Source organism: Triplophysa dalaica, chromosome 15 (assembly GCF_015846415.1).
Source record: "Triplophysa dalaica isolate WHDGS20190420 chromosome 15, ASM1584641v1, whole genome shotgun sequence".
In the NCBI taxonomy this organism is placed as follows: Eukaryota; Metazoa; Chordata; class Actinopteri; order Cypriniformes; family Nemacheilidae; genus Triplophysa; species Triplophysa dalaica.
In genome coordinates this window covers 6533026-6655238 of record NC_079556.1, presented here as the reverse complement: position 1 = coordinate 6655238, position 122213 = coordinate 6533026, and the positions used below count along the sequence as shown (strand labels likewise).

Here is a 122213-nt window from a genome sequence, read left to right as displayed (position 1 = left end):
TTAACTCCTGGTAATCCCATTTACAGTCTTTTGCTGGGAGAGACACGCCGACACCACATTCAAAATGGCCTCTAACAGCGACTGCGCTGGACGCGGATCAATATGTGCATAAGCAATACCGACTTGTGGATTTATTCTCCATCCTCAACGCTAGTGGCTTCGGGGAGGGGGCGATGTCATGTACGCACCGCACTTTTACGAGGGGAGTATATAAGATGAGATCTTGTCTTGCAGACAGCCCAGCCGAACCGGGGCGCAGCAGGAGCAGGGTTTCATCTACGGTTCTGTACCACCGACACCTCCATTGAGATGGAAGGAGTGGAGGATGCTGATGGGTTGGGTCTCGCACCGTCCACCGATGTCAACGACAACCGGGAGAGGTGCAAAATTCGCGTCTGTGATTCTGACCGTGACAATGCGCGGTCCGGATGGGCCGCCGAGGAGGGTTCTGTTTACACTTCGGTTTTAAAGGATCGAGACGCTGGACACTCGTCAGTGCGCAATGCACCGAAAGAGAGCCGCGTTTTGCTTGATTTCAATCCGGATTCTGTGTTTCCGGTGGTGGGATGCAGGGATGAAATAATCAATGGATTTCCCGAACAGCAGGATGTTGATTTGGTTTATCCAGATGTAGAAGAAGGAGGGGGAAGCCGGTCCGGCCCGAAAGCAGCTGTGCGCGCAACCGGAATGTCAGACTCGGATAGGATTACTGGGACGTCTGAGCTTGGATGCGAGAGTGCGCATAAACCCGACGGAGGTTATTTAAATTCACAGCTGAGGCCAAAGTCTCAAGTGCCATTCGTGGGTAGGGATTCACCAGATATGACGATGCCTAATGGAGATGCGATCTATGGAGATGTGGATAATACTCATATAAACCGCATGGATTATGGACATGCTATGCAATCTTTACAAGACACAGGTGTGAAAGTGGGAAATGGGGGGTTTTTAATTGTAAACAGTTATAACACCCTGTCTCAAGTCCCCTTTCGATCTCTAGGTGGCCTTCCTGCTCCAGTGAGCCATGTCTTTGTTCATCAAAGTGACTGTGTCCTCCCCTCCAGGAGGTCATGTGAAGGAATGGGTCGTGCCAGCGCGGAGAGCTGGGAAGACACCCGGCGCTCGGATGCAGCGAGCTGTGACCCGGACCTTGCTGACACCCTGTCGGATATCAGTGCCAAGCTGTCCTTGTCTCCCCTTGTGGAGAACACAAGTGATTACACCGAAGCTGAGCCCAGCCCAGATGAAGAATTTAGTGAAGGTGGCCCTCCACTTCGACCCCAGAGTCTCCGAACTAACCCGGGTCACACGGTTTCCCTCAGCTGTGATGCCACTCCTCTGAGTCCCGGGGATGATGGATATTTTGGTGCAGAGGGTGTGGCGGATGAATGCTCCGTAAATACATTTGAAGGTGGTCGTCGACAGAGCGCTCCAGACAAGCTCCCAGACAGCACAAACCAGGAGGCCTCATCTGACCTGACGGTTGACACAAAGAGACACGGCATCGCCGAGTTCCTCACCAGGTAGATGGAGGTTACATACCAACAAGTATCTTCGCTGTTGCCAGTGAACCTGATAATTGTATGGAGAGCTGTTACAGTCTACTTACCCAAATGACCACAAACATTACCAGCATTCCGCTTCCTTAAAAGTGTTTTTCATTTTCGTATTGTGCTTACCCTGCTGAAAACTCTTACTCTAGAATTCTAATTACGAACCATTAGGATAGTTGTTTACTATTAAAACCAATTCAATTTCTTTTATGTAGTGTGTTTTGAACCTTATCAACAATGACCCTAAACGCTACCCACAGAGACCATTGTAGTCTCCATTAAAACAGATACAATTCCCGACGGTTAAATCCATTAGAGGTAATCGTTTCTGAAGTTCTATCAGCGGTGCTGTTTTTTCTATGTAGAAGAGGTTTAGCAACGTGTGTGGAAAGCTTTTTATTATGTCAGAGAAATCCCACTCTTACTACGATGAGGAAATGAGTTACCGGGAATGACAGGTGCTTTGACAGTCACTCTTCTGTGACTGCTTTATGTAGTGTGCAAAAAAGGGACGCATGACAGATCTGAGATGCAACAGAAGTAGATCTAATGTAACTGTAACAAGTTAGCGGTAGACTTCGCAATTGTTTATTGGATCTATTTAATAGCCCTGTAATCATTTTGTGTTGTTTATTATTTATTTATCAAATTAAACTTTGTGTGAACTACACTAGTTTATTGAAAACTAAAATAAAACTAAAGAAAGTATGGGAATTATGATGTAACTAAAAAGCTTATGCGAGTTCCCTATTATTTGCTCTTATTGGCTGTTCTTTTTTCCTTATTCAGTCATCCAGTTTAGTATTTGTCTTCTAAATTAATTTCAGGCATTTAAGCATACACCTCAAGATCAAATACTTTTTTAAATTACGAGAAACATTTCACGGAGATGTCCAAAAACCTTTGACCGGTAATGTGTACGTGTTAGTGGAGTGAAAATCACAATTGTTTGCAAAAATGTATGATTTTAATACTTAAAGGTAATGTACAGTCTAAGTTTCTGCTTGATGAATTGCACATCAATGCAATGCTTTTTATCAAGTACTGCATTACTATTCGTCAGAACTAAATATTTGCAAAGTAAACGTTTTTGTTTACATTATATGTCTGTATTTTCTGTGTATAATAATTATGTTTTTTAAATATAAATACACACACACATGCCTTTGTATATTTAAGAAATATTGTTGTATGTAAATTTGTTTGATGAACATAATATAATATAATATAAATATTTCATATGTAAATATATTTTTTCCTAAATATACACATGCATGTGTGCTCGGGTTTATTTATACATAATTATTATACACAGTACATACACATATATATTGTGTAAACAAAAATGTTTGTTTTGTGAATGACTAGTCATGACGAATCGTCAAGCTTCCCTAATTTTATCACTAAAAAATGTAAAAGATTTATGCTGCTTGTATAATTCCTAGTTTTAATATATATTTTAGTATAATTTTTAGTAGTTTTACAAACTTTATCGCATTATCATATCTGATATTTTATCTTCAATATCGTGCAGTCCTAATACCACAGTTCAGCTGGAGTCTTTGTCAAGAGCTTTAGTGTCCACAAAAGAACTTCATAGATTTTGCTGTTAGCATGGAAAAATACACACACGCGCACAGACAAACTGAGGAATTTTAAAGTCAGCTTTTATTAGGCTTCATGGTGTTCTGCTGCTCTGAGGGCGTGTTTGTCTCAGTTTCTGAATGTGTTTGCCTTCACCATGTCTTCAGTTCCTTGTTTTACAAGAACACACTTCTCCTTTCCTCAGCTGTACCATGTTCCTTATCTTCTCTCACGCTTTCTTTGTCTCTTGTCTCCTATAATTCTGTCATTTTTCTTAGGACAGGATTGATTCGGCTCGCTGCCATTATTATGTAATTAAGAGCGCATTAGATTGAAGTTCCCATCAGAAAGCATGAGCAGAGATTCAGGGAACTCGGCTACACAGCGGAGGTTTTATCATTATCTGTGTTTGATTTAAAGGTCACATGTGACTCCAGAGTTTATCTGGTGCTGTGTTTTGAACATAAGCACACTGAAATCCCCTGATTTAAGCTCATTAAATCTTTAAGGCCTGCACGGCCAAGCCATCCAATATCTTAATTCCCTATAGTTCTAGTCTGAACTTAATGAGTTTAAAGTTTATCATTTTTTAGCAGCTTTATATCACAGACCATTGACACTGATAGTTCACCCAAAAATAAAGATTCAGTCAGCATTTACTCAACCCTCTTGTCATTTCAAACTTGTATGACTTGTTTTCTTCGCAAATACCAAATAATATATTTTGAAGAATGTTGATAACTGGCTCCCATTCACTTGCATCGGTTATGTGTCCAAACAATAGAAGTGAATGGGGGCCGGTGTTGTTCGGTTACCAACTTTCTTTAAAACGTCTTCTAAGTCATAAAGGTTTGAAATGTCAAGAGGGTGAGTAAATGATGCCCGAATTTTCTTTTTTGGGTGAACTATTACTTTAACTTGAGAGCTCTTGTCCGATGTGTTTATTTTTATTCTGCTTCTTTTCAGGAGTTTGTTTTCCTGGAAGCCCAAAGAGTCAGGGGCCACAACGTCCCAGAGTGTTCCAGGATGGAAATTGTTTGGAAAGATCCCGCTGCGGGACAACCCTCCCAAAGACTCAAAAATGATCCAGCAGGTAAGAAAGGATACTTTAGAGGGATACTATACCCCCAAATCCTGTTTTATAATGTCATTTTACAGTGTGCTTTTTGTGTGCCAGTGGAACGCAACAGGTGAAATGTACAAGAATGTTTTAAACGTTTTGTCAAAATGTAGATTTCATACATGTCGTTAAACCTTGTGGTTGAAACTGACATGATGATGCATAAATAATGACATGCTTTACAGTCACAGACAGTGGCGGACTGGCCGTCTGGAGCACCGGGAGTTTTCTCCTGGTGGGCTGCTGCTCAATGTGGGCCGGCCCACTGAAAGGATATAAAGAAATAATATCATTTTTTTTTGTGCTTGTCCTAGTTGTGATTTCAAGTCTGTGAAAATGTGATAATAATGGAGGTGCAGTTCTTGATCTATACGTTATGCTGCTGTTTGCTTGTTAAAACAAATCTATGAAATCTTGTTTAGTATTTTTTACGTGTCACAGACACTCGTCAAATGTAGCAGTGTTTCAAGCAGTGTTTCAAGGTCTTCGAAATGAGACGCAGGCACGCAGTATTTTTACTTCACTCCAATTTAATATTTAAATCTTTTCAGTTAACGGTAAATGTTCGGATAACTGGTATCGGTTCTCAGTTTGGAAAATTAACTGAAATGAGCATCCCTATTGGTCACATTGTAAGATGTTTAACGTGCATTCGACTTAACATGCCTAAAAACATAACCGACAGAATACCGTTTAAAGCAGCGGTTCTTAATGCTGGTTCTCGCGACCCACCCGCTCTGCATATTTGGTATGTTTCAGAGGATTGTTCAATGCGACAGTATACGAATCATAGGATAATCTGCCATGATTCCAGTTCGAAATGAGCGTGTGTACGATTCAAAAGGCATTAAAGTGCACAAGACATATATAAATGTCATGATTACGGCTAAATAACACTTGATGTTTCTGTAGAATGTTTTGTCTGTGCGTGGAGATGCTGCAGGCAGTCGTGTGGCGCATATCCGTGTTGTCAAGCTTCAGCTGATTTCCTGTGTGCATTTAGTAGAGAGCAGTGAACACTGTCTAGGGACCATGTAAATCGTTACACAGTTCGTTCATGAAGCGCTGTTATAATGAGCTGGTGATTTAAATCAGCTGTTTTAAACAGCGAGAGACTCAAAATATGCAGAGCCGGGTCCCGGGGGTCACAGAGACCAGGATTGAGAATGGCTTGTTTATACCATTAAAGCCATAAAATAAGACTGTGTAAATTTAATGGAGGGCTTAATTCAATAGATTGCAATAGATTGCAGAACTATTGTCACAGGGAATGAAATTACTATTTTTGGTCAAATTTCTATTTAATGTACAGTTTTATAATGCTTATTGAAGCTACTAAGTTATCAAGCCCAAAGCGAAAATGTTTCTCTCCTATCTGCTCGGTTTATTATTCTAAATACTCACTTTTGTTTAGAGTTGTATGTTGATTTTGGACTTTATATTTGATATAATTAAACAAAAACAAAAAAATTAGCATAGTCTAGTCACACCTTTTTGGCAGTATTCATTTAGTTCTCTTGTCTCTTGGAAATTATTAATAAGTAGAAAGTCATCACCCTTAGACTTTAAACAGGGTAAAACTTGAATCTTTTGATGAAAAAAAGTGTAATTTACAAACAGTTCCAATACATTACACTGACAAGTTCCAATACATTACACTGACATGCAGACTGGCTTTTATGTAATTCTGATGGACACTCCAAAAAAAGATGTTGAACGAACTTCATTAAATTAAAGAATTTAAACAATTTCCACGAAATTGAATTATCAAAAATTTGACAAACTCTTCAAAACCTTAAAAAAATAAATGGACATTAAACACTAACAACTGTTTATTTTTACTGAAAAATGCATAAAATAACACTTATTTAAGTAAATAACTCTCAAAATGCAGTTATACACAAAGCATGCTGGGAAATATAAGTCCTCTCCCCAATTGGAACTGTTCTATATTTTCCCATAATTTTTTGAGGTTTTTTGAGTTTATGTTTGTTTGTCTTTAAAGTTCCTTAAAAACATTTGTTTATAAATTGTTGCGTTATAGAATGATTTGTGCATCAATAAGCTGGTGTATTATGTTGACAGCCTGGTGTTGTGGGCTGCTCCTGGTAAAGAAATCCAGGTCCGCTTTTTTGTCTTAGTCCGCCCCTGATCATAGATGAACATTTTCTATTTTCAAGGCTAGAAACACCAACAAAGTTCATAACTTCATTTCTGCAGAAGAAAGGGTCAACAAATACTTCCTCTTTTGCTCCTTTTCTTCTGCAGAGATGAACAAATATTAAAGTGAAGAGAAAGTATAGTGCGATTGAGATGTTGGAAACTGTGCGTCATTTTGTGTGTCAGCCAGGGGAGAAGTGTGTGTGCTTAAGCGTGGGCTGTGTGTGAGTGTGTGTCTGCAGCTGTCTTCAGTCTTTCCCTTTGATAAAGAGACGATGACTGAGCTTGTTTTGATTTCAGCCCTTCTGTTCTGGTTTGAGATTCACCCCATAGATGCTGCAGGTGTCTCTCTGTATTCCTCTGAGGAGACCTCCAGTTCACATTCACACTGACGCTTCTATCTTATCATAAAAATGTAAACAATGAACCTGATATTTGTTGTTTGTTAAAAATATAAGTAGGTCTTAAAACCAAACGAAGCTACATTGACATTAAAATAGCCAGGCAATAGACAGGGTTTTAAGTGTATAGCCAAGTTAAACGTGTTAACATGAGACTAGAATTACATACCAGCCTTATGTAGTTATAGTTTTCACAAAGTTGTATCAGTATTTCTCAAGATGCACAAATGAGAACGAAAAGGGACTAGGCTACATAATTTGCATTATGCTTTCGCTGAGCTTAGTTTGCATTGAACCTAAAGCATTTCTTCAAAGGGACAGTTCACCCCAAAATAAAAATTCGGTCATAGACCATAGTAGGAAAAATTACAATGGTTGTCAAAAGTGCCCCAGAACTATTTGCTTTCCTACATTTTTAAAATAACTAATTTTGTGTTCAATATAACAAAGAAATTTATAAAGCATATTTTCTTACTATGGTAGTCGATTGACCCTTTGCAAAGCTCTCCCCCTTTTGCTTTGTCTCACATCATCCAAAACGCTCCCACTGCACTAAAGAGTATTTATTGTGAAATAATAATTTCCGGAAAAAAATGACCTGTTCTTTCTGCCAAAAGCAATAAGAGTATGCAATATGCATTTGAACTGTATATTCAGGATGTGAAAGTGACTCGGAATTAAGTAAACAAAATAAAGATTGAACCTCTCGCCTGCTTTCTGTAACAAAATAACGTCTGGATAGCACCATTGGTTTCTCACACGTTTAAGCAAAGGGTGTGACATGGGATCATATTTCGTACAGTGTGACGGCGAACGACTTTTTAAAACCGCATCAAATCTAAGAAATGTTTCATACAGATTTGAAACAACTTTAGGATGATTAAATACTTTAGTAGTGTAAATGACCCACAAACATGGCCAACCTAAGTCTGTTCCACTGTTGAATTTTCACACTAATATCTAATTCTCAGTCATTCTGATGAAATCAGACTTCACTCTCTGTTTCTTGTCTGGAGTTTCTGATCATGTGAGCCTGCATGTGACTCATCTGTACTGGAAGCTTCAGCTGTGGTTTAGAGGGAGGATGGTAAATTCATTTGTCGATTTAAAATGTCTTGAAGGTTAAATCACACGTATGTGGTAACATCAGTGTGTTTTCGGTCTCTGCCTTTACCTAGATTACATTTATCTGGTTGACTTCATAATGGAGACGTGTTAGTCAACAATTGTCTATTTGTGATTGCGTCAGAGAGTGATGTCAACACACACACACAGCATTATTTATGCACATGCTTTAGGCCTTTAAATTTAGAAGGGTTTCTTGGCATAACATTTAGTTCACTCACTCAAAGAAATGTGGGAATCTCATGACAGATTTATTCCTTTCCTATCTCCTAATTATACATGTGATGCTTTAAGGATGTTGATATGCTGGAGCTGCTGTAATCCCATAATTGCTACTCTCCTTTTGTGTTTTTTAGGAATATGAGTCCAGGGTGGGACCCACTGTAGGACTGCCCCCTCCGCCAATGAGACGAAAGAATCTGGAGTTTGAGCCTTTGTCCACCACTGCACTCATCCTGGAGGACAGACCTGCGTAAGTCACTTGTGAACTTCATTTCCCATAATGCACTGTTGTCACGTACTGTTGGGGAGTTATAAAAGGTGCTGTGAATCCATGCTTCCCTTTGATCAAATATTTGACTTAGTTCACTGTGTCTGCAAACAAAATGTGGCCGTATAGACCTGAGGAGCAGGTTTTGCTCTTGTTTATACAAATGTTGTTTTAATGTTAATTATTATAAAGGGTTTTGTTTTATTTTTAATCAGAGGTTGATGACATATTTACAGAGTCATAGTGTAAAGGACAGTTATTATGTTACTTCAAGGATCAGCCGTCTTGAGTTTGACAGCATGTTCATGCCTTAATGAGATTTTTTTATCTAAAGAAAATGAGATATTTTAGAGGTCTAGGTCTTTATTAAGTTTGTTTTCCCCATACACCTGTTTCTATAGTGGGATAGCAAGGATGACCATAAAGTCTCAATTTAAGGCCCAAAAACAACTAGTGTTGTACTAGTGAGGCTTATCTGCCTTTGGGATTAGGTCAACTTTTTACTTGTGTGAATATTTGCCTTTCACGCAGTCAAAGATTGTGCAAATCTTTTAGTGAGCGTATTTGAGTTTCAAAGATATCATTTAACTTCGCAAATAAAACATACTCTGCAGGGGTGCCCTTTCTTTAAACCCTCCGGAAAAATATATTTCCTGTGTCGTTTAGGAACCTGCCTGCAAAATCAGAAGAGGAATCTCAGAGACACAGACAGGAATACAGTGAGATGGTTGCAGGGGCTAAGAGAAGAGGTAGGACACACTCACATGTTATATCAAAAGTGTTTATTCACTGAAACCCACTAATTCTGCTAATTCTGATTCACTTAGAGTTGAAAGACGCACAGAAGAAAAAACGTCAGATGAAGGAGAGATACCGCCAGGAAGAGAATATCGCCAACTCTATGGTGATCTGGAACACTGAGGTCCTGCCCAACTGGGAAAGCATGTTAGTGTCCTTTAGTACTATATTTCTTTCAAATATTTACTTAAAGGTGCACTCCGTAACTTTTGCCTTTATATCGCCATCTATGTTAGAAATATAAATTGCAGTTTATGTTATATACTTATCTGACATTTCTTGTGAATTCGTAGTATTGTTTACATAATACCGTTTTCAACTTAAAACTGAAAACATTTTATGCGTTTTGGCTGTTCATTTACACGTCAATGGAGTTTTGGGGAAACTGAAAATGCAAACTTTTGAAAATAGGTCTCAGTTTTCGTCTCAGGGTAAATTCTTGATTTTGGCAGATTCTTGATTGATGGCAGCCTCCATGCTTTAAACACACAAACATGAACTTAAATGGCGCAGGCACATAGTGTTTCTTTACAGCGCAACATTGCCATCGGCTGGCCTGGCATGCATAGTATAGCATTTTTATTTGTTTTCCAGGTACATGTAAATGCAGATCGTTTTGATAACGCTGTATTCCGTGTGTACGTGAAACTTTTAAAAAATACTAAGAAAAACGTTTCTGTTATTTATCGCGGAAACGTACTTGAAGATAGGGAGCCAGTCTTGAATACTTATTTTTTATGTACTTACTCAATGATTGATTTTTTTAACAAAAAAGTTATGGATTGCAGGTTAAAAAACACACAGCTCACCGGAGAAATCAAATTATATATGCTTATTAAAACTGCATCAATAACATAATTCTCCTAAATGCAGATAAAATCATTTAAAAGCAAAACAGCAGTTGTTTAGGTCTGAATATGATCTGCAAATGAATATTGATCCATTTTGTTGTCATGAACGCAGGCATAACACCCGGCGTGTGCGTGAACTCTGGTGGCAGGGCGTCCCGCCCAGCGTCCGTGGAAAGGTCTGGAGCCTCGCCATCGGCAACGAGCTCAACATAACCCCAGGTAACCATGGCAACCGCACCTTACAGTTGTTCAGTCTGATGACCTTTTAGCTGATGGTCTGCATAACATGTCTGGCAGTCAATACCGACAATAATCCCAGACTGTGTCCAGATTTATAATGTTGACGAGGAAGGAGCTGTTGTTTTGGTCACAGCAGTTGAGCTCGTTGTTGTGTTTTGTCGCAGAACTATACGAGATCTTCCTGTCTAGAGCCAAAGAGAGATGGCGGAGCTTTAGCGAGACAAGTTCTGTCAATGAAAATGAAGGTTTGTTGCATTTACACTATAGTTGTGGCTCTTTTCTGTCTATAAGTTAAAATAAATAATTATTTAAAGGTGCAGTCCGTAACTTTTGTGTGTATATCATCATCTCCTTTTGAAACCAAATTTCGGGTTAGTTTATGTATCTACCTGTGTGTTAAAGTCTTCCGTTAAAACGTACCTGATGGATCAATTTAATAAAATAGATCATCCAAATTGGTCCCCATGGCCATAGTAAAAAAATGTCCTTCTATGGAAAGTCAATGGGGACCATTATTTGGGTGAACTGTTCCTTTAAATATCATTATTATAAGTAGGGATGAGTCCCGATTTTAGAATAGTCGATTAGTTGATTTAATTATAGAACATTGAATAGTTTGTCCGTTTGAAGTAAAATAAAACAACAATTCCCAGTGTTTTTCGATTTTGAGGGTGGCGTTGCTAATAACGCAGCTTTAAGCTATCAACAGACAACTGAAGAAGTCACACACTTGCTAACATTACATAGTTTTCACACACTGTAGACTTCCGTGGCATATACGGTAACTTGGGACGATGTTAAATATGAGTTCTGTGTGGCGTCCTTTATAAAATAAATGAAAATGAAGTGCAGTGCAAACTCTGCCATGCGAAGATTGCTAATCATAGGCATAGCTGCGGGAAGCCATCTCTGTGTTGAGCCAAAGAAAACTGAAACAGTGCCAAAAATAAATAAATAAAAGCAGAAAGTATTTGCACTAGGTCCGCCCACCAATATGTGATTGGAATAGAGAAAGTGTAAGAACGATGCCATTTCAAAGAAAATGGAGACCGGGGTTCTAATCCAACTCTCGCTGAAGACACCCATTTTCTATCACATTACAGATCATGAAGGCATTTGTTTTCAAGAAAATGGACTTAAGACTTAAAATTATTTTTTATTCATGAAGTTTAGGTTTAGGGTAAGGTTGGGGCGTAGGGCTAATATCTCAAAAAGTTGTTTTTAAATAAATGTAATAATTTTTATAGATATAGCGATTTACACTAATTATGCCATAATGTTTAATGCACAACAAGACAGAGGTGCAAATAGTAACGTTATCTGTAGACTATTATTTCTAGTAACTATTTCTACTTAATCCAAAGAAAAATCTGTCATTTTCAGTTAGTTTAAAATGCGTTGCTGCCATGGGCGGGCTATTTATGCTCAGTGTATATAGACACTCCGTAAATGAAAATGTTTTATCAAAAATAAATATAATAATGTGTCTATTCACTAATATCCATTGAAACATTAATAACGTTACTGTTTTTGTTTTAATAACATTACTTTTACATTGACAACATAAAATGTCTAATGACATATAACATATATATATATATATAACATGCCTTTTTGTTTTTATGCTGTGTCCTATAATCACACTGGCATCCTTCTTTATAAAAGAAGCATCGTATGCATGCGTGCATGCAGCCTATATGGATGCATGCGGTGGAATTTCTGCATTTCAAAGAATTTTCAAAGAATTCCCAGCGAATATCGAATATTATTTTTGCTTTAAATGCCCCTCCCTAATTATATGCTAAAAGTTGTAGATCAGTTAGTAGGAAACAGTTCAGATGTATTTCCTCAAAAGTCAAAAGTTTACTTTTGTTTATTTTTAACCAAAAAGTTACAGATTGCAGCTTTAATGCTCACAACCCATTTTTCTTCCGTAATGTGATATTGACTTTTTCCTGAAATAGAATAGCAGGTTAGATCTCGGGTGGGTTTTGATTTTATCCTTTGGGAATTGATTAGATAGTGACAAGTGAAGCTGAATCCTTTATTGGTTAACAGTGTTTATGAAAAGTGTGCATGTTTTAGAGGAAGTTACATTTTAATTAAATATTCAGAAGGTTTAAAAACTGGTATAACGTGAATCACTAACCACAGGCCAGGAACATGTGTTAGTAAGTAAATACCGTCCATTTTAACATAATGCAAACGTTTTACTAGAATGTTCCCACTGTCAGTGTGTTGAACCCAGTACGTGATTTCCATGACCGCCTTCCTGAATTGTGTCACAAAAGCTGAACTTTGATGATTTGTCCTATTTGCTGTGACTAATGACTTCATCTAATGGATTAGATTGTGGCGTGTCGCTGGCTGACAGAGAGTCTAGTCTGGATTTAATCAAACTTGATATATCCAGAACTTTCCCCTATCTCTACATATTCCAGAAGGTAGGAACAGGTGTTTCTCCATACTTTATTTCAAGGCATTAAGCCTCATTTTTGTCTCACATCATGACATATTTCTTCCTCTCTCCTCCATCAGGGTGGACCATACCATGATATATTGCACAATGTGTTGGGGGCATACACCTGTTATAGACCTGATGTAGGCTATGTAAGTAGCATACAGTTTATGACGACAGTATAAAAACACATTCACAAGCTACTGTTCAGTGCTCCTAGAGCGTGATGTTCACATGAACCAGGTCACATGTTCTGCTTAGTGCTCAGGGCAAAGAGCTGCTGCATAAACATATGCAAACTTGTCCAATGTCCCTGGGGAAGGTGCGGTTGAATTTGTATCCGGGCCAATGCTACAATTCACAGGGCCTGGGAAAAACTTTAGGCCCTAGCCCAATGGATAGATTATATGTCAAACTCACATTTCTGGTACCTTGGCCCAAGAGGCCTGGTTTGTATATTGCACGTGTTTATGTGTCATTTGATTGATGTGTTTTAGGTTCAGGGCATGTCCTTTATTGCTGCTGTTCTCATTCTGAATTTGGAGGAGGCTGATGCCTTCATTGCCTTCGCCAACCTCCTTAATAAACCATGCCAGATGGCCTTCTTCAGAGTGGACCATGACCTGGTACGCATACACATGCTCTTCATCAAACCTTTTTGTGGTAGACTATATACAACACCCAAAATAGAGGGAAAGTTACACTGTGTTTCTGCGTTTGCACTCAGAATTGATTCCAACCATCTGTTGACCTACTTTTAGAGATTTCATTGGCAGAATTCTGAGAGTAAAAACTCTGCCAAGAGCTCCTAAAAGTCGTAGTGATGGCAAATTTGCTGATAACATTCCTCTTATGTTACACAAACTGACTACATAATGTTCTATGTACTCGTTTCAAGATTAAGCTTTGCTCAGTATTCATGTCATATTTTGATTTTCCCAAGATGCTGAAGTATTTTGCAGTGTTTGAAGTGTTTTTCGAAGAGAACCTCCCCCGACTATTCCAGCACTTTCAAGACAACAGCTTGACCCCTGATTTTTACCTCATAGACTGGTAATTGTGCTGTGAAAATCTCTCTTCCTGCTGTATTCTGCTTTGTTTGTTTGTTTCTCTTCTCTATGTACATTTATTTTCCTTGTTTTGAAACCGCAGACCAGATATAAATGAGTAATTGTTTTACTGCACTAGCTCTTTATCCCCCCCTAGGGTCTGTCAGGCCACACATCTAATCCTGCAGTTAGCAAATGATCTGAAATGGTGGAATTTTTAAGCAATTGTGGCCTACCCAACTCTTAAAGCCTCATTTGACGTTTTTCTATACATCATTCTGCTACACTGCATTTTGTGATGAACACTTCGCTAATAAACCTGAATTAATATATTTTAATTAGAAAAAAAATGGTTTACTTTAAATTAGGGCTATCAAAAGATTAATCGCGATTAATCGCATCCAGAATAAAAGTTTGTGTTTACATAATATATATCTGTGTACTGGGCATAATAATGTTGTATTTATTATCACACAAATCCATGCACATATTTAAGCAGAACCTCAAAATTAATAAACATTTATAGATAATTTCAATTATTGGTAAATATAAATAAATGCATGTAAATATTTCCTAAATATGTATACATGTGTATGTGTTTGTATTTATAAATACAAAATTAAAATGCACAGTACATAGACATATAATGTTAACACAAACTTTTATTTGGATGCGATTAATTGCGATTAATCTTTTGACAGCCCTACTTTTAATTCAACCAATCGATTAGCGGACTACTTGTAGACCAGAGATTGAGAGCTACAAATTTAATTATTGTGCATATTTTTTCATTTAGCCTTTTCTGAAAGCCAGTAGGATGGTTTAGTACGAAGTGGTTACCAGCTTCTGCTCATGGGTAGTTGACAGACTAATATGCAAATTTTTCCAATGGGGTGACGGCAAAAATGTAGAGAAAAAACTAACAATGTAGATATATCTCTCTTATGCTATTTATTGATACATTTAAGTATTAATAATATAAAGTAATGTCATTTTAACAGGTTGTTTGCAAAATTCTCAAGACTTTTAATTCTTTTCTGCTTTCAGGATCTTCACTCTGTACAGTAAGTCGTTACCGTTGGATGTGGCCTGTCGTGTTTGGGATGTGTTTTGCCGAGATGGTGAGGAGGCGTTATTCCGGACGGGACTGGGAATTCTACGACTGTATCAGGATGTTCTGCTACAGATGGATTTTATTCATAGTGCACAATTCCTTTCCCGGCTGCCTGAAAACACACCCGCACATGCACTCTTCTCCTGCATAGCAAACACACAGATGGTCAGTAATAACCGGCGGTGGAACCAGGTGAGATGTTCACAATTACACACAGACAGATCTTTGCTAATATTAAGCTAAGTTTTTTAGAATTTGTTTGTATACATGTCTTTCTCAATACCAAGCAAATCTGATTCAGTTCAGTTTACACTTTTGAAAAGCAGCTTTACTAAATTTCAGCAAAAAACAAAAATAATGTAGAAAAAGTACAATATTAGCATTGCAAATTGTGTCATTAGAATTGTGATTGAACTGTTCGGTATTCAGAGGTCAAGGGCCTGTTTGATACTGAAACTGGTCAATATATAAGTCAACCAATAGGAATGGTTTCATTTTTTTTATATTTAAAATATCAATACTGGAATATTGAAATAATCTGAAGGAATCAGAAAATGGATTGTTTAATCAAGCTTTACCTCCTGCAGGAGTTTCTCATCATCTTTTTTCTGTCACCTGCAGGTGTTTTCCGCTCTGATGAAAGATGGACTGAAAGAAACCGACAGAAGCAGCAGCAGTCCTGCCTTACGAAGCTAACATCTGACTCTCCCAGAAGAGATGGTGATCTTTCTAACGCTCGCAGAAGATGATGGTTCACGCAGCACTTTGACCTCTGCCGTGTGCCTGAGGATAACTGTAAGCTCCAAAGGACATCTCGGGCTCAGACTCGATGGACTCATTGAACTGTCTGAAGACTCTCATAATGGATCTGTCCTCTGTGGAAGGGACGTTTCTTCATTTGCGCCTGCAAGCGTTTGTACGTGTGTTTGTGAATGAATGAGCCTGAGAGCATGAGAATAACACAAATGTGAGTCAGGTTACCGTATAATGTGCCAACTTTGTCAATGTTACTTTTGTAATGTTGTGACTGTAAGAAAACAACTGATCAGAACCATTTTCACAAACACAGAGGCCAGAGCTACAGATATAAACACTCCCTGCTTGCAGAAATTTTGCAACCTGAACCAGCAGCGGGCCATCTGGTACACACACAGACATACATAATCTAAACCTGCAGTAGCCTTTCATTTAGCACACGGTTAGCGTGTTTGTTATGAAAAATATTTCTCTCGCTTTTGTATTACTTGGTCTGTTTGCTTAAATCCTCACGTCTGTTTGGCTGCAGTCAGGCAGCCATTGACCCTGTGGCAATATTTCTGTACCCCTGTGACCACTTTAAAAAGCCACAGTATGCCCAAAAATCTGAACACAGACCTGGAGCAAATATTGGTTGAAGCAAAAGTGCTGATCTGAGATCTTATCTTATAGATAGACGGATGCTGATCAAATATTAGAAATCGAGAGATTAGAGATTTTATGTTTTTTTTCTAAATCGGCCATTTGGTTTTAAATGAAAAGCTTGCAAAATGTTCTATATCGCACTCAGACAACACTACATACTTACCTTAACCAGCAAACGAGATCAGATTCTGCACCTTCTCAAACACTCCAAATGACCTAACCTTTTCCAGATTTTTTTCTGCTATTTAAAGTCTTTGTTTTTAATTTAAGATTTGTTTATTTTTTATCTCCCTCACTGTTGTACATGTTTCACATACGTGACGGTTGAAACTGTACATCGCTTGTGTGAGGGATCAAGGCTAGACATTGAAAAATCTCAGTATTGGAGACCAGATTTGTCTTCCTGTTTTTATTTCTTTGTTTTTTTACACTTACACAGCATCTGCTAAAATAACTTTAAAGCATTTAAGCATAAAATCTGATTGTGCAACAACATGGGACCAGCATGTTTTTGAAAAGCGCCATTGGCAAATACATTTTTATATGACTTTGTTTTTGGACAAGTGGTTTATGCTACTTGATTCATGGTTCTTTACCATCATATTTAACCAAATGATTGATTCCTCTGTTCGCTCGGTGAAATAAAAAAATGTTGCAACCTCCTTTTCACACTTCAAATTTATTGCCATACATGCATTATGTGACACCTGAATTGATTTTTATTTAAAAGTGGTGCCTTACAGAAGGATTCCTTATAATGATTTGACATTCACATTTTCTTTACCGTGTCCTTTTAAGAGTACATTAATGTGTAAACTTAGCAAGTTTTTTTTTTTGTGGATTTTGAAGAAGATATTGTCATATCCAAATGAATTAAAGATCATCATCGGAAGGAGTTTAAGTAATAGTTTTAGTGCTTGTTTGATAATGCAATTCATGAAAATGTGCCTATTAAATGGTTCATAAATAAAAAAGTCCACCCAAATATAAAAAAATCATAATTCATTCACCCTCATTCAATCACAGTTGAATGACTTCCTTTTATGTGTTGAACTCGCACTATTGTATTTTATATTGAAACACTGAAGTTATCGTCTAACATGGGGCTTAAACATGGCATGAGGGCCAGTAAATTATAAAAATGCTGATATTAAGGAGAACTATTCCTTTAAGTTTATGGATGTGGCAACTAAGGTAACCATCCCAATAACTTAAGAGGGATACTGCACCCAAAAAGGAAAATTCTGTCATAAATTAACCCCAAGTTGTTCCACAACTGTATTCTTTGTCTTATTTAACAAAAAAGATATTTGGAAAAATGTTAGCAACTGATATCTCTGGAACATCATTCATAGTAGCACAAATTAAAAATGGTAGTCAAAGGTTCCCTAGAACTGTTTGTTTTCCTAAACTTAAACTCCTATTTTTTTTCAGACAATGATGTGCCAGAAATATCAGTTGCTAACATTTTTCCAAATATCATTATTTTTCATATAAAACAAATTAATTTGTACCAGTTTGGAACAACTTGAATGCGAGTAAATGATGACAACGTTTTCATTTTTGGGTGCAATATCCCTAATGTTTTAGGAGACCTCTTTACTGACTTAAGCCTGCTGAAGAGAGGCACAAAGAATGCAGATGTGTCTAGACTCTAGAGCAATGAGCAATGTCTGTATTGAAAGACATCTAAGACAGAACTACAGGTAGACAGAACTTGAATGAATGAATGGTTCTGTATACTGTGTTGGGTTATATGAGACCAGCCCACTTTTTTTTTGATTGCACTTATGCTTTTGTTGTACTTATGCTGTCCCAATTGCTTCTATTGCCTACCCCACCTGTAAGTCACTTTGGATAAAAGCGTCTGCTAAATGTAAATGTAAACTTGGCACCTGTGTAAAGGTACAATTTATGAACATCAATGTTACAAATATAAAGGAAAATTTACTGATCTCTAACCAAAACATTTCTAAATACAGCATTCCCTTTTAAACACTGCTGTTACACCGTACATGTTCATAAGAAAATGGAACAAATGAGACAAACTCAAGGTTGACCAAGACATTCTTTACTTAAACAAAAGCACAATATACTGTGTGAGTGAACTGTATACAGAAATGACTGGGCTTAGCTTTGACATGTTTTCTTGTTGTTCTACATTTAATGTAACAGGTTGCAACAGTTGATTCTTCATAAAGGAAACAAACACTTAACTGTACCTGATGTGACTCAAGATGTAAAACAAGAACTTTTCAGAACCATCATAAACAAGGCTAACCAGAGGAAAATCATCAAGATCATAGATGGAATAACACTCAACTCTATGGCGAATCAGATTCTCCTTTCTTCTTCTCTTTCTTCAGCTTCTTCTTTTCTTTCTTTTTCAATTTCTTCTCCTTCTTCTTTCTCTTTTTCTGGCTCTTTGTTGATTCTGCATCATCATCATCCTGTTTGTCATTGGGTTTGTTTTTACTCTCATCTTTACTGTGTTTGCCCTTAGATTCGGGTTGAGTTTGAGGCTGTTTGTCGTCTCTGATGCGCTTCTTGTCGGGACTGCGTTCTCTGTGTTCCTGGAGAACCCGCGACCTTTCACCCCTATTGGAGGGGCTCTCTTTTCTATGCGATGATGTTTGATGTTGGTCACCGTGTCTATTAGCATCCTTGGGTTGTCCCTGTGACCCCAGCTGCAAAAAGAAGAGACTTTTCAGAATAAAGTATTTAAGTTTATAGTTGATATGTGTACTGCTGGCCCAGTAACTTGCATGCTTGTGATCTAATATGAATGGCATGTCACCTGTTTTTTCTCGTCGAGTTTATGATCTGCGACATGTTTCTCTGCATTATTCAGATCCCCAAAGAACTCCTCACAGCGCTGGCAGAAGAAACCCATCACTGGGATCAATTCCCCACTGCCTACAAGCAAATGCAAGGACATCATTTGTACAGTTGAGTGTTCACAACAGCAACAAAAAACCACATTCAAGTCACCAGAGAACTGATAATGTGGTCCTTTGAACTCAAAATGGTGCACCATTATGCAACCCTCCTTTAATATAAATGTCAGGGTCCCAAACATATTTCAAAAATAAATCTTTAAACACTTCATTAAAACTAATGAGGGACAATAAAACAGCCTCAACAAGTTTTAAGGTGGATGCTGCACACTGGTGGTGGTTGAGGAGACCCCCTTCAAATAATTGCAAAGAGCTTCGGATGTGCAGCAATACACAATAAAGCACTATATAAATGAATCATTCATTCAAGAAGTTTTGAAAAACTTGTTGCCAATACGCAAGATTTGTTGCAGATACCTTCCTGTTTGAGTAGACCCTCTAGTTCCTTCACCAAATACTCTTTCCTTTTATTGTGAATCTGTTTCTCTCTTCTCTCTCGCTCCTTCTCATCAATCTTCTGAAACAGTCAAAGGTTTTACATTAGACTCTTGGGAGCATATTATATGTGATGGAGAGAAATTAGGGATGAACATTATTGATGTAGACAAGATATTAAACAAAGACTCCTTGTACCTTCACCTCTCGCTTTGGGTCCCGGTTGGAATGGCTGCTTCCAGAACGATTACTCCGACTGTCATCACTTTTGGATGCTGAAAACAGGAATTCAGGAAAAACATACAACTGATTTTTGTTATTTCTTGGTATGACATTAATTTAAAGTTATTCCAGCTGTAATGCAAAAAAACCACTTCAAACAAAAAGCAGCTTTCTGACGAATGCTATTGCTAGTGCTGAAATGGTATTTAAAATTTCCCTTTCATTCCTTTTCGTTCACCTCTGCATTTCATTTGAATGCAGCTTCATTTTTTTTATATGATATTAACAAATTAAAATTCTGTCATTATTCACCCGCATGTCATTCCAAAACTGGATCTGACGTGTCCATATACAGAAGTCAAGGGGGGCCAATGTTGTTTGGTTACATATCTTTTCTGCATAAGTAATAGACGCGTGAACTGACAAGGATGAGTAAATAATGAAAGCATTATCATTTTGAGGTGAACTAACCCTTTAAATATCCTATGATTTTTGTTTGGAAATTGAAACCTTTATAAATACGAACAAACTTCGACAAAAAATGCACAACTATAATTTTGCCAAAAAGTGTATTCTTTCTTGCAAGCACTGTTACTTGCTTTATGTCATTCAAGCTGAATTTTATTATTAAGTATTACGGGAGTTATGAAATTACCCATCGTAATATCATTAAACATGGTCATTCGTGCTGACCCTAACCTTTGGAGAGTGCTTGCAGTGCCTCAAGAGCTGGTTTGAGCAGTGGGAGCGAGGAAGAAACACCTTGTTCCTCCTTCTTCTCTTTCAGTTTAACAGCCATTTTATAGATATCAGCCGGGCTTGGATTCAGCCCGATGGCCCTAAGCAAACTTTTTACATTCTCGCATTCTTCTGGCGTGACTTTCGTAGATCCTGAAGTGGCAGGCTGCACGCTAAGCATGGTATGCGGTTTGGGTTCCTGTAGACTGTGAGTCTGGGGTTCTTTACTGACATGATAAACTGGAGACCTAACAGATCCAGTCTGGGCCAACGGAACGGTCACAGCCTGAGGTTTGGCTCTCTCCTCTTCCTCTCCATAAAGGAATTTCTCCTCATCTTCAACACTGTGGATCACAGGCTTGCTTTCAGGCTGCGGGTTGGGGGTGTTCCAGGATAGGATGTTGGGAAAACTGCTGCTATTTCCTCCTGCTCTCTCGTGAGGTAGCAGAGTGCCGTATTTGAGTCCAGCAAAAGTTTCAGGTTCTGGCTGAAGGTTCTGGAAACCTGTTACAGCAGGCTGGCTTCCAAGAACCATTCCCTTTGTATCGTCAGCACTCTGTGAGAAAAGAAAGGGTACAATTGTATATCTAGTGGAATTTATGCGAGTGGAAATTGATGGAAAGTGATCAAATGTGTAAATCATTTTGAGTCCATTGACTTCAATTGTATAAACACAAAATCAAAGAGACATTTCTCAAAATATCTTATTTTGTGTTCCACAGAAAAATGTAATATACAGGTGTGAGTGAACAAATAATTTATATTTTTGGTGAACTGACTCAGAGAACTGCATACCTGGTTTCTAAGAAGGGCATTCTTGACCATAGGCAGGTGTTTCTCTATATCTTTACTTTGTAGGATCTGTCGCAGGCCATAAACCAAATCAGGCATGGAACTGCTGCCGAGATTCAGGCCGCTGCTGGTGCCAGTTGAGCTGGGATTGTTATCTATGGTCACCATGTAAGACGGTTTATTCTGGCTGGGACTCACACGTGGTTGACTCTTGGAGCGCGTTGTGCTCCTCCCATGACTGTGACTACGGCTCCTACTCCTTGGGCGACTCTTGGCCCTGGTGCGATTGCGGCTAACACTGCGCGATCTGCTGCGAGGCCGACTTTTCCCACGACACCGGCTGCGTGCTCGACTACGGGCCCGGCTCCTTTCTCTGCTTCTGCTGCGACTGCGAGGACGGCTCTTTCCTCTACTACGACTCCGCGCTCGGCTGTGGCCATGTTTGTCTGAGGAACGATCCCCTGTGATGTTTTTATCTACTGCGGCCTCAGTTCGGTCACTCGCCTCCAGGATTCTGAGAAATTCTTCAGCTTTTTTCCTTCAAAACACATTTATTCAATAGGTTATACATTATACTCAAATCAATATTTACAGCAGTTTACAGCAAGGGAAAAGTTCAACAGAAAATCCTGTCATCATTTACTCACCCTCAAGATTGTTCCAAACCTGTATAAATTTCTTTTTTCTGCTAAACACAAAGATATTTGTAAGAACCTTAGTAACTAAACAGAATTCATCCCCCATTGACTGGCATAGTGTGTATTTTCCTTTCTTTGGCAGTAAATAGGGGATAAGATCTGTTTGGTTACTGGCATTCTACCAAATATCTTCCTTTGTGTTCCAGAGAACAAAAACATTTATACAGGTGTGGAACAACCTGTGGGTGAGTAAATGATGACAGAATTTTCATTTTAGGGTGAATAAATCCCTTTAAATCCTTGTTATGGAATGGACAATAAGAAGACAATGATTTGCAGCTGTAACAGTTCAATGTGCAGTTCATCACTTGTTAAAGACTTCATACCTGACTTCTTGGTTTTGTTCATCCTGCTTCTGGGTAGACCAGTTTTGTGAAGAGTTACCAAGCTGAGGCTGGTTTGATGATGTGTTTTGTGTGGATCCACTCTGGTTAGCATTGTGGCTTGTGAAGGATCGGTTCTGCATAAAAAAAATGAATTAAGAAATGAGCAATACAAACATAGAAATTGACAAATTACAGGTTTTAGCTTGAAAATTAAACAGAGTGGGACCAAAATTCTTATATGAGCATGTAAACGCACAAAAATAAATTAAATAAAGCATCCCATACTGCAGGACGGGGTCTAAATTTGGATTAAAAGTCAAATTCTATTGATATCTCACAACCTAAATATTAAACACCAATCATTCGTTTGCAATAGAATCTACAGCATTTACCTGAAAAGGCTGTTTTGTGAGATCAGACAGTACTAAACAGGCAGTGCAATAAATCGGTAAAATCAGATACCTCGTAAAATGTTTCTCTGTATCTGTCGTTCACTGCGATATACGGACTGGACTGCAGATGTCCCGGTGGAGGACCGGGCGGCGGAGCACCGTATCCAGGGCCCGGAGGTCCCCCATAAGGGGGACAAAACGGAGGAGGTCCAAAACCTGATACGGAATGACCGAATCCCGAAGGGGGAATCGGTACCCGGTGATAGTCAGGGTTCGACGAGCCTCGATACATTTTTGTGGATCAATTCGTGGCCAATATGTGTTCTAAACGTGAGTTTATTTGTCTATTTGTCCATTTGTCCATTCGCTTTCTCACTCTAAGATTCGATCGATGTATCAAACAGCTTGCGCAAGGACAACTGCGCCGCCTGCAGCACTGGAGGCACAACGCAGTCGTGGTGCTAGCTGTGACGCCGAAGCATCGATGCTTGTGTTATTGATGTTTTGTTATTATTCGTTCTTTGAATTAAAAAGGCTTGTTTTTTTATTTTTTTATTGCTTTATTAAACATTTTGTTATAACCAAACAATGTTACAACATAAATATTATTAAAAAAAAATAATATAAAAAAAAAATATAACATAACATTAAGAAACACTTAATGAATTAATGAAAAGAGAAAATAAAACATAACCATGGCTCGAAAAAAACAAGACAAAAAACAAACAATCAAAAGAAAACAAAAAAACAGGAGAGAGCATTAAACAAAAAACAATATTCTTTTTAAAAAAAAATATTTGGTAAAGTTCTTTGTGCTTTCATATCAGAAGATAACATAATTGTTTTTTGAAACCATTTTATCTTTATAAAAAAATTGCATATTGGTCACCTTCGAAAACTAAAAAAATAATAAGCGACATGTTTCCAAAGTTGCTGAATAAAGTTGCACGACCAAAACAAGTGAATAAGTGATTCAGTGTCATTCTGACCAAATATTTGGTGTCAAAGTCAGCTCAAAAAAATGTCTTTAGAAAAGTTGTGGTAGGGTAAATGTTATGGAGTAGTTTAAAGGATATTTCTTTGATATTGTTTGAGAGAAGATATTTCTGTTGCATGGACCATATCATTTTCCAGTTTAGATTATCAAAAAGGCTGTTGAAACAGTATGAAACAAACAGAAGGGGCACAGGCAATGCTCTCAATAAGTAAATTTCTTATTTTTATTATAAATTATTATTTATTTTTTACTAATAAAACATAACTTACCCGGTGTGTCGCTAGGCTCTGGTAAAGAAACTACTTCAAAAGATAAAGAATAATTTCTAAAAAGCATGCATATGCCAGATGGAATAGCAACCATTACAATGGCAAACTCTTTAGGAGTTACTGGTATATTATATATAGAGAGACATTCTGAATACCTAAAAAGCATACCTTCCTTATTGAGCCGGCCAACATGCAATATTCAATTACTGAACCATTGTTTAAAGAACAAAGATCTATTTAAAATATATTGTTTTTATTGTTTCAAATGTAACATCTATGTGGGGAAAAATTATGTTTGTACATAAGGGTCCAAGCCAAAAGAGCCTATTTGTGAAAATGAGATATCTTGACGGGGAGTTTTTGAATATCATAACTGCACAGTTAGACAAATCTTTATTCCACCATTATTGAGAAATCGACTGAGACTTTTTATTTTAATTAAATTATTTATTGTATTGAAATCAATAAAGTTCAATCCACCCTTATTGTCAAATTTTCGAAAACAAACTTTTTATAGTTTTTTCGCTTGTCGAATCTTGCGGCGCTGCATCAAGTCGAACAAAGGTTTAAAAACTTGCGACAAAGGCCACGCCCTCATCGGTTGTTACAGAAACATCACTATAATCGTATTAAAGTGCGTGTCTATTTTTGTGTGCATGCACATGCGTTAATTTACTTCCTCTATGCATGAGTTTGACTTGTTTTACAAACAGGAAAAATGTCCACATCCACAAAACAAAATGGTATGTTTATTGTTTTGAGTTACTAGGAGTATGTGAAACAGATTGTTGTCATGTAGCCTACTTAATATACCGATTTATTAATTTTCTATTCCACCCTTGCATTCATTAATTTATTAATTCATTAATTTATTATTGATTCTAAAATTAATGCGTTGGTCCACTGTGAAATATTTGAGACGGGGTATCTGCAGGTCGGAGAAAAGGGCGTACCGAAAGGTGGGGGCGTACTGAAAGGTCTTTTCAATTGGACACGAAAGCTGCCTCTTCAGCATCACCTTAAACGTGTGTTAATCTAATGTGTGAGTTCTCCGTGATCACCGGGCTGTTAACGACGCCAAGAACAGTTTGATCTCAGCAAATAAAACACCTCAAATTGGCCGCTGCCTATTATATCACTTAAGTAGGATTACATTTATTAGCCTAGTTTTGATTACATTTCATAATGGGAAATCGTCTGATGAATCTATCATTTTCGAGACTAATCATTCCAAGCAATTTCAAGGTCAGTCAGAGTTTCATAACTATACACAGCCTGCATGTATGTATTTATGAGTTAAACGTATTCTTGGCCTGTGTACTTTTGACTGAATCATATTTCCCTATTGTGCACAATACATATTATACTTAACAAAAAAACGTGTTTTGTTTTTTATTAAAAAGGAAAATAATCACATTATCTTAACCATATTTAATATGAAAACGAAAAGAAGCAGGTGTTAATGTCATATTGCGTTTTATTGTAAATGTAAAATGCAGGTTCAGGGGATGCACATATTGGATTTGAAATATTAAGAAATAATTTATATTTAAGGAACAGCTGATGAGTGTCACAATCAAATGTGAATTACAATTATTATTTAAAGGGTGGTACAATGTCTCTAAAATGATAACACTAACAACTTTTTAGTGATGACAACTGCACTAGCGTTTTATAAGTGCAAAATAATTTACTTTCCTTAGTGTCATGATAGAATAACAACATGTCATACTGTAAAAGGAATTTCTACCGTTTAAGTTCAACTATGATTTAGTATATGTAAACAAAAACATGCAGAAAAGACTGAACTACTCGACAGCTGCATCTAGATGAGCAGACTTGATGACCTACTGTAATATGCAATTTAGCAAAACAGACTTGTCTAATAAATTCTAGACAATTAAAATTGTCTTATGATCACAAATTCCCAATTTGAAACCTTTGCGATCTTCTTCCTGTTTAAAAGAAATTATGTATGTGTTTTAACGCTGAAAAAAAGAGCACCTTTGACCAATGAAAAACATTTCGGAACGCCCCCTACCTTTCGACACGCCCATTTCTCCGACCCGCAGAGATCCCTAATTGAAATATTTCGCGACACAGCGCTCTCCCATGGTTTCACCAGCAGAGGCCGTAGTCGAGCTCTGATTTAATAGCTTCACTTTGCCATCACTACATCGCAGACCTCAAATTTGCCTGTTTTAAACTGTTTTCAATTAGTAGACTTTTCTCCACCCTTGATAATTTAAACTTTGAATAATTTGTAACAATAAAATCAAGAAGTACATACGGTATATATTTTGATTTACAAAGCATTACAATTAGCGCATTAAGTTTTCCAGTGTAGGCATTCTGTTTAACCAGTGATATCTTGCGTAGTTGTTTTGATTTCATATATAACTCATATCAATCAGGAAACTGATGTAAAAGTACGCTTTTGTTTAAACAATAAAATGACCGCATAACAACCGATTTTATTCGTGGCATAAACATCTAAGAAACAGTGACTAGGATCAATAAAACAATTGTTATTAATATATAATTAAAAGGGGAAAATCGGACAAGTTTATACGTAGTTTGTAAAAGAGGCATGTGGAAATTCAACCCGGAATATTGCTGGCCGGCTAAAAAGATGTAAGGACCCCTCTATTCCAACCCAGCGTTTCGGTCGCGGCTGTTGGAATGAGTGAGGGATTTGATCGATTATCATGGAGTTTACGGATATTCTTGATTCTCTGGAGGACCTGGGGTAAGTTTATAACTTGTCACATAATAAGTGACCTATTACTATAATTGTTTGCTTTATCATATGCTTAGATTTTGAGTTTAATTGCATAAATCTAAACTCGTCGACGGGGTTCTGGATGACGTGAGACAGCACCGGCTGGGACTTCTATTTTGAATCAACCTCGATTGTATCTTTTCTTAAATATTTTGGTTGCTTTGTATTCCTCGGCAGAAACGATTAGTTGCCGGTATATTATCGGAGGTGAATGCTAGGGTGGGGTAATTGGCAACTATTTGACAGCATGATTTATGCAGTGAATGTGAACGTCAGATTGGGCCGCGCAACGTCAGCAGTGCAAATATCTTAAATATATCCGGGCCATAAATATCCATCCTGTGCTATCATGGCCTTAATGAGCAGAACTCTGTCATGACATTCCCAGCTATTGATGTGTCCATATCTCGATTTAACAAGTTCATGGATCGTTCTAGATCTAGGTCCGAAAGCATGGATGTATTTTTGTACCCGAGTCAATTACTTTTAACCCTTATGCGGATTGAGAGAGAGAGAGAGAGAGAGATAAAAGGATGAGACAAAACAATTTAGTACAGACACACAGTTCTCTAATAAGCAACTGATGCGTATATTAAATTTGTAGAATTATATGACAAAAACAGATGATTGAAATGAATTATAAACTCTGCAAATATTCTCTTTGTAACATCTTGTTCAGGTTTGATTCTAGCCATAATGTAATATTATTGAAAAACCTTCTTTCAGTTGGTCTGATAGCACATAGTGAAGCTCTGCAGCAATTTACTGGTAAAATAATTTTCCATAAGATGGGCAAAAATATAATACTAAACCATGTCAAATTATCAATATTATCCCCTTGAAATAAAGTTAGAAATGTGGGTCTTTACAAAGTTAATTTTCCATGAAATACTGTTTTTGTATAAAAATATTTATTTATTTACATGTTCAAAATATCACAATCATCCAAAAACTGCACAAATGTGGAGTGAAAACATTAATTACTAGAGTAAAATTACATTTGTTTAAAACGAAACAATTATTTTGTTGCTATTGAAATATATTGACTGAGTGTCTATGAATTTTCATTTTGTTTTAGTTCTATTGACTTCTACATACAATACCAAGCCCTAAATTCTTTCATATGCTGCACAGTCATCATTTGTTCAGGTCATACTCGCCCAAATCGTAAAAGTGTATAATGACTATGTCACCAAATGCAAGCATATTCAAATACACAGCAGTTTATGAATGAATGCGTGTTTGCAGGTACCAGGGTCCAATCCTAGAGGATGGAGCTCTTGAGACATGCGTGACTGGTGGTGCTGCATCGCCCGAGTTCACTAAACTATGTGCCTGGCTCGTTTCTGAGCTGAAGCTGTATTGCAAACTAGAAGAAAATGTTCACTCAACCAACTGTGAGTCTCTCAAGATCGTTCCTGTCTTATCTCAGTAAGGAGGTGTCAGCTGCTATAATTTGCATTCACTGTTGTGTTCTGTGTAGGTCCTAGTGAGGCCGAGGGGTTTCAGCTGGAAATGAGTGGTCTTCTAGCCGAGCTGTCCTGTCCATATCCCACTCTAATAACTGGAGACGTCACCAAGCGTCTGCTAAATGCAAACAACTGCCTGTTACTGCTAGGTATGTAAACAACATCAACTTAAACATGTTTTAAAAAAAAAAAGGTATCACATGATTGAGTTGGTTTTAATGTGCTTTGTATTCTGTTTAACATAATTTTTTCAGGTTTCTTCCTCTCAGAGCTCCAAGCATCCAGGATGATCCTCATAAACCAGCCTCAGAAGAAGGTGCAGGAGACCGGTGGCAGTAAAGCCTTCATGGAACTGAAGGGCATATGCATGGGTCTGGGAATGTCCAAACCTCCGGCCAACATCACAATGTTCCAGTTTTTCAGTGGCATTGAGAAAAAAGTAAAGTGTGGTCATTTAACTGACATATTATTTATTTGTTCCACATTGTGTGTTTGTACAATGACCCAGTGTGTTTAAACAAATGAATTTTCTCTTAGCTGAAAGAAGCTTTGTCCAAGGTCCCTCCATCTCATGTAGGGGCGCCTTTACTGAAGAAACCACTAGGCCCAGTTCACTGTGTAAGTTCGAAAAACAAAATATGCTTAAAGGCTTAGTTCACCCAGAAATACTATTTTTGATATCATTTATTCACCCTCATGTCATTTAGAACTCTTGGAACAAAAAAAATATATTTTAAGAAATGTCTCGAGTGTCTTTGTGTCCATGCAAAATAAATAAATGGGGCCAATGTTGTTGTGGGCCAACATTCTTCAAAATATCTTCTTTTGTGTTCTGTAGAAGAAAAAAATCCACTGTCTCAAGATCTTTATGGATATTTTTTTCATATTCAGGAGAAAATCGAAGCAATAAATCAAGCACTTGTGAATGAGTATGAAGTAAGAAGGAAAATGTTGTTGAAGCGTATAGATGTGACGGTTCAGTCGTTTGGCTGGTCAGAAAAAGCCAAGGTAAGAGAATCAAAAAAATTATATTCATTAATCCTAAACAATGTAATATTATACAAGTCATTATTTTCATAATACGGAATTTATAAAAAATATGTTGGAAATGTAATACAGACATAAGTTTGTATTTGTTTACAGACAAATGCAGAGAAGCTTGCTAAAGTTTACCAGCCTCTTCGTACAGCCTTGGCCACCAAGACAAGAGTCTCAGTGGCTCATCTGTTTGCTGCTAGAGAAGATTTATCAAAGATTCTAAGAACCAGTAGCGGACAGAACAGGGAGAAGACAGCCTGTGCCATTAACAAGGTGGGTAACATACAGCCAAGTGATTTTTACTACACATAAAACACACGTGTCTCAAACACTCCTCACTGTTTTATTACTGTAGGTCCGGATGGGTCGCGTGCCTGATCGAGGAGGGAGACCCAACGAGATCGAACCTCCACCTCCAGAGATGCCCACATGGCAGAAACGCCAAGACGGTCCACAAGGGGGCGGCGGAGGGCAGTTCTACTCTGGTGGCAGTGGGGGAAGAGGTGGAGGACGGGGAGGCTACGACCAGCAGCATGGTGCCCGAGGAGGCCACGAAAGAGGAGGCCACGAAAGAGGAGGCCACGAAAGAGGAAGTGGACGAGGTGGCAGAGGAGACCACCGTGGGGGAAAAGTACAAGGATACCAGGATGGTGGCTTTCAAGGAGGTTATGGAGGAGGAGGCTACCATGGTGGGCAGCAGGGATCGGGATACCAAGGAGGTCAGCAAGGTCCAGGAGGTGGAGGATTAGGAGGAGGAGGGGGGAGTTACCAACACGAAAGCTATAACCAGGATGGAGGGCGAAACCAGGAGAGGGGTGGCAGGGGTGGTCGTGGGGGTAGAGGGAGGGGAGTAGGACGAGGTGGTCAGGGAGGGGGATGGGGTGGAAGAGGAGGGCAGAATTTTAACCAGGGGGGGCAGTTTGAGCAGTTCTTTCAGCAAGGTGGACAACATTATAACCAGGCGGGCTTCGGGCAGGGAAGACAATTTACTAGCTGAAATAGGGAGTGGGTTACAGCTACAGCTTCAGAGAGGACAATACTGTTCCTTGAGGGCAGGAGACCCAGCGATACAGGCCTAGAGATGAGAATGGACGGCATTACATCCCATAATCTCCATGGTGCATCTGAGGTCTGCTTTACTGAGATCTGCTTCAAATGGACACAATATGCTTTTTTGCATGTGTCGATGGTCGAAACGGTTATGCTTCCAACTGACCATGTAAAATACTTCACTTATTTTGAAGTGTGTTTGCTGGGTTGCCAAAAAAGTCCCAGTATGAACTGTTTTTTTTTTTCATTTGCTTCCATCCAGTCTACTGCCTGAAGTACACTGCCCCGAATCTGACAAAGCCTTATATTTAAGGTAATGGAAAATGTTTTTGTTTTATGACACCATTTGTATTGCATTGCATAAGTTCACAAGGTCCATCCTATTGAATGTTCAGCACTTGAATTTATCCCTCAGTGGAATTTTTGCTTAATATGGTTGGTTAAATCAGCCCATTGTTTGAGGTTTGTCTTTGTTTTCAGCCAGAAATGCGCACATGAATGTTCATTTGATGATATGTGTGATTGATCATAATTTAAAAGGTTTTCTGCTTTTTTGGGAAAGACTGTACAGATCAGCTTAAAGTTGAAAGTCGATTTGAATGATTAAATACGTCACAAAGAAGAGTTGTCAGTGTCTAATGTATTAAATTTATTTTGTCGTAGGATCTCACATTGTAAAAATTGTACGGTTTAAAATCTCACATTTCTGGAAAAAAAATGGAAATTCATCATCTACTCGTCCTCTTGTCATTTCAAACCTGTGTTGTCTTCTGTAGACAAGAGAAAATAAGGAAGTCATACAGGTTTAAAATGACAAGAGGGTGAGTAAAGGATTTGGTGAGTTTTCTTGTTCTGTCTTTGTTTGACATGCTTTGAAATTGTGTCCAGAGGAGGGTGCTATACAACTTGTTTTAATACTCCAAGTCTGCAGGATGGGGCAGAGCCATTTCAAAGAGAATACAGAATAATTCTTGAAAACGTTATACACAAACATTTATTTTATATAGACCATTTATAGTTACAATGAATGCTTTAAACAGCTGTGCTAAAGATAAGGTTAGTAGTGTGTTTTATAGCAACGGAACATTTTGCCACATTTTTACATGTGAAATATACCTCAAGCATATCATTTAAATGTCCAAATTGAGCTTTTCTAAATCAAAAAATACACTGTCATTTAAATACTTTTAAAATAATCCTTTCATACATTTCTGTCAGACTGATAGATATAGTTGGTGTCCTGCACTAAATAACATAAAACTGTCCAATAAATAATCCAGTCCAAATTTTTCAGCTATGTTGGTCAAACTTCTGTTCACTGGCACACCTGAGACATTGTGATGACCTGCAAACTGCGCAGATAACCTTTAATTCATTGTGATCACTTACATTTTAAGTCTATTGTATAGTGACCCTCATAGTTGACTTCAGAAAACTATTGTTATTTATTGAAAGTGTTACTGGTTTTCTAGTTACATTATAAATGCACACCTTTAATAAGTAGACCTGATATCAGCTGTAATCATGACTACAGTTGATACAAAAATGACAAGGTTGATCATTATACAGCCGTTATTGGGCAGTTATCTCCAAAAGTCAATTTATCTGAATGAGCCAGAAATGTTTGCACAATGTATTGTGTTAATGTGCCTGTTGCTTATTCAAATAGAGTGCATTCAATGATCTGGTCAATGAGATGTTAAACGCTTTATCAGCACTGCTTTTCAACAGATAAAAAAATATTTATTTAATATTTTATGCAGGGGATTCTAGTATTTTATGACTTGGTGTGATGCTTAAAGTTAGTTTAGCGCTTCACTGTGTTGTCAGAAAACAGAACCATTAGCACAAAATCAGAAAAAAAACGCTCTGTGGAGCAAGACAATAGCAACATTGATTTGTAAATTGGCATCTCGTGAAGGGTTCAAACGATATGAAGAAGACATTCTCAAGGGCTTTCAAACACGTCAACATGTCACACGTCACTGGCGTCCGTCTAAAACTCAATACACGCCGATTATGATTCCATGAGTGTAACTGTGACTTCTCCACCCACATCACACAACGCTTAAATCCATAATTGTAGCGCTAGAGGAGCATTTCATCCTATGGGATGAAATGCTCACTTTAATCACAATTCCCCTCATATGAGCTGTTCATCTTCTGTGTAGCTACTGAGTCAGCGTTTTAGAAATGCCCGTATCGTGCTTATCTTCTCTGAACCTTACCAGGGCATTCTGGGTGCAAAACCCATTTTAAAACATGTCAGTGAAGGACGCAAGTTGCCTTGGCAACGGACTTGTCGCCCAACTTTATCACCGTGCACTTAGCAACAGAGGCCATACAAACACCTGGTCGACGGCCCACCTGGGTTTTTAGAATCGCTGTCTCTGAATTTATGGATATATGAAGTCTATGTCATCTTTACATTGCCAATGTCGCCAAGCAACACGTATGTAATAATCTTCATAGTCAGTGGCTATACGTTGGCACCTTTTATAGCAAAATAAACAGTTAAACTATTGAAGTAAATGATGTATAGACCAAATGAAAAGAAAAAACTTGTTTTTTTCATTCGATCTGGGGTAAAGACCTGAAATCTTATCTTCTGTGGCAACTCTTATCTTTGTCTACGTACCTTCCAATTAAGATAATGTGTTGCCTGGCAAACACAAAGTTAGTGTTTAAGTTCATCATGGATATGACGATCTTCCTCTGTCCACTTCAATGCATGCCAGTTCCATCTTAAATAACATATAATTTATGTAGGCATTAAATTCAACATGTCCTCTATTCTTGTAGTGTTTCTGGAGCACGAAAATCAAACCATGCCTTCAATGCACACGTGTCTACGTAAGACCTTAAATAATAACATTTTACATTGGTGTTTCTGTACAAAACCTTCTTTTCTACATTCTTTCTACTCTCGTAGATATATCTACATCGGTTATCTATCCTTTTAAGCGCTGATGTATCCATCACATCAGCCTATACTGATACTAGGTTTTCACTGAAGTCTAGTATCGTCCACTCCACGCAGGAGAGCACAACATAACAGGTCACCCCCCATGTAGTCCGAGACCTTTCTTTTGATGCCATCTTTCCCCCAGCGCAGTCAGCAGGTGGCCTGCCGTCCCTCTGTAGCTGGGGCTGTCGAAATAGAGGCCCTATTCCCGATCCACTCGAGGCATGAGGCACCCCAGCATGCCCCCTAGAGAGGAGAGCCTTTTCATCCGCGCTCCTGACCGGCTCCAGGGCGTCCTTCTCGGGCCCATTGTTCGGACAAGTCAGCTGATCTGAAAAACAATACGGAGAAACATGTAAGAGACATGGCTATCTAAGGTTTGCTGGATAAGGCTTGAATCACGAGGTTTAGCAAATCCTTCATCTTAAAGGGACAGTGTAGCTGAAAATGAACATTTAACATTTATTCACCTTCACGTCACTCCAAACCTGTATATTTTTTTTTCTGCAGAACACAACATTGGACCCCATTGACTTCTATTGTATGGAGACAAACTCACATTTCTCAAATGATCTTCTAAAACTGAAAACTAATTTTATTTTTGGTGAACTATACTTTTCTTTTAAGTATTAAGTTTTTGGCATAAAAAATTTAACCGAAAAGTTGGGCTAATTTAGTCCCAAATAGAATAGTACACTATTACTAGTATTTTTAACATAAAGTATATTTAAAATAATATACTTCAACTTTGCTCAACTATACTTAATAAAATGAACTTGAATACTTTTTGATACAATGTTTTTATAAGGCAAGGTAACTTGTAAAAAGTTACAAATCTGGTCATTCTGTCAACAGTTAAAACTCTTTGTTATAATATTGCAGGTTTCGTGTGTCAGCTGAAAAGTTAAACATAAAACATGTGTATTTTTAAACTGTTCACCTAAAACATGAATTTGGCATCGTAACGCGGGCAGGTGTGCGAACGGTTTAATCCCTGTGTGTCAAGTGACCATGCCTTTTTAAAGCCAGTTCTAAAAATAACGCAGCAAAGAGTTTTATTTATCAAGGGCTGAAACTCAATGCCGGTCAGACATTTGCTTTGCATATCAACCCAAAACAAAGTGTCTGCCAGGTCCTAAAATAACACCCAACAGCAGATGAGACCTACTCGGGTTAGTGTTACTCAATATTTAGGGCCATCAGTAAGAGCGCAATGGTCTCCTTGGCTCTGTGATGAAGATTATCTCAAGGGCAATGACAGAAGGATAGGCCGGTGGAACCTTGGCGTGTCCGTGGCAATATGTTTTCAGAAAAAGATGTTCTGGGGCCTTGAGAGACTGTAGTTTATGGGATTCACAAGGTCCTCTTGGGATGTTACAATTCAGCTTTAAATATTAACCCCTTGCACTTTTGGACCTGACATACCTCAGTGGGTTCAGTTTTGTCCCGATGTTGGTACATCAGTCCGTTCTGCTGTGACACTTCACTGTGCTCCTGTGACTCCCGGCGAGTGCGATTTGTTCCTGTTGAAATCTGTGCGTCGTTCTCCCAGCGAGCGAACCCTTTGCTCTTGGATGCTTTACGGTGTGGCCTGTACCTCATCTTTGGGAAGGTGTGTGACCCGCTGTCAGCTATGGCTGCCCAGGCATTCTCAGGCCACATGGGTTCCGTCTGTGTGGCCTGACTGGTGGTGGCTCTCTGCAGCCGTACGGAGATCCGCTGGGCCGAACCCGTCATCAGCGTGATGGATTTTCCCTCTAGATCAGAGCTCGATGATGGTGACAGAGCAGGGAACGTAAACACCTCGTCGTCATCTGTGTAAGATCACAAAGTGATGAGAAACAACGTTGTATTTTCGCATTGTAATAGCTGGTGTGTAGGTGAGCGTTCACCTTTACAGGTGGGCAGGGAGGGGCTGCTGGGTAGAGAGCTGTGGGTAAGTGTCCCAGGTGACACGCTGCCTAATGATGTGGACCGAGGGAGGTGGCGACACGCTAAAACAAGAAGCTCTCGACACTGTTTGTGGCAGTTCACCCCACAGTCTGAAAACAATGATAACACCTTTAACAATAGCAAAATGACATAAGCACATATTTAAACACCACAAGCATTTACAGTTATTTAGGGACATGAAGTTGATATGCTCAAATAGTTTAGTATTAAAGTGATGGTTGACCCATAAATGAAAATTCTCTCATCATTCACTTGCCCTCGTGTCGTTTCAAACCTGTATGAATTTCTTTCTTCTCCAGAGCACAAAAGAAGATATTTGGAAGAATGTTGGTAAACGAACCATGGCGGTACCCACTGACTTGCATTGGTTTTGTGTCCATACATCAGAAATAAATGGGGACTGCCGTTACATTCTTCAAAATATCATCTTTAATGATCCGTGTAGGAAAGAAAATCATTCAGGTTTGAAACAACATGAGGGTGAGTAAATGATGACAGAATGTTCATTTTCTTTTAATCCTGTTTTCTGTTATTTTCCTCTGCTTGTGGTTACATGTAGTGCCACAGTAAGTATATTTGTCATCAGATTTCAGATCAGATTTAGATTCAGATGTTTTATTCTTGAGAAACAGGATGTTTAATAAAACACGCAGCTTGTGCAGGCGTAAAGTTCTGTTGCTGTTCTTTTGTTACCTTTGCACTTATATCCTTGTTTAATAATCCCCCAGAGCTGGACCACAGGGAGAAGAGGAAGGCCATGAAAAGTATAAAAAGAGAGTGAAATATGAGTAAATATGAATTTGGAGCAGGTTGCACGCTGTAATTTGACTATTTGCTGTACACAGACCATCCGTAATAAACAGGATACTTCCACACGTTGCACCCTTCCTGTACAATACAGTGTGAGAACTGAGAACGTGGATCTGTGTGCGCTTGTGTGTGTGTGTAGATATATGAAAGTCTGTTTAAAAGAATGTGTGTTAACTCAGCGGATTCCTGTCTAACCATCTGTGTAAATACAGAACAATTCCAGGAGCACTAACTAAAACACTGTTGTTGTGTATATACACTGTCACTATACGTGTTCTTCTGCCAAGAGCATTTAAGTCCTTGACTGTATTCATACTGTCTCCAACCGTACATCCTTTACCAACAGGAAATGAAATGCATTTACTTTCACATGAAAGGCATATTGTGTAGATATTCTACTTTACATCTACACATCTATAGTATGTGTTTGTCTATGTTTATTGTGTGGTGCTTATTACCATTAGGAGAATATTTTTCTTTTGTATGTTTTACTGAACTTTGCCTGTTTAGTAACTCGGGAGACTCGGTTCTCAGGAGAAACACTGCGGTCATATTTAACCTTTAAACACTGTCTACGGTCTAGTGCAGTTGTGGTAAACTCCTGCTTTGTACACTTGTTTTTGCACACACACACATCTAAAAACTTTGGCTGCACTTCGAGCCTCTAAATTGATGTCTACCTGTTGCATAGCTACCCCAGAATTCATAGTGCTTCCTTACAAGACAAATACAACCAAAACTCACAAATCCGGCACAATGTTCACAGAAAGTTGGTTTCAGGTATGTCATCTCTTGGAAGTTGTGTATAAATCCAGGTCCCATCTTACACTGCAGCAACGGGTTGGCCCGCAGAAAATAAGCCATCATCTCATCTTTACTTATCAATCCATCCCTGAACAAAGAAAGAGATGAAATTAAAAATCTGAAAAATCCAGATTTATAAAACGCAGGATTTATATCTATCAGTTGGCTGTCAGTTCATGACATAATGAATGCATCATTGTAAGTTGAATCGGTCATTGCACATTAAGAGCACACATCGAGAGTGCTTCCTGTGTCACGGCAGCCTTGATGTCTGAATAAAATCGTGAGCCAGTAAGAAAACAGGAGCCCAGGAGAGATGCATTCTCTCACGCGGCACTGATGCGGTTTGAGCGCAGCGTTGCACAGATGAACCTCAGAGGACACCAGGGGAATTTCTGAGTGTATGATGTTGCGTTCATGACTGTGAGCCTGTGCATGCTTGATGATGTGTGTCCTTCACAGGGAATCATTAACCTTTTAACATTGCTGCAGGTCACCCACACTGAGCATCTGCTCATGTTAGAATTTTAACCTTTGCCATAGCAAAAACTACACCTACAGTGAACCCCAAAAAGTATTCATATGCTTTACTAAACATGTCTGAATCTTTCTGAAATTTCAAATTGAAGATTAAACAATTAGCAAAATATAATTCCAGATCCCACATATTTATTTTAATCCTAGTGCAATAGTGCAAAAATATGTCTTAAAGGGATAGTTCACCAAACTATTTTTTTTCCACTCTTGTCATTTCAAACCTGTATGACTTTCTTTCTTCCACACAACACAAAAGAAAATATCATAAAGAAAGTAAGTAACTGAACAGCGCACGCACCCATTCACTGCTATAGTATAGACACTAATGCAAGTGAATGGGTGCCGTTTACCCTTCAAAATATCTACTTTTGTGTTCTGTACACTGTAAAAAAATATTTCGCCATTTAGTTGTTTCGACGTACATTTTTAAGTTGACACAACTTGCATCTAAGTTTGTTCACTCAACTTAGAATTTTAAGTTTTGATTGTCTCAAAGAGTTTATAAGTTCACCCAATAGAGTGTTAGTTGTCTCAACTTAAAAACATTTGTTGAGACAACGTAGTATCCAAATCACGCATTCGCATCATTTGTCTCGAGACTTTGTGCAGAGCACAGTAGACTGAAGACCATTTCAATACCATGTTTAAACTTTACTCTTCTCAAATGTGGTTAGTAACTATGTGTTCATATTGGTTGTAAAACAAATGAAAATTATTGTTATAACTTTAGGGGATGTACTATTTAATAGTGAAAATAATGTTTGCAGCCATTAATTGTCGAGTGGGAAGGATATAGCTGGTTTGCAAACATTTTGGATTTGAAAATAATTTTTCCTACTTTAGATTTATACACATTATAGAAGATAGAACGTCATACTGGTTTGAAATGACAAGAGAGAAATGAAGAAAGAATTTTTATTCTGTGTGAACTATCGCTAACTGTGTCTAAATACATTTTTGTGCCACTCGAAATTAACGTTTACCACAGGAAAATAGATGTGATATGAGTTCATTCAGTTTGATAGAAAAGTGTCAGGGTTACAAGGCTTTACCTCACAAAACATTCTTTCATGTTTTGCTCTGTTTGCAGTGCTAAAACTTTTTACGAATTTTGCTTGGTTTACACTACAGGAACCCTTTGAAGAAATTTCTAGACACACACATTACATTTACCCTGAATTAACCAATAGCATCAGTCCAAACACAATCTCTGCCCAGGTTTATAAAAATACTCACAGACTGAGAGCCAAGAAACACTGTTAGCAGTCTGTCACTGCAGGGGTCTGTTACAGAGAATCACACATTTTCTGTATGTGTATTTCCTACTTACTGATCTTTATCAAGCACACAGAAGGAATCCAAGAACGGGAAATTTGCAGCGATACTCTCAAAATCTTCCTGAGATATGTAACCGTCATGGTCATGGTCGTAGTTACGAAACACAGACTATCCGCACAATAAAAAACAAGAAAAACACAAATTTAGTGAGAGTATATTAGGAAAAGAAAAAAATGTTATTTCATGCACTTTCTGAATAAACCAGACTAGCGGATGACAGTCATGTTGTTTAGCATTTGTATTTGATATCTAAAATCATAGGCATCATGTTGAGGAAGAGAAGTGAAATATCTTACATCCACGACCTTCCTAATATGTTTGTTGACCACAGAAGGATCTGGTTTTGTGGTGACCCCAGATGCCCAATCCAGAGGAGCGAGAGGTTTGTTGGGGGTTGTGGGTGATGTAGGCTGCAAAATGATAAAATATGGTTATTGATGTTATGAAATCCCTCTGGTCTGAGTTTTATAGGTTATTATGAAAATATATCTGTGACCAAGTAGCTTCTCAGGGTGAAGAAAAAAGGATTTCAAATAAAATCAATACAAAATTTTTGAGCCCACTATCACCTCACCTGAGATTTAGGGTTCCGGGGTTCTCTGAGCAGCGACAGCTCATAAATTTCATCCTCTGTGTAGTAAAGGTCCAAGGACAGCTTTACACAAACAGACATAAAATTTAAATTCAAGCACACAAGTTCATTCTTACATTCACCAACCCAATAACCGACCACAAATCTCCAGCATACAAGACAGATTCACGATCACAGTTGTGTTAGTTGAACTCACAGTGAGCAGGTAGATCAGGTCCATGTTGGGCTCCACCTGAGACACGGCGCTCTGAAGCGACACCAGTTCATTAAATGTGAGATACAGCTGTTGCATCTTCACGATGTTAACTTTCCCATCCTCTACCCAGTCCGGGAAGACCACGTGCACTGCGATCAGGTCCTTGAGATGAACGCCCAGTATAGGGATCTTAAACCCTTCGCATTCACTGAAGGCTTTGCGGTAAGCGCAGTAATTGCCGTTGGATGAAACCAGCTCTGTCATTTCATTCCAGATCTGTTAATAGCAGGAAAATCGACAGTTTCTGAAATCAGTCAACTGTTACTGAAAGTAAGCTCTAGAGATTACATTCCAGACACCTCACTTCTGAATTATTAGTGTGTTTCTCATAATGTCTGATAATCTAAAATACTGTCAAAAAGATCTGTAACAGGAATGCCAATATTCTCAAGGGTAGGAATAGAAGTGATTGTTTCGATTAATGTTGTGAATGAACTAAACAGCTGTTTTGCAGTGAGCGCTGCACCTTGGTGACTTCTGGGCTGAGGTGAGAATGAGTTTCCTTCAGACGGGAAATAGAACTGTGACTCAGACCTCCAACCACAGCCATTAAAGTGTTAAAGTTCTGCAGGTGGAGCAGTTTCTGAAATTTTAGAAGAAAGAAAGAAATACAGAAAGATAGACAAATAGTTAGATAGATTTCCATTAGTCCTCATACGATCTGGGGCTTTTCATTTGCATCATAATGACACAAGTGGCATTCTTCCAAAAGCACATCTCTCTTTTATTACTCGAACTCCAGCAACTCAACGGCTCAACACTTAACATGTATTAGCTGACACGAATCGTGCCCAACAGGCCTTAAAACATATACTAAAAGCACAGGCTTTGTACTGAGGGGATGCCTGGGTGCTCTTTACAATAGAGGCGTTTCATACACCCCCAGCGGCGTGAGAGCAGGCAGGCGGCTCCCTCGCACTCTTTCCACAGCAAACATTAACATATCAAAGGGCCTGGAAATGTCATCTTGCTGCTTTCAGAACGCTCTGATGAAAACCGGTTTGCTAAGTGAAGGGTCTCGCATTTGCGTAATCAACGGCACGGTTAGACAATTAGACCGCGTTTCGCTTCAGCTCATAATGCGTTACCCAGAATGCACTTTGACCCTTTATTTATTTGTCAGAACGCAGACCTTTCACCAGATTTCCTGTTTTTGCATTTCCTGTGCTTTCATTTGCTTTCACGTGCTTCATTTCCTTTCTTTGAGCGAGTTGGAAATGTTATAATCCGTTGTGCTTTTTCTGTTAGGAAATGTGCAGACACAGGTGTTAGGGTGGGTCTACCTGAGCGACGTGAATGTACTTGTTGATGACCTCGGCTCTGTGCTGAGGAGTGAGTTTGCTGAGCACCATCAGCTGAACCCACTGAGAGATCCCATTGAACAGTGCGATGGAGCGCTCCAACGTTGGGTTGTCCACCACACAGCCGTGAATCACATAGCTCCGGTAATCTGTGAACTGAAAAAACACACATCGTTTGGAGGGTTTTAATTGAAAGTCCTGTTGCTGAGAAAACATATCTTTGTTACGTTATCTGAAAAACAATACGGGCAGCTGCAGAAGGAAGTTATGCTAACTTCAAAAAACCCTAAACGTCAGCTAAGAATAACAATGCAGAGCAATGGAAAAAGGCGGCAGAACTGATAAGAGAATCAAAAGCGTTCTCATACTCTTTCTCTATCACAAACAAACACGATCTTTGGTGACGCAAGCCTTGTACAGCTGTTGGCTTTCCCAGGTGAAGGAAACACTCTGTTTTTCCATTTCTACTGTGCACACTAACCGATATCCTCCTGATGGACTTGTACTCCAGGAAGGTGAGATGTTCGGCAAGCTCAATGGGTTCCAGGTGATCAAACAGAAGTGATGCTTTGCCCTTCTTCACCTGCTTCTTTCGCTGAGTCAGTTTACGCATCCAGTCATACGAAGGACTGAAAAGACAAACACGTAGGGGATGAAATGCATGTGGAGTGTGCAAAATGCATTTCAAATCGTTTCCTGTTGGTTATTTGAGATTTAGGGAGACATTAAAAAAGACATTAAAGAAATAGCTATTCACCCACGTGTCATCCTAAACATCATTCTTTCATATGTGAAACACAAAAGAAGATATTTTGAGAAATGTTTCATTATCCATACAATGGAAGTCAATATGGCCCCAATGTTTTTGGGGCACCAAGGTTCTTTAAAATTCTTTTGTGTTTTGCAAAAGAAGGAAAGACACATAGGTTTGCAAAGATATGACAAGTCATCCACAGTACTCATGTGATAATAACATGTAAAATATAAAGTGTCATTCAGTGTTAATGAGTCATCAAGTGCAGGTGTCTGCAGGCTTTATGTAATCACTCTCAGACAATCGACATCAAGGATTAGAGCTCATTAGCGCTAGCTTATTCCTTTAGAAAAGGGCGAGATCTGAATTTTTAACAAGGTATTTTCATTTCAATCAAAATGGCACCTGTGCTTAAAGTCAACCAGGTTGATGGTAATGAGACAATAAATGATCGTCATGCTGTGTGCAGATACACAGACATCTGCGTGTTTGTGAGTAAAACTCCACTTACATTGTAGAAATGTCAAGTAATTTAATGTGCTGGTCCCCACCCAGCAGAGCGGCGGCGCCTCTGAACTCTTCTGTAAGGCGGATCAAACCCTGATCCAAATCAAACTCAGCAGGAAATTCAGCAATCCAGTACCTACATACAAACATGAAAAATGTTCCTCATTGAGTGATACCAAATTTTTGGAGCTATGTTAGGCTTTTCCAAATTGGGACAATTCTGAATGTCAAATTGTATCCCAGTTTACAGGAAAAGTAATTTATGTCAAGTAATCCATCAATGTAAATACATGTAGGTGTTCCTTACTTTGATAAATAAAAATATGTCTACATGTTGGCCGATATCGATAATTGCTAATTCTTTAATGTTAGAAACCTTCAAACCGATGACCGATATATTGGCCGATTTACAATGCACCTGAAGTGGGTTCAACCAGAGGAAATGATTAATAATTGATCTCCTTTAATATATAGGCCTGATTTTATTATCAGACGGATAACATTGAAAATAACCGTTTATCCGATACCTATATGGCTAATTTGTGCATCCCTAATTTATAAATGTATTTTAAAATAATTGTATAAAATATAAGTTTATTTTTATATATAATGGAATGGATAAATAAGGCATACAATGTAAAAAAACAAATTATTCACAAGTTTACCGTTTTATTTTGCAGAATTTTCACGTATTTTTTAAATGCAGAATAAAAAAGTCAAATTACAGGAAAAGACTGCAAATTCACAAGTTGGGTGTAAAATGACACCAAAAACATGTATTTTTATTTTACAAAAAAGTTATTTTATGTTTCTTTCTGGCACCCCAAATACCGCAATTGTACAGTTTCTATTACGTGTATTTTAACACAGCAAATTAACAGTAAATGTCCGATGCGGAAAGTCAACTTACTGTATGAATGTGAGTCTTGAATAAATGTTCAGACATATCAAACCATAATTACTTGTGGGAAACTGAGACCTTGAAACACAGTCTGTCTAGACCACAAACGCAAAACACGGCACACTTCTTGTTTATGCAGAAGTTGTCTACGAAGAAATAATTTCAACAACACAAACTGCACTTCAACTTTAAAATATACAACTGAATCACTATGATACTCTGATGGTCCAAAAACAAGACATACCATGCCATAGTACCATTTAAAAAGTATAGTGTACAGTGTATTTCTATGATAATTTGTTTGGTGTCTATGCTCAGTGCAAACAGCTACTCTTATCAACTACAAATGTAAAATCTTCATGTCCTCAACTGTCTTCAGTTAAGTCTGGGAAAGGAGCTGTTTTCCTGTGGACCCCTACAACACAACAACAGCTGCAATCTAATTGGACATATCAAATAAATATCAAGGCTACATATTGAAGCAAACAAGGTTACTTCTTCCCCCAACAGGAAGCCGTTCCACAAAACAGTGACCTCCTCCATGATGTTTTTGTTTGGTGAGTGTCACAGAGATGCCGGAGAATGGAGCGGATGAAGCATGTTTATGTCAGACGTTTGTCTTTCTATTATTAATTATGTAGATGTTTTGGACTGCCAGCCTCACTCAGGGCACTGCGAAACAAACACATTCTGTTTTTTGCTTTTTTGTCTTTTGAGGCACAAACATCAGATGTGTGCCCAGCATGAGTCAAAGTGACATCATTCAGATATATGGTAATAACACAAGAGTGTGTGCGTGCCACTGCGTGAATGTGCGACAGCAATGACAGTAGGGGTCAAATGTCATCAGGCATATGAGTTTTGTATTTAACCGCAAATTATAACACTGATAAGTTCCTCTGACCACTTTTTCCCTATTTTGTCTTGTCAGAGACATAAACTGTATGTTCCCAAAAGCAAGCACTTCTGCTAAGGTTTTTTCCTTTCCTTTTTTTAATAATTATATAAAACAAATTAAGTTATTTTGAAAAGTATTAGTTGTATCCGTATTTAATACATTTTGCATTTAACAAAACGAGGCTGAGTTCTCACAAAACATCTTCATTTTGCAGTATAACATTTCTTTGTTATACTTATACGAAGTTTAAATTAAATTGTATAATGTTGCTTCAGACTTTTGTTCTTAAAAATATCCTGATCCTGGAAGACAAACTTGTGGTTATGGCAAAGCGACAGATCGGAGTGCAGGCAGACAGATGTGGACAGAGATGAAAGAAAAGGTGGCCTGAGGAGATGCGCCCTGTGAATAATGGATAAAAGAATTGCGGAATCATTCTTTGTCCATCCACTTAAACAGAAAATGTCCACTGTGGACAAACGTCCATCTGAAGGAGCAATGCTGTCCTTGTGACATCATCACTCTAAGCACAGGCGACAGTCATGCTGCCCTCAGAGAAAGAGAGGGAGAAAAGGAGGAGAATAAGAAAAAAAGAAAACAAAAATAAAAGCCTCCTCACAACAGTTTCTGCCACTGGTTGTTGCCTAGCAATGCAAGTAAGCACCATACATGGTTCAGAGCAGGAAACTCAAGAGGAAATAAACTGTACGTTTACATCAGTTAACAAGAGATTGTTTCATTTACCTCATTAAGTAACAGATCTTCAGTCGTGTGCTCTTGCAGTCGTCTCCCTGACAGTCACGATACGTGATGGAGAGTCAAGGAGTTTTGCTGGGGTGTTAAATGGAGTAACATGCTGCAGTATGAATGGAGTATGGCTCCATTCACATGCCCAAAAAGTTAGCTCAAGCACATTTTAAGCACAACATTGCACATTTGTTGGATTGCTAGGACATTTGTTATAGTAAAGGGACCTGATTTACTTCCATTAAAAATGACATGATTAGCCAGACATTGTGAAAATGGATTGTAAGATCTGTGAAAGTGTACAACATCATTTTATTGCATACACCTCTTGGTTCAATTTTGTATGTACAGTAATACAATATCAATTTTTAAATGTGATTCAAGTGTCCAAACTTTTTGGACGACTATACACACATGCTCTGGATCTGTCACTCAAACACAGTCACACTGAGCTGACACAGGATATATAATCAGAAGTTTTCCAGCGAGCTCGGCAGAGGACACATACCAGCGATGCATCAGCAGAAGGGTTCGAGGAAGCTGATTGTCATGAAGCTCCCCTTCATCGTCTACAGAAAGGGAGAGAAAGAGATTACAAGATAGAAAGAAGAGAGAACACAGAAGACAAAGAAGAGAGAAGAGAAAAAGACTGTCGCATCACACAGCTCACCCAAAAGAACAATTCTGTCATTATTTATTGAGAAGTTCAGATGTTGTTCCAAACCTATTTTTATAAACCTTTCTTTTTGTGCTGAGCTCAAGATATTTGGAAGAATATTTGTAACCAAACATTTCTCTGGCACGATTGACTACCATAGTAGAAAAAACTACTATGGTAGTCAATGGTGCCCCAGAACTAATTGGTTTCCAATATGCTTCAAAATATCTTCTTTTGTGTTGAACAGAACAAATTCATTTATATGGCTTGGGAACACCTTTAGGGTGAGTAAACGATGACAGAAGTTTGGGGTGAACTACCATAAGAATAAAAAAAATACTATTTGTAACGTCAATTTCTCTTTATTTTATAGAAATGTATACTTTACAATATAAACAACGAAAACTATTATTATTAGAAATCTAATGTAAGTTAGAAAACGTAATCTTATCCAGGCGCGGTTCTAGGGTGACTGGAGATCCGGAGCTTAGACCATAGACGTCCCTAAATATGTCAGAACACAAATTTCGCATCTAAAATTTTTTTTTCGAAGCACTGTATGTGGTCTGCCGTTTCTTAGCAACCATGAGGCAAAGGATAAATGGATAGAACTAAAGAGTGTGCCGCACCACATGCGCACATTAAAATAACAAAATTCCACATGCAAAAGACGCGAAATGTTAACGGTTTAAAAGTTATTTATACAGGGCATGGTCATAAAAACATTTGGGGCTTTACTTAAAACATTCGGGGCTTCAGCCCCCTTAGCCCACCCTTAGCGCCGCCCCTGATGTCTAATGACATTTTCAATTGTTTTAAAAGATTCTATTAATGACTGAAAATTAAATAAAGTTTTGCCAAAATGTTAAACATCACTACAGATTTTTATTTAACAATAATATTTTATAGATTTTTTATAGGAATGTATATTTGACAGAAATAAATATATCCAACTTTGAAAAATATTGACATTTTCGTTCCTTTTTAAGATTTTTTTAATGACCAAAAAAGTACATTCAGTTCCTCAAAATGTAATGCTTCAAAAGACTGCAGAGAGTCTGATGAGATCACAATCAGCAGCCAATTGCAATGAATGCTTATTATCAATAACAATGTGAACAAATGCACAGATCTCACAAAAAAGTTTGTGAGACATTTGTGAGAATCAGCAGTACCTTTCACTCCTCATACTACACAAAATATTACAACCACAAATTAGTATCTTACCAAAGAAAATCTTTAAAATAAAACGGCAATATTCCTTCTCTAGTAATCACTTACCAAATGCTTGAATACAGGCCTCCCGCAGCAGCTCCAGGGAAGCAGCTTTCCCCAGCGTAAAGGACCCCATGACCTCCTGTCCAACCTGACCTCACTGAGTCATCCAGCTCACTGCCATCAGGCACTCCGCACCTCTTCTCGACGTCTCTCGTCCAAATGTTCTCAGTGTACTACACAGGAGAACTGGTTTCTATGTGTCTCACTGTAAAAACAAGCCGCAGTAAATAATCAACTGTGCCATAAAGCCATTCAAATGATCTGTATTGATATAGCATGCATACATATTATGAATGAACTATTGTTTGTTTAGTTCCTCTGAGAATTCCCTATGACAGTTATCAAAATTTCATCTCTCGCAGGAACTCCGTTTGCATGATTTTACATGGCAGATCACGATCCACGCAGATGGCATGGCATCATTCTGGCTGTACGTACAGTACACTACCTGATTAGAGCTTAGATAACAAGAAGCTGTCTCAACACATTCCTTATCATCAACAGTGCTTGTTCACATTTGAAGTGTAACTAGAATTTGCTTCCATTGTCGAGTTGTTTTATTTTGGTCTTGATGTTGTGCTGTATACATAACTCTTCCGGCTGATGTGTGTTTTTTCCTGTATGATTTATCCATGCAATCAAAATGGGGGGCGGAATCGGTGTAATTTTAGATTTAGGTTTATTCTTAACCGGTATTTAACAAGTAACGGTTTACAATAGTTTCATTTGTATTTTTAATAATGCAAGCATAAACTAACAATGAAAACTTCTACAGCATTTATTCATATTAGTTCATGTGAATATGCATTTTTTTTAAACAAATTGCAACTGCTTACATTGGTTAACAGTGAAGAAACGTGAACAACTATTTTGGCCCTGCTGAAAAAACAATAGAACCCTTCCCATAACACAAAAAATGGTATTGTATAGGCTTGAATGGAAACTATAATGGTGTATTCTGGTATGTGCTGTATTCTACTGATAGGATGCTATCTCGCAGAAGGGAACTGATAGGACACCATGAATTCCTATGAGAATAATGCTCAATTTTGTAATGGTTGAAATGGAAAAAGCTCATGGGTTCATAATGGTATTTGAATGAAAACCATTAGAATTTTTCTGATGTTTACCAATTAACCCTGCAAATACAAGCACTGCAAATCAACTCCCGTCATAACACCATGAACAAGCCAAAGTTATGTGTGGACTTCACAGAGGTTAACCGGTTGTTGTGATGGGTGAAGGGGTCAGGTTAATCTCAAGAGACATCCAGGCTGCATTATGCGTGATGTTAAACAGACCACATGAGCGAGATACACGTGCAAGTGGAGCACCTGCTGTACTGTCAATAACTTTCTTCGAATTTCATTGCCGTTGCCTTGGAGACAGCCTTTTGTGATGTCATCGATAACCCCTTGAATGGAGGGGGTGAGGGAAGTTCAAATGACTTCAGATGATGGAATCTACGCCAGGGATGTGTCTCTGACGCAATCTCGCCGTGGAAAATGCAAAATAACGTCAAAAAACCATCCATCGCAAGCCACTGACGAAAAAATCTAATGAATTTTGATACAGCGACAATGCTTTGATATATATTGCCCCGATCCACATGAAATGCATTTTAAAGTACACCTGAACAAAAGAGCTCCCTGACCGGAGAGATGAAGGGTCCAGCGCTGTGGTTATAAATATCACCGTCTAATTTTTACCCATCTCATCTGTGAGAACTGACGGCAGGAACCTGTCCAGACTCGCCTCTGCCGACCCATATGCACAAAACAACACTTACACAACTATCAAATTGGCTCATCAAATTATTTTAACTTGTGATATATATTCGTATTTACAGGTTTACCGTTAGATGTCAGATCTTTTGTTTAAGCTCTTAAAATTTCAGTTAACAAATTTTGATGATTGCACATCACGCTCACACAATTCTCACAAAACCTGTCTCTGTTCCTGTAAACACATTCATAACATTTTCTCATCATTTCCTTTTGACACTAGCTCATTTGACACATTTAAAGGGACTTTCTCACTCATGAGAGAAAAACTCTTCTATAAAAGCTGGTTTACAGGTTGCAAACTGCATTCACCATGTTGATATTATTCATACATTTACTTTATAAAGAAATATGAATACAATCTTAATGCACCTTTAAGCTAAGTGAATATAAAACTTCCTCTTTCTGAGCTCTCTGTGTGAATTCTTTAAAAATAGACAAAGACATTTATAAGCTTGTGGTTATGGCAAAGAACTGCTAGCTGCAAAATATCGGCTGACAGTTGCCTTAAATTTTCGCACAATATGAGGCTATTAAAGTTCCAACAGTGCAAGATGGTTTAAACTTCTTTAATGACAAAAAACATCACAAACAAATGCTATTTAACTTCATAAATGCATAAAAGTGTTGAAGAGCAATTCATAGCAAAACAGAAAGCGTGAGAATTACTCATTGAGAAATCGCAGGACTCACAACTTGAATGTGATGAATATGATGACCTCAACAGTGTACAAAGAAAATTCAATCAAAGACACTTTCCAGAGATATCAATTTAAGGAGCCTAACACAAATTTCCAGGTTCACTTACCCCAAATTTTTCAAATTAACAGGAGCGAGTCTGAATAGTAAAGTGTAACTCCCTCTATCTATTGTGGTTCAGGAGGAATGGAGAACTCCTCCAGCAGCACAGAATGTGATCAGCTGACTGACACCATCCCACTGTCCTCCACGCCAGTTTGTAAACACCAACGCACATCAGACGGCCATATGACGGGAGCATGACGGCCAATCAGAGTGACAGAAGGGCTCAGAACACGAATGTCACAGAGACAGATAAATACGAATGAGAGAGAAAGAGTGAGGAAGAGAAAAGAAGAAAGAGAGAGGAAGAGGGTTGGTTGTGTTTGTTTGGAGACATACAACTGTATTTTTCTTTCAGGCACACGTGCCCTGTGTACTACACTGAGAATTTAGCTTGATTACGCATTTAAGCATCATCACATGATCGAGAGAGTAGCTGTGCTGATATTGAGTACACCAACACAATTCTGACAAACAAACAACAGGCAATAAAAGCATCTGATGTGAAGCGAGGAGGACAGAATGTAAATGCAGCAGATGTGTCTGCCTCTGGCAGCAAAAATCAAACATCTGCTCTTTATATGTATGTGTGTGTTTCTGTAACCAGATAAAGGTGTTTTTGGTGAAATAGTCTTTAACTTTTGCAAACTCCCACCAAGCCTCAAGAGAGGTCACACATATTAATACCTCGATATGACTGTTGACAACCTATCTATTGGTGCACTTGGAATAACAAACAACAAAAAATAAATTTTTATTTTATATTTGGCACTTACGAATTTCTATTTAAAAGCAAGAAAAGACAAACCGGAACACATGCTTCTCTTATGACAACTCAACAGCTCTCCTAAATTGAATGAATTATTAACTTCCTTATCCATGTAAAGAAATGGACCGAAATTATAATTTTTATGACGTTATTAACCATCTCAAAAAATTAATTCATCTTTACTTATTTTAACTGAAGAAAGTTGTATAATAATGTATAATAGAAAACACTTAATTTCTACATTTACTCAGTCCAATGCAAAGCATGAGAGCTGGAAATCTTCAGTAATGGTACATTAAGTCGATTGCTATAACTGAATTGTTATAACTTTGATGTATGTGCTGTCGAATCGATTACAAAATAAATATTTGTGTTTACATATTTTTTTTGCAGGGTGTGTATTTTTATATATATAGTGTATGTGTATGCATGTGTATACATAGATGGTTTCATCGGGTGCATGCGCTGGCCCGAAGTTAACTTGTTTGTGTTAGGTAATAATATATCAATTTATTTTAGATTGAAATTATACTGATATTACTTCATATTAATATTTTATTCAATATTAATTGAATTAAATTCAATTGAAACTACTCAACAGTGTTTGATTCTTTGCAGATGTTTGTAGGAAATTAAGTTTGGGCCACATAACATTTGTTTATGTTGATGGTGCTGAAACCATCTGTAACAAATATTTACAGTAATACATATATATACTTTTATATATCAAGAACATAATTTACATTATGTATAAATGTAAATATATATTACTCATGTTTCATAAATATATACATACATGTATGCATGTTTGTATATTTCTACATATACTGTCACACATACATAAAGACAAACATTTATTAGGATTATTGACAGATTATTTAATCCACATTTGACAGCACTATTTGCTTCACAAAAATTAATTCACAAAACATTATTAATTAAAGTATCGTTCTTTACACTTACAAATGCAAATAGTTCATTTTTGAGAGCATGACTGGCAAGATTAGAACTACCCAACGTCTATTAACCAGTCCAACAGAAATTAATCTTCATCACCTCATTTCACTGCTTTATGATGCTCTCCAAATCCCTATTGCTAATACAGACAAGAAAGAACGTGACACACTCACATGCGCACCCACAAAAACGTTAAAGCTCTCATGCGGATAAACACACACACACACCCATCTCGCACAAATGAGCCATTCACTCAACGCCAGAGACCTGCAATCAGCAAATGAGTTACCTCTCCACAACCTCATTATCAGACAGTCATCTAAAGCTTCAGCCCACATAGACAACAGACGATTATCTCTGACAATCTCTCTGTAAAGCCTGATTTACTACAGATGAACCCAGCAAACACAAAACACAACACGACCAGAACTTCCAAATCAAATTAGTGCACTCCAGCTCGAGAGTCTGGTTAACTTGTGCACTTTTGAGATATATTTCTCTTTAAACCATAAAGTCTTTATTTCTACAGACGACGTATTGAATATACAGTATAACTTAAAATAAACCTTTGGATTCCTTTCGTTACAGTCTATCGAGGGTATTTACCCTTGTATCTCGCAGAACCTGACTTTGTTTTCTACTTTGGAGAACAAAAGAAATTATTTACAGCAGAATATCCAATCCGTTCGTTCCTCATACAAAGATTTTCAAGTCGAGATGAATCATATGAATCGGTAAATGATGACAAAGCTGTTGTCTGACTTTAAGACTTTGAATATATGCTGTATAGATAATCTTTATGATGCTTTATGATAGACAACTGTAATAAAGCTTACCTCATAACTTTCATTGAGTGGAAGAAAGCAAGTTAGATATTCTGATATTTTGGTGTTTCTAGAAGGAAATCATACAGGTTTGGACAGACGCGAGGGTAAATAAATGACGAAAGATTTTTTTGAGCTACTGTCTCTTTAAGAGTATCTGTCTCAAATGGGGCTGTGAACATCCTGCCACACACTGCAAAGTGACCAAGCAGGAGCTAGAGTTTGTTTGAAATTGCCATAGGCCCATAGAAAAAGCTCAAAACAAAGTAATCACCCAGAGGAACAAGATGTGGATAATTCATGAAACAGTACCTGTCACTTGTTCCTCACTCTGACATGTAACTTCCTCAGCCATCTCAAACTGAGAACAACGTTGATGCTAACTTTCTTTTACAGTAACATTTACAGTCGCTCGACTGGTCGGTAGTTTGTTTCAACATTAAAGACTGGGATCTGAAGCCAAAATGAGTCCTGTTGAGAACCTGGGCAAGGTCATCTAATTCATGACACCTTTGAAAAGCGTTAAAACACAGTTGGATGCAACTAATATAGAAACTGCTTTTCCTCACAATCGGAAATGTAGCTGAGATGTATAAAAGGAACGGTTCTGCAGCCGATTTTATAGCCTTTGGCTAATGCAAGACACAACAGAAGGGCTTTTGAACACAGTTCAAACACAGTTCTTTGAATTTCATTTAAGTTCTTTGAATATCATTTAAACGAGCAGTTCACCCAAAAATGAATTTCTTCGTATGAAAAAAAAGTGTAAAAAATTAAACCTCGCAACCTCATATTGTATTCCAGAAAATCAAGCCGTAGACCTTTGGAATGGCTAAGTTTTTGAGTGCACTATTTTGTCCGACAAAAGAATGGGTTACAGTGAAAACGTAGTAATTTAAATCTTAGTAACACCGCACATGCAGAGAAAGAAAAGAGATTTAAATTCATTTGCGTATTAATGAGACTGAGAGAGAATATCACAGAGCTTAGTCCTATGTGAACATTCTGTGAGAGGACCTGTGAACACCATGTGGCTCTAGTGAATGTGAGAAATCTCTCTTCTCTCTCTCTCTCTCCCACATTTCACTGATGCAGATGGAGGGATTGTTTGTCTAAATGGTGAGTGGACTTCCTTCTATTCTGGCCTTTTCCTGTCTGTGTAGCAGGCGTCCCTGTGCCAGTCTAAAAATACTCCCAAACACACCGTAAACTGGAGCCCAGTACGCAGGAACCACGTCACAATACACTCAGGGGTGTGTGTGTGTGGGGGGGGGGACTGGGGGGACCACCAATCTGTCCTTTTGTGTGTGTGAAAGACGGTTTGAGAGAAAGAAAAAAGATCATTAGTGACAGACAATGGTCAAGAAGAATGTTATCCTTGTATCATTGCTATCTAGTGTTGCCAAATCCTGCAAAGACAAACAGGTAAACAAGACACAAAAAAGGAGATGTGGTTCGTGTTAAAAGGAAATTGCTTAATTTCTTTCATTTCATTTATTAAACTTGCATGATGATTAAAGCACTTAATCTGATTAACAAGCAAGCGTAAATCACCTTTCTCGTGTATGTGAGAAAAAGACGAGAGAGTGCATTCAAGCATATTTGGGGCATCAAAATGGGTGGAAGAGAGAAACGGACTATAGTGGTTAATAATGACGTTATGTAGAGTGCCGTTTGAACAGCAGGTGGGAGGACTTGACAGCTTCCATTAGTGGTTTGTCACACTCCATTGTACAACAAATGTAAAGTACTATCCTGCCCGAAAGCCTATTGTATTCTGCAAATAAACCCACAACTTCCATATTTTTCTGCAACATCATAAGAAATAAACCCAATGTTGTTTATTTTCAGTGGACCTGGCAACCCAGTTACTGCCCTGTTCCTATGTTTACCGCACTCTTTATCTCAGCGGTGCGAGTCAAATAAAGACAGGCTTTTTTCCAGTCGCTGGCATTTCAACAGGATGTCATAGACACAGTGGATCTGCGTCACGTCATTTCCGCCTCCCCGAAAATAATCAAACCCCAGTAACTGTGGCTTCAATAAACAGCCTGACCTTGATCTCATCTCATTGAAAGCCGCAAACAATTGCAAATACATCAAACTCTCAGCCTGAACAACAGCGGGGGACATTAACTCCGTGCACAAACAATGGACGAGCCCAGTTCTCAACTCTCTTTTGTTTTAAAGGGCCTCATTTTAGCCAAGTGGATGATATTTTTACCGTCGCGACCACATCATGCAAAAATTCAAAGCTTTTTTCCTGGATCAAGCTTCTATTCTTTGAGGGGATGAGCCCTTCTAGTTACCATGGTGAGGCGAATTTATTCTGAGACAATAGGACTTACCACCCAGCGGGCATTCATTTAATTCCCGATATTTACGGGCAGGAATTACTCACAGTTAACCGATCCCCCATTTTCTCAACCACTGGCTCGATTCAATGTCTATTTTAGTTTGTCTAAGCGAGGTATGAGCTCTATAGTTTTGTGGTTTATGTACGCAAGACTACGGTGTAAAGATACGGTTTCAGAACGGAAGAGCTTTGCACAAGTTATGGCTTGGTTACACTCAACTTGCAACAACTGAATTTAACTCCAAGTTTCAGGTGAGTCGACAGTCACCTGGTTTGAAGAACTACTGAATGATCCGAGCTCTTCCCCTCAAAACTAAAAGACTGTGAGACACATTAAATGCAGCCAGTATTAAACCCGGGACTAGGTTAGGTTTATTAGAAAGGGGAATGAGACAGTGGTAAAGGAACTGGGAGTGAGATTTTCTGCCCAGTCAGATAGTAAACAGGATGACAAATTCATGTAATATTTACATGGTACTCATCACTACTTTACAGTACTAACATTCATATTGTTTATGAACAGTAGCATGATACATGGCAACACTGAAAGACCCTTATCTGTAAGTTATTAAGTGTGTATATGCTTTGTGTGTGTCACTAGCAGCTGCTTTTATATCCTCCTTCCTGCTCTTTCAAAAGGGACCATCATGTTTCGTCTTCTCGAATCTAAAAAAGAACCTGCTAAACAAAAACAATGAGCACATATCCTGCTTCGCCAACCAGTTTGTTTCCCACTTTCAGACTGCTTGCTCTTCCACTGTATAAATAAGACTATGTGGCCGTCTAGCTGAGGGCTGTGCCATGTTAAAATCTTTGCTATTTTTTGGAACGATGATCCTGAATTCTCTTTAAAAACATTTACAGAAACATTCTTCAAAATTCCTTGAAAAGTGATAAAACACCTGTTCAAGGTCAGAAGGTTTCACTCTACAGTCATATTTTATCAGAAAACATACTATACAAATAATTCTTATCAAACGTGAAACTAGGGTAAGACCGAGCAGTTTTACATTCTGTGTAGCTTTGTAATATACAAATTTTCAAAGATTGCATGATGCCGTGTGACATTTTGTGACACTCACAAAAGGTACGGGGCATTACCGACTGCGTACGTGCGACTGAGAGAGTTTGTGCATGCTGAATATAAGGAAATGTTACAGGTGCACTTTACATAAATAAACCACCATTTTACACGCTTATAACACAGTAGCATTTGACACAGCTGAGGAGAGTGCTGATACTGCTCATTACTGAGCAGGTGAGAGGTGCCACCGATCCGGATTCAGGTATGAAGTGGTTTCTACCGTATGAGATCAGCGGGAGAGGAGAAGGTTTTGATCGGAGCTGAGTGCTTTTTGGTGTATCTCATTCACATCATGGCATTCAGTTGTAACTATGTGTGTGCGCCTGCCTTCAGGAGGCAAAGGATCTCAAAACCAAGAGATCTTTAAAGAGGAAGAAAAAAAGGAAGAGCAATCTTTCTTTCATGAATAAAGAATTATTCTTGTTATTTTTTAAATAGAAACTGCACCATCTATAATGACTGCTATCATTGAGGACCAGATCAAAGGACCACAGGACCCTGGGGCACAAATGTCACAAGAACGCCCCAAACCGCCCGGTGACGTAATGCAACACAATACGACGTTCACTGTAAACGCACAACCCCGTCTTTACATAGACAGAATCATGTAAAATGTAAGAGGCAACTTTTTGTTAGACATTAAGGGGCGGTTTCCCGGACAAGGCTTTAGTCTAGTATCAAACTAACTTAAATGTGAGAGATGCCTTGATGAAAAACAACTTGCACTAAGATATCTTAAACTATATCACTGTGGTTGTTTTGTCTCAAGATGCACACAGTAATGTTTTTTTGTAAAGTATATGTTTTTTAAAACAACTTTATTAGTAATTTAACTAAGGCCTAGTACTGGTTTAAAGGTCTCCTCCGACGACCACTTTCAACAAGTTGGTATGATTTATTAGGGTCTTCAGAAATGTCTGGAACATATTTTGCTTAAAAACACGAAACCCTTCTTGCCTCGTCAAAAATAGCTCTGGTCACAGCAACCTGTTTTGGTGCATGTCTCTTTAAATGATGAATTTGAAAGACTTAGAAAGACTTAGAAAGACTTAGCTCCCTTCGGTATCATATGCTCACGCTACCCTCCTATATATACGGTACATTTACGTCAATTTTGATTGTTGATATTGATAAATACTACTCACATCAGAAGTTTTATAACGTTCAATCCGTCTCAATACCTCTTGAGGAACAACTTTGAAGCTAATCCTGTTTGTACTGTCCCAGGTTGAAAAAAGCACTAGGGTTTGAAATGATTCGCGCAAACAAGCAGGTTTTTACTTATGGTTTCTGAGGGATTTAAACTAAAAATAAAATAAATCCACTCCTCTCTCTTCCTTGTTTGGACTCTGTGCAGCGACTACATTGCATGTTGTCCACTAACTTTAGGCAGGGTGGACCTGTGTAGAATTTGGACATCACAACCGGAGCGAAATCTGAACGGCTCGATTTCTCACACGCTTGCAGGGAAAGGCACACCAAAACCAACTTACTAGGTTCTTATTTTTCACGTTTTCTGGGTTGCTAGATGCACCGGGGACCCGATTATAGTACTCCTTCATATGATGTCTCCATTAAGATAATCCTTGTACTGAAAACCGCCCCTTTATGTTTTTTTACTCCAGCGTTAGTCCTTATGCAGGATGAGGTATTAGGGCCCCTGAGAGTCTGGGGCATCTGTCCCACATAGCCCTTTGGTAATCATGCAGTGTTAGCAAATTTTTCATTGCAAAACAGATGCATCGGAGACAGAGTAAGGTCACCGAATGCACATATTGCTCATATCAGCAGTGTAAAAATGTATAAATATACAGTACATTAGTAAATCTAGAGTTGGTCACATTGATACAAACAGGAGAGTGATATGCAAGCTCAACCACACACAACTATAGACACACTAACTCTATAAATAGCTTGCCAGTTTACTGGAAACAGGAGTTATGGCGTGGCGCAACCGTTCTGCAAATAACATTGATAACAGGAGAAACATACATAATAGAGAAATAGATGTGGTCAAACTCAGAGCTATAAAAAAAGACGGTAATCGAGGTTGAGTGACAATGAGTACAGACACCTAGCTGCACTTGCTGCTCAGTAACAAAACCTCTGTGAATCTGTGTGTGTGTAAAAGTTAAATATTACAGACTCCTGGCATGCTCCACAGACTTTCAGCACACAGAACAGAGAGGGTTAGACTAGTCCGTTGTTTTATTTTGTCTCTGTTGCTTCATGCAAATAATCTATTGTACAATTTATGATATTACGCTCTTCATTCAAATAGGAATGTTAATATACGACATTAAGCAAAAATGTTGTACAGTAGTTGTTTTACCCAGCAAGCATTTCACATTTAGTGTGTGTCTGTGTTACTATATGTGTGTCTGTGGTTAATTCCTGCACAGGAAAACACATCAGAGCACTTCACAGTTGCACGTCAACTCTATCGTCAACACTGAATCCTGAAGGCCATCCATTAACACTGGGATGTATTTAAAACTAACAAAATGAGTAAAGAATAATGAGGCATGAGAAATGTTTCATCTACCGGCGTAAAATATCTTCACACATAAAAACATAGAACTGTCAATAAATCCAGATTCTTGTGGGAGTCAAAGTCACTTTACTGATTTATTTTTACGCTGTGTGGTCGAGATATACTGAGATAAACCAAAAGAGACGGAGAGCGTGGGTTTGAAAGGAAGAGTCAGTCTGTGTGTACATGTTTGAGGGTGAAAATCAGAGATCACAGATGTCCTTGGGCCATGGTCGTTTCTGAGACTTACGAACAAGAGTTTAAACTAAACTACAGCTTCAGTTCTCTTATACAATTACAATACGGACTAAAACCAGCAGTCTGCCAAACCAATCTCTCTCTTTCTCGCATATACACATAAAGACCTTTGAAGCTATATTAATGAGGTCATCTCATACAAACAATGGTTTTTATACCGAGCGCATGATATTTACAACTCCCTCCGAATGAACCTTACCCTCACGCGAACCGGTTGACATTACTAGATTGTAAAAATTATGATTTGGGTTATTCAAAAGCATTTAACACGGTGAAGACCCTTTCACACACACACTCGCAAGTTTCGGACCTTATTTTTATGACACAAAATTTGGCTTGCACAATTATTCCACACATACTTTATTTGCACAACGTGATAACTAACCCAGATGATAACTCAACACCTCTTCACGATCCAATATCTGTTTCACAAACATAACATTTCTTGTCCACACAGGACAAGAAAACACAACGTCTGTGACCTCAAAATTCCATAGTTGAATTGAAACCTGCTTGACCGAAGAGTGTGTAATGACAGTCTGTACTTTTCAGATAATCACAGTAACATCTGACAGCAGCTCACGCACATTTCAAAAGAAACTCATGTCAGATATGTTACAGTTTATCATCATTTCATGTATTACCACAGAACCACCGTCTATCGGGGTATCTAAACCAAAATGGATTTTGGGTTGTAAGGTATTAAACTGTTAAACAGTTTGTGATATGTGATCAGTTTAAAGGAATGAAATCTTACCTGGCCGTGCAGATCTGTGAAGCTCTTTTGACTCAGCATATGAATCATGTAATGTAGTTCTTTGCAAGTTACAGCCTCCCTCTGAAGAAGTAAGCACACAGTATGTAGAGACTGTCAAACGCTGCACACACACTAGTTAGTGACATCAAAGCACAATCAACAGTGTGGTGTGCAAGGCAGGAGCATGTGATATTGACCACACATACATGCACACACAAATGCACGCCGACACTCCTCCCCTCTGCTTCTCTGGCACTGCCCCTGCACTTCATAACACTTCCATTTAGTCCCGCCCCTCATTTCCCCTTCTCTATCTTCCCTGCATCAATCATTCTGTACCCCACCTCTCTCTCTCTCTCTCTCTCTCTCTCTCTCTCTCTCTCTCACACACACACACACCATACTCGTACAACGAAATCCAACAATTCTGTTTCGTCTGGTGTGATGTGAACAGTGTGAGAAAGAGCGTCAATTTCATAAAACACAAATTTCTGCACCTGCTAACGTAGTGGAAACACACACGTATGCATGTATGAGTCAAATAATGTAGCCTTCATATGAATGAAGACTATTCTTCAAGTGTGTGCCATCGGAAAAAAAAACAATTGATGTGACTCATTAAGTGATCAGCTGACTTCTCACACAAGATCACAGCTCGAGATAAACAGGTAACCGGGAAGGGCTTATTAATCAAATAATGATTTCTATGAAATCATTTATGGAAACTGAACAATTCAATTTACATCCCATTGTTCTGATTTGAATGGGTGCAATGGTGGTTTTCTGCTGTGTGGATGGGATTCTGCATGGGCCCATGTGCTTTGAGACGATATTTTAGGGCAGTGCTGTTGTTCTGCTGGTATGACACCTGTAAATAGTGAATAGAATTACTGTTATGTTACTGTTAAGAAACAAAGTACAATACAAGATACGGTGACACACACAAACCACAATATAATACAAATACAAACGCCCAAACCTGTTAACTTGCTGAGCCCTTTTGGAGCCTATACATGAAAACGCCTGTTGGAACTAAAATGGCAGTGACTCAAATTCTTTGGCATACAGACTTACGGTTGGTCTCGTTTGAAAATCGAAAAGTGGCTGATTATTGCTAAAAAAAAAAAATATTCACACACAATTTTTTTAAGGTATGATGTTAGGTTTATTGTTAAAAATAAATTAAAAAAGTTTATGGTTTTCTTTGAATAAAAAATACATAAAAAAAATACGGGATGCAAAAGGATAACAAAAAATCTAAGCACGCTCAATATAAAAAGGAATAAATTACTCTCCCTACATAAATTATTTAAAAAAACACCAAAGAAATCTGTATTCTAGAGTCTTAGACCTTTTCAATGGTATATAGTTTGTCATGATTCGATTAGAAATTACATGCACAATATTGATGCAAACCTAGGTGTCCCGTATACGGAACGGGTGACAGTTCTACTAAACCAACATACTCTGTCATGCCAAGGTGTGAACGTGTATAATAGAAGGGAGTGGTTATCAACTGGTTTTGTTTAACCGTCTGGATTTGACAACGCAATGTTAATTAGTTATTATCATAAACTTGGATAAATGAACACTATAGAATATTGTTGTAGTATTGTTGTTAGTTCATGTTAAAGGGATACTTCATAATTTACTAAACTTCGAGTTCTTCCATAAATGTATTTGTTCTGATGAACACAGAGAAAGATATCTGGAAGATGCTTGTAACCAAACCAACATTGACCACCATTGTAGGAAAAAAAAACAATGGTGGTCAAAAGTGCCCCATAACTGTTAGCTGTCCTACATTTTTCAAAATATCTTCTTTTGTGTTAAACAGAACAAACACATTTTCCTACTATTGGAGTCAATGTGGGGCAAGATCTGTTTGGTTATAAGCATTCTTCCAAATATCTTTCAATGTGTTTAATACAGATTTGGAACACATTCGAATGTGAGTAAATGGTTAAAAAGTAAAAGATTTTTGGGTGAAGTATCCTTTTAACAAAGTAGTTATGTTACCTGTAACATTGTGGTTACCATTATTTCTACCAATAATGCCATTTCTACCAAGATTTTGGTTTGATCTGCACTACAACGTAGTACTTAACTTTAATGTAGTCTTTGACAAAGTTGGTAAGCACACTTACCTTACTTTTAAAAAGATGCAAGTAAATTTGTTTTGCTTCCCCATTTATACGCACGTTTATAGCATTTATATCCATCTAGCATTATTGTCACAATCAATATCAGAAGAGACCTTCCCCCACATTAGGTTTGTAGCCCACCACTGATATGAAGTACAAACGTACAAACGAACCAAACAGTTTGTTCTGTTCACACAATATACAAGAGCACGTATAAACATCACAATCTTGAATTTATTTAACATTTTATTTTTAATACATAATATGGATATTCAGATTGTATTCATTCATGTACAAATACATAATTTTTTATCAACTCTTCAGTTTAAATGTACAAAAAGCAAGGAGAAATATAGTGTGTGAAAAAATCCCACGGCTGTTTTAATAGCAGCTTTGCAACCTGGCAAGACATTTCGCCAACTTTATAAAATGCAGTAAAAGAGTTCTGTTTAAAAAAATCTAAAAATACTTAAAGGCACTTCATTTTATTATTTTCTTTCCAAAGAAATATATAATAACAATTTCTAGAAGAAAGGTGAGGTTAAAGGTCATGCCTGCTCCACAGGGCAGACATCTGCAGTACACAGATAATTAGCTTGCGTCTGTCATTAATACAATGCAGCTCATATACAAAAGCTTATTTTATAGACTTAACACTGAAACATTTTATAGCGTGTGTGTCTTATATGAATCTGTATAATGCAGGTGTGTTCAATGTGGTCTGTATCACTTAAGGAGAAAATCTGAAGCTGAGCTAAAAGAGAAGAGGGTAGAGATGAGAAGTAGTAGATATATTAATTTCAGTAAAGATGAGAAGACGCAGACGAAGAGTCTAGCATTACCAAAATATCCACCCGCACGCACGTCTTTGATTGTGTCAAATAAATCAATCCCCCAGCTTAAGGTTTGTCAGTTTTCTGAAAAATCATCTCGCCCATTTTAACACCTAAATGTCTCGCTACTTTCTAAAAACGAAATAATAATAAACTTACAAAGACCAATAAAACAAATATTCTATACATTTCTCTTGTAGATACCATAAGATGGCACATTAAAATCTTCATCCTAAGTAGGATAGTTTTTTTTTGTTTTTGAGTGTTTGTTTTTTATACAGTGCAGAGTATATGGGCCTTGATTAATTAAGTGTTTTTAGCAATATCTGTCGCCCCCTGGTGGTCACTCCCTGCTTGAGCTGGTTGTATTCTGTATTTGGGCTACGCAGTAGTTGAGCTGAGCAGAGTGGACAAATCCTGGCAGACAGACGCACTTGTATGAGCCTTGCGTGTTGATGCACTTGCCGTTCTTGCAGAGGGACATCTTTGAATTCAGCTCTGAGCATTCGTTAATATCTGGAACAGAAATGCAAAAATTTTGTTGGAAAAGTAAATGGTTTTACCTTTAACTTAGTGGTGTAAAACACTCTATTTCTCTAAGTATAGGACAGAGACTTGACTGTGATGTCATGACTCTCACATGATAATATCAGAGCTTCTGTTAAACATTTAATTAGAAAACCATAGACATCAACTGGAAGATGCCTCCTAAAAGCAAAACCATTTCGCTATCTTTAAGTCACCTGGGAAAAAATTCCACTAGATGTTGGCTGCAGGTATTTGCTCCCATTTAGACATGAGCATTAATGAGGTCAGGATCTGATGTTGGGTGATGGGGTCAGGCTCACAGTAAGTATGCCTTCTTAATCATTTTAAATGTGTTCAGCGCAGGCGGGTAATGTCCCAGGTTCAAATCTCTAGTAGTACCTGCTCTTTTTTAGTAGTAAGGGGATGGTTCAACTAAAAACTTAAACTTCTTTTTTTATTATTCAGTTAATTCATGTGTTCTTCAAAACCTATATGAACACAAAAGAAGATATTTTGAGAAATGTGTCAGCGGTCTTGTCTCCATACAATGGAAGTCAATGAGGCCAGTGTTGTTTGGTTACCAAAAGTGTCCCGCAGTGAGTGAAGTTATGTGCAGGCGTATTTCCAGCTATGTTTGTTTGCTATTTTGCTGCATCCACATACAAAATTAAGTTTTGGTATATTTACGGTAGAAAATATCTTCATGGAACATGATCTTTACTTAATATCCTTATGATTTTTTGGAAACCCGTGCACTTTTATGGTCCATTTATGGTCCACCTCAATTAATTCTGTTTCACGTATGAATTTGATCTCTCTTACCCACGCAGGCCATGCGGGACATGTCGAGCGTGTATCCATCAAAGCAGTCGCAGGTGTATCCCTCCTGTACCCGCACACACCGGCCGTTCTCACATCCATTTAGCACGCCACATTCCTCCGCTCGCAATCCTTCAAATCCATCATATGGTCCTGAAAGAGAGTGCAACCCAAGGTAAGTGGAGGATTTACTATAAATTTAGTTCCTTTTCTTTCTCTGCGCAAAAGCACCCGTTTACAGACGACCATATTACATGTGATTCAATAAAGTAAAAGGAAATAAAAGACTGCACAGTAGGGGTCTAAGTCAAAAGTCAAACTCTGCCTTATTGTACAGTACATACATATAGAGGATTAAAATCGAGTTACTCTCAGACCCATGGTGCATACAAATAACACTGTACAGAATAAAAATATATAAAAAAATACACATAAAAACAAATTGTTATATATATGTACCATACAACTTTTACAAGCAGGGATATTTAAAAATAGAAAAAGAATGAATTATTGGTGAAATCTCTCAAACATGAATATATATATAATTATCAAGAAATGAAAGATAAATACTAATCCTAAATTAGAAAGTATTCTGAAGTTTATATAACTCAAAGAATTCGCTTAAAAGGATCTTAAGTTCTTGTACTCACGTCTGGCTGTGTCATAATCTTCATAGAAGGGCAGTGTACCGTCAGGGTTCAAAGGTCGAGGGTCATATTCAGGGCTGACCTCATACTCATAAATTGGGCCAGCGACCAGAGCGTCCTGACCATACGGCCGACGGATATTACACATTGAGGCATAGGAAGCTGAATGAGGGTGAATGGTAGAAAAGATAGAGATAAGTGAACAGAACCGAAAACTTGTATACATTTATATACAATTTATATTTCTACCTGTATTTTTGCCAGGGCAGAGAGCACACTCCATTCCCCAGGCCTCGCCGTATAAACAGCAGCACTCCGTGAATGTGGTTTCTCTGTCGGCGACAGGCTTGGTGCAGGTTAGTTGTGTTTCCACTGTCTCCCAGCAAACACCCTCATACACTTCAGCTTCTCTTTGTCCTACAGACACACAAACATCTCATCTCTCTGCACTACACTTGATGAAAAAGTTACGAAGTGGAAAAATTGCTGGAAATTCTAGAATTGTTTGTTAATGACGCTTGCTGAATGGTAATGGGATGAACCAAAGCTCCATGTATCAGGCCGCACTGGCTGACTTCACATTCTGTAAGTGCCTATTCTGAGCTTCCACTAGATGGCAGTATAAAACCAAGTAGAGATGAAAATAAAAGGCAGTCAAATGGGATATAGAGTGTACTGGTCCAGGGTTTGGATTAAGGTATACAGCAGGTTTAAGGGTGTAGTGTTTAGGGTGTGTGTTGATGCTGTAAGGCTCATACCTGCCACTGGTTGTGAAATGCAGTGAGTGTTGTTAGGCCCAAGAACAAATGGAGGAGTGCAGAAACACTGATATGAGCCATATGAGTTCATACATTGACCATTTATACATTTAGACTCATCTTCACATTCATCAATGTCTGCCCAGAGAGAGAAAGAGAAGAGAATACAGACACAGGGTCAGTGTGTTAAGTAAACTGGTGAACATACTGTATATCAAAAACAGACACACAGAACCAGTTATGCATAGTACATTGGGACTGAAATAACAAGTGTGTGTGTGCATGTGTAAAAATGCACAATTAAATCTGCAAAGTGAGTGAGATTGTTCGTGTGTATCTTTGTGTGTCCGCGTGGGTTGTTGGAAGGGAAATGACTGTGGCTATGATGAGAGTTTATGTGTGAGGCGGCCAGGGGTGTGGCGGCATTAATGCAGTACAGCCGGGTGAGTCCGTGGGCCTGTGGTTTGTGTGAGATTGTGTGTGTTTAGGCAGGCAGAAAGCCTGCGGTGTGCCATACAGCTGCGGTCTGGATCAGAACTGTAAGGACCTGACCAGATGCATGATGTTACCCTTTGACCCGCCTACATACACACACATAACCTGCATACAGCTGCTATAGGCCACACGCTTCAGCAGGTTTAAAACACCAATTTAAACCTGATTTAAATGTGTTGGCACTCCTGTAAGAAAAAACATGCCAAACCTTCATACTCACGATCCATTTAGCAAATCAACTCACACACCCAGCCAAACACACACCCACACACAAACAGGCTTCTGTCATTCCAAACCAACAAAAGAACCCCAGTGACAAGCTCGAGCCAAACATCACAAGCAATAAATGGCTCAAACAGGATGATAGACATAACAAACCCTTCTGTGATGATTTGCTAAGCTTTCAAGGAACACTTGTCAAATAAGACACTAAAATATAACATGCTCATGTATCCGTTTCATAAAAATATGCAAATCATACAACCTTGAACTGTGATGGTATGAGAACAGGTGCACATTGATATTTAAAAATGTTTTAAAATGTAAAGACAACAGCGTATGTGAGGATGCGGGATATTTGAGACACAGAATTTCAAACTGTTCAGTGACTGCATACAGATCAAGATTTGGACCTCACCGACACATTGCAGCTTGTTCTCATCGTAGTAAAGGCCGGACTTGCAGTAACATTCAAATCCACCGGGGGTGTTAATACAAAACCCGTCTTTGCAAATCTCCTTTTCGAAAACCACACATTCATCTGCGTCTGCAAAACACACATCACATTTTCATTATTTCATAAATTAAAAGTCAATGTGTCAGTTTGACTCATTTTTGCTAGTTTTGTTTAATCCTGGTTGAAATGAGCAATCATCAAAAGTAAACACAAATAGGGTTTAATGCAGGAATAGGAACATAAATAATGTTTTAGGTTGAATTGAAGATTCTCACACTCAACACTGGGTTTAGGTTTTTCAAACCTCAGGTTAAATGAACAGTTCATCCAAAAATAAAAATGATATCTTCATTTACTAACTCTCACGTTGTTCCAAATCTGTATACATTTCTTTGTTCTGATGAACACAGAGAAAGATATTTTGAAGAATATAGGAAAGCAAACAGTTCTGAGGCGCCTTTGACAACTGGTTTGGTTACAAGCATTTGTCCAAATATCTTTCTCTCTGTTCATCTGAACAAAGAAATTAAAACAGATTTGAAACAACACGAGGGTGAGTAAATGATGACATCATTTTATTTCTGGGTAGACTGCCCCTTTAACTTCTGTGGGAAATGTATCTAGGATACATATTTTTATTTACAAAACTTGCATGTTTTCTCAATTCAGCTGCTGGCAACCGGCAGGTTTGTCAAACATTCTAATTTAGACTATTTCTGGACCACAACTGTATATCAGCATGCATTGGTTACATGTGGACTTGGTACTATAAAGATTTAGCTCTGGTTAGTGTTTAAGGAATCTGTACAAGAATGTCATTTGACCGGAGGCAGGGAAAAATGTGCTTTCCATCCATAAGACATCCATACAAACACCAGCCCACGTGCACACATTCTGACCACATCACATTCACCCACAGTGCCGCCAGCCCAGGAGAAACCACACGCTCGCTGCATTCATAAATTAAATCACTACATTAGACCGGCCCTGTGACTGAGGTTACCCTACATTTGGAAGCAGACTTCTGAACATGTGTGTGTGTTTGAGAATATGTAAGTCAGATGCTTACAGAAGTCTGGTGGTTACAAAGTCAAAAAGGTGATTAATAATCCAGAATCAAAAGTGCAGAGATACACAGTTACCTTTAAAGCTGTCTGCTACGCTAGCTCCCGGAATCACAGATTCAGTAGGAACGTAACCCTGGCCCGCTGGACACATCTGAGAGAACTGATCTATATGACAGAGAGTTAGTTTTTATCATAGGAGTCTGCATGTACATTTGTATAGTGTATGTAACGTGTCATTCGGTACCTGTTCCTGGTATGGGGCAGGGATGGACCTCGCAGTTGTCCCCCCATCCGGCCCCAATTGTACAGCAGCATTCCTCTTTAGTCATACTACTGGCCAGCACATTATCACACAGGTTCTCATCGTTCAGTCTGTAGTAGCACTCCTTCCTCTCCACCGATGGTGCTGCAGATTCAAGAGGACAAAGACATTTAACTCAGACCCGAATATCAGAAAATGTTCAATCATGTTCAACATTCCGAGCATAGCAATAGAAACAGCAAAAGAGAAGTGCGAGAAAACATCAATGAATAAATTTGCCACTTCAGTGCAATAGCGGATAGCCAAAAATTAGGGTCAGGAACACAAATAGCACACGACATTAGAGAGCAGTTTTGGCTGAGTTCTCTTTTTATGACTTTAACTTTTTATGTAATTCATATTCCAAACTATTGTGCTTCTAGTTTAATGGTATTGTATAGGGGTGTAAAACGGACAGTTCATCGCGTTAAACGCACAATATTGATTTATCAATATATGCAGATATCTCAGAAATGTTTGTGATGCGATTACAATGACATTAATTTACTGATATTTTTATATTACTTGTCCAGTTTGCACAGTTACATTTTTAATAACTCTCAAATGCAGACAAACATATCAAATGTTTGAAAATTGCACATTCTTTGTCCCAAACATTTACAAAAACTCACACTTGGAGGTTACGTGAGCAATGTGGGGAGTGTCAAAAATATTGATATTCTACGTGTGGCATCGATGCGTGGATTTAATTTCTAACGTTACGATGCATTGATGACACATGTAGAATATTGATATAAGATACCTTTATTGTGATGCTATTGTTATCCGTATCGATGTATTGTTACACCCCTAGTATTTTACCACAATTTTTGTATATGTGAAAACCAACTCTGATAACAGTCACCGCGGTACTCATAAAAACCAAATAAAATAATATTTAAACTCAGGAGACAGTGCGGTTTTATGGGAGAGAAGGATTAGGTGGGTGGATTTGAACAAAGGTCCTTAACTAAAACAGTTGGATAAGATCTAAAGGAAACGCTTCCTGTTACTTGATCTTTCTGGCACAGCTGGTGTGTAGCCACTCGCACAGACTAACACACACATATCTGATCGACACTGTTCTCTATTTCAGCGTTTCACTATGTTCTTCTACTGGAGCATTAGAAGAACAAATTGAGTCCAATCGAGCCAGAGCCAACCCTTAAACCCTCTGCTGATATCAGAGTCTGAAGTCGCCTGCTCTACTCTAGTCTGCTTGTCTTCAGGAACAGTCAAACTTGTTTTAACAGTATTTCCATGTGGTATTGGAATTACATAAATGTATCATTGTGCAGTTAAATACTGCAAGAAAATTAACTGTGAAAAGAAATAAAAGCAGTGAGGCTAAAATACCTCCAACATAGCAATAACATTACAATCTGCTAACAAGTCTTTCAAAATGAAAGGGTCTTCTTGTAGGCGATCTCTCTATTAGCAGTCTTATATCACAGTGTACGAGCTTCTCTTTTGCGCTTTGGTCCCTTCTGTAATCCTCATGCTGAATCTCATTTCTCTTCTGCCAGATCCTTTACAAGCCCCATTCATCACGCCCAGACTCTCGCTGTTCAACTCTGAGCTGGACCCTGATGATAGGAAGTTAATGTCCTGCTGCGCTAGAAGATCTCCACGGTCGAGATTAAAACGTGAAGAACTTCAGAATCTATTTGAGCACTGTGGATGCTGAGGAGTTTAGTGACAGGATGGGTTCAAAGGTCATCTTTGGTCATTTTTGTAGTATGTTTGGGTTGTGCTATCTGCTGCTGGGATGAATTTGTCCATTACATGGAGTTTGATGACATTAAACAATTACCTGTAAGTGTTAGTGTGTGGTTGGGCTGCAATAGACAGATTCATAGGACACACGCTGGACACCGTTTGGTTATAATATAACAATTTATTTGATTTTTAATTAATAATAATTTATTATTTATTAAATTAATTCAATTAAAACTAAATGATTCTTCACGGAGGACTACTGGAAGTAAATTTTGGGCCACATAATGTGTGTTTATAGCACATACAGTTTACATTTATTACAGCATTACCTGGAGTTGAAGAGAGGCATTTGCCAGTCATAGTGTTGAATTCTTGAGTCTCATCCGGACACAAACATAGGAAAGATCCTTCTTGGTTCTCACAGGTTGCCTCACCGCACACATCACTGAGAAGTTCACACTCGTTCACGTCTGAATGAAAACACAGACACAATCTGAACTCCTGGAAGCTTTTGTTATTTTTAAACAAAGTTTAAAAAGTTGTGATTATAAAAAAAACATTAAACACAGCTGATTTTGTGTGCCCGTATATGGACGTGGCAGCAGGAAGAGGGCTACTGCTATCATACCAGTTATTAAACTTCATTTATGCGCTTTGAATAATTCAGGTTTTTTATGACTTTTCTTGATAAGAGATGATGTGTTGTTGGTTTAGAAAGATCTCTGTGGGCGGGGCTTGGAACGAGGGTGTGTCATATTCAGTGCAGTCTGTGACAGCTAGCATCAATTACGGAACCTTTAATTTTCCTTATCGAAAAACTGGCTTATTGTTGTTTCCTCGGAAAATGACAAACTGTGTGCACAGTCGACTCGAGTAAATAAAACGGCCCCATTCTTCTCCCGACTCTCTTTGACAGTTTGAATTTATGACGACCAAAGTCGCACTATAATGCAAGTGTCTGCTTCCAGGAACATGGCCCTCTCCTTCTTTCCAGTCCATTCCCTCTCTCTTTTCCCCCTTTAATGCTTCACACATCTGTGACTCTCATTCTCTTCGCTTTTATCAATCATCTCAGTGCACCACATACAAAAGACGCAATAAATCAACGTGTGTGGAGAGAGCCTTTGTGCGCAATGGACTCCAAACGCTTTAATGGAGCCATCCAGCCAGACACACAGGCTCACACACACCCTCTCAGTGATGGTGGGCCAGCCCGTCAATAAGCCCCTAAGTGTTAAACGCTTGTCTGGAGTCGGCAGCGGCGTGGGTGCTGCGCCACTAGGGAATCATAAAAGTTGAGAAAGGACGTCTGTGCCAGAAGAAACAATGTATAATACAGATACAGTTTCATAAGAACTCATATATACTAGCATTCCAGAAAAACACATCTTAAAGGGATAGTTCACCTAAAATTAAGATGATCTCATCATTTATTCACCCTCTTTTGGTTTAAAACCTGTATATGACTCTTTCATCTGTGGAACAAAATATATTATATTTTGAGAAATGTCTCAGTGGTTTTGTGTCCATACATTGGAAATCAATGGGGCCCAATGTTGTTTGGTTACCAACATTCTTCAAAATATCTTCTTTTGTGTTCTGCAGAATGGAAGTTCATGAGAGTGAATCATTTTTGGGTGAACTATCCCTTTATCAAATGGGATTCAAGAGTTTGACACATTATTTGATATAAAGACGCACATCTGCAGCTTCTTTTAAATAAAACCAAACATGAATTTAGTAATTTAATTGTGTTTACAAAATATGTGTCTGTGGGAGCAAACCACACTTTTTGTTCAGTTTATTAAAAAGTCCGACAACACAGTGGGAAACAACTTAGTGTTCGCAAACAACAAACTGTATCAGAAATTAATTCTGAACGGCTTGTCCATAACGCTTTAATGCTTTTGTTTTCTCAAGTACACAAGGAGGTAAGAGGCTGGTGTCTGGAAGGGTTTAGATGTTATTCTTTCGGTTCCTTAAAAAAAACAGTACATGACATGCTGCTATAGACGGCATAGGAAGACTGATGTCTAGTGGTCAGTGATTTGTTATATGTCTGATCTAGGATCTGTATTTTTGTCCTATTTTTTACGTCATTTCGTGATTAAGCAACAAGTTATGCTACTGTCTGCTCTCTTCTTTTTCGACTATCCACACACTGTTCTGATGAAGGCAAAATGAGATGAAATAAATTGGTGAGGACCAGTGTTGGGTGTAACTGGTTACCAAATAATTAGTTACTGTAATTTAATTACTTTTCCCTTGAAAAAGTAAAGTAAGGGATTACTCATATGTTTTCTGTAATTTAATTAGTTACTTTTGATGTAATTAAACTAAATACTTTGTGAAATATATGCGTGTGCAATAGTGTAATTGACATCAAAATTCAAAGTCTTATTTTAAAATCTGTTCTTTAATGTAATAATTCTCACATTTGTAATACTTTGGTTAAATAATATTATTTATTTGAATGAATTAAATAAGCAGTTTCATGTCTATCCTTGAATCACTTAACTAATCAAGGTTGATGTAGGATATAGAAAGTAATAAGTAATGAGTAACTAAATACTTTTTGGACAGAGTAATTTGGACAGTAATCTAATCACACTATTGAATATGTAATGAGTAACTAGTAATTAATTACTTTTTCAGAGTAACTTACCCAACACTGGTGAGGAGACAAAATGAGGAGGGAGATGGAGGATAAGGGCAGGAATGGAAAGAGGGACAAGTGGGACAAATGCAGGGTCCGTGTGTATTTGTGTGTCTGTGGGTGGGTGTATGCAGTGTATTTCTGCTGTGGGAAATCAGAATCGATAGAGGTTGTTTGTGGCTAGTTACATCAGCCAACAAGACAAACAACGTCTGATCAGAGCCTGAAAGAAGGTGTATGTGGGACTCACTGTTTGCAAGTGTACTGTAGCTTAACTGGTGAAAAGTGGCACTGGCAACGCCAAGGTCAAGGTTTAACCCTTATGAAGTGCATACGCATAAAACATACAGCTTGAAAGCTGTTTTTAGAATAAAACATCAAATGCATAAAAAACATATAATTAATAAATACCACACTCCTATAATAGTTAGGGATGCACGATAATTATCGTCCATATCATTATCGTCCGTATTAAATTTTGTTATCGGCCGATACCAATAACACTCAAATAACAAAATTTAAGTCGATTAATTATGAATAATTTTCTCTGGTTAAACCATTTCAGCTGCACGCTGCTCACAGTTAAAACCTAGTACAATTCTGTCCTTCGGTCATGATCATTCACTTGGTGTTGTTAGCAAAACATTGTTAATGTAGGTACAGTATGTAGATATTTATTAATGTGTCAAAGCATATTATTTTATAACCCGATTGCTGTCTGAATGCTTTCTGTCTTGACACATGTTAGACATGTAAATGTTTTCAAATAAAAGCAGCTGTCCACTTTTTTCCTTTTGCTTCAGTCTCAGAAGATGTTTTTAGATACCGTTTTAGATATATTTAGATACTGTATATTGGCCAATATATAGATTATCGGCTTGCGGTGTTAAATAATTATCAGTTATCATTATCAGCCAAAATGTACATATCCGTGCATCCCTAATAATAATAATAAATCTACATCAGTTTTCTTTCGTTTCCATCCTGCTCTTCCTAGTTGATGACAGGCTGCACAACAGTCAAAAGAGAACAAACTAGATAGACACCAGGCCACAAAAATCCATGTGGCTTCGTGACATTTATGGTACCTGACTGTGTGAGCTGTGCTCTGTGTATTAATGTGTCTGTGTGTAAAGGGCCATTGATGTGTTTAACCCAGGTCTCAATGTTTTAAACATTACCCGGGTTTGTGCCGTCCACCTACAGACTGGATGAAACTAAACACTCACATCAATCATGGCTGTAGAAAAGTGGCTGCCATCGTTTTTATGTTGTCTGCTAGGAAGTGAAAATTCTGAGCGGTTTAAAGTCCAGCTCTGTTTAAGCAAGATGACAGTTTTACAAACACTCCATGTCATTAGTTTTATTTACTAATATTTTCTATTAACTGTTAACCCCAAAGTCAAGTAGAAAATAGATGGAAAATAAATGTATACAATTTATAATATAACTTTTAAGACTGAACAATACTTTAACAGCATTTATGAATCTTGTTCAATGTAAATTTGTTTAAATACTAATGTAATATAACGATAAAAACTGTACACGTACTAATGCCCTTTTAAAGGGGTCATATAATGCGGAAACGCGTTTTCTGTGTCTTTGTGTTAGGTTGGCCATGCATGTATTAGACACGTACAATTGCAAAAATTAAAGTGTCGAAACAAAAGATGCATTCTGTATAAAAGCGAATGCTTTCCCAGACTTGCCTGAAACGCTTTGTGTAACCACACCCCCACAAATCTACGTCAGCTCATGGTATGATTTGACTAAGACCGCCCAAATGTACACCCAAGTAAGGTGGGCGTACCTGTCAGTACAATTGCTTTGGAACCTGATGTTCCAAATATGGCAAGAGGCGTTACATTTCCATCACACGCTTGCAGTATTCAACCAATCACTACGCACTGGTTAACTGGCCAATCATAGGACACCTCGCTTTTCAGAGCGATGAGCTTTTTAAAAAAATCTGGTCGTATCAGAGAGGCGGGGCAAAGAGGAGATACAAATATGCACGGTATGTGGAATATATAGTGTTTTTGAATATTAAATCGTGTATACACATTGCATTACCCCTTTAACTAAACTTACTACACTGCATGTAAACAACATTTACTTTCAGTTGTTAACATCACACTCTACTAGTTAAGCACAGGAACTGAGAATGAACAATATGATTAATAAATGCTGAAAATGTGAATGCAAACCATATCAATTTTTTTACAACTGTTCAGTTGTGAAGTTTTACATGAGAGTTATGTGTGTAATAATACAGTAAAAACAAAAATACACACAGTAGGAAGAAAAGAGTCTTCTAAAGCAGAAACTAGTTTAAAAATCTTACCCACACAGCCCTGACCATCCTGAGAGTCTTTGAACCCCGGATCACACTGGCAGCTGAAGGAGCCCATTGTATTCTGACAAACACCGTGACTCCCGCAGGTATTCTCATTCAGAGTACACTCATCCATGTCTAGAGAGATAGAGAAAGTGAGAGTTTTTGTGATCTCTGTGTAATATACAGATTGGCATCCTGTGGAAGGATGGATAGAGGACAGCTGAATGAGTCGATTGATGGATAGATGAACATGACACATTTCAACGGTCAGATATGAATGAGATGATAGGCAAATGTTATGCGGTCAATAAATGAATGTGAACGGATGAGTAGACATCTGATCAGAAATGCAATATGCGGTTTTAGTAAGACAAAAACAAACAAGACTGGCACAGCTATTGAGTACGATCAGGGGATGACATTGTGGTCAAAGTTGGAGATAATCTGGCTGTGGACACTCACCAATGCAGGTGCCAAAATCGCCTCGTGAATGGCCAGGGGGGCAGGACGCCACACATCGGTAAGAGCCCGGTGTGTTTTGACAATCCCACACCCCACAAATAGATGCCCCCAGTTCAGCACACTCATCAATATCTGACAGATAGCACAACAAACAAATCAGCACATGGACCCACGCTAAACAAACAATCAGCAAAAAGCTCCCGAGAGGAGGGAGATATTGGAATCAAGTGATTTGTTATTCTAAATTTTACCCTGGCATGTCTGATTGGTCGGGTCCAAACGGTAGCCTCCTTCACACTGACAGAAATACGAGCCCATCGTGTTCAAACAGGTACCATTTACACACCTGCTGCCATCTAGACATTCATCTACATCTGAAAATGCACACACACACACACACGCTTGGAACTGTGTTGTCCAACTGGTTTCTGGTGGCTCATTTCAATATAATAAATGATATTCCTCGTTGTCTAGACATCCTGCTCAAATGTTTCCTCTTTTTATTTTTACTACTAGATGGGACATTTAAAACAATTCTGGTACCACGCTTGGCTCTGGGAGCAGATACGCACATCTCACAGGCGAGTCCCATTAGAAACAGAATCCCTTGCTTTCTCTCATTTTTTCATGAGCCGCAGAAGACCAGGGCTTTTCAACAAAGCAATATATAAAATTTGCCTAAACATCAGCAGCACTGAGAATCAGGAGAAACAGCAGGGGGAGGGATCAGCACTTGAGATGGGCGCATGTGAGCGTGCAAGTACCTTCACAGCCTGTCTGATCACGTGTGGACATGAAGCCAGCGTCACAGTCACAGAAGAACGAGCCATCAATGTTCAAACACTCTCCATTCGGGCCACACGGCTGTGTGTCGTCCTGACACTCATCAACATCTACAAGAAAAAAGGACATTTGAAAATTACAGAGTACTCACAACTGCAACTGACTAAAATGTCTTCAATGCACATGTAATTACAATTTCCAAAAAGCTCTGATTTGACTGAGGTGATGTAATACAACCAAATTAGCAGTAGCCTAAATGATTGCTTACAATAGTTTGTATTATATTTCCTTTTGTATTATATTTCCTTTTGTTACAGACAATGTAAACTTTCTTTTTGCATTTTCTTTTTTTGACATTTCGCAAGAATATATAGAGATGAATTAATAGATCAATATTTTTCCAAATAGTCTGATGGCACCACCAACAAAGCCATAGAAACAATTCAGTTTTGAGGGCATGAACAGCCAAAGCACATCAAGTTCTTTAACATATAATGACAGTTTTCTCATAATGACATGAATCACTGATGTAGGTCTTTCAAAAAAAAGTGAGGATACCGCTTTCGATTCATTCACACCAGCAACAGAATGTAATGTTGAGCACTTAAAGGTTATAGTTTATGAAAAAAAAATCTGTTTATTAAAATCAAATAAAACACTGAAAAAACTTTTTTTAACTAAACGAAAATTAGAAGTGTTACCTCAACAATAAGCTAAAATAAATGATTGATATGCACAATGATATGTAAAATGATGAAAGCACATCCTAAAATATATAAAAATGGTCAAATGAAACAAAAGAATATAAAATAAAAGAATATAAATATATGTATTTAACTACAATGAAACAAAAACTCTTAAGCACATTGCATTGTGGGACACAGAAGTATGCTCCGTAAACAGCACACTGTACCAAACATAACAGGTTATTTATATATAATGTAAGCATACAAAAAATATAAATACCGTGCACAGTTTGATAGAATGCTATTTAGAGCTCAGTTTGTGTGTAAACGTGTGTCTCACCCTGACAGCTAGTTCCATTCACTTGTCTATATCCCTGTGGGCAGTTGCACTGGTATGAGCCCAGTATATTCACACACTGGCCCACGCCATCACACGTCTGTCGTAGCGCCAAACACTCATCCACATCTACAAACATGACAATACTTTAATATCATATACAATTCATTTCACTTGCCAATAACAGTTGTATAAATCATAGACACACATGTCCTTTCGTACCGTCACATTGGTCTCCTGTGGAGGAGAGTACGAAGCCTGGCTCACAGTTGCAGATGAACGACCCCTCTGTGTTCTGACAGTGACCTTGTGTACACACACTGTCATCCTGGCATTCGTCAATATCTGGGACACACACACACACACACAAAGTTTGCTCAGTTACGTTTCTGCTTCTTTGTTTTGTTTAGGTTTTGTAATCCGATTGTTTGACATCGATGGAACAAACAAAGATAGGTTGGCACAGTCCTGCACGTCAAAACTCACATCATGTAAAAGGCTGAGGAATATGCAGCCTTCAAACTTCCAACAACATGGGGACAATACGAAACAAGTGAGGGACAATACATTGCAAATCAAGGGAGAACAAACTGTAACCAAAATCAAGATTTGTATTAAACCTGCATTTGGAGACGTGCTGTGGTTCTGGCTTTATAAAATAAAACAAGAGCAGATCTGTAAGCTGATGATAAAGTGACAACCAGCTGAAAACCCAAAACTAACCAAAATCCGATGAACGGCGGACGTACGATACCTGTGCAGGCTTTGCCATCATAAGTAAGCGTGAAGCCTTTGTCACACGTGCAGACGAAATATCCCTCCAGATTGGTGCAGGTACCATGAGCACAAACACTTTCATCCAGACATTCATTTATATCTGCAGAGAGAAGGTCACACACACAATACATCTGAGGGAATAAAGCGATGTGGGTCATATTTATAAAGGCCGTCTCATTCGTCAAAAAGTAACCGAGCTAAGCATGTATGAATGCACAAATAAACTGATCTCTTTCAAGTAACAGCAAAACAGTTCTGATTGGATGGAAAGTTCCCTGTCTTACCAGCACACTGGCCGTTTCTTCTCTCAAATCCATCCGGACATTGAATACACCTAAAAGAGCCCAGACTGTTATGGCAGATACCAGACGGACACACTTGACTGTCCCGGCATTCGTCGATATCTACAGAAAGAGAGAACGCAAAGAGAAAGAAAAAGTCAATATAAAAGAAAACGATCCATCCAGGCAATTGTTTTGGCAGCAGAGGTTATGTATCTGTCAAGTCTGACGCTTTTATAGAGGGACTCTTCTTATGGATGGGTGTTATTGTCGTCTTACTGAGAGACGGACAGGAGACGACTGACTCAGGTGGTGGAAAACTCATCTGTACTCTTCGACACTGACATTAATGAAGCAAGTGAAAGAAAAAACATCTCGACTCCAGAAAGCCGCTCCGATTGCTTCCTACAATGCCATGATGTACGACATCACCCTGCCTGCTTCCCAACCATCCATTTGAATTTATTGCTACTTCCAACTGCTTCTAAAGACACTTCATCTTTACTCTCAATGGATATGTTACATTAAATGTTTTTAGAGCTTGAATAGACATCACCTAATTACAACCACAACAGATTTCTGAAGAAAAGTTGAGAGGTGACTGCATAAGCCACCACATATTTTACAAGTGAAATATCCAGTTAAATACTCCTAGGAAACATTGCTGTTGTCATGACTAGAGTCACCCGTGCTAAGAATCAAAGATAAATATTTAAACATGATTTTGCGTGATTGTTATAATAAAAACTGGGGGGGAAATAAGATGCGGAGGAAACCTCAATGTGATTTGCGGGATGAATTACCCAATAAAGCAAGTGAAAATTACAACACGAAACTGAAATTGAAGTCAATATCTTACATACTCAATGAGTTACATGCGAAGCAATTTAGAATTTAAGTAATATCTGTTTTTTATAGATTGACTTCCTTACTGGCTTTAAGCAAACAAACAGCTGCATTAAAGTGTTGATGCACAGCAGTTTTACAAATTCCAGATTGCAGAATTAAGCTGGGACACATATTTACAAGATTTTTTTTTACAAAACCAAAAGAGGAGATTACTGGAACAGTTCAACCAGTTACCCAGAGAAACCACTGCGCTGGCCATCTCGCTTTATACAGACATAATGAGCCAGTCTGAATTTTCTAATATGAGGAAAATATCTGCTTTCCAAGAACCGTAGGCTCCAACGCTTCCTCAACTGCGGCTGAGTTTTTGGGTGACGCGGTTGAGGGTACGATAATACTTCTCTCCTTCCTCCACAAACCTCAGAGTGTGTCACAGGGAGGCGGTTTGTACCTCGTCTAACCTCAAAACCAGATAATGGCATGCACACATACAGGATGTGTTTGGAGTTAAGAAAGAGACAGAGCTCTGTCTGTACTTAGACGACCGCATTGTGGGCTAAGACCAAAAACAGACTTCATATGGGTGCTGATCCGTCTGGATCAAAATAAAAGCAGAGTGAAGGAGAGGAGCGCCAGTGACCTGTGATGAAAAATAGCCCCAAACCTCTGGAGTGCCAGGATCTTGCACTCAAACAGAAATGGGATTAAGCAAGCAAGGACAAAGAGGACAAGTCATTGTACTTTCTATGTAAATAGATATTTCGAGGAGCTCATTGAGTTGTAAAGTATTGTGTTAGCAGCACACAAGTTAAATCTCTAGAGAATACACTTACTGACAAAATGCATAACCAGAATAAGCTCTTGGGATAAAATCATCTGCCAAATTCATTCATGTAAACGATAACGGGCAGGTTTGAACCCAAATAATTTTTTTAAACAGTAAACCTTGCTTTGAAAATGTTTAACATTAAATGCTAACCCAGAGCCCTGATTTACTTCATGTGTGTGTGTGTTAACATGGGTAAGTTTGTTTGCGTGACAGAGTCTTGTAATTACCCGAGCAGCTGCTGCCGTCCTCATTAGACATGAAGCCAGGCTCACATGCACACTTGAAACTGCCCCGGGTGTTCTGACAGTGACCATTAGCACACACACCTTGGCTTTCCGCACACTCGTCAACATCTATCAAAAATAATCATTAACAAATAAATGAGTTTTGTATGAAATCTGAAATGCTGACTATGCGGTCAGCATACCAAGTCAACAAGGCATATGAGTATCAAATGTTTGTGTAACATTCTGGCTACTAACATACTTTTCATCGAAATATCCCATAATCCGGTTCATGTGGTTTATCGACATTAATTTTAAATTTATGCTTTGAAATAAGCATTGTAATCATTGATTATTCGCTTAGTACTGTCATTTCTCAAGGTCACTTGAATGTGTTACTCTTTAGACATGCCTTATTTTGAAATCGGTTTGTTTCTGTGACACCTTCATTTTTCAATATACTGTATGAAAAGTGACAATTTCCTTTGTATCATTCAATAAAATGTAATATTTTAAAATATAAACCAAATTATTTAATATATTGACAGTTTCTATATGTGACGCAGTCTGTGAAAACCCAGACTGGTCATGTTTTGTGTTTTACTGTTATCTACATAAAACCATTCTAGATCATGTAAAGAAAATTAATTGAAAATATTTGTCTTTGATATCTTTAATACTGACTTTGTAAAAAAAAATTGTGGTAAAATGAATGATTGAAAACATAACACAGTTTGATTTTGAGACTCAAGTCAGGGTTACACAGTCTGGGTCACATATACTGTAAGAAAATATTTATTGATTTATTGATGCACGGAAAAAAAAACAATGTTAACTGATACAGTTCTTTATTTTTTTAACTCACAATGGCAGCTTAATATAGATAAATACAGTGATAATACTGAGTATAACCTTTGACCTCTCACCTAAACATGTCGTGCCCTCGCTGTCAGTTCTGAAGCCAATGTCGCAGATGCATATATAGCTGTCAGGTTTGTTAATACAGAACCCTGGGCCACAAATATCAGGATTTATATGACACTCGTCAACCTCTGAGATGAGATGAGAGAGAGAGAGAGAGAGAGAGAGGGGGGGGGAGCAAAAGTATGGCCATCTTTTACATTAGAAAAATGTAATGCATTAAATAAACATAATGGGCAAATAAATGAACAACTACACAGACTCATATGTAAACAAATAACTCATTACTTGCATCACTTATTAGAAGCAGACGTTTATTGCCTATAAAGGGACTGTTATGATATGAATCTTTCATTCTCTGCGGGAAAGAGAAAGCGGCTAAAGCAAACATCTATCTGGAGAATGAGGATTACATAACTTTTATTAAGCCTCCGTCAACAGTTACACTGATAAGATCCCTGAGGACTTCCACAAAGTGTCAACTTCCTAAAAGTAAAGAGAAATTGAGAGTGTATGCGAGGTTTCAAATATCTGCTTGGAAGAACTAAAATATCTTTGCAACTTCCTAATTGGTCCCTTGCTTTTTCCAGCCTGACTTGAAAGTGGGGAACATACCATATATCACTTCCTGGAAAATTTATAACAAAAATAAACTTAAACGGACGAGTCAGCAAAAGGTTAAAGAGGTTCAAATCTAATGAATAATGTCCTGTCAGTTCAGTGTTAAGAGCCTCTCTACATAGACATAGACATCATTCAATCTGAGGGAGACATATAGTTCAAAGATGGATGACATTCACCTGCCAGTTGTGTTGGTGCTATTTCCTGACTTGCATGGGAGGGCAGAATTTCCACTGGAGCAGGAGGCGACACCTTCTCCCTCACCTCTAAAGAGCGACAAGGAACAAACAAAATAGAGAGAGTAAGAAAATCTGTAAATATTTAGCAATCCTTCCTGAAAATGCTCAACAGAAACAGAAAATTCCAAACTTCAGGATGCAGATCAGTGAGATCACACATCGAGCCATCTTTGTCAACCTCTGCATGTGCAGATTCGGTAAAAACGAACAGCATTGTTTCATAAAAATGCAGTCGATCACAACTACTCCAGGACAGAATAAACATGTCCAGTGCATCAGCTGCACACGGTCAGATGATTGGAACTGTCAGAAAACAGATGTTGAGGTAGATAAGGGAGAAATACAGACAGGTGGACAGGTGTTTGGAGGGCACCAAGGTAAACAGTAGACAGGTGTTTGGATAGAGACAGAAAAGGTTGCTGAGGGACAAGGAAACAAAAGACGTTTGTGAAATACACGCGTTATAGGTATACATATGGATGGGGAAAGATAGAAAGCCAAAGGTCGGGATAACAGAGGACACACACTTGGAGTAGAAACAGGTAGATGTGTGGACTGGTAAGTAAAGTAAAGTAAAGTAAAGATGTGTTTATAGGAATATGCATGCAAGGATTGAGGACAGGCTCCATCCTGACTGTGGACACCTGTCCGGCATATACTCTCATCTGGGTAAATAAACATGACAACACACACTTAAACGCACATAAAGTGAGCAACTGAAAATATCTTAATGCACAAGGCATAAAAGTGGGCGAAGCTTAAAAATCTTTAATGCAGAGTTTCAATCGCACAAATGTTAAACTTGCTTCCCTTCATTGTCTCTTTTCCACACACACACTCGCGCCCACACACACACACCCTTGATGGTTAAGCTTCGGGTGGGAGTGTTGTTGGAGGATGAAATTAAATGGGCTTTGATCTACACATACACCATAAACACTAAAATGAGCCCCTTATCTCATCCAGAAACCACACTTATCGTAAACTGAGCCATTAGAGACTCTTCAAAGACTTGATCACATGGCATGATCTTCCTTAATTACTTCTTTAGACAGTTTTTCCTAATTGGTTTATCTTTTGAAATGTTCGATGATGCTTTTCATCTTTTGAATCGATATGTCATGCAGGTTTTACATCTTTCCGTAAGAGATGCATTCTTACAACAATCCCTATTAAGAAAACTTAAAAATTAAACCTTAAATCTAAACCGCTACACATAAACCATTGTACATTTGTTCACTTGGCAGATGCTTTTATCTAAAGCAACTTTTTGTCTAATTTTGTCTAAACCACGTTCTTCCACACAAGACGCAATGAACCATTGTTACGAAAATGTTTATCCAAGGTGATCGCTAACAGGTCCACAACATCAAGCACAAACCATGAATGTGGTCAAAATAACCAGATCTGTCAATCATCACAAAGTGTACGAGGTGAACTTCAGTAAACCAACTTCAGTTTCAGAGCCGCTTCAAAGCTGTGGCACGGTCTCCCAGCAACAGGACGAAAACTTAATAAAAGACCAAGGACAAATACTTTTCTTCAGGATCCTGGCCCACCTCCACAGCACTTTTCAGCAGCGCAATGCTTTCACAGCTGCTTTTGCAGAGAGGCCATAAAACGTGTGCAGTTTATATTGTGTGAGCGTGCCGAAAGGAGAAAATATAATGCGATGCGCTGATCTTTTGGAAATCCTTCATCGGTTTTGACTTTGCCTTTGCTAGGTGGAATCAATGGCATCGAGTCTAATGACTCTCTCCGGTACAGACAGATCTGTCCTGTCTGCTCACTTTCTATAGGAACACAGAGTCTTGGCTACATTCTGGACCTCTCATTCTGCTCTACACCAATGCCAAGCCTCATTCCATTGCCCGGTGCCAAGCGTGCTTATGATGACATTTACACAGAGAAGGAGAAAAAAGGACTGGAAAGACTGGATTTTGGGTGAACTTGTTTACATATTGTGTATGTCCTTGAAGAGTCACAAAATATTTGCGTTACAATCTCACACCTGGCCACAGTGTCCTTAACACTTGTTTTTCATGTATGATGTTTTTTGCAATTGGTTTAAAATGTGTACAATTCCCAAAACTAAAATATCAAATTGCATACAGTTCAACATTAAAGAAAATTATTTTATTCATTTAGAAGTTTTTGTTGGTTTCCGTACCAGCTTTTCTAAATAATGTCCCAGGTGATGATAATTTCCGTAAAAGCACATGTGACTCACCGGGTAGCTGTCTCTCTGTGATGCTGAGAGCCTCTATGGGCTGCTGCAGGGTAGGGAAGGGCATGGGAGGATCTACAGGTGCCTGGTGTCTGATGACAGGATTGCCTTGCCCCTGACCACCTGTCTGGACATGTCCAGCAGGTAGCTTGGGCTTGTAAATGTATGGTGTGGTCACATGGTAACCCATTCCTCCAGGACAAATCTCTTTAAATGCAGCTACAAAAAAGAAAAACTTTCATCAAACAACAGCAATAATATCTATCCATTCACTCAGGTCAAACAAAGAACCATAATTCTAAAACCTAATGTTAAACGTGCTTTAAATATTTCATTATTGAGCAAATGATACAATAAAACCTCACAAACTCCCACAATAAGACCAGGCCATCTTAAATCACATTGTGCGCGATTCGTTTTTTTAAAGGATCTTTAAAGGTGTTATCTTTTGGAGGATCTATTGAGAGAATTGCAATATAACATACATAACTATGTCTTTAGAGGTGTAGAAAGACCTTACATAAGGTATTTTTGGAAAAGAAAAAGGATCCCCAATATAACGCTTCCTTTCAGTAAACTAAGCTATTTTTTATGAACAAAGTAATTCAAAGGAATCAAAGTCATTCAAAAACAAAAGTGTGCAAACAATATTAGGAATGCACTAGAATGTACAGTATAATGTTTAAATGAGCTCATTCTTTACCTACCAGTACTCTTAAGAAACAATACACTTCAAATAGTGACAGTAGGCCTCAGTCAGGGAGCAAAATATCATTTAAAAGTCAGGAAAGAGCTCATGAAAATAAAACAATAACAGCACGAGTGAATTGCGTGTAAAAGCACCTACGTAGCAGAGCTGTGGAACACAAATGCAAACCCCCATGGAGTGTACTGTAGGATAGAAAGGCAGTGGCCAGTAGATCTGGTAGAGAGAGCTACCAGGTGGGACCAACAGGGGGCGTGTCTCAGGCGGCTTACCTGTCCCAGGTAGGGGGCAATGGTCACAGCGAGGGCCCCAAGCTTTGCCCACACTACAACAGCACAACTGTTTACTCAGCTGAGTGGACACGGGGTGCAAGCACTGCTTTCTTGAACCGACCAATCGGAAGCAAGCACCCTTCTCCTCGTGTTGAGCAGGTGTTTCGGCTGGTTACCATGGAGATGGAAGAAGGGAGGAAGGAGAGTGTGCACGGTGTATACACAAACATGGAGGAGAGACAAACAGAGAAAAAAGACAAGAAAGAGATTCCCTTCACCTTTTGCACTACTTAAACGGCATAAGAGAACAATGGGCTATATGCATGCGTGACTTCTGCGGTTGGGGAGACTTAAAGAATTATAAAGAAAAGTAAATATTTGAAAAAAGTGCAGTTCTGCCGTATTTGATATAAATTATATTTCATTATTACATTCAAATACGGTATTACATCATTCCTATATACCACTGCTGTTTTTTCTAAGTGATTACTAAGTTATTGACGAATAACTATTTTCAATTTTTTCCATTTCTCACCGTTTTAATTCTCCCCAACGGAAGCTGTCGAGGGTTCTGCACGTGAAACAGGGAAGTCACGCATGCATAGAGCCCATTTCCTGTATTACACATTACACAAGACAGGAAAAGTGAATCAGTTGTTTAAAGAGGTTTTGGGAAAAGATATACAGCCAAACAAGTGGACAGACATTAGCAAAGCAGAACGTTTGCGAAAGATGTTATACAAGCGTCAATATGCGAGAATGAACTTGATTTCAAACATATCTTTAAAATCATTTAACATGAAAATTACATTCTTCTAAATGAGCTTCAAGGCCTGTTAAATAGTGTTAAACACACCTCTCGTGAACAAACAATCCTAGAACTCTCTGATCCTGAATAAAACACCATGTTCTGAAGGTGTCATTTGGCAAGCTCTGCCTTCCAGAGAATGGTTCAGCGTCTATATTTATGACACTAACACAGACAGCACACTCGGGTAATATCATGAAATCATAAAGAACGTTTTTTTGTGCACTCTGATCGCCGGCATAACATTTTCATGCTTCTTCTTGCTGAACGGCAGATTATCTTTCATTGACTTGGCTGGCACAGTGAGCGTTAGATGCCATGTTAGGTCATGCTGCTAGCTCTGCTAATGGGCATTTCTCACCGTTAGCTTACTCATCGGTACAAGATGAAGTGATTAGCTGACATGGATCTTTTTTAAATAATTAAAGATGTCTTTATGCAGGTATGCATGGAGAAAGCAGGAATGTGCCAGAGAGACTTCTGACTACATTGGATTTAATGAAGACAGAAAAAGGGAGGACTTGAGAAGGGAGATGAGACTTACGGATGCAGGTGGAGAGGGTGGGGTCAGGCATGAAGCCAGGGTTGCAGAAACACTTATAGCTGCCCATGTTGTTGATGCATTGTCCATTGGGACAAACACCCGGGATCTGACATTCATCAACATCTGAGGACAATAACATATATAACAGCTCAATTGAGAGTACACGCATACACACACATTTGACACATGTTTGTTAAAAGGCCAATGAGTGCAAGGGTGCGCATTTGTCATTCTTAGTCAGTTATGGAATAAGAGAATGTGCTGCGAGTTGGACATAGATCTAATACATTTCCTAATGCAATGCGAATGTGTTCATGATGTAAGTAATGCAGTGATGGAGAGAGGATATACACATTCTCACAAGCATCCAAACAGCCCGCGGGAGCTTTCGATCAAAGCAATGACATCATTATGGAAGTAATAAACTTCACTACCTAATCAGTGATAGCTGATGTACATAATTCTTTAATGCAAACTAACACAAGGTTGACAACGCGTACAAATACTTTTACATTAAATTATCCACTGGAAATAAAATTATGTTTATTGCACATTCTCCGAAGCAAATGTATAGAATAATGCAATGTATGTCGCGTTGGATAAAAGCGTCTGCCAAATGCGTAGATGTAAGATTGTTATATTATTATGTTTCCACCCACAAATTACATCATATTTATCCAAACACTTTATAAAGGTGCTTAAATAGGATTCTTCACAGCAATGGCATAGAATAACCATTTTTGGTGCAACAAATAACCATTCAGTCAAAGGTTCTTTAAATAACTAAAGGAAACTCACTTAGGAAAACAAAAGCAGAAGCTCTATCACTGCCCATAAATCAAATCTGAATTACTGCTAACACACTTAAAACTTTAGCGTGACGCAAAAAGGCATTAATGTTTTGATCCTCAGACGTGGTTAGACGGAGAGATTATGTTCAGATTTGGATAACATTACACTTCAAACGGTATCCGTTCCCATAGGTGTATGAGATCAAAGACCAGTGTTATTTCTCCCAGAAGAACAAACTTTTTTTATAAACTCTATTATAATACATTACTGGCTTAATTTATGAAATTAAGTACTTGTAAATCAATTTAAGTGAATACTACTTAAAGTTATGTTTTATTTATGTATTTTTGTCCTGCTTTAATGCACTTGAGTATGTCTCAGTGTTCCAGAGTGCCAGATCTGGGCAAGACAAGTTATACCAGACTCCAAACTCCCAACCCAGCAGCCAGACCACACGCTGGGCACTTCCCCCAACACGGCCTGCTTCACTTTTAGCTGTGGTTCAGCTCTGGGTTTGGCAGCCTAGGGAACTAGTGGTGGCTGCTAATGGCATATGTATTTGGCATCTGGGTGTGTGGAGGGAGAGAGAAAGACAGATGTAAGCAAGACAAATAGAGGGTAAAAGTCTATGTATAATATTTAATATGAAATTAAATATGTTATATTTTTGCTTCTTTAAAGGAGTCACCCTTTGCCTAGACTTTGCATTTCATCAACCAGCTTCTTGAGGTAAAGTATCATCCTAAGAAGGTTTCTAAAAGATACTGAGGAAGTTTCAATTGTTATCATCTTACTGGCTGGTTTTCTTCACAAACCTTTTTATCAACATGAATTTGTTTTGCAATTAAATATGTTGGCAAATATTTAACATTCAGATGGGTAGTTGACAAATAATATATCTATTATTATTAATAAAGATAAGTATTAATAATTTAAAGTAATGTTCAATTTTTTTACTGTGACACATCCTGTATGCCTGTATGATCAACATATTTTTAAGATCATAAATCTGTTTCAGTCAACTGACTCTAAACTTATAGTAGGATATGTGTGTGTGCATGTGTGTATACATATTTACAGAACATAAGGTCTGTTCTATACTCTCCCCCAAACAGGATGTCTCAACAATACAAACTTAGATTGATCGCTTTACATGTTTTACGACTTTTCGTGTCTGAGCAGTCAAACGCAGAGGCACGTGGGGGTGACCTGAATTATAAATGTGTCATTGACATAAAGGTGCGCACACCCATCTGTCTAATCATTTACACCCCGCTTTGAGCCTCCCACTATTTTTCAATCTCTCTCGCTTTCTTTCTGTGTTGACTGATTGATGGAAAATCATTCTTTATGGCCCATTTCTTTAGGATGAGAAAATGAAAGGGCTCTCTTTGCTCTCCTTTTCAGCGAGAGGAAAAATAGACAATCAATGCACAAATGTGGACGGCACGCATACAGGTACACGGCCTGAATGCAGGAACAAAACAGCTCACGGTGAACACATCTACACAATACATCACAAGACACAGGCCATGATTCTTACCGACACACCGAGTGGCATTCACCCTCTTATAGCCCGGTGGACATTCAATCATGGTGGTTGGCCTCTGCAGAGGAATTGCTTCAGAGAGAGAGAGAGAAGAACAAAACATTTAGTCAAACCTCAGTAAACGTAACAAGGCCTTTGGTTTACTTAGAAAACAATAAAGGAAATATAACTCTACATAACTGTCTAACTGTTTTTAGATTTGTCTTGGGGGAGATCCTGGGATTGAGAATGCATAACACAAACAGACTGTACATCTCTTCGTAAAGTCGGTATGAATAGAGCAGAGAGGAAAAGGCAGAGAGTGTGACACTAATTTGGAAGAGAACATAACAACATTGGCACATGATATTTTAAGCCGGCTATAGAAATAAATGAGGCTGAACCCTGGACTTATTTACATCACACCTCAACACTTGCGTTCAGGTTCTGCCATGCTGCGCCGCCTGGGTCCTATTTCCATTAGATGCCAACTGATACCAGCACGTATCTGCCTTCAGCTGTTGCTAACAGACCTCCAAGACAGTCGTAAACTAGACATCAACTTCACACCTCTCATGTATATTCACTGAAGCTTGTTGTGTCAAGTCAACTTCCACACACACTTAATTTATCTGTTGTTTTGTGTCAATACAATCGAAGTCAATGGGGGACAATGTTGTTTGGTTGCCAAAATTCTTCCAAATATCTTTTTTTGTTCTGCAGAACAAAGGTCATGCATAAATGAAATCACATAACTGTAAATAAATGATGAATTAATTTTCATTTTTAGGTGAACTATCCTTCAAATGAAGCAATAACATTTGAATTGGCATTTGAAGACTGAAACAACGATCCTTAAATATTTGAAACTGGTTTTTGATTTGTGAATGTTTATTTTGGTGACATCCATAAGGTTTAGATCAGCGATATGTCTGGGAATGCAAGGACACCCATATATGGCCAGAGAATTGCAAAAATATGTTCCCATTTACTGTACAGTGAAGTGGGGTCTCATAGATTGTGTTCTGGGGGGTTTTAGAGACAGTGACTAAGCATGGAAGAAACACAACCGTATGAGTAAATGTGTAAGTGCGCATGTGTGTGCGTGTGTGGAAGCAGGTCATTACTTAAGCTGGAGTGTGTGCCAGGTGAGTCAGCAAGTCAGTAAGTTCACAGCATGTGTAACCAAATACTTCAAAGTTTTTCGTCTACCCATTTATTATGTTCTTTCCTTTTCTCTGTGGAATCCATCCTCTTCTACACTCTCTCTCTCCCTCTATTAGGACCATGTGTCAGTTGACTCATAGTCTCTCAAATGGTTTTTAACAGAACCTCCAACTGTTACTTTTCAGAGTTAGTGAGAATCAGGGCTGGGCCTCAGATGAATCATGCTTTCCCACTCTTGGACTGTAGTGCTGTGGAATCCTCTGCTCAATTGCCAAAATATGTACTGTACTACTTGCCTTACATCAAACTATCACTGTCTTTCAATTAACATATTTTTATTACCATGTACTGTTGTAAGATGTAAGCTTCTAAGACGGTGAGACATCTGTGTGAGAGTTAGATAGATATTGTGAGAGAGACGCTTGTGTGAGAGTGAGACAGATGCCTTTGTGACGGATGTTTGTGCGAGACAGATATTGTCAGAGAGACGCTTTTGTAAAAAGTGAGACAGATATTGTGAGAGAGACACTTGTGTGAGAGTGAGACAGATATTGCGAGAGAGACACTTGTGTGAGAGTGAGACAGATATTGCGAGAGAGACACTTGTGTTAGAGTGAGACAGATGCCTTTGTGACGGATGTTTGTGTGAGAGTGAGACAGATATTTTGAGAGAGACACTTGTGAGAGAGTGAGAGATATTGTGAGAGAGAAACTTGTGTGAGAGTGAGACAGATATTGTGAGAGAGAAACTTGTGTGAGAGTGAGACAGATATTGCGAGAGAGACACTTGTTAGAGAGTGAGACAGATGCCTTTGTGACGGATTGTTGTGAGAGAGTGAGATAGATAATGTGAGAGAGACACTTGTGTGAGAGTGAGACAGATATTGCGAGAGAGACACTTGTTAGAGAGTGAGATAGGTATTGTGAGAGAGACACTTGAGTGAGATAGATATTGCGAGAGAAACGCTTGTGTGAGAGTGAGACAGATATTGTGAGAGAGACGCTTGTGTGAGAGTGAGACAGATGCCTTTGTGACGGATTGTTGTGAGAGAGTGAGATAGATATTGTGAGAGAGACACTTGTTTGAGAGTGAGACAGATATTGCGAGAGAGACACTTGTTAGAGGGTGAGATAGATATTGTGAGAGAGACACTTGTGTGAGAGTGAGATAGATATTGCGAGAGAGACGCTTGTGTGAGACAGATATTGTGAGAGAGACGCTTGTGTGAGAGTGAGACAGATGCCTTTGTGATGGATTGTTGTGAGAGAGTGAGATAGATATTGCGAGAGAGACACTTGTGAGAGAGTGAGATAGATAATGTGAGAGAGACACTTGTGTGAGAGTGAGACAGATATTGCGAGAGAGACACTTGTTAGAGAGTGAGATAGGTATTGTGAGAGAGACACTTGAGTGAGATAGATATTGCGAGAGAAACGCTTGTGTGAGAGTGAGACAGATATTGTGAGAGAGACGCTTGTGTGAGAGTGAGACAGATGCCTTTGTGACGGATTGTTGTGAGAGAGTGAGATAGATATTGTGAGAGAGACACTTGTTTGAGAGTGAGACAGATATTGCGAGAGAGACACTTGTTAGAGGGTGAGATAGATATTGTGAGAGAGACACTTGTGTGAGAGTGAGATAGATATTGTGAGAGAGACACTTGTTTGAGAGTGAGACAGATATTGCGAGAGAGACACTTGTTAGAGGGTGAGATAGATATTGTGAGAGAGACACTTGTGTGAGAGTGAGATAGATATTGTGAGAGAGACACTTGTGTGAGAGTGAGATAGATATTGCGAGAGAGACGCTTGTGTGAGACAGATATTGTGAGAGAGACGCTTGTGTGAGAGTGAGACAGATGCCTTTGTGATGGATTGTTGTGAGAGAGTGAGATAGATATTGCGAGAGAGACACTTGTGAGAGAGTGAGATAGATATTGTGAGAGAGACACTTGTTTGAGAGTGAGACAGATATTGGGAGAGAGACACTTGTGTGAGAGTGAGACAGATGCCTTTATGACGGATGTTTTATGTTAGAGAGTGATATCTGTGTGTTAGATGTGTATGTATAGGAATGAGAGAGATGATTGTGTGAGAGTGAGACAGATATCTTACACAATCTTACATGTTTTTTTGGGGCATTTCTGGCATTTGTGGAATCCCCACGATGTGCCCACCGTCCCACAGCAGGCGTCCTGTTTAGAGAGTCCAGGCAGAGCTTTCCCACACTATAATGAAATAAAACACAATCAGATCCAAATCAAATGAGTTGCTGAAAAAGAAAGAGAGATCATCTGCAAATGAATGAGACCCACACACTTCACGTACATAATTCTGCTCACGCTCAACTCTTATTCCCAATTCTCTCTGATCGACGCGCTGATTGGTTTTCCCTGGCTAAATCTAATCTGCCCTACCAGCCGCTAACCCAGCAGCACTCTGAGAGACAGCAATGATACACAATGCAAACAATTGCCGACAGTACCATTACTGAAAGGCAAGATCTCAGCGGCCTGATAACAGCCTCCTCTTCTCAGACAAGACAAGACAAAGTCACAAATTAAGTCTGAACGGGTGCAAACACAGCCAAGGCACTTTACGATTAGAGAGAGTAAACACGCAACACTTCTATTGAGGTTAACCAGATTATAAAAACTTGATAGATGAACAACTACGGGAAGAGACGACAAATGGATGTTCTTTGACGCAGGACTTAAGACTTAAAACTTTAGAGTGGCTTTTGTGTTTGACCTTCAGTTCTTTTTTCCAACAGAACCATCATCTCTCTGACCTGCATCCCGGTGGTCTCCTGGAAGCAGCGTCCCAGCTGGCTCTTAGATGTCACCGGCTGGTACTGGAGGTATGTTTGTTGGTTAGGATAAATGGCTCCGCTGTGTCCATGTTGGATGCTCTGACTGCTGCTAGACTCAGAGATGTGGTAGGTGAAGGAGTGGCTGGACTGCGAGTTCTTCACCTGACTGTTACTGTCCACAGGAGACACCTGGTGGATCTGGACTGAGGCCTCTGGGGGATGTTTCACGTGGACATTCACCAAACCTTATTTAAGTAAAAAAGCTGTGCTTTAATACCAGCAGATCTCCACAAACAAAGAAACCGTTTCAGAGCCAATTGATGTGTTAATTAACAAGCAAATTCCTATCAACATTTCTGCGGAAACACAAAGAGAAGGAATGTTAGGAACGTTACCTTGGTTTTGTCCAGTGCCATAGGTCAGGGGAAGCGTGTGTGTTGAGTGCACTTGTGTCTTCTGACCGTTTGCCACCGTCTGTTGCCCATGATGACCATTTGGATTCGACATTTGGCAGAATTTTCCGGTAAAGTTGGGAGGGCACTGGCACTTGTCCCGAGCGCTGCATTTTCCTCCGTTCATGCAGGGCAAATGGCAAACAACTAAAACACACACACAGACTAAATGTGTCAGACACTGAATGAAACTGGAATTTAATTCAACTTCCTGTTTAGAGAAGCATAACATTTATTTCAAACACACACAGCTGGATAAACAAACTTTGCATCCGTTTAGTAATTCCCAGCTTCTGTGCCGTATCACAAGATATACACAGCCGCAGAAAAAATTAAGAGACCTTATTAAAATTATTATTATTTTTTGTTGACTATTTATAGGTATGTGTTCAGGTAAAATGGTCATTTTTGTTTCATTCGGTGAACTATTAACAGTATTTCGGCCAGATTTCAAATAAAATATTGTTTCTTTTTGCATTTATATGCAGGAAAATGAAAACTGGAGAAACAGGTCAGAATATCAGAGAAGATGCTCTGTGTTTTTTCATTTTTTCTGTGATAACCTTGATTTTTATCAAAGTTTTCATGCGTTCTGTCAAGCTGTCAGTCTTTTAAGTTGCTGTTGGATGACTTTATGTCACTCCTGACGCTTGATTTTTATTGAAATTCAACAGACACTGGACTGGATAATACACACAATACATCTAGAAATGCTAATAACATGAATGTTTGGAATGGTCTCTTAATTTTTTGCCACGTCTGTATATGTTTGTATTAATTAATAAATGTTAAACTGAAAGAGTGAATAAATTGGGCTGGTTTGTGTGTGTAAGCTTAAACGCTTCAGAGAAAATCTATCTAGGAACTTTGAGGTGGGGTGTAAAGACGGTTCAGAGTGACATATTTCTACTGTAACATGTAATTATGGTGACGGATCATCTTCCACTTCCTTTTTTGCTTATGGTATATTTCACAAAGTTCAAAATTACACTCACATTTACTGGTGAAGTATTAATATTAGAAAATGATGAATGGATGTAATTGCACAGCTGAGGTGAATAAACGTCTGGAAGTTGACATTTTATGGTGATATGTTTGCGTTGTGGGACATTTTTTTCACAATAAATTCATTCTTCCCTGCTTTTCACAGATATTTGTTTAAGAAGTTCCCAAACCGAAGCCACAAAATATAATTAACCGTCATGAACTCATCAGGCTAAATGCTTGTTAAAACATCATGGCTGTCATGACCACCACACCCACTCGCCACAACATGATGTCATTTCCTCCAAACCGCATGTGCTTATTGTGGTAAGACACACAGCATCTAAACCAAGACGTAACAGACTTTCACTAAGCTATTAAAGGAAAAGATCATCTCAAAATCTAAATTGTGTTTTTTTTACTCACCTGCATGACATTCAACATGTTTTAAGACCTCACGGGTCAGATATTTGTGTTCCGAAGACGCCGGGAGGTCTTCAAACATGTTGAACGTCATGTGGGTGAGTAAAAAATAATACAGTTTTGATTTTGAGATGAACTTTTGCTTTAACCATTAACCTTTATGAATAGTCTTTATATAATATATTTTCCATTTGAGAATATCTCCAGACATCCTCAACATGAAGTTTTGTCTTATATAGTAAATTTGCCCCCTGAGGCGAGTATAGCTAAGCAACCCCCCCCAAACACATATACGCACTACTGCTTACAATAACAGTCCATTTTCTCAGATACAATCTCTCGTTATGCACATTTATGTATTCATATCAATATTTACAGTCTGACAAAACCATAATTTATACAAAACACGCAGTTCCATACTCCCTCTGTTCCAACTCTAGTGGGAAATCTAGGACTACAGTATAGTGCTTACAGTGAACCTCAGGCAACAGCCTGGCACGCTCATGTATCAACATTATATAACACACACACTCTCTCCTCAGTGAGCCAAGTAAAAACTGGAGAAGAACAAAAGTGCAGATGATAGTAAACAAATGAAATGTGGTTTAAAGCTGTTTAGCAGAAGAGCAGGATGCCACCCAAACCCCAGATGCAGATCATTAACTTTCACTCACACATACATGACAGTTTTTATATAGTTTATTGGGTGAATGAGGCACACACATTTGATGTGCTGATGAGATGATTTTCAATTGTCAAAAGTGTTATAACTATAGAAGAATATGCAGATGCCCAAGCAAACAAAGTGACTCCCACAAAGGCTGAAAGAAGTCTTGAGCATGGGAGGCTGTGGTTGGTTGGCCAATCTTTGTTGAATATCTCATGTGGAATAAACATTAGGAGAGCACAACTTTCGGAAATCTCCCAGGGTAAAATACTTTAATGTTGATGTTATATTTTGTTAATGTGACAATAATCGGGATTAAAAAAAAACACAATCATCCAAATCGTGTTAATTCTACAAATATACCCATAAAATTTTTCGCCATAACAGTTACAGTGGTTTCAAACTCTCTCTCTCTCTCTGCCTTCATACACTTTTATTTTAAATGTGATTCATTGACCAAGTTACATTAAAAAAAAGAAAGAATTATTGCACAAATGCGCATCCTTTTTTTTAATAAACATTTTGATAAATATCGAGATAATACCGTTATCATATTTTGGGGAGGGCGCAAAAGTTGTGTAGAGAAAATTGGATATTGTGACAGCCCTAATGTTATCAAAGTGGCATAATGTGTCACAGGCGTGCAAATCTTAAAATAATCCGTACGAGAGTTCTAAGACAAAAAAATATGATAATTTTTTCTATTCACATCAATTCTGAAGGAATCCTAACGTTGAAGGAACATTAAAGAGATAGTTCACCCATAGTATCACCCATAAATGCTAATTATGTCTACGTTTACTCACTCTCAAGTTTTTCCAGACCTGTATGTGCATTTCTGTTCTGTTGAACACACAAAAAAAGATAATTTGAAGAATGTGGGAAACCAAATAGTTTTGGGGCAGTTTTCCCCTGCTATGGTAGTCAATGGTGCCCCAGAAGTCTTTGTTTACAAACATTCTTCTAAATATCTTTCATTGTGTTCAGTACAAAGAAATGAAAGGATCCGAAACAACTTGTTGATGAGTTAATGTTCACCAAATTTTCATTTTTGTATGAACCATTCCATGTGTTCACTTGTGTAAACCATGTTTGCTAAACTTTCTTTGTTCAGCATGGATGACCTAGAAAAATGAAGCTATAACAAAGTATGAATAGAGCTTATGTGCTCTGACAATAATTTTGAGCCAGTTAGAGTAGAGATAAAGTGTGACAAAGGACTGCAGAGTTCTGTCCTCAGATCAGTACATCACGCATTACTGCAATACATTACATCCACAATGTAATTATATTAAAGGACCATTCAGCTAAATATTGATTTACAGTGTGGTGATTCTTAAGTAATTTTATAAGACAGTCTATTGATCTATCGATTAGTCACCCGAGGGAGTTTATTTGCTGCCTAAAGTATCAATTCACCATCAATATGGGGATCCCAGAGGTTTATATCATTACGAAGCCAAACCTTTGGTATCGATCCAGCCCTAATGATTGTGTGTATGTGTGTGTGTCTCCAGTCTCTATGCTGCTGGATCTCGGCCAGCAATCTCTCCCAACTGTGTCTGGATCAGAGCTGAGATGCCGTTCAACGTTCCTTATAAGGCCTCACACACTCACCCGTTCCAGACGTTCACCTCATTCAGACAAATAGCTTGATGGAGCGAGCGAGCAAGAGAGAACAAGATCTCAGCACCAAGCACAACCTCTGTTTAAAATACGTCTCTTATTCTGGCTGTCCGCAGGAGTGTCTGTCAGAACGCTTACTCCTCTGAGCTTTCCTGACCCTCTTATATGGAATATCTGTAGCTGCTGTGAACAGATTACAAAAACCACTGATGAAAACAATCTTCTGTGTGCCAGACCAAGCTGAATGCTCCCCTTGTGTCCACAGTGTAATTTGATTTGAAAGTAGGCATTATGTAACCACTTGGGTTGTCACAATACCAACATTTCACTAGCAGACACCCATACAAGAGAAACTTCTTGGTTAATGAAATCAATACATACTGTAAAACTAATATGCCATTGATCTTAAAGGGACAGTTCACCCAATAATTAAAATTCTTTCATCATTTACTCATCCTCATGTCATCCCAACCTGCATAACACAGAAGAAGATATTTTGAAGAACACTGATAACCAAACAACTTGGCCTCCATTGACTCCCACTGTAGAGACACAAAACCAGAAAGACATTTCTCAAAATATCTTCATTTGTGTTGCACAGAAGAAAAAGTCATCTACAGGTTTTGAACGTCTGGAGGGTGAATAAATGATGACAGAATTTATATTTTTGGGTAAAGTATCCCTTTAATCTTTTGTGATATATTTTTTATAAAGATGTTACCTTTTTCCGTTAAATTAATTAAGTGTACTCAAACACTCATTTCAAAAAGTAATACGTTTTTTTCAGATAAAAACTCCTTAATAAAGAATGAAGAGATAATTTGATGGGAAAGAGTCGTTTCATGTTCCGTCAATAGACAGACGCAGGTTTTATGCTACATATACAAACTGTGGCTCTGGATGATGTAACGCGTTAATTAACGTATTTGTGACATCATTCAGACAAAAGGAATATAGCTTAAAGACTGTACGGTTTGTATGTATTTTTATTACAATGTCAATTTTGGCATACTAATGTAAAGTATTGGTCAAAACAGCCCTTTTTCTGAAGACTCCAAGTGCATGTACCTAACTTTGTTGAACATCAGCACAGATAAGCATTTGACCTAAACGGACAGCTTAATTCGCTCTTCAATTTTTCCTACTATAGCAGTCAGTGGTGGTCAAGAAATGTTTGTTCAATTCTTTATACATTTCTTTGTTCTGTTTAACACAAAAGAAGATATTTTGAAGAATGAAGGAAAGCAAACAGTTCTTGGGCACTTTTGACTACCGTTTGATTTGGTAGTCAATGGTGCCAAAGAACGGTTTGGTTGCAAGCATTCTTACAAATATCTTTCTCTGTGTTCATCTGAATAAAGAAATGTATACAGATTTGGAACAACTTGAAGGTGAGCAAATGATGACAGAATTTATATTTTAGTGTAAACTGTCCCTTTTCAATACATTACACAACTTAAAACTTGTCTAAAAGCCTTATTAAACTGTCTAAGAAACCCATCCTGCTTTTAAAACTCCTTACAAATAAACACTCGAAAAAAATTGTGCCAGGACTCTATAGAAGAGGCTGAGATGATCAGAAGATGCTCTCGATTTATTCTCTAGCCTTCACTGTAAAATAAGCAAGCATAACCTGTATCCAGTTATGCAGGCTCTTCAGACGCAGTCTATAGTATCTCAAACTTTTCCGCAATATCTGCCAGGCAAGTGAAAACTCCCCCGAACTGCGACTAGAAACACATTCAAACACCAGCTATAATTATAGACCTGTCTGAAGCTGGACATGATGCAACAGGCCCAGGGCCAGCTGTTCTCCGTTCAGCATTGAGCAAACACTAGTCTCACACAAACTTATCAAAGTTATCAAAACAGTTGCCGAAGAACAAATCAGACATTCTATAAAGTTCTACAAACAAAGAAAACATCAACAAACACATCGCATTTCACACTTGTGCCCAGTCTTCCCACAATGCATTGAGTAAAGAGGAGAGGCGATGTCACTCACCGACTCTGAAGTTGGGGGCGGTGAGCGTGTCGGTGGCGTGTCCGTTCTCGCTGATGATGGTGGTGGTGTTGCCCGGCTCGCAGCTGTTCTGACAGCGGCCGTTAATGCAGGTCATCTTGCAGATAGTTGGAGTGAAGATCACTTTGATCCGGCCGGTGTGGTTCCCAACTGTGGGCCAGTAAAGCAGGGACATTAGCAGAGACAGAAGAGAAAAACACATCAGTCTGGATGACATGGTTTTCATGACCGACTTCGACTCTCCCTCACTCTCGTAAGCAGTGTCTGACAGAACAGCTCAGGAGTTCAGCCTTAAGAGAGTAACAGGAGAGAGTGAGTGAGAGAGAGAGTGAGAGAGAGAGGGAGGCTGGAGACGGAAAAAAAGTGTTTCTGTTGTCTTGTCCTAGTCTTCTCTACGTGTTCCCCTGGGACTGTCTGATTCCTTTTTCGTCCATCGTCTACTTTTCTTCAATATCTCGGTCTGTTAAGGTAAAGAGGAAATAACAGGAGCATAAAGAGAGGGGGAGAGAGAGAAAGAGAGAGAGAGGGGCCAACAACTTTGGGATCAGCCCCAGTTCTTCGCAGTAGATTCAGATAAAGTGGCTCCAGAGAACAAAATCTTGATGCCAGCTAATCCCCATCTCACTTCTGTGCCGCTCTTCTATCTCACTTCAAGCCTCCTTGTCTTTCCTGACATCTCCTCCCTCTTACCAGCAGAAACTGACTTCCCACCTTCCCACCAAAAATCCGGGGAAAACAAATTTCCTAAAATAGCCTGCCCAGAGTTCTTTTAATGAAGTCATTTTCACCCACAAAACTATGTGAGAGTCATCTAACCATGTCTTCTCTCTTGCTTTTCTCTAGGTTGTCTCTCCTCTTGTGCTTTATTACAATCTTCTAGTAATGGCTATGTGTCATTTATATTATAGTCTTATCAATCTCCTGGCATCACCATCTCACAAAATATTTTCCAGTCGGTTAACAGGCAGGGGCATCTGTAGACCTTTCTCTCTGTGCTTGAATAATCGTCCACTTGTCTGATTTTCTGCATGCTTCCTCTCTCACTCATCCTCCATCTATCATGCATAATGACATCTTGTTGAAGGAACAGATCACCCAGAAATGAACATTTTGCCATTATTTAGTCATTTTTTAGAAGGGACTGGCTATTCTTTTCTATATTATGAAAGTAAATAGTGGTGTATTCTGTACTGCACACACTAAAAAAGTCAAGTGTGCTAAAGGATAACAGAATTGTTCATTTTTTGGGAAAACTATCACTCTGTTAAATAGTTTGGTGTCATGTCAGGTTCACTTTTACGTTCCATCAAAGTGCAGCCCTCATCTCTATCATGTTACACAAATCCACTAACGACAAAGATCAAACAATGGCCTGGTAGACAAAACAGAGACATCAGTAACCCATTGATGACACAAACATACACACACACACGTCTAGATTTTTTATCTTCTTGGGGACAAGTTGTTCTTCTAGGATTTTAAATACTGTTCACACTGTTTTTCACCTATGCCGAAACCAAACCTTCACAGAAAAAAAGAGTCGACATAAGTTGCATTAAGGTTTAAATCCGCAGGGTAACAGGGTCATACACAAACAGAAATATACACACATATAGACCGTATAGACGGTTTGAGCGGACACGCACGCTTTGCCCGAAGTTAACTTCTGGTCTGTGTTACTATTTAAATGTAAATGAATTGTATTATATTAAATAAAAACTACTCTGTTACTGATTCTTTGTTGATGACTACCTGAATTTTAGTTTGGGCCACATAACTTTTTTACGGTATATTGTTGCCGCTGAAATTGTCTATAGTAGCCTACACCTGCTATGAAATGAACACGGAAGGTAAAGACTTCTGTATATGTGGTCCTGGTAAACCTTACATTAGAAATATCACTAATTTCCGGGATATTTTTAGCCCCCAAATAAAATGTTCATTTAAAAATGTAAAAATGTAGAGATTGTACAGTATAAAAATGATGTCTAAAGAAGGTCCCTATAAACCATTGAAAACCCAACGTGTGTGTGTGATAAGGATGCCCTCTTGTCAGCTGCACTGCAGACTTCTTTATGGCAAGTTAAGTCATGGTCCTTGGGGACGAAGTGCTATAACATTTACATTAACATTTATGCATTTGGCAGACACTTTTATCCAAAGCGTCTTAGAGTGCATTTAGTCTATAAATGACTTTTTTATCATTGTGTGTTCCCTGGGATCGAACCCCCAACCTTGCGTTGATATCAGCTGAGCTACATAAGGATAAGTAGAGTGCCCTTAAGATGTGTAAGATCCAGTGATTTGGAGAATGTTGATGCTGACCGTACCAGCTGGTGACAGCAATGTAGAGATGAGCAGAAGCAAGCTAGGAGAAACACAGCCATGGCTGCCGCTGCTACCACCACTACTACCTCTATTCATATATATGCCCCACCTGAAACTGGATTTGTGGGTCCAGGTTAGGACTGTTTAGCCATCAAAGATCTCATCGTTAAAGTGGACGTCATCATTGGATCTCGATGGACAACCATAACCGTGTGTGTGTGTGCGTGTGCGGGGAAGGTAAAACACACACCAATCCCAGAAAATGCAGCAACATAGTGAGAAGTAGATGACAGGAGACAAATGGATTTACCAGACGTGCCACACACACACACACAGCGGGCTGCTGACAGGTTGTCTCTGGTGTGGAATAAACCTCACCGGGTGCCAAAACATTGAAAAACTAGTCTAACCACACACACAAATGTTTACTCTGCTACCTAATGCAGGACATACTATTCACTTCACGCGTTTTTTTATAAGATTACTTAACATGAGTACAGACTAATCTTTACCCTACACCTACAAGAGTGCTGATATTTATTGGTATCATTGGCTAGGTTAAGCAAACTGTATTAAGTTTGCTGGTGGAAAATCAAGGAAATGGTTCATTTTATAGTGGCTACACTTCCATATCCCCACAAACAAGACATTTCTGAAGATCTGAAGTGCGCCTTCCCTCGTATTCATCCATAAATCCATGCAACAGGTCATCGGCGAGTCATCGGATGCTTTTCTCTTAAGTCAAGACTGATGTAATGTGATATGTAAAAATCTCCCTTTAAAAAGGCTGTATGATTAGACATACAGTCAGAGTGGCTTGGAAGAATTTCAAAGCTACAAGAAACAGCTTGTCAGACCACAACACTATGTAAAAACAGTTTCCAAATACCCGATGGGTTCCTTCACGTACTAGGATTACCAACATTGGGTGCATTTTATAGAGCAGTCAGGGCTGTTGTGATGGATGGGCCGCCTCCCCTTGCGTCAAGACCACCCCATCTATAATCCCCCCCAAGAACCTCCTTGCACCAGTAACACCTTTACATTTCAACCCAGCTACTACATACACAGACACCACATTCCCCTCTTTTTGTATGTTTATTCTCTTTAAAATAAACACACCTCCAAGGCCTGAAGCCACGCCCACTGTCTGTCTTCGCTCATTCCTCTAGAGTTGTGTAACGCTGCCTGTCTGCATAGCCGGAAGCGGGATAATGGATGTCACGCTTCACATTAGTTCTGCCTCCCCCGTCCCTTTATTCACATGCTGGACAACTGTATCTAATCCTTTCACCTGTCTTTGAGAGCACTTCCTGCTATGAGCGTTTATTGTAAAGCTCTGTCATTTCATTTTGCCTCTCTCTCTCATTCTCTGGTTCTTGTGGTCCCTCATGGCGGAGCTTTTATCTAAAATTACCCGGAGAAAATGAGGCTAATAACTCACGTTAGACAGTGCAGAAGGCAATACTTAAGTCTTCATATGAGTTCAACCAGAGGAAGGGCTTGAAAAGAAACAATGGGGCCATAACTAAAGGGCCGACCTAAAGCAATACAAAATTACTACAAATGAGACTGTGCGTGTGTGTGTAAAGAGTGTGTATAGCTCCTGTGGGGTCTACAACTCATATCCTTGTGGTTGCAGAAGCTCTTGTACCACTCATTTGTGTCTATACTGTATACTGTCATCATGTGCTGTTCCTCTCAACAACAACTTTATTTATACTGTTCATATATATACTGTATATATATATATATATAACTGTCTCATCACTGTCGACAGTGTGCTGAATGTTTTAGACATGCTGTCACTCTTCTCTCAAAATGTTCCAAGCAAGCGGTGTGATCCATCATTCCATCAAACAGCGAAGGCTGGGACAGCCTCGTGTGCAGTCAGCGAGACTTGTTGAAAAATAAAAACTTATACCTGAAATAGCATTTTGAGATGCTGATGTCATTCATCCACGTACAGAAAGAGATGCATTGGGACCTCCTAAATATGTCACATTTATAGTAAGTGGCATCTGAGACACCGATGTCATATAAAGGCAAGGGGCAAAATAAACAGAACATTTACAGTCTACAGACTTATAAATGTATTTGCAGGTAGAATATGTTATTTAAAGGTTACTTTAATGGGGTGATAATAAAACACCCATGAGTTTAAGGACATTGAACTCAAAATGATGTAATTCTGTTTTCTGATCTTCTTATTTAGAACAAAGTGAAAAAATGACTAGATCACACGACCTTGAGTTTATTACTTTTACGAAATGTCTGTAACCGTGATATGATAAGGTCATACAGTGAGATCTCATGAAAAAAGGCATTCATGTTCTTATTAAGTGATGAATAAAAAAACTGAAACACGTGACTCATGAATTCAATTTCTAGCAATGTACATACTCTTACTCATATTAAATGTATAGTTTGAATGCACTGGATTCTTTTTTACAGAGAAAGCTAAATGTATAGATGCGATATGTATAAATATACTGCACTTACCATGAAGTGGATTGTGCCCCACTGAAAGTGGGATGGCCCGGTTGAGAGTGGGTCCGACTCCATGCATCTGCGTGTGAGTGTGGTAGTTTTTCTGCTGAATCGTGAATTTCTGGCTTTTGCTCTGATGCATTGTCATGGAAACTGGATTTTGCCCTCTGAAAGACACAAATATAGAAAAAGTTTCTATTACACCGTGTCTACACCAGATGCAGCGCGACAAGAGACAATTGAATGCATTAGAACCCATAATAATTCTACATTTTGTCGACACCGGACTACATGGACACGGTGTAATACAAATGAACAGATTCAGTAATAATGATTTATATCCTTATTAAAAAATCGTATATTTTATTTATCTATGTATACATATTGTAATTTGAGTGGTTTTCTGTTGATGAATCACTTGCTCAAGGCCATATGAAAAGCAACAGAATCCACAACATAAATAGGACTACATCATAAATCAAAGCCATTTTTATTATGTTTATCAAACACAGCTACTGTATGTCAATAATATCTGAACAAACACAGACACAGGCATGGGCTGCAACTCATGAACGAATCGATCGCGGCACATCAATAATCTGTCTTGTTTGTTTCTGATCTAACTGGTTACTAGGTTTCTGTCTAAAGTATAATTCAGAACGGATGTTGCTTAGGGAGAATATGCCTGTTTCTAAAAATAAGCAACAGTTTTCACTAACAAGTCCAACCTGACTACGAAAACTGTACGTGGATCGACGGTAAAAAATATTATCAGCTATTTCTCGAACATCTTGTAAATCAGGAGACAAAACACAATTCACAGCTGTGAGAGAACGGATGTGAAATGCAATCCATCTTTTTTATATGTCTGTTAGGTTGAAGAAAACAGAGATGCGGTTGCTTGGAAACACAGGAAATTCTGACTGCTGGGAAGACTAAATCAGGGTCAGAATCTCAGAATAACACAGCTGACTTTAGACCTTTCTTAATACAGAGGTGTAACATATAGTCTTTCCATCCTGTTCTCCTATTGGTTCATCATTAGATGGTCATTTTAGCAGTCACACACTGCAGAATGACTGCAGCCAATATTGATTTAATAACAACCAATTTGCCATAAGTGATCATGTCACACCAAGTGACCCGAGACTGACGTTTCTGATGACAAAAATCTTTGCGAAATCTGATAAAATGTGATAAATCTCTGGCAAAGTGTGAACTTTGCTTTAGACTTGTAATATGCTGTACATACACAAAAAATGAAACACTGTTTAAAGTCTAATGGAAGGCGATGGAGGAGCCAGGCAAATACACAAAATGAGAATATTTACAGGTAAAGCACAAACATAAACCTATTTCTTAGCATTTTCTTATCTTTCACACTTTTCCAGTTTGCCTCTCCGCCTTCAATTTCTCTTTTGATGCCCCCGAAGAGATCCCAAGTCTTAATGCATGTTTGTACTGTTCTTAATGGCATGCAAATGTGTTTAAATAAAAAGGGGAAATATTCTCACCCTGCAGTAATCTCTCTCCCTCTCTCTTCTCATTTAATGGCAGCAATTCTATTTCTGTGCCTTGCATGTGTACAAACAGACACAAACACTTAAAGACCAGTGAATTGCCTCAGCGTTTATAACTCTGGGCTTAAATAACAGGCACGCACATACACATGCTCACACACACGTAAACGAAAGGGTTTTGCAACTACTTTGTATTCTAATGTTCTAGGGAAGGTGAATGTCAACACAAACTTAACAACACAAGACACACACATAAGTCAAGCCCTGAGCAAGGCATAATTGAATTTGTCTGGGAAAAGCATTTAATAGCTCCCAGCAGTTCGTGTGAGCTCTCCAGACTGGAGCGAACAAAACAAGCTTCACCCAACAGTCTTGTCCCCAGCATATGAAATGTGTATATATATTTTTTCATAATATTAATAATACAATAATCACAAATAGAAAAAACTTAGTGACCTGACAAGACGCATTTCTACAATATGCAACATGACTATGGGACACACCTTATCTTCTTTAATCTCTCTCTCAACTCTTTCCAACCTGACAGGTGTCTGGAATGAGTTTACAGACAGGTCTGCGGGACTGAACCTGATGTGAGCCATGAATCTAGACTCTGATTCACTGCAAGGTTACATTTTAGACTGAAATCAAACAACACAGAAATACTGACCACCCCAGCACCTGCACAGCACTGAAACACACACATAACCAGACCACATGCAGCACCAACCACACAGACCCTCTCTAAATACATACATACATAGACACTCGAGTCAAACCACATAGACACCCACACACACCCTTTATAAATATCTACCCACCAACCACAGACACACTCAAAGTCTGTTAACATATTCAAACGCAAACCAACCACACACCAACAGATCGCGCCCCTAAAATACTCAGAACTTTGGTCCGATGAATAAGTCGCCCAGCAGCTGATTCCTGAAAGTGACCAATTAACCGGTTTATCTCCAAATCACACAAAACAACTGAAACATTTCAAATATATATCAGAAGAACGTTTCCTTTTTCGTTTCACAGAAAAAAAGTCTATTTTTAAACTTAAGAGAACCATCCCTTTAAGACCAATTATTGAACTACTTCAACCAAATTCTACAGGTAATTTCTAGACGCTCTAGAATAATCCCACCAAACTCCCACACGCACCTTTAAATGAAGACAGATAAAATATCAAATCCTTAAAACACACAATCCACACCACAATCTGTTAAGGATGGCAAAAACATACAGGATTCTGAAGTAAAGTCCAACCGTCCCAAACAGCAGCTGAGTCAGACGATTCCTATGTGTGATTCGATACGGTGTGACATAATTTGACATACGTATGTGAAATACAGCGTTAACTTGTTTTTGAATGTTCAGCAGACGATAACAAATCTGTGAATACATGCGGCGTAATGTAAATCATCACAGACTGGGTTTGTGCCCAGATGTGATCTGCGGTCTAGACCGTTTTTTTCGTTCTGTAGCTAACAGTATGTTCTATTGACAATTGAGCTCTGTTTAAGCCATACATATATTTTCCTACGGCCAATCGCAGACTATTGAATAGATTTCACCACCAAAGGGGTTAAACTACAGTACTTGTAAGTACTACAGATGGTGGTAAACTTGAAGGCAAAGCACTCTTTAGATCTCCTGTCACTTCTGCTGTCCTGTCACTAGAAATCGTATTGAATTAAAGCTTTAAAAAAAAAAAGTTTATATACACTTAAAATTCACTATCAAATATACTTTGTCCTATGACCCAGAAATACAAACAAAGCTTTAAAGCAAAGCGAAAATACTTGATGAAAAACATTTGTCCTGAGGGAAGTGTTTTAATGCATTCCTATGAAAGTGCTTTAATATCTCTTTTAATGTGAGATGTGGTCCGAAAGCAGACAGTTAGAGGCCGTTCCTCAAGGACTGTGGCCACTTTCTGAACCGTGTGGTTTGCATATAAAAACCACAATGGGCCGCATTTGCTTACAGTTTATGTAGAAACGGTCTACAACAGTGTACAGTATCTGTGCCGATTCTAATTAAGAAATCACCTGTCTGAGAACAGAATTGAACCAGTGCTTTTTAAACTTAGTAATGTTTATTTTTCCTGACATTATTCTGTGTGCAGGGAGCAGAAATATAATGAGCTGTTTATATTGAATTTTTACGATACCGGGCTGAGATTCAGGACAAATCCTGGTAATTACTGGTTTTGGAGTGTGGTGGATATGACATGCATCTCTATTCACTTCCTCCGATGAATCTATTCCAGCAATGCAATATAATAACTAGTATTGTGCAAAATCAAATAATATTTTCATTATTTACTAGTCTGTGGGCCGCCAGAATGACATTTAGTTAGTGGCTACTTATAAATGACAAAAAGAGCCCATGGAAGTGAAGAATGTTGGTAACCGAACAGCACTGGCCCCCATTCACTTCTATTTTATGGACACAAGACCAGTGCAAGTGAATGGGGGCCAGTTAACAACATTCTTCAAAATATCTTCTTTTGTGTTCTGCGGAAGAAGAAGTCATTCAGGTTTGAAATGACAAGTGGATGAGTAAATGATGAGAGAATGCATATTATTTTTTAAAACACTTTAAGATTAAATATTAATATGTAGCTTTTCTCATTGACACTGCATCTCTTAATGTCTTTCTAAATGTGAATGGCTACAGTGGTGTTTTAACAGAGATGAAACTAAGCCTCTTTTATCAGCAGGCAACTTCTAACTAGATAAACTTGTCGACATGACTAAAGGCGACTCAACGACTTTAAGCATCCATATTTATGGCTCATCCATATTTATAGTTTTCGCAGCTTTCTAAAAAATAAGGGGAAAAAACTCCAATACAATTTATAATGTTTCTTTATATTTAATATAAATTAAATTATATATAAATTTAGATGTTAAATAAATAGAGTCAATTACGAAAAGCTTTCAGTTTTTTACCTCACTTTAACTAATAGCCTAATTCTGTATATAAGAATCTTCCCGGTACAGTAGTGCTGATAAAGTCGACACAAAATCCATCATAGAGGAGATGTGTGTAAGAGAGAGAGAGATGTCAGGGAGGGCAAGAGAGAGAGAGAGAAAGAGATAAACACAAGCTCAGATTCCAGTCTCAACAAAATAGCTGGCACGACCTCGTACGCTGGCAGACGTGCCGTAATTAAATCGAAAAACCCTGGAAGATTTTTTTTCTTTCTCCCTCTCGATTCATTCGATTGAATCCAAGCAGCTATAGCGGTCTGAATGGCTGTGATCCCCAGCTGGAAATAGTGTTTATTTTGACAGAAATAGGAAAATACAGAGAGGAATTTTCTACAAAACTTTTCTTTACATGTCCATGTACAATACGTCCTTCCCTTTTTCTGTGTTCATCCTTCTTTGATATCAACAACCTGCGCATCTCAGTTTTCCATTTCCTTCTGACCCCTTTGCCTATTCTTCTTCTACGTCCACTCTTATCCTCCTGTTACTCCCAGAATCTGGCAGGCTCCGCTGTGATTCCTCCCTCACGTTCAACGGCTAGACGTTACACATCTTTTTCTTCTAATGAACCCAGTCACCCATATCAGGATGATTTCACTCTCTTCTGTACCAAGCATCTCGGCTCTTTATCAGACACAGTGGGGTTCAAAGGTCCACATTGAAGATATATGATTCAATATTAAACACCTAGGTCACATATCATGAATAAATTTGTGACCGTCTTCTACTGAAGCAACAAAATGCTATCTGGGCCATTCTCAAAACACGCAGCAAAACATAAATCATCAAGTTTGGCAGAAGTGCATGCCAACTTACAGTAAGTACAAAATGAGAAGTATTAATAGATGGTAGAAATGAGATGAATGAATTAGAAGGCTTCTAAACCTCGCAGTATATCAATATGAGTTACTAAAATTACAGTTAATAATAAAAGTGATGAACAACACTTATGCTGTACATTCAGTTAAAAGCAGAATATGCACACACTAACTTTGTTAAATGTCAATAAATTTGAAAACATAATGAACGTAAAATGATCTTCCAGACTAATGAAATCACTTAAGCCACCAGCTTTTAAAATAAAACATTTAGGATCCAAATTACTTTTTTCAGATGCACTGTTCATCTTGACTGTCCATGCTCACATTTAAGGGATCAAAAATGAAAATTCCTCCATCATTATCTCCCTCTTATGTCATTCCAAACCTTCATGACTTTCTTTCTTTAGGATAACACCAAAGAAATGACTTGCGTAGTACAAACACAAAACCACTGCCACCATGATGCTAATTTCTTACAGTGTTCTGACTGTGCGGCCAAAAAATTGGACTTCAGATCTTCTGGCCATCTTTCAACCTCATCAGCAGCACATGGCAAAAATCCCTCTGTAGCGCACACTGGAATTTAAAGTCATTAGGCTCTTGATGGGATAACAGCTTTCCAGGACCCCTCCTGTCCTTTCCGCTCTCCGTCAGCCGGACAACCCACACTTATCCACAGATGAGGGTGGCACCTCATTACACGGGTGTAACCTCGATATGACTGACACTTCAAAGTCCTGCCAGCGATGAGAGAAGCAGCAACAATGAACTCCAGAAGTCCGTGATTGACAGGAGTTACACAGCCAGGTGTGTGTTTATGGCACTGATCTGTTATGGGTGGGTTTCTGGAGCTGAAGGCTAGTGGTTACGTCATGCTATGATGAAGCCAATATGTGTTATACATGAGGCTGACACGTACACTCTTCAATATAAAGGTGCTTAAAAAGTTCTTCACAGCGATGCCATAGAAGAACCATTTTTGGTTCCACGAAGAACTACCTCTTTTTAACTTTATTATCATTTGAGGAGCCTTTTGTAAAGCAGAAAGGATCTTCAGATGTTAAAGGTTCTTTATGGAATTCTTCTATGGCTTCGATGAACATTTTTTTAAGAGTGTACAGGGAGAATCGGTTAGCTGTGAGTTTAACTAGACAAAAAGCTCAATAAAAGGTATTTGAAAATATTTTGGCCTAAAAAACTTAAGAACCACTGCTGTTAAGGGATCATTGCAGTCAACTCAGACTTTTCATCCAAAACAGATTTTTATAAAGACCAACGTCTCAATGCTCAACTTACACAGAGGTCAAGTGTGAATTCAAAACTGCCAACAAGAGATATTTTAAAATGCCAAATCAACAGAGAAAAATCCTCATAGCACAAATAAACCACAGCTCGGCGTAACATCCAACATTAAACACCTTAAATCACTTTAGTCAAATATTAGGATCGCAGTAAAATACAGTGTGCCACACAGTTTAGCCAAACTCAAACCAGCACTCGGCATTGTTCCAGACTCAGAAAATAAAACATTAACAGAAAATGGTGTGTAATATCTCTCCTAAAGCTCCCAGGGCCCGGTCTCGTCTTTCTAAGACCAGTCGGGTTGGACCTGTGCCTGGATCAGGTCACACAACCCAAATTCACTTCAACTATAAATCTAATACTTCTTGTCACTATAACACCAATATAAGAGTGTGTTTTTGGTCAAGGGACTCTGCAAATTCAATTCTGTATCATGTTCATTTTTAAAGTCTATAAAATCAAATCTGCTATAGCAGAGATTTTTTTCAGACAACAGTTAAAACTGAACCTATCACACCTGTTAAGTCATACATGATACCTTACTGATTCTTTTTTAACTTCATCAGGTTTTACTAAAATAATACAATTCTGATTAAATATTTTGTACTGAACCTCGTATGTAACTGAAGAGTGAAGTATATGGCTATGGGTGGTTTGTTTATTCCTAAACGCTTGGTTCACAATATGCAAAAGCGTTTGTACTTCTGTGCATGTGGGTTTTACAATTTTTGAGATTTTTATTTTACTGACCTGTTTCGATGACACACAACGGAACCATAGCGTCACTACACTAAACCCACACAAATGACTCACAGCTGCCGGTCAAAGTCACATCAACAAATCATTCAATCTGAGCTTCGATAAACCCTTTACTCAGACTTTCTGTTTTGGAAGAAACCAGACTCATATTTGAAAACTATGAAAAATGTGTATTTATTTTGTATATAAATGTGTTTATAGATAACTGCTTCCATCTCTTACAATGGCAACCAGCAAGCTGTAATAAATTGGTTAAAGCAAACCAAGATGGTGACAATATATCACAAACTAACCAATTTTTAAGATTTGTTGTGAAAGTTTTATACTTGCATACCAAAAAAGCATGTCCGGATCACAAGGATCAGCAAGGATCACAGCAATGACATCATAAATCACTGTCATTTTATTTTTCTCACCACATTGGCAATAGATTTTTCCTTTTTTATTATACTTTTCTCGTAACATATTGGTGTCTTAAACTGCAAAACATAAATTCAATCCCATATCCTGAAGATACAGCAGAACTGACAATAAAGTTGACTTTGACATACTTTAAAGAAGCAAAACTATGTGCCGTTAAAGCAAATATTCTGAATATTATATGACATAGTGAAAACATGTTCTAATTTCACATCTGCACTTTTTCATTTCGATTTTCCCTGAAATGTTTCTGGTTTAATAGATGTTAAGATTTTATTTCAAATTTTTTGTTGTAAACATGCATTTGGAGTTTATTGACTACAATGCACCATGTAATTTAGTATAATTAAATACTGTTAAAGGAACAGTTCAACCAAAAATGAAAATCCTGTCTTAATTCCCTCAAGTTATTCCAAATCTGTATACATTTCAAAGAAGATATTTTGAAAGAAGCAAACAGTTCTGGGGCACTTTTGACTACCAGTGTCATTTTCCTACTATGGTAGTCAATGATGGTCAAGAACTGTTTGGTTAAAAGAATACTTCCAAATATCTTAATAAAGATTTGGAACAACTCAAGGATAAATACATGATGAAAGAATTTGTATTTTAACTGTCCCTTCAATATTACTTTGAAATGTTAAGTAAGATGTTTTTCTGCAGTGGAGATGAATAGGGGGTTTCTGGAGGGAAACCTACTGTACCTCCTACTTGCACACAATAAACCCTCTAGAAACCCACAGAAGCCTTTAAGAACAGGTCTGGTAACAATTACAAACCAACCTCTGACACAAAATGCATGTCTGCCCAGGCACATTAACTGCTTTCATTAATATATCAAGCAGAAATCATCAATATCCTGCCCCGCCACAGTATTCCGGCTTTTCCTGGAGGCTGGAACCAACACGGGGGTGATTCTGTGGCTTATGCTCGCCTCCCCTAACTACATGACTGCCCCACATCTGATGAAAAGTGAGATTTTGACTCTGTGTCTACAGTCAGTCCAAAGCGCTCAGATAGAAAGAAAGCCACACTGTGGCTGTGTCCAATACGATTGTGAACTTTCCAGCCATCAAAAGCTATGGCAGTCACAACAATCCTTAAGCCAGCCACTAAACCCCACTGAGAAAAACACAGGGCTCGAGGGAGGTTTAGTCAGCCAGTGAAAAGATTCTCAAAAAAGGGCAAACACAAATAAAAGAAAAATAAGGCTCACATCAAGAGCTCTATCTGATTTGGTGGGAGTTGTGTAAGAATAAATTTCAGTAAGCCAGAGTTAGGAGCAGAAAGGTTTTTCTCTAAACAGACCCAGACTGAGAAGAAGCGCAATGGGGGGTATAAAATGGGCAAAGATCTTAAACATCTGTGGGACTGGTGTCTGCCAATAATATTGAAAATAATACAAGGAGAAAGGTGACAGAACATACGGAATCTAGGTCCAAAATGCACCTAGACACTTACTAGCAAACACTTGCTTTGCTTTACTGTGCAAAATTAAATAAGTTAGCAACCACATTGGTATGTGCATTTGCATTAACTGTTCAAAGACATTTGCCTTTGTTCCAAGTACAAAATTAGAAATGCTTTGCCCCGTGAATTACTGATGATGACATTTAGCCTCAACATAGTCATAAAACCATATGAACCCTAACACAGTATTACAAGAGCAGGATGTTAGAAATGACTGAATGCAACAGTCACACTCACTGTGGTTGGTAAGGGATGGGTCCATTAGGTGGCTTCATGGGCAACGTCATATGTCCCACGCTGGTGCCGGGCAATGGTAATGGCACTTGACCTTGGCCCTGTGGGAATCTCTGCTGAGGAATGGGTCGCTGGGGAATGACATTATGACCGTTGCTGTATCCATTTTTATGACTGCCGTTTGGAAGTCCACCTTTTGTGTGTCCGTTCAGTGGTCCGGTTGGATGAGAGGATGGGGAGAGAGTGGTCTGTTCGCAGGACTTTCCTTTAGATCCTGGCTTACACACACACATGTGGGGCCGCAAGCACATTCCTCCATTTTTACACTGGGGCGAGCAATTAGCTGTAAATAAAGGAAAGGTAATTTAGTGAAACTGTCACAAAAATACACAAGCACACATAATAACAGAGTTTAAATGTGTATTTTTTGTTGGATCTATTGACAGAAATGCAATATAATATACATAACTGTGTTTTGTGTATAAAGACCTTACGTTATAAAGCGTTTTGTTTTCATTATCTTAGAATGAGCCATTTCTATCTACATACACCACGGGTCCCCTTACATGAAATTCGTCCCTTAACGGACAAACTGATGGCAATGAAGCGAAAACATGATGACATCTTAGTCCTGTTACAGCCACTATAGTGCTTTCGAATGGGAGGGGTTCTAGATGCTGCTAAATTTCCTACACTGGACTAGACACTGGAATAACTTGCATTATTGCATTAAGTCAATTTGTTCACTTTTTGGCCATTGTTCAACACAGAATAACAACACATTGGAGGGCACAAATGTTATCTGCATGAATTATGGAAGAGAAACAGAGCAAAAGAGACAAAAAGGCAGAGAGAGCGAGAGCGAGAAAATGAACGGATATCAGGGTGTTGACTTGTGGTCTGTAATTACATAATTGAGGAGAAGGAACAAGGCTGTCATTTTTCAACTACAAAGAGCGGCCTAAGATCCACCACGGCCAACATGCAAGAGCTCCCTAACATCCACAAAGACACTCAAAATCCCACCAGCTTACTGCTGTTCATCAGCACAATTACAGTTGTTCACATGCAGCGAGTGCTGAATGAATCCGAGCCAAACTTAAGGACGGGGCTCCTTTAAACTCATCTCACCGACAATCCTTATGACATCAGAGTGAACGGCAGCTGCTCTGTTAACACAAACTACACGAAGACAAACTGCAACACACTGTCATCTCACAATCCTCTTCATCTCCCGCAGACCTGGTGGTCAAGACTTCAGAGAACAAGTGGGTGTTTAGATTTCGAAGATAAACAATAAAGCTCTTTTAAAAATCACACAAACATCTAGCTGAGCAAAACTGTGGAAAAATACTTAAACACACATTCCTTGGCATGAAAGGAAGAGGGATTACATCAAATATGACATCATTAAAAACCACTCCCCCTGGTTTGTGGAGTTTTCGTTTCAGTTGACGTGACTCACAGTGGGGGATTTCTGTTTTCTTTTCCACCCGCACTAGGTTTTCCTCTTTTTTCCCTGATCCTCGTTACATTTCGGGGAATCTGGAGGCCCTCCGAAACAAGAGTACAAGGCTATGGTTCATTTTCATATCATGCATACCCTCAACCCCCCCACAGAATTTAAAGTGACATTTACGCAACCCCATGCCATTTTACATACAGTAAAGTGCTGCTTTAAAGGAAAAGTACAGTAAAGATGTTAATTTTGTCATCACTAATTCACTAATTCCAATTTAATTTTATTATTTGATCAAAAGCATCTATTTACAAACTGAATATATTTCAACTGATATATCAGACCTCACACAGAGCTATCATATGGTTTCATATGTGGAAAATAGTATATGGACTATATTTATGAAGCTTTTCTGTCTTCTAGACAGCGACTGGTCACTATTTGTTTTCATTGTATGAAAAGAACAGTGTAAAGTAAATGATTACAGAATTGTGGGTTGAACTATTCCCTTAAATGACACCTAACGCTTAGCAGAGACAGACGGCAGCTATTGTACACGGCATCGCCTGGCAGAAATATGTATCTTTCTTCCCTTTTTGTAAGAACCGACATCATGTCAACTCTCATTTAGAAATATCTGCTTTCAGGGAGGCTTGGCCAACACAGATTTCCGTCAGCTATGGAAATGCCCTGCCAGCAACGCATTATACAACAACTAAACCAAATGACTTTTCCACTGATAGCAAGCACCATTTTCACAAACAGACGCAGCATCAACAGAAAGGAAATTGAATTTAGGATCTAGACTTTGACCTAGATTTAAATTCGATGTTGAGAAAGCTAACAAAAATCCACTATCATCTTCACACACTAGGCCTTAATACTGTAGATTTCTATGCGTTGGCATGCCTTTTGCATTTTGCAAGTGTTCTGAATATCTACCCATCTCTAAAACTTTAGGTTGTCACAAGTGTTGGCAGAACTGTAGGCTATAGTGCGATGTGAAAGTTAAATGTGCCATTTAACATCTCTTCAAATCTCCCTCCTAACTAAACTGCAGCACAGAGCCTGAGAAAGGAGTTAGGCCAAGAAAACCTTGAAAGATATGGCGAGGGTAGGAAAGACAGATAAATAAAGAGAGAAAACAAAAGGAAAATAAAGAGGGTGATCCTGATTCCTGCTGACTCAGATGTTCAGGCTGTGGGGAGCAATGCCGGGTAATTCCAACGTATCCAGCTTCTTATTAGTTTTATCCGTCGAGTCAATATTGAAATGTGTGTTAAATGTGTTGCGTCATACCCTCGGCGTGTTCAGCCGAAAGGTCAATAAGCCCATTTCGGTCCGCTAGTATTTCACAGCGGACACAGAGCCAATTAAAGTCGACCATTTCTCTTCTCGGGTTTATGCATGTTACACATCTAAAAGCTGATTCGAAGGAATCTGTGCACTGCAGATTTGTCCCACAGCTCTTACTCCTTAAAGCCGGTCAACACTGATGGTGTTGCTTAGAAATTGCTTAGAAACAATGCCGTGACCATTACCAATACCAATATCAGAGTCTCCTCAGATAACTGAAACTAAAGCATAAAACTCCTCTCACAATTATGCCATAAAGGAACAATAAACCTTTTTATTAAATTAAATTCTACCAAGTTACAGCAAAATTCCTGATGATTGAAGCCTGTATTAGAATTTCACATCCACATTTGCTTTATTCTTCCTAAACCTTTGTAAAGTGCAGACTATTCACATCCTCAACCTGGTCACCTGTTTTTGCAAATCTAGGACACATTTACAGTACAGATCGCCAGGAAAATCATATCTGTCTCTTTGCTGCGCCGTGGAGCACAGGTGAAATATTTCCGAATTGTATTTATCTGGCGAGGGATGTGGATTGAGGCAAGACACAGACCGAGCAATCTTTCAGTAATGGAGATCAGCAGTGAGCTGTGCTATAACACACCCCTGAGCTCAGGAATAACAAATACTTCAAATGAGCTACATGAGAAATAAAGCCTTGGACACATCAGCATAAATTGGTATTTTTTCCTGTTTTGCTGTCTCTGCTATGGAAACAGATAATTTGTTATGGAGTTTTTTTATTTCATAGGCACCTATACCACAACCAAACTGGCTGGTTGGTTGTAGTTGGTAATGGGGGAAGGACATTGACAAAAATCAAAATATGACTTTGACATGTCAATTCGTACGTAGAAGAAAATCTATACATTTTATGTATAGGCCTATGTGTATTCTAAAGCGCTTTAGTGCACTACCATATACATCACAGTGTGTAAACATGGAAGTTTTGATTACAGAGAGGTTGAAAGTTAATAATCATGAACAGAAGGTCACAAAATACAGACTTCCAGAAAGTGTGGCCACAGCCAGAATGTTCTCCTCATTTTAGCATCCACCAGGTCTTTGTCAGCAAAACAATCTTCCATTGTACTAACAAATTAAATTACCGACTCCCTCAAACCAAATTGCTCTGACTGTTTCCTGATGATCTCAACCCAATAACAGGAAAGTCTGAGAGACATTTGAATGCACATCACATGGTGAATGAAAGCACGAAAAAACACACTAAATCCTGAGGGAACAGAGATTAACAAGGCAGCAGTCATTCTGCAGACTGAACCGAGCTCACTTTGTGACCTCCATTCATATGAGCACTTGTGAATTCCATTTAAAAGTTTGCTTGTTTTTAACAGACACACTCAGTTCTGTTATTCAGACGCCTAGAAAATGGCGAGGCACTAAAAAATCAACAACATATAATATCAGAAGCTTTCAGAGGTGCTGCTGTACTGATCTTCAGGTCTCATTGTATTTATTTATAGAAAAAGACAAGCCAAAATGAACAAGACTACCACTCCTCCTGTTCCAAGATAAAGTATTAAGTGTAATATCCTGCTGGTTAAATAAGAAAAGAAGGTCAATATCACAGCATCCCTCTGCACCATGCAATATTAAGACAAAGAACTTATCTGAATGACTGACAGTCAAGATAAATCTAGATAAAAGACTTTTTCTTAGAGAAAGCCATTTTATCTATTCAAGACATTTCTGTTTGTTAGAACTTTCAGATTGAGGCGAACATTAAAACCTGAGAAGTCAAACCCCATTAAACATTAAGCAGACAAATTTATGATCCAGTCTACATTCTGAGACAGTCTAAAGATGGGTGAGGTTCTAAAACACAAATGGAGAGGAAGAAATACAGAGATAGGGAGAGGTACTGATCACTACCTGGAGGATTCTCATTCTTGCCCCAAATTAAACTATATTACCAATGAAACTATGAGCACAACCAGGAGATTCTAAAATTTGCTTAATATAATCAATTATATGACCTATTAAACTACAAATGCTTGACATGGGATAAATCCTCGCTGCCTTGATCCTTTCCAACAGACAACATATGTTCCGTTACGAGATGCTTCTTTAGCCCTAAAGGTTGATGCTGACAATGTAGAAGAAATACTGGATTTTGTAGGTTTAGGAGAGTAACGTTTAACAAATGCACATCGAGGTTGGCATTGCAAAATATAAAAACAGTATTTTAGTTCTGCCCCTCAATAAAATCTGTCATGAATTCCTCCCCCTTAAATTGTTCCAAATCTGCATAATAAATTTGGTTGAACACAAAGAAAGATATTTGAAAGAATGTAAGCAGCTGAGGGGGCACTTAAAATGAATAAAATAGTAGAAAGAATGATCGTATCATTTGTTTTTGATTGTCAGACACAAAAGACAATTTAGGAGAAAACAAACAGAAATTGAATTTAGGAATACAAAACATTTCTGGGGCACCTTTGACAAGAATTTAAATGGTAGAAAATGGTGCCCCAGAAATCTCAGTTCCTAACATTCTTCCAAATATCTTTCTTTGTGTTTAACAGAACAAAGACATGTTTACAGGTTTGGAACAACTTGAAGGTGAATAATTCATGACAGAATTTTCATTTTTGGGTGAAATATCCCTTTAAAGACTTTGTTATACATAACAACTTACAAGCGATATAACCCAGCCTGCCATTGTACAGCTGCGAAAAATCCCTGGTGTTCTCTGAAATGTTAAAGAATCTTCCCTTATCCACATTCAATGTTTGCTTCAAGGTCTTCCATTAAAAATGTTCTGTGCTTTCAGGTCTCTCGCTGCGCGCCTGACATCAAATGCACCAGTTAGAGATGCCTCTTGTGAAAATAAAAGAGCTGGCTGTGGGAGAAATGCAGTGCTCCGGGCCAGAAGCCCTGCAGAGTGATTCCTCTGCCCGTGTAAACAGGGGCTCTCTTTCTGTAAACAGGGATTTCTCTCTTTTTCTACCTCCCTCGCTACACCAGTAAAAATGTACATATGATGTTTGGTGCTGAACTCCAAGACAACACACTTTGTCAAAATGTACCAGACATTCAAGACACAATCTTGGAGGCGCCGTATACCCTACTCACGAAAGTCCATTCATCATTCCCAAAAAACAAGGGGAAGGAAGAAGTAATTTCACATTAGATGGGGATGTAGATGCAATATTGCTCATTCAAGATGCGTGAAAAGGTGGGAATTTCTGCTGGAGGTGAAACTCAGACGTTGCTTGGAGGTGCAGTTTCCTTGGTAGTCTTCATGTGCACACACACACAAACGGTGTCGAGTTTTTATATAACCTGCTGGCAGAAACACACAGGCTCTTGAGAAATGAATCCAGCTTTCTTGCAGGATCCGGATATAGGTTATCAGACTCTCTCAAGCCCTCCTTTCTCATTCTATTCGCACCGATCTCACTGCCAGGGTTCCAGTCTTAGACTCAAGTTCAGTTTCTTTTGTGTTTTCTATTGCTGTCACTGACTGATTCTTTCACTATTCCCTATATAGCGAATGACATTTGAGACCACTGTATGGGGAAGAAGTGAATGAAAATGAGTGAACGATTTCAGGCACCGACGTATAACTTGCGTCTGACAGAATTGTCGCGGACATTCGACATAACAGTTATATTTCACCGTGTGGCTTCAGGGACTACTTAATAAAATGGTAAAGTAAATTTTTACCTTATTTGCCACTTTTTTAATATTTTTTTAATAAAGAGACCGAAACAACTGTTTTGCACGTTTATTTACTTTCAAGTTTTATTCCGTTGAATAAAATGATTTAATAAATTTCAAATAAAGCACCACTGTCTGTAACATTCATTTAATCGGTTTATTCTCAAAAACACGAAAGTCACTCTCAACAAGAACGAACACAATAAACAAGCCTTCGTGGCATTAACGGTCACATCTCCTCCAGCTGATTCTAATCAAGCGCCAGTCATGTGTTGTATCATGGGAAATAGTGAGTGAGCGAGTGTACACATCGAATGTACACCCAAAATCAGAGTGCATTGTAGGTAAAATGTAGGGAATACAAGTTTCGGACACCACAACAAAATGGTGGGCCCCTAATAAAGTACACTATATAGGAGATAGGGAGCAGTTTCAGACACAGCCTATAATTACATTGCAACTTCTGTTAAACACCCGTGACCTTTTTCTTTCTTCTGCTATATCATATCCATCCCAGACCCAGTTCTGACACCAGTCACAGGTGGGCAATTCAGCTGTCTGTCCTGCTGTTTATGAAGGACACCATTAAACTTGTCTGCTTATGTGTTGCGTTTTACCACAGCAAATGTTTCTGGGGAAGAAACCTCCTAACTCCTAACATAGGCCTAACGTATTGGCTTCAAGGATCACTTCACCCAAAAAAGATCCTGTCTTTATTCACTCACCCAGTTGTTCCAAATCTGTATACATGTCTTTGTTCTGTTGAACACAGAGAAAGATATTTGGAAGAATGTCTGTAATCAAACAGTTCTTGGCCACCATTGACTACCACGTTAGGAAAAATTGCTTTATAAATGTCTGTATCCTGTTGATTACAAAAGAAGATATTTTGAAGAATGTAGGAAAGCAAATAGTTCTGAGGCACTTTTGACAACCATTGTGATTTTTTCGTACTATTGTAGTCAATGGTAGCCAAGAACTCTTTGGTTACAAGCATTCTTCCAAATATCTTTATCTGTGTTCATCAGAAGAAAGACATTTATACAGATTTGGAACAACTAAGTGTTAGAAGAACCCAGATAAGCATGCAGCACAAACACCAGAGAGGATCAGAGCACATGCACATTTAAAAACAGTCATAACTCACGTTTGGTACAGCGCTGAGATCCGGGTGTCTTGCTCCAACCGACACAGCACTGCCCCCCACAGACGTTCACTCTGCAACGACATTAAGAGTCACGCTCGCACACAAATCCGATGGACCTACTAACCTTACTGTAACCCCCCGGTCAATCTCCTCGCCCACCCACCCAGTGGTTTCTGATGCAAGTCTGCTCTCACAGGAGGGCCCGGAGCCAATGTCGGTTGAGGCTCCAACATAATCAGACGTCTTATTCCCACTGTGCTATTTCATACTGTACTTCACCACAAAGTGAGAGGAATTGTTCCAAAGCACGGATTATATTAAGAAATACTGTGCGGGATACACTCAGGACTCTGTGTGATCGGTGGAAATGTGGAAAAACCTTTGTGAATGGCCCGCGCTTATAATGTTTAAGGGCCATTGGGTTCACTGATGCAGGAGCCAGTAGCTTACATTTGAACTGGCTCGGTGCGATTACTGAAACAACAGATGTAACTGTGTTGTTGAATTATGAAAGGATTTGACTTTATGATGACTATTGACTGTATCAGATTTAGTACTGCTATACAGAACACTGTCAAAGCAAGGAATGAAACTCTGAATTGGGCACGCTGAGGAATGTCAACTTTGGTGACACTTTACAGTGTTATTGTTAGTTCAGTCATAATGTTTAACTAATATAAATACACATTGCATTATTATTATTAGCAAGTCATTGTGTTAAGTGTTTAACACCCGCTGTGAAAATCAACCATGTTTTCATTATAGTAGAACTACTGGTTGTTGAACACATCATGGTTGAACTTTACAGTAAGAGTATAAATGTGTGGTTACTACGGTCTTACCCTGAAACTTTCATATGATGGCTGGTTGTGTGCCGGACGGGCTGCGTGTCCTGACGGATGGGAATGCTCGGGATCGACTGGTGACCCGTTCTTCTGGTCCGGACCTGTCCGCCGAAGTTGGCTTTGAGTTGTACATTGTACGAGTGCGGTTGTCCAGACGCTCCAGAGAACGATGAAATGGAGCTCACGTGAACTCGATCGGTCCGGCTCGGCCCCGGTTGAAACACGTAGAGTCTCCTAACACCGCTCTGATCCGCCGAAAGCAAAGCCGGAGAGATCAATAACGCCAAGATTATGTCCCATATGAGTACAGCCATATCCATTAGAAGTCAAAGTGTTGGAGAAGTTTGACACTGCGTTGAGTCAGCGGTTTAAATACACACTGTACATATAAATTATAAGACTATAATATAGAAAAATAAACTATAGACTAACTGCAGCTTGACTCTGTCGCGTGTTAAAACGTTGTTCGCCTTTGCGCGCTGTCATCTATTCGCCACAAGATTGCACTTGGAGAAAAACATAACTTACAAGAGAAAATATTGTGTAAAAGAAAGTCCCAAAGCACCAAACGGAAAACGGGAGAAACCGGAGTCAACGCGGCTTTTGTTCTCCGCGGAGAGTGCTCGCGTGCGCAAGATTGAAGTTTGAAAACTCCGTGTAAAGTTTCAGCGCGCGCGAGCGTGAGTGTGCAAGGGCAGGAGTTTGTGCTCGAGCTTCATACAGTCCGTCTCTTGTAGACATGACGTCAGGAATGAAGCTCTTATTGGATCACACATGTGGGGCTAAACCCCCAAAAAAGTCCAAAAAGAACTGTGCAAACACATGTATTTGGGGGCGCAGGTCATTTGCAAAAATGTCAGATGTCTGGTGGTTATTTGCCCAGATGGAGTAAGATCACTGTTATAACGCATCAAAACCCAAACCTGTTTTGCACCACACATTGGTTTGTAAATATCAAAGTTGTGTCACAAACTACAGAGTGACTCAATGTGATCAAATTTGCACAAATATACTTAAAAGTCTTTCAAATATAAATAGACAAACAGCACTACCTTCTTAAAGCCCACTTTTTAAAGAACTCTTTGTGCGACAGTAACAAAACACCCTTGTTTTTAAGTGTAAAGTTTGATTCTGGTCTTTGACATCAACAAGAAAAGAAATGGGAAGATTTAAGAAAGGCTTCACAGATTTATTCTATAAAGAAGATATTTTAATGAGCAACACCCAAAAACAAAAGTGGTCCTTATTTGCTATTTAGTTATATGATCCAAATGACTTTGCATGCCTGACTCCTTACCAGCTCTAAATCTGACTTTGACAGTCTTGTGTCCATGAATGGGGACACTACATGTCAAAAACCGGATCCTATTAATACATTCAGCATTCACACACCCTCCCGTTTCGACACAAATAGATTAACATGCCCCATTCTTTCACATGCTCATAATTTCCTAAATTTAGCAGAAAGTCAAAGT

The 122213-nt window shown here is 38.6% G+C and overlaps 5 protein-coding genes across 8 annotated transcripts; 2 read left to right on the top strand and 3 right to left on the bottom strand.

Annotated features, from left to right (window-relative positions):
* Positions 1-52: 52 nt before the first annotated feature.
* On the top strand, positions 53-17006 carry tbc1d12a (TBC1 domain family, member 12a). 2 transcript variants are annotated; one of them, XM_056768172.1, is made up of 14 exons: positions 53-922; positions 1001-1523; positions 4104-4230; positions 8300-8415; positions 9100-9182; positions 9261-9378; positions 10195-10301; positions 10487-10567; positions 12672-12766; positions 12861-12932; positions 13278-13406; positions 13724-13833; positions 14877-15135; positions 15565-17006. In XM_056768172.1, exons 1-14 carry the CDS (start codon positions 310-312, stop codon positions 15637-15639), a joined length of 2508 nt encoding a protein of 835 aa, XP_056624150.1. In that variant the 5' UTR covers positions 53-309; the 3' UTR covers positions 15640-17006. The 2 variants fall into 2 exon arrangements, with proteins under 2 accessions (XP_056624150.1, XP_056624149.1); XM_056768171.1 differs by having other exon boundaries at positions 53-1523.
* A 1393-nt stretch (positions 17007-18399) lies between these two features.
* si:ch211-195b21.5 (zinc finger protein 318) lies at positions 18400-23245 on the bottom strand. Of its 2 annotated transcripts, none has more exons than XM_056767799.1 (8): positions 22915-23245; positions 22453-22586; positions 21432-21966; positions 20598-21192; positions 19875-19951; positions 19659-19758; positions 19142-19260; positions 18400-19031 (listed from the first exon to the last, which is right to left on the bottom strand). In XM_056767799.1, exons 1-8 carry the CDS (start codon positions 23134-23136, stop codon positions 18669-18671), a joined length of 2145 nt encoding a protein of 714 aa, XP_056623777.1. In that variant the 5' UTR covers positions 23137-23245; the 3' UTR covers positions 18400-18668. The 2 variants fall into 2 exon arrangements, with proteins under 2 accessions (XP_056623777.1, XP_056623778.1); XM_056767800.1 differs by having other exon boundaries at positions 19659-19755.
* Positions 23246-26744: 3499 nt separating this feature from the next.
* fam98a (family with sequence similarity 98 member A) lies at positions 26745-31073 on the top strand. The gene is made up of 8 exons (XM_056767499.1): positions 26745-26859; positions 28141-28289; positions 28376-28510; positions 28616-28800; positions 28899-28979; positions 29253-29369; positions 29505-29672; positions 29755-31073. The coding sequence occupies exons 1-8, from the start codon at positions 26819-26821 to the stop codon at positions 30394-30396; spliced, it is 1518 nt and encodes a 505-aa protein (XP_056623477.1). The 5' UTR covers positions 26745-26818; the 3' UTR covers positions 30397-31073.
* A 1083-nt stretch (positions 31074-32156) lies between these two features.
* On the bottom strand, positions 32157-59043 carry rasgrp3 (RAS guanyl releasing protein 3 (calcium and DAG-regulated)). Its single transcript, XM_056767498.1, has 17 exons — positions 58872-59043; positions 46752-46953; positions 45279-45381; positions 44810-44872; positions 42271-42402; positions 41487-41634; positions 40988-41161; positions 40171-40287; positions 39645-39920; positions 39431-39511; positions 39153-39266; positions 38849-38964; positions 36922-37069; positions 36061-36097; positions 35307-35456; positions 34840-35228; positions 32157-33745 (listed from the first exon to the last, which is right to left on the bottom strand). The coding sequence occupies exons 2-17, from the start codon at positions 46819-46821 to the stop codon at positions 33737-33739; spliced, it is 2127 nt and encodes a 708-aa protein (XP_056623476.1). The 5' UTR covers positions 46822-46953; positions 58872-59043; the 3' UTR covers positions 32157-33736.
* Positions 59044-61243: 2200 nt separating this feature from the next.
* Positions 61244-121422, bottom strand: ltbp1 (latent transforming growth factor beta binding protein 1). 2 transcript variants are annotated; one of them, XM_056767724.1, is made up of 32 exons: positions 120736-121422; positions 119894-119964; positions 112248-112587; positions 102723-102877; positions 97875-98042; positions 92113-92316; positions 91697-91962; positions 91031-91133; positions 87754-87831; positions 85419-85541; positions 84067-84234; positions 83092-83307; positions 80802-80888; positions 80007-80132; positions 79084-79209; positions 77182-77301; positions 76875-76997; positions 76343-76465; positions 76124-76249; positions 75079-75207; positions 74566-74688; positions 74315-74446; positions 73859-73987; positions 69188-69328; positions 67083-67244; positions 66914-67003; positions 65733-65861; positions 64601-64738; positions 64092-64259; positions 63846-64004; positions 63199-63348; positions 61244-62364 (listed from the first exon to the last, which is right to left on the bottom strand). In XM_056767724.1, exons 1-32 carry the CDS (start codon positions 121056-121058, stop codon positions 62192-62194), a joined length of 4869 nt encoding a protein of 1622 aa, XP_056623702.1. In that variant the 5' UTR covers positions 121059-121422; the 3' UTR covers positions 61244-62191. The 2 variants fall into 2 exon arrangements, with proteins under 2 accessions (XP_056623702.1, XP_056623704.1); XM_056767726.1 differs by lacking the exon at positions 84067-84234.
* Between the last annotated feature and the right edge of the window lie 791 nt (positions 121423-122213).

Coding starts and splice junctions, on each gene's coding strand:
- tbc1d12a (XM_056768171.1), top strand. CDS start 310: ATGGAAGGAGTGGAGGATGCTGATGGGTTGGGTCTCGCACCGTCCACC. Junction 12,767..12,860: donor ATCTCTACATATTCCAGAAG/GTAGGAACAGGT, acceptor CTCCTCCATCAG/GGTGGACCATACCATGATAT. Junction 13,834..14,876: donor GATTTTTACCTCATAGACTG/GTAATTGTGCTG, acceptor TTCTGCTTTCAG/GATCTTCACTCTGTACAGTA.
- ltbp1 (XM_056767724.1), bottom strand. CDS start 121,058: ATGGATATGGCTGTACTCATATGGGACATAATCTTGGCGTTATTGATC. Junction 92,317..97,874: donor CGCCCCCAACTTCAGAGTCG/GTGAGTGACATC, acceptor TGTGTGTTTTAG/TTGTTTGCCATTTGCCCTGC. Junction 79,210..80,006: donor CGAGGGCACGACATGTTTAG/GTGAGAGGTCAA, acceptor TATTTTTGATAG/ATGTTGACGAGTGTGCGGAA.
- rasgrp3 (XM_056767498.1), bottom strand. CDS start 46,821: ATGGGGTCCTTTACGCTGGGGAAAGCTGCTTCCCTGGAGCTGCTGCGG. Junction 39,921..40,170: donor TCAGCCCAGAAGTCACCAAG/GTGCAGCGCTCA, acceptor TGCTATTAACAG/ATCTGGAATGAAATGACAGA. Junction 35,229..35,306: donor CTCCCTGCCCACCTGTAAAG/GTGAACGCTCAC, acceptor GATCTTACACAG/ATGACGACGAGGTGTTTACG.
- si:ch211-195b21.5 (XM_056767799.1), bottom strand. CDS start 23,136: ATGTATCGAGGCTCGTCGAACCCTGACTATCACCGGGTACCGATTCCC. Junction 19,952..20,597: donor ACTGCAAGCACTCTCCAAAG/GTTAGGGTCAGC, acceptor TCCTGTTTTCAG/CATCCAAAAGTGATGACAGT. Junction 19,759..19,874: donor ACCCAAAGCGAGAGGTGAAG/GTACAAGGAGTC, acceptor TGACTGTTTCAG/AAGATTGATGAGAAGGAGCG.
- fam98a (XM_056767499.1), top strand. CDS start 26,819: ATGGAGTTTACGGATATTCTTGATTCTCTGGAGGACCTGGG. Junction 26,860..28,140: donor GATTCTCTGGAGGACCTGGG/GTAAGTTTATAA, acceptor GCGTGTTTGCAG/GTACCAGGGTCCAATCCTAG. Junction 28,980..29,252: donor CACTAGGCCCAGTTCACTGT/GTAAGTTCGAAA, acceptor TTTCATATTCAG/GAGAAAATCGAAGCAATAAA.